This window comes from Cucurbita pepo, chromosome 11 (genome assembly GCF_057944985.1).
Source record: "Cucurbita pepo subsp. pepo isolate OVF chromosome 11, ASM5794498v1, whole genome shotgun sequence".
Classification (NCBI taxonomy): domain Eukaryota; kingdom Viridiplantae; phylum Streptophyta; class Magnoliopsida; order Cucurbitales; family Cucurbitaceae; genus Cucurbita; species Cucurbita pepo.
Window position 1 is genome coordinate 13,287,322 of NC_141808.1, and position 132,052 is coordinate 13,419,373.

The following is a 132,052-nucleotide window of genomic DNA, read 5'->3' on the forward strand; positions in this document are numbered from 1 at the left end:
CCATGTAATTCCCAAACACACGAGTCTTCCTCTTGTTTGCCTGTGTCATTTTACTTCCAATAGCTAAATCACAGTTTTTTTACCACTTTTAGTTTGTCCAGCACTGGCCTTACAATTTTTGTGTTTTACAATCAGGACAATGGGTAGAAGGAGGGATAAATTCCTTCACGATCCATGGCTTGTCGCCTTAGAAGGGAAGAAACTCGGAATTAACTATCGGGGCATCTCCTTCGTTTAGAAATAGGTAAAACACATTCATTTATTTTAGTACAGTTTACTAGATGTGCAAATTATAATTAGTTCATTATGTTTGGATTATAATAGTTGAGGGTGAAAAAAATAATAATTTTCTTGTTTCATGTTGTTTTCATCTTCAAATTGTAGCTTGTAATGGTGAACCCGTAGACCAAAGAAGAGGAATGTTAATTCTGGAGTTGAATATTCTTCAGATTGCAAGCATTTCTATCTGTAGCAGGTCTGTTTCATGTTAGGTTCATTTTCAAATTGTACCTTGTACAAGTGAAACATGTTATGTTCATTTTCAAATTGTACCTTGTACAAGTGAAATACCTAGATCAAATATTTAACAATAAATAGAGGTGCATAGTAACACCATAATTGACAACAGCTCCCACAACACTTTTCACCATGTCAATCCCAAATACGAGTCTTCTCTTGTTTGCATGTGTCATTTTGCTTCTAATAGCTAAATCACAATTTTTTTTACCACTTTTAGTTTGTCCAGCAGTGGCCTTATAATTTTTGTGTTTTAAAATTAGGACAATGTGTAGGAGGAGGGATAAATTCCTTCACAATCCATGGCTTGTGGCCTCCGAAGGGAAGAAACTCGGGAACTAACTGTCGGGGCACCTCCTTCGTTTAGAAACAGGTAAAACTCAGACATTCATTTATTTTAGTTCAGTTTATTTGAAGTGCAAATTATAATTAGTTCATTATGTTTGGATTATAATAGTTAAGGGTGAAAAAATAATAATTTTCTGGTTTTATGTTATTTTCATCCTCAAATTGTAGCTTCAACAAGTGAACCCGTAGACTAAATTAACTTCATTTACTTACGACATTAATTTTTTTTATATATACTTAAAAAGAAATTTAAAATATATTATTAAAGTGTATTAAATTGACTCTACCTACAACAATTAACTTCACCTAATTAGGATATTGATTTTTTTTATATACTTAAAAAGAAATTTAAAATATATTTAAAAATTTTAAATAAAATAATATTAAAAAAAACTCTCTTAATAAATGTCACCTAACTATCTATTCACATTCATTATTATAATAAAAATACACAAAAATTCTATTTTAATTTTATTTAAAATTTTTGTTACTACGATTATAATAAATATTAAAATAAATTTATCATAAATTTATATCAATTTATATTAATTCATTAAAATTCGTAAAATAAATAAATAAATAAATAAACTCGATGAAGAATTAGAAACTTTCTCATATATAATTTATTTCTCATAATTTGTTTCTTTTAAAATTTGTCTAACTTACAAAGTATTATATCATATAAATTTATCGGACAACATTTGTATTCATTAAAAGTGACTCACTCAATAAATAAATAAATAAATAAATAAACTATTTTAATCTTTTAAAAATTAGGTTAACTCCTCAATTTTTAATAGAGGACTATTTGTAAATAAATAGTTAAGATTGTGAGTTTTTTTTTAATCAATAATTATAATTGCCCTATACCACCAAAAAATTTGAAGGACAAATAATTAAATATTAAAAATTCACCATGCAATAGTATTATATATATATATTATTATTATTATTATTATTATTATTATTATTATTTATTTTTCTTTTAAAAAAACATGAATATTCAATATTTAATAAAGCAAAGAGTTACCTTAAACAATAAATTTAAATAATATTTTTTTTAGAATGATAAAAATTATTTTAAAAAACATAAAATTAGTATATTTCCCATTTTATTTATTGTTAGCGGTAAATTGGAAGGTTGCATATTTTACCTGTTGGGAAGCACTTCTATTCTTCTTATTCTTTTATTATTATTATTTTTTTTTTTTTTAATTATTCTATGCATTTATTTTGAAATCAAGAATAAAATCTATATTAGTATTATTTTTTTTTATAATTAGAATATTGATGGAAGGGATTTTAACACAAAATAAAATCATTTATTAACAATACAGCCGTAGAGATTTAAAATTAATATCAACCTTGAAAACAAAAATTTATGACAAACAAAATGCAATTGAGTGTTTTTTTCAAAATATTTATTTATAAATTATCTAGATCAATCATTTATAAAATATATATATATATATATATATATATATATATATATATATATATATTTATGAAATTTATAAAAGATGGGAGATAGTTATATTGTTTAAGCATTTAAACTTATAAAGTAGGCATTCTTTCAGGTTCTAAACGGCAAAGACTTACCAAATAAATATGTTAAACTTAAAAAAATATTTATTTACTATGACATTGTTTCAACATTAAATTTATGGTTTTGATTAATGGAACTAATCTAAACTTATGGTTCAAATGTTTGTGTTGGAGATTTCATATCATTATCGTTATACAACTAAACAGTGAGGCGGTGGATTTCAAAATTTTAATAATGCTCATAGTATGACAAATCCACATCATAGATTGTTTGGATTATCGGTGATACAGATTAAATAGTGAGAATGACCGTTCATGACATTAAATTTTCTCCATTCGTACCAATATAGATTTGAAATTCGTCAAAAGATGGATTTGAGATCCATCCGTTCACGACATTAAATTTTCTCCATTCGTACTAGAGGTTGTTTGGATTCTCGAACATTTCTGAAAATATTAAAATTCGTCAAAAGATGGATTTGAGATCCCTCCGTTCATACATTAAATTTTATCCATTTGTATCATCAAATCAAATTTTCTCTATTCGGAGTATAGATTTTACGAATGTAACCAGTATAGATTTAAAATTCGTCAAAAGATAGATTTGAGAATTAAATTTCATCAAAATATGGATTTGAGAGCCCTCAGTTCATGACATTAAATTTTCTCCATTGGTACCGGTATAGATTTTACGAATGTAACACTATTTAAAATTCGTCAAAAGATGGATCTCAATTTCAAGGGAGAACTTCAGTGTATTAGACTAACGTGATAACCAACTACACCACATCACCATTGGAAGAGTCCCACAAGGTCACTCAAACTATAGAGTTAAGCCCAAACTTCCTAGAGCCTGAAACCTACAAGGAACTGGATGCGATGAGAGCTAGAGAAAAGCTCCTGGAAACCTACCAGGAACTGGATGCGATGAGAGCCAAAGAAAAGCCCCTGAAAACCTACCAAGAACTGGATGCGATGAGAGGCGAGTACTTTTTTCCTACAAGTAGGCTGCTTACCGAGTACTTTTTTTCTCACTGCATTTTAGATTTCTTTTCAGGTGTTCGCTAACTGTCGCTCGAGGTGGGGGAGCGTTAGAGAGCTGCATTGTCACTTGAGGGTCGTTTATGAGTGTCGACCCAGTCTGTGTACTTTGGGTCTTTTATATTTCGTTTGAAACAGTATCCCGAACCCTTTCTCCGTTTGTAACAAATCTTTAACAACACATGTTTGCATTGTCTTTTAATTTGTTCTAGTTGAGGTGTTGTTTGATTTTAAATTGTATTATCTGAATGTTTAATTTAATTTAACTTTTATTTTTATTTTCTCTTCTTTTTGTCATTTTCGTCACGATTTGGGATTTGAAGCTTCGAAAATTACGTAACAAAAGACTCAATGACTCTACGTCTAGCAAAATAACGAGCAAGAACAAGGAGTGAAGGAGAATTAATAGGAGTCCGGTCATTTAGGAGATGTGGGTCTTCGTAGTTGTCCTAGATCAATCGTCTCCCGTAGAGATAAATAAGAACTTGGTGAGACGATTGATCTAGGACAACTACGAAGCCCCACATCTCCTAATCGTCGCCCGTAGGAGAATTAAATGTTGAAAGTTAGCTTGGCAATCAGCGAGCATTGTTTAATTGTATAGGGACAAGAATAAAGAAAAATGAGGTTCCAGGTTTATCAAACTCTGTTTGCAAGGAAGCCAAAACCCATGCTTTCTGTCCCTCCCACAAGACCCTGCACCACTACACATGTTCGTTAACCCTCCTCCACTCCTTAGCTATCGATGATGACCATTATAGAGGCAGTAGAGCAAGAAGAAAAGAAAGTGGACATATCTCTTCCTACACTTTGTACAGTTATCAAACAATGTTATATTTTAATCCAATATGATGTTTCAAAAAGAAGCAATGTTAAAAATATGATGCAACCCTATCACTAAAAACAAGCCCACAACTGTTTCAAGAAAAACCACATCTTTCTCTTGCTTTGCAAACATCATTATCACACACTTCTTCAAGTTGCGAATTTCCTCCCAAACACTTTTCTCCACACTTCTTGTGGCTGATTCATGCTGCAAAGCAAACAACTCACAATGAAATTGCTACTCAACAATCATGTGAGAACACAAAGAAGACCTCATTGCAATTTTTTAGAACATGCTACAACTTTCGACAATATTTGTGCATAAAAGCTTTCACAAACCCAGAAAGAGTTCTCGATACTGTTTCAAACGAAATATAAAAGACCCGAAGTACACAAACCGGGTCGGCACTCATAAACGACCCTCAAGTGACAATGCAGCTCTCGAACGCTCCCCCACCTCGAGCGACAGTTAGCGAAGACCTGAAAAATAATATAAACTCAAGAAATTTATGAACTCAACTTAGTATCAGAGGTCTAGGTTGATTGGTCCAACTGACGGTTTTTGCTAGACGAAGAGTCATTGAGTCTTTCGTTACGTGATTTTCAAGGCTTCAAATCTCGAACCGTGACGAAAATAAAACTATTTATATTATAAATTATTTATTATTTTATTCCTATTATAAATAACGTAACTATATGGATAATTTTTTATTAGTTATTCATATTATAAATAATATATCTAGAAGTAGTATAAAATAGTTATTTATTAGTTTATTCTTCCAAAACAATATAAAATATATAGTATTATAGATAATTATTTATTAAATTATTTATATTAAATAATATATTTAAAATAATATAAAATGCATAAATAGTTGTTTAATAGTTTATTATAATTTTTTAATCAATTACCTCTCAAACAATACCACAAATATATAAATATAATATAATATGGGTTTATTTGAGCCAATCTAAATTTTTTCTTAACAAACCTCAAACTCGAATGGAATATTTTTTTGTTTCAGAAAATTAATTCAATCCAACCCGAAATGTTAATCCAACTCAACCTCTATAATTCGGTTTGTATCGGTTCGGGTTATTGGGTTCGATATATACTCCTACCAAATTAATCTTTTAAACATAATAGTCCTCTCCGTAGTTGGGTTGATATGCATTTTAGACGACCTAATCTAATTGTTTCGATTATAAATTTTTTTAAATTCAACCCAATCCAATTGAGTTAGTTTGAATTGTTTGAGACTTTATTTAATCCTAAATGTGTCTCTTCCTCCCTATTACACTTATATAACAGAATAATTAAGGTCAATTATTATTTCGACGCGTGTCATCTAGGTGGATCTTGAACACCGGTGAAGGAACCAATTAGAATCGAAGCTTAAATCATGTGAATGATATTGAAAACCAAACACTAAAGTTTTTTAATAGAGCTTGAGAATCAAACCTAAAGTAGGAGTGATAAGATAATTCATCGAAACAAGTTGGCGTCAATTCAACCGAACCAAATTTTCAATCTTTACCTCTTTTATATTTATAGGTTTTGACCACTTTGAGCCCCCCCCCCCCCCCCTTTTTTTATCCGTTTCACCCGAACACCTTTCAAAAGAATACTTATAGGATCGACTTGAATGTGAATGAATAAGGTATTATTATGCTACTATAGAAATAACATGATTAAGACATTGAATCGTGAATTAAGAACTTCATTGATGAATTTAGTTTGATTATCTGTAATTGGTTGTTGTGGTGTGACTATCGAACTTTGATGAATAGATTGACGTAGACTGGTGTTGTGATTTATGTCATAAAACCTCTTAATTAACTATTTTATTTATAATAATAATAATTTTGATTATTTTATTTATAATTTAATATTATTGATTATATTGGTTAACACAGAGAATGATCATGTTCAAGTAATATCTTAAACGATCTATAACATATGTATAAGGTTGAATGTCTTATTCTAATAACTAACATATGTATAAGGTTGAGTGTCTTATTCTAATAACACTGTTGATACAAAGCCATTGTATAATTGTTATAAATGATTTGATTCAAATCATTTATGTAAAGATATGTGAATGTGAGTATCTTATATAATGAGTTTGTATAAGACTGGACCACAAAACATTTAATCTCTACTTATAAATTCGTTAATTAAGAAGATCAATATTTCACATGATGAACATATACAACTCGACCTTAATACTTAATACTGAGTACATTATTAACTCGTGCCTAGAGAGAATGACTTTTGTAACTAATTTAATATACCTATATTTTGGAGACTTGACCAAATAGGGAGCTGAGAACATAATATCACGAGATGGAATTCCCTTCTTTCCATTTAGAAAAAGTAGATTAATTGTTCTCTTAGGTGCTGAATTCGGTACTTGAACAATGGGGTCCTGCCCTCTCATTGGCCCAAGAGTGATTGTGAAATGATATGACTACGATATGTTATGAAATAATATGACTATGAAATGTCGGTGATATGTTATGACATATGTTATGATGTGACGTGTTGATGATACAATATATGTTATGTTGTAACACGTTTGGCAATACAAAACATGTCGTGACGTGTTTTATGATATGATATGTCGAAGGATATGTTATGTGCATGATATGACATAAGACCATATATGTTATGAATCATACGAGATTCAACTCTAATACATGCCTTAAAGGCTATGTTGAAAAATGATATGATTTGAAGGAAAATAAAAGGGGTTGTTTTACATGATAATGAATGAAAATGTTGATCTCATACATCATTAAATATCCCCTTGTTATGATTGTACGGACGCGTATGTTACAAGACAGGAAAACGAGCATTATGTTGCAACAATCGTTATTCCTAACAAGTGTCCAACATCAATAGTTCCAGAGAATGCTCGCACAACTAAGAATGAAGACCAGGAGGTGCACAAACCGACTTGTGGGCCTATACTCGTATGTGTGGGTCGTGTATAGAACAGTATCTAAATAGTGGGGTCATTTATGAGTATTTCTTAAGATACTCAAGTCACGTGGTACTTCTCAGATGCATAAGATAGTTGTATTTATTTATTTTTAGTTTTATATAAATATAAAATTTGAGAGAGAGAGAGAGATTTTGGTGTGATATTTTAAATGTGAAAATATCCCCGGAAAGGCCACCAATATCCTTTATCTTCTACATTCTTCATCTACTGCCATTGTCTGACCCAAATATCTCTGTTTCCATCCAACTCAACTCGAACACAATGGATGGTTCCCAAGCCCTGACTCAGCCTCAAAATTTGCTTGTAATCAGAGAAGACTATTTTGTTCATTACAAATCCCCTGTTTTTCCCCCAGCCCACGCCCACTCCGATGATGAGCCATCTGATGGTGAACCATCTGATGATGAACCATCTGATGATGAGCCGTCTTCTCCGGCGACTTCGGATTTGCAATCGAGAGCAGTCGGAGAAGCGATTATGAGGGGGTGGGAGATTGTTAAAGCGAAGGTGATTTCTGGGATTGTTGGATTTGGATCCCACGCTAGGAGACTATGCTCTGCTCTGCCGGTTACTGCAATGGCGGCGGCTCTGTTCCTGCTGCTGCTACTGTTTCTGTTCAAGATCAAGATCAAGATCAAGATGCGGCTGCCATGGCGCCCACCAACTGCGGGTGTGTGTCCAGATAACCAACACCGTTTGCTTCTTCTCCTTAAACACAAGGATCAGGTTCCTTCTTCAACACCCAATCATTTTTCTTTTTCTTTTTTTCTTTTTTCATTTTTCAAATTAATTAATCAATTTTATTTTTATAAATTCAAATTATTAAAAATTATCCAAATTAATTTTATATATTTTCAAATTTTATTTAATTTTATTTTCCAGAAAATCAGTGAGCTCTTACTTCAGATCGCCCAAATGAACGAAATGCTATCAGCTCGTCGAAAGGTTCCCGTTGTGAGAGTGAAATGACAAATATAGCCTTCAAAATGGTTCAGTTTCTGGGAGGAGCTGCTCAGTTTTGATGGCTTTGAGTTATACTTTTCTTGCATACATGTTAAATGTGTAATATACAAGTGCTATAAATTTATAAATAAAAAAAATACAAATATTTTATACTTAAATTATAAATTTACTTCGTGTTTAAATATCATCCCTCGATCGATCAAGTCGACCTCAATAATTATATGAGTCAAGCTCAAGATATACATATACTTTAGAAAAATGATTTAGTTAATTGATAAAAATACCTACATATTTTGTAAAAAATATTTAGATATTTTAGGAATAGATTAAATAATTAAATAGTTTCGGCTATAAATACCCTCCATCTCGTCTAGGTTTTCATAACAACCGGTCTCAATTAGAGCAAAGTGGATTTGTCTTGTAATCTCTTATCGATTGATGTAAATAAAGAGTGCGAGTGTTTCCTACAAAGAGTTGTGCTCAACAGTATGATATTAGAGCGAGGTTGGTGTAGGTTGTCTGATTTCTTATTATTCTTAGTATGCTCTGTGGTTACAGGTTTGTCTGATTTACCACATCAGAAACGATTTTTTGAGATTATTAGTGAGTGAGTTTCTTTGTGTCATGAGTAGTCCTTGACTCTGCAAGTTTTATGTCGAAAGAGCTTGTTTGGTATTACTGAGGTATAGCCAACACGATGGGTAATTTCCAAATCGTTGGAGGAATCGAGAAACTCAACAACAACAACTACAACGCGTGGGCGACATGCATGATGTCCTATTTACAAGTCTATTGAAAGTCATGCGGCAACCTCTGACATGGAGATGCAGAGGTACTATGTCCCACAGAAGAAGACGAGCTAGAGCTCATGCCAATGATGGGAGAACGTATCGAATACGAGGATGACTAGGTCCTTGATTCAGGATGCTCAAATCACATGATTGACGATCAGAGTGATGTAATGAAAGTAGGGTGGCCCTCGGAGAAGGAAGTATTACCAGGTTTGGACAATATTGAAGAAATCATACCACATAAGTGAAAAACAAATAACACCTTAACAACTTAGATGATCAAAGACGTATGAAGAAACATTACAAAATACGGTTTGGCAACCGGCAATGGAGGAAGAAATTATAGCCTTGGAGCAAAATCAAACGTGGGAACTAGTGCCAAGACCAATAGATATCAAACTCATCTCTTGCAAGTGGGTTTACAAAATAATAAGTCTCTTGGATAGATTAATCGAAAGATACAAGACTCAACCTGTAGCTCGAAGGTTCTCTCAACAATATGGACTAGACTATAATGAAATATTTTTAGTCTAATGGCAAAGATCACTATTGTACATGTTCCTCTAACACTTGCGGTAAATAAAGATTGGAAACTATGACAAATGGATATAAAGACTGCTTGCGGTAAATAAAGATACAAGACTCAACCTGTAGCTCGAAGGTTCTCTCAACAATATATATGTTAAGGATATTTAGTACTAAATTATAGTTTACCATATATATCATATTTGAAATTTTATTATATGGCAAATATATAGATATTTCCATTTATTACTCTCTTCATATTCTTGTAATTTATTTGATTATAAATGGATAACTTTCACACCATTTAGGTGCAGTGAATTAAGCAAACATTATCATGGTATCAGAGCCCTCTTAGTTTAGCAACTCCGATCCTTTATTTTCAATGGTTTTTGAATCCCCTAATCATCTTCTTCTCCACCACCCTTGCTGGCTATGACGACGCAGGGGCAGTCTCCATGGTTGTCACATGCAGAGGCAATTGATTACTTTTCGACTTCTTCGACTTCACCCTTTTGTACTAAATCTTATTCCAAATCTTATTTTTACAATTATTTTAAAAACAATTCTCATCATTAAATACGACTCCCATTTATAAAGTCAAAATTAATGACGTCACATAAAATTATTTGATTTTCTCATATAAACCAAAACGACAGCGTTTTGATACGTGAAAATCAATGCCAGTGCTCACTGAAAGCCGAGAGTGGGTGGCTTCTGTGCACACCAGCGACAACGGCGCTCATCTGAAGGGAAACGAACACACACAATCGACAGCCCATACGCAAATGGCGGTTTCTGGAGATCTCAGAGTCTCCGCAACACTCTGCTCTCACCATCCTCACCCTCGTCGGACTTCTTTTCCCTCTTCGAAGGTCCATTTTCTCTTCTCTTTCGATCTCTCTTCCTTCGTTTGCTTCATTGTTTAACGAAGCGTCGGAAATTTTCTCTGAATGTGGAATCTGGTGACTCAAAGATATGAATTCTTTGATTCTTTGTGTGAATTTTTTCTTGCCTGTTTCTCCAATGGAGCACTTATGAATTGGAGGCGCTGTCAACCCTAGCTCTGCACTTTGTTCTTTTTGTATTACTATTATTATTTATCGGATTCCTGAATTGTGTTCCAGATTTCTAGGGTTTTACGTGAATTCTAGCATCTTTTTGTTTTCCTTCATTTTGTACGACAATCGCTTGTGGCGGCGTTTGGTTGAAACTTCTTTAGATTTTTTGACAGGAATTCTCTCTGCCTGGCCCATAGGCTGTTGTTTTGTGCAATCTTTATTGAATATATTCCTCGTGGTCTTATTAAAATCAATGTTGGGGAGACCCACCATGTAAATCTAGATTTAGGGTATAGTGAAGAATGTGATGTACCTTAAACAGTTGGGAGAGAACTTCATTTCTATTTCATCTTCTATCATTGTTCAAATGTAAATCTTTGTTAGGTTTATACCGGATCGAAAGGAAAATCATAGAGATTCTAGTCTAAGGAAAACTCCAAGAGCTCACCTTCACAGATCATACATTTCAGAATGATTCTTATTCTGTAATTGAACCAACTAATTCGTTGGAAGCTATTCTGAATTTTGACTTGGAAACAATTGGATGATATGCCTTGTTGCTTATTGTAGCATTTGTGTTTCATCCTAGGTTGAGTTCTCTGGCTTTTCAAGTGGAGGGCTTAGCAGTCATGATGTTGCACTGAAATGGCGTAACATGGCAATCGATAGTCGTAATAGGCGTGGCGTTTCACAGATAACTACTCGGAGCTCAGAAAGTTATGAAATGTCGTCGAAAACATCAAGCCAAGAAGCGGAAACCTTCCTTCTGAATGCCATAAACATGAACTTCTTTGAGCGGTTGAACTTAGCTTGGAGAATTTTGTTTCCTACTCCAACATCGAAGAGAAATTCGAATGCCCTGATCGCCAAACAGCGACTAAAGATGATACTCTTTGCTGACCGATGTGCAGTTAGCGACGAGGCTAAACGAAAGATCGTTAGTAACATAGTGCAAGCTCTATCAGACTTCGTTGAAATCGAATCGAAGGATAAAGTTGAGTTGAGCATGTCAACGGATTCTGATCTTGGAACCATTTACTCTGTCACGGTACCTGTGAGAAGGGTGAAAGCAGAATATCAAGAAGCAGACGAGAGTGCAACGATAACGAACATCGAGTACAAAGATAATGGTGAGACGACTGGTTCTGTTGATGTGAGGTTTGATTTCTTCATTCCAGATTGAATGCATCTATGGTTTCCTATGGGTGAAATTGATAAATAATTTGTATTTGAACAGTGGCAGTAGCCAAAAAGCTTTGTTCTTCTGTATATAAATTGGATGGATTTCTGTCCGGCAATGAGGATTGTGGTTTCAATTGAGATTGTAGCTGGATTTAGTCTTTACCTTATATTGCTGTGGTTATATCTGTCATTCTTATTGTTACGATCGCGTGCGTAACTCAATTAGTTAATATATGTAATATAATTCATTAAAAATGTCGAAGATTCGAAACTCATCTTCATTTTAAGAGTCTCGATCAATTGGAGTTTAAATTACAAATGATTTTCATAATGATAATTACTATTTTTAAACCGTACAGGTGGCTCTCGTATGGGTGATGATAATTAATTTTAACTATACAAAAGTGATCAAGGAAGGTGTTACGACTTATATTTTTTAGGTTTTGGTGAAATTTTGGACTTAAATTTTTTTAACACTAAAATTAAAACGGAACATTATGTACAAATCGATGCTATTCAAATTTTATTATACATAAAATGTGTTTGGATGAATATGAACTTTCGGGATCATCTTTAAAATACGTGTAATTATGTACCATATACTTTTTAAATATTTATATTTGGTCCAGTAAATGTTTGTAATATCTAAATATGTCATATTTGGGGGATGAAAAAGATTCATTAAAGTTTGGTTCCACACGTTGTTTAAGTTCAAAAAGAATTGGAATGTAGGAGAGGCACAAGACTAATGTGTTTACCCTAAATTTCTACTTGCCTAAAGTTATTGTTGTCATCATATAATCATTTTTGTGTAGAAATAAGGGTTTAAAATTTTATCATAAAACACTGTCATGGACTTACGTGTTCAAAAATATTTTTAAAACGACATAACGAAATACTAAATGAAATAAATATACATTATAAGTAAAACCCTTATCTAACCTGAGTCTAAAAAAATAAATACAACTACTATATGCATGGGTCATAGTATCAAATTGCGATGTCATCATCAGCCGTACAAAGATGTCTTGCCTTTACTTGAAATAGAAGTAGCACGTGACTTGAGTATTTTTAAAAATACTTAGTAAGTGACTCCACTATTCGGGTTAGATGCAAACAAATACAATCATGAGTGGGACCTATCATATTAGTCTATATTTCCTTAGGCGGTTATCCTTAATGGGTTAATTGGATGTGTATTTATTGTTCTACACACGGTCTACATGTGCGAGTATGGACCCACCAGTCGGTTCGCACACCTCCTAGGCCCCTTTCATAGTTGGGCAAGCATTCTCTAGGAGCTGTTGATGCCGGACATTCTCTAGGAGCTGTTGATGCCGGACATTCTCTAGGAGCTAATGATTGTTTTCTTGCCTCGTAATGTATGTGTTTGTACCATCATGAAATAGGGGTATTTTTCCCGATGTATGAACACACAATGATGTATGAGATCCCAACCTTTTTATTCATTATCACGTAAGATAACCCTCCCATTTTCGTTCATTTCATATCATTTTCATCATAGGTTTCCATGCATAAATCGGGGTTGTGCATCATATCGACACATCTTATCTTATATCATTCATATCGTGCATCGTGTCATATCATGCATCGTGTAATATCATGTCATATCATACATATCTCATATCATCAACATATCATGTAACATCATATACTATATCACCAAACGTGTTACAACATAACATTTATCATATCATCAGTACATCACATCATAACATGTCATATCATTCACATATCATCTCATAGTTACATTGTATCATGGACATATCATGGACTTATCCTTTATATCATTTCATAAACATATCATAGTCATATCTTTTCCTAAACATATAATTGTTATATCGTTTTATATATATATATATATATATATCATAGTCATATATTTTCATAAACATATAATTGTTATATCGTTTTATACATATACCATAGTCATATCTTTTCATAAACATATCATTGTTATATCGTTTTATAAACATATCACACATATCAAATATATGACATATGCAGAACCATGAGGCATGTGTTAACATCAAATATAACCAAACCATGCTGATAGTAACACTATTTTCTTGGTTGGTCTTAACACTATTTTCTTGGTTGGTCTTAGCCAACGTTGTCCCTATATTTAGCTTCTTGAGTTCGTTTTTTAAGGTTGTTCCAAGTATGATTGACCCTATCAGCAATAGCTTCATGAGGGTCGAAAACCTAGGAAATGAGTAGAAGGAGTCGTGGACGTGTGCATGAGTTGTGAACCGGGTCAAGGCGTGAACTTCGGGTCGGTTTCATGAGTCGCGGACGTGAGATGCGGTTTCGTGCGTCCCTAGAAAACACCAAAATTCCGGCAACGTCTTTCCATATTACAAACCCAGAAACGTAACTGTCACCTAGAACAGTTGAATGGGATTTCGTTCGACCAGGATAATCATTTGAAGCTCTCTATTCAATTATGCTCTCATTACTTTGCATACCTGATTTCATCCATAGCTTCCACAAACAATACACAAATATTGGTTAAATATTCCCTCTGCAAATTTAACAAACTTTCAAGCTACATTTCTTCAAGCGTGCATCCACAGTCAACCTTTGTGCCACAATGCAATAACATCAAAACACCAAGGAATGCTTATTAAGTATATGATTATACAACACCCTATAACAAATCATGTTTATAGTAACATAAACATGGAACTGAAACATTTTCATTATTCGTCTTAGGAACCGAAAATTTACACTACCTATGGTATAGATACCCACAGATCTGGGAAGAAAAAATCAATGAATATGAATACTGAATGCATATAGTTTAAATGAAGGTATACGGTACTATGAGATCATCCAGGCTTCTAAGAGCTACTCCAGGAATTATTTGGTTCAGTGCCAGAGATCATACGCATACTCTTCTAGTTGGTTTCAAAACTATGATGAATGCAGTGTTTCTAACCAAAATGAAAACCTGTGGATTTGAAAGAGCTGTTGGTTTGATTAGGCAATCTAAGAACTGCAACAATTCCAGCCGCGAGCGCACATATAGACGCCAAAGCAAATGCAGGAATGTTTCCTCCATTGAATAATGCATCCCATGGCCCAGCTCCCAGGGATACAATCATCTGAACGAATCAATTATAAACAACCCAGAATTGTTGAAGTCAAAACCAAAAGTAATTTAATACTATCTAAAATGTTATTGCACATACTTAAACAAATAGAAAAGATGATGTGAGATCCGATATTGATTGGGGAGGAATGGAACCTCTTTTATAAGGGTGTGGAAGCCTCTCCCTATCATATGTGTTTTAAAAAACCTTAAAGGGGAAACCAAGAAGGAAAAGCCCAAAGTGGACAATATGTGCTAATAGTGGACTTGAGCTGTTACAGATGGTTCCTATGACCTTCATAGTAGTTTTGTTTTTTTCTATAATAGCTATAATATGTTCGTTGTCAATACCTGGAGAGGAAAACGAAACACCCTTATATAAGGGTGTGGAAACCTCTCCCTATCAAACGCGTTTTAAAAAACCTTGAGTGGAAGCCCAAAAGGAAAAGGAAAAGCTCAAAGAGGACAATATCTGCTAGCAATGGGCTTGGGCTGTTACAGATGGTTCCTATGACGTTTAAACATCTTCATAGTAGTTTTGTTTTTTCTATAATAGCAATAATATGTTCGTTGTCAATAATACCTGGGGAATAACAACTGCAAGATTGAGAACACCTATAGCCAATCCTGTAAAAAATCAGTCTCTGAAGTATCAGAATCCAGTTAATCTGTAAACACCAGGAAAAACAATACTAGATGAACACCATCCGAACCTTGCCCACCACCAGAATCAGCCGTCAATTCTGCTGTCAAAGAGAAGGGAACACTATATGTTATCTGCAACAGAAACAATGATGAAACCTTTAACTACAAGGGTGTGTGACGTAAATAGAAATTAAAAAGAGATACGTTGACATTTACAGCGAGAGGAAAACCAAGAAGAGTAAAAACAGCCAAGGCAGCATTTTTTATTGATGAATTTCCCCCGATAACGTGCTCGACTCCTTCAGAGTACTGACTGACGGATATTAAACTGATAATAGTAGTTGCCGTCATGCATGCAAACAACATAAAGTTGCTCATTGCCCAGACAAGTCTTGCTCCCATTCGCTGACACATTGGCTCTATAAAGAAAGAACTGATACCAAGAACAACCTATACCAAAATAAAAACAAACAAACAAAAGATTAAGATCTGATACACTTTGTAAGCAAATAAACACCATAAAAAACATCCAAAATGTAATAAAGATAACTCATACTTGACTCAAACTAGAATACCACCAAATATATGAAAAAAATCGATCTAGTAATGTATTCATATCTGAGTTCTTACAGAATTCAAGAGCAAACCAAATGCACCTTCTCTGACACCCTGATCATAAACCTGTTTGTCAGTCAAACTGCCTTTTGGGTCCCCATGGTTCACTTCCCTTCCCATCCAATCCGTGTCAAATAAGAAGAAGGGAAACCAGGATAACTGCGTGTAAAATGCAAGCACCAAAAATAATATTCAAGAGTGGTCTATATATGGATCCACATAACAAATTACTACATCCACTGGCAAATTGTAATGACCTTTTTTTTATGGATAGAAAGCTAAGAGAAAAATATCATAGCAGAAACAAGATTATAATTAAGAACAGTAGTACGTACCCAGCTAAGAGCCATCACAAGAAGCACTGAATGCATGGCCGGTGGTAAATGTCTTAAACTGGTCAATAATTTAACTACCACTGTTGCAGGACCATCATAATACCCTTCGCTGTGATTCTCCTTAATTTTTGATTTTGAATCTTTCAAATTCATATTTTCTTGATATCCATACTCAACATTGCTCCCATTCAAACTGTTAAGTTCTGGTTTTAAAATATCAGGACAATTTTGTTCATTCCCGTTCAACAGAGGAGCAGAATCTGATAAACGTGGCGGTTGATCTACAGCAGTAAGTGGAACTTCGTCGGCAAAATATATGGTAACAAGAGTACATATGGTTAGAAAAAGCTGCATACGTGAAATGCAGATGTTAGAACTGCAGTTGGAGAACAAAGTTTCAGTCACAAGCCAAAAGATGAAAGAGTTAACTTCAGTTACGGAGTACATGAGCATAAGAACTAAACATGATAGAGAATCTTTCTTTTTTAAATGGGTGAAGAATATTAGTGCACAATTGCTTCATTCTTCTTATAGTGATCACCGTAAGCAAAATCCTACATCATGCAAAGTATTGAACTACAAGCATATCAGTAACTCACCACAGCAACAAGAAATGCTGCTTTAAGGTTCGCACAGGCTTCACAGCAAGCATTACTCAAAAGGAAAGGAAACCATCTGCACAAATATGAATCATATAGAAAAAAGTCACAAAATACGAACTAATCTCAGAAAACCTTGGTCAAACAAATAGCACAAATGCAAATTTATGTATGGAAACATTTAGTTATCTAAGATCTGGTTCAAAATATTACTTGTGCCAGTTTCCGTTAGCTCCTGCCGAAAAACCTAGGATATTACCGACAGCCATCCATGAACAAAATACCGCATTTGCAATATTGTGTTGATCAGGACCTATAATAAAGAGAACAAGAAACTAAATTGAGGTCACATATATTCATGCCAACAGAAACTAAATGCATTATATTAACAGTAAAATTATTATCTTTTTTTGTAAGGGGAGGGAGTAACCTGACAAATCAGCTAGAAGAGCACGAGCAGGACCCTGAAAGATGGTCACAAAAAAACTTAAAAACTCATACAGATACTTTAAATACAGAAGAGAAAGAAAAATACAAGTACCTAGTGCTTTTAGGTAATACCTGCACCGTATTGTTTGCAAGATCAAGCATCCAAAAGCCTATTACAAATATAATAGCCGCCCTCACTCGTGTACCTTTGTATACACTTCACGAGCATGACCAAACAAGTTAGAATTGCATGCTTGTTCACATTAACAGATACAAGAAAGAGCCAAGAAAGATTATAAAAGAATTTTTTTTATTAAGATGCTCCACAAACCTGCAGTGTTCATTCGTGTCTCCTAGTATATATCCAACGTCAGCAGAAAATCCAATCAACACCACCTATTAAGAATAATAAATAACCATTTGGTTTCTAATACTTAAGATGATAATTGTTAATAAAAAAGGAAACAAAACAAGTACCCAGAAGAACACAGCTTACAGCAACTGCTATCATTAAAGACCCAGCAAGAATAAAGGGACGCCTCCTTCCATATTTTGAAGAACACTTATCACTCCATATACCGACACATGGTTGAACCTAGAAACCAAATATTAAATAAAATAAGTGAGTAATAAAAAACAACGAAGATGGATATTTCTGTTGCTTCAACACAACTTTATCCTTCACATCAAGAAGAAAGAATCCGAAGCAAGGTAAATACTAAGTAAATGACCATAATTAAGAGTCAAGGGTAAGCAGAAGAGTAACCAAAGTACAAAAAGTTTCTGAAAGTTCATTGCCATCCAGTCCCGGGAAGAGCTTGAAATAGTCAATCCCTATGTTATTGATAATTAAGGGCATATATACAAAACATGTGCACAAGGCGTGCGACCCATCAACCTACTAGCGATGGGGGAGAAAACATAGCATGTCGCAACAAAAGCTTGATTTGAGGCATGAACAAAAACAAAAACCCCTTAGCACCCCGGGACGGGAGTGGGGGACGGCCCTACGCGCAGACAACAATAGCACCAGCTCTACGAAGTTGGAATCGAATCTTTCTGTTGGCTTGCCAAATTTTTTTGTGAATTAGAATGAAAGGGCTAGAAGCTCTAGCTCCTAGCTACTTCGACTAGTATCAAATATATTCGAAAAGACAAAGGAGTTTAAAGAAATTTCAGGCAGCAAAAAAAGGGGGGAAATCCATATCTTGTCAATCTTCAAAGATCAAGATCCGTCTAGCCTTTAATACTACTTCACATCTCCTCTTCTTATAATGCAAACCAACTAGGCAATATAAACAAGCTTTCTTTGAAGAGTGCATGTCAGACACAAGCCAAGCAACAGACTACTAATGATTACCATGTCCTGATCTTCTGTGCCTCAAAATGTTGACAAAAACCATACAAAAAAGAACCAGATGGCAACAGATATTAATAAAAAAAGCGACCAATTCAGCATGTCATGATTATATCTAACTGACACGATTATAAGCCCACCGGACAATCACCTACCCCAAAAAACAGCCAAAAAAAAAACTCATGAAAAACTGGGTAAGTGATCATGGCATGAACTCAATCCCTCAAATGGATATGAATTTACAAATAGTTGAAGCTTCTGATCCGCGGTGGTTGACAGCATACTAAAGAAAAATTAGCCTTACCCTATTAATCTATAAACATGGTAAGATACAATTTCAATGCATAATATTTCAATCATTTACACCAAAAGTTAATTGAACAACGGGTGGATTTTCTATGAATCAGGGATGAATCTTTCACCAATGTCATAATTAACGGGTAAAATTAAGGAAGAAGATTATCATCACGTACCACGAGCCCAGTGATGGGACCGCAAAGCCAAATAAACGAAGAAAACGCATGCTCAATTCCGAGTGTCTGCAAAATTAGACCAAAAAAAGAAAAGTCGAAGAAATTGGCAACCAGTAAAGTGTAAAATTAGGGGGAGGAAACTATAAACAAATGCAGCAAATACTTGACCAATGTCGTAACTAAGGAATAATCAGAGGAAGATTTTCGTAGAAAGCAATCTGAATGCGACTCAAGGACGAAATTAAAATCAGAGCAGAAGTGAGAAACAATACCTGAATATATGGCGTTAGTAGGGAAAGCTGTAATGCCCAGCCAAATTGAACACCGGCAGCGATAGTACAACTGAGAATTAAGATAATCAAACTATTGGGCGTAGATCTAACATGAGGCGCTGACGATGAACTGTCTGGGCTTCCATTAGGAAATCCATCAGAAGGAGGAGAATTGAGATCGATCCCTTGAAGCTGCTGTTCATCGACAGCCACCATCTCCACTTCTGCATCATGGATGTTCCTGTACGGAACCCTGAAGGAAACCGAGTTGGGCTTCGCCGCCATGGCTCGAGCTAATCAACTGCAAGGGCAAAATCGCCCCACCGATCTAAAGCTTCCAATGGAGATCCTATCACAGTTGCGGTTACAAGAGGGACAGAGTACAGATTAAGGAATCGCAGATGGATGAAATGTAATGGAATGAAAGACCAATCTGTGGCTGCAGTTGAAATCCACCGCCATTACAGAAGCACAACAATTCTATCGCCTTTAATCACACGGCGCGAGATCTTGGGGTCTAAGAAAATCGAGTTTTGAAACTTTGAATGAACACTATTTTTCTTCTGAAAGGAACTTTGAATTCATACTTAATTCATGAAATTTCTACAATTAGGCTGTTCTTTTGAAATTGCATTTCAATGATCGTTTTAGCTGTTGAAAGTGATTCCCAATAGTTAAGAGAAAAAAATTCTTAGTAATAAACATACTTTCCTCTCCCACTTATGTTATCGTACCATTAAATGCTACAACCAAAAAGCTTTGATATCCAATTGTTGTAGCGAAATGTCACAACTATATATGCTTTGATACCCAATTGTTGTAGCGGAATGCCACAATCAAAATACTATGATACCAATTGTTGTGGCGAAAACCGAAGCAAGATCAATTATACTCACACACCCATGAACAGAAATTAAATAAAGAGACACAAAAATTTACGTGGTTAGGAGGGAATAAATTCTCCTACATCCATGGGTGAAGTCAATCACTATAATTAAAATGTTTATAAAGTGCATGTCTCACACTCTCACACCCACCGAAGTCCCTTCTACAAAAGTTCCTCCAAATTGACTCTAACTAAATACAAAATAACAATGAGTTCACATGACGCTAGACCTCAAACAATGCCAGACAAGCTTTTATACAAGACATACTAATTCTCAGGCATGAACCAAATAAATGAGAATACTAATCAAAATGGTTACAAATTAAATGAGAGTTAATAACCAAAATAAATAAGAATATTAATCAAAATACTTTTGCATGATTTACCACCAAAATAGAATATATTACCCTCATTGTAGGTTTTCAAGAAGCTATTTGGATGCATAGTTTAGTTCATGACTGGGGTATTTATCAGGAACACATAGAAGTGTTTTGTGATAGCTACAGTGTTATTTGTTTGTCGGAGAACCAAGTCTATCATACTCATACCAAGCATAAATGTCCGATTTCATTTTCTTTGAGAAATTGTTAATGAAGAAGACATTCATTTATTGAAAATTGGAACTGCCGATAATCTATAGATATGTTGACAAAAGTAGTTGCTCGTGAAAAGTTCCAACATTACTTGGATCTTATCAAGATTGGATAGAAGAAGTAGCATATTGATTTAGTACAACCAAATCGATTATATGCTTGGGCATCTGGTTTTCTCCTTGGAGATCTTGTTGTAAATTATAATGAATTATCGTAATTCTCATTCATTTCGAATATTTATGAAGATGCTATGGCTAAAGTGATAGTGGATGGCATAAAGAACAATTTAATTCATTTGTATAATTACTACAAGTTTTATGATAATGCTCAAGATCATCATCAATATGAATCAAGACTTGCTTCTAAATCCATGAGTATGGAGATGGACACAATTGATAAAGTGAATTTGAGTGGTTCAATATTAGTATTATCAGGATACAAATGAAGAACAGAAGAGTAAAATTCCCTCGAGTTAAAGAATGATGTGGATCGATATTTGTCTGACCCTAGTAAAGAACTTGATGATAATTTTGATGTTTTGGCATGGCGGAAAGGAAATGAGTTTAAATATGGAGTTTTATCGAAAATTGGGCAAGATGTTTTGATCATTTCTGTGTTGACACCTAAAACCGTGGAAGATTTGATATGTACACAAAATTGGATCGGTAAAAAATAAAAAATCAGTATGTTAGATCTTCCTCAACCATTTGAAGATTTGGAGATTTGTTAGACAGGTAACTCCAAATCTATTGATTGGTTAAGATGTATTATATATTGTTATATCACCATTTATATTTTATTTTTTAGATGATTTAAGACTTACAAGCTCCTTCAATGTCATGCCAGAATAATTACTTTTCAATGTAAGCAAAATATTTCAAGTTACTTCTCCAAACCGTATATAACTAATTTTTAAGATGCTATTTTTCTTTTGCAAGGAATTAAAAACCCAATAGAAGGTTAGGATAGTTATTGGATATTCTTTACATATTTATAGGTGAATTTTTGGCATTTTGTTAATGATTATATATTGTGAAGGTAGATAATTTAATTAGATGCAGTAACTTTGAGATTGATTTATTGCATATTTTTTTACGTATTTATAGGTGATAATATGAATGCAATAGAGAGTTCGATACTTCTAATCTAGAAGCTTATAGGTTGTAATTGTTTTATCATTTTAGGTCCTACAAATTATTTTTTTAATTTTTTTGGACCAACCCGAACCCAACCCGAAAATATATGGTTGAGTTGGGTTGGGTTGGATTCCAAACTTTTGGGTTGGGTCAAAAAAAATCCTTCAACCCAACACAACCTTGACCATGTACACCCATAGTTTGTAACAAACCTTAACAACGTATGTTTATATTGCCTTTTCAATTTGTTTTAGCTGTGGTGCTGTTTGATTTTAAATTGCATTATTTTAATGTTCAATTTTATTTTCCTTTCTTTTTGTCATTTTTCGTTTGAGATTTGAAGCCTCGAAAATCACGTAATGAAAGACCCAATGACTCTTTGTCGAGCGAAAACAGTCTATTAGACCAATTAACCTAGACCTCTCAAACTAAGTTTAGTTCATAAATTTCTTGGCTAAATCAAAAGCATATAACATGCTCGTAATCAAGTGTGTTCGAGGGCACGACTTTCGAGCTTATCAAGCTCTTAAACTTTCTCGTGCAGGCCTAAAATAAATCAAGATTGTAAAATGAAACAAAATAAAAGTAGAAAATTCAAATATGGCGTCACCCAAACCTTCAATGTGTTAGACTGATGTGATAACCAACTACACCACGACACCAGTTGAAGCCTTCACAGAAGGTCAGATAACCATAGAGTTAAGCCCAAACTTCCTAGAGCCTAGGGAAAAGCCCGTGGAAACCTACTAGTGAAAGGATGCGATGAGAGCCTACAAGTAGGCTGGCTTCTTACCGAGTGTTTTTTTACTCACTACATTTTAGATTTCTTTTTTCAGGTCTTCGCTAGCTGTCGCTCGAGGTGGGTGGAGCATTTGAGAGCTGCATTGACATTTGAGGGTCGTTTATGTATGTCAATTCGTTCGATGTACTTTGGGTCTTCTATATTTTGTTTGAAATAGTATCGCGAACCATTTCTTCGTTTGTTACAAACCTTAACAACACATGTTTGTATTGCTCTTCAATTTGTTTTAGATGTGGTGTTGTTTAATTTTAAATTGCATTATTTTAATGTTTACCTTTATGGAATGTGAATGTAGGTTGATGTACTGATCAAGCTTAGATTTAGCAAGGTTGGTATTGTGAATGAGATGTTATAGTTTAGTAAGCTACTAAATGCTAGTATATGCACGAGAATGATTTTGATGAGGAAGGTCAGATGTTTCAGTTAGACGTTTGGAACATAGTTAAAATACGCAATATTATGACCATAGAGATGGAAAAGAATATACCAACGTATACTAACGAGTAAGTAGTTTCAAATGAAAATGACCAAGAAAGCTAGATAGATGACAATATCTTATAGTCTACTATAGATATTAAGAGTGGTGGCGTCGAGAGAAAATCAAGGTTCTAAAGGACTTGAAGTGTTAAGAAAATTCTTATGGGACACATTTATAACCCTATGGGTATGTATACGAGACCTCACACGGAGATTAGAACATGTTTGAGGTATGAATTCTAAGAAAAAGGACGAAACTACCCCTAAAGACACTTCCGTCTTAGAGGAGAGCTTTGTTAAGTCTCTCCTTAATGTTACAAAGATATTGGAGGAAATAACACTCGTATTGGGGATGTTTATGTACTACGATTGTAGGAGAAATATTCTGAAAAAGTTTTGAGTTTGTCTAAGCGAAGTGATCAATTGTTTGATGCTTTAGTAAAGAAAGTATTGAAGTGTGGGACTTGAAGGATAACCTTAATTCTTAAGAGAATTAACCAGACAATTTAGCAAAGTTGAGGTAGATCGAACCATAGGCACATGAACTACTAAGTTAGGACTTCACACTCCTTCGCATTTTTTTTGGAGAGCGCAGTAGCTCTGATCATTAGGAGGAAAGAATTGGCCCACCGTGGCGAACTAATGAACATCACGAGCTTTTGGAAGTTAAGGAAATTGCTAGCCTCAGCCATAGTATAAATATTTTTGGATGATATACGAAGGTTAGTAAAGTTTAATGATGTTATGAAAAGATAACTAATTAGAGTACCAAGGCAACTAAAAAAGAAAGCATCCTACCTCATATTTATGAAATAAACGTGAGATTGTGACGAGGCAACCCTAATTCTCTATCCAACGATCATAGATTTTGTTGAAACAAGAACCCTTGAATCAAAACAATTAACATCCTCTCATACAAAATTCGGATCAACTAAAAGATAAAGCTAGAATTAGATTAGTTGTTAGGATTAAAGATCTAGAAGCAATGTTTTGAATCTTGTTCTAAATTGAGTCACTCCACCATCGAACTTGATCAAGACTTGATTGGATGGCTCAGATGCAATCTATCACACCAATTGCTTCGAACTTAAACATGGCAAAGATGATGGTCGGATTTATAGGGGGAAAGTCTCAACTTGACAGATCAATTTCATTTATCACAAATCTGATTTTTATCTAATAATTTGTGGGTATTTTTTTCGGATCTATATATTTTAACCAATAAACAAACAAATATCAAGTAATAGTTTGATTGACAATCATATTTTCAACTTTAAAAAAGTCACGATGAGATTTTCTCATATTAGAGATTTTGCATTTTTGAAAGGGTGGTACACTTAAGACCATGTCCGATAAATCCTTTACCTTCTTAAGAAATATGAGATGTCATCCGAATATACTGAGATTCGTTGTCCAGAAATTACGAGGGAATGTGCATGGCATAATAAGTAGTTTTGTGATTTGTTTTCTTTCATGCATAATGGACACCAATTTGGAGAAAGAGTGATGTAAGACCTTCTTTTTTGGAAGATTTTCACTTGTGCTAATGGGTTTATAAGCTATTACCCAAAGGAAGAACTTCACCTTTTTAGGCTAGCGTGAGATTTATTGCTTCTACTTTTTCCCTATGTCCATCATCAAGAATTTTGTAAATAAGACCTGTCAGTGTTGGGGAGCCAAGTCAGTTAGTCTACTTCGTTTGACAATACACATGGGAAAGGTCAAGGCTTCATTCGGCCCCATTCGGTTACTCCATTTTCCTCTAAATTCCTACCAACCTTTAGGTCCTAGAATTTGTTGACAACATTCCACGTTTCTTTGATCGTAGTTTTTTTTTTTTTTTTTTTTTTTTTCTATGAAATAGCCTATTCAAAGGTGGGTATCTCATGGCTAGCGTGATGTTTTCAATTCATGGGTCGGTCCAAAATGATGTGCTTCCTCCTTCACCTACTCTATGACAAGTTCGGTTGGTGATGAGGTTTTGTTATTATTTTTTTTTTTTTTATGTATTTCCAAGATATATTTGTTGAGGATTGAGGTGTTTGATTTTTGTTTGATGTATCCGATGATTTCCATATTTCAAAACTTGATCATAAATGCTAAAATTCACTGTTCATACTATGTTAACCTTGAGATTGATTATTGATGTTAGCATCATATAGACGTAATGTAGTACATATTCGGATCGAGTGAAGATGATCAAGAAGTCATAATTTATGCAAATATGGAGTGTTATTTTGTAATAGCCCACAAAAAAGAAAAAAAAAAAGAAAAAAAAGTCAACCTAATAAAAACTAAAATACATAAGAAAAAACTAGAGATTATAGCCCTCAAAAGTTGAAATATTGCGAGAAAGTAGAAAATACAATAACTAGCCATAACAATTAAAAAAACGAAATCTTAAATAAAAATAAATATATATATATATATATATATATAATATTCTAAGATAAGGTGTTTAATACTCGCATGAAGTCTAATACTGGAGTATTATAAAATACAGAGAATTGAACTTAAAATTGATGTCATGGGTTCACATTTACTTGGATGTAGACGACAAAATCAAATTTTTATTAAGGACAAATTGGTGACACAAGCCTAAGTTAATCAAGCAAGTGGTTTATCGGCATGGTTATATTTGATGTTGACACGTGGCCTGTGATTCTGCACTTGTCATGTATATTGATATGTGTGAATTGTTTATGGATCGATATGATATGTATATGTTATAATATGTGAATTGTATGATAATATTTACGATACGATGTGTTTATTGATATGTTTGAGATAAGATACGAGAAAGATGCACTAAACGTAATGTAATGATAGGAGTACGACATGTTCATGAAACGTTGAGGTTAGGTTACGTATCAAAGTGTTATGGATAGGAGAGATTGATAAAAGAATATGGTTAGGTTATGAGTAGAAGGGATAGAATTATGATAGATTGATAGAACGATAGCGTTAGGATACGTTCTTATAATGATATGACTAAGGTACATTCATGTAACGATATGACACGTGGAGAACGTATCCTATATGACTAAGGTATGTTGGTATGAAAACATTTTATAGCATTTTATTAAATTTATAATATGTTTAATATAGCTAAAAGATTGTGTTATCTTTTTAACTTATAATAACATTTTGTTAACACTATAATATAGTATTTATAGCTTTGATCTTATGCTATAACACGTTTCATAGCAATTATAGTTAATGAATGAAAATTGATTAATTAAAGAGTTTAATTAATTAATTTTATATGACTGGAGCTTATAATCTGTGAGTAGTCCTTTTGTTAGCTCTAAGTTACAACTTAGATATATTTGAAAGAAAATTTGGAAGTATTCCGAATCATATTTAATATATTAGATATATTAAATATAAAGGAGAAAATAAATTTAATTTGAAATTTTTAAAATAGTTATTATATTGATATCTAACCCTCTCAAATTAATTTTTTAGTTTAAATAATTTTTTCTTTTGGGTATTAATATTAAAATATTAGAGTTACTAGTAAAATATTTTGTTAAAAGAAATACAAGAAGAAAATAATAATAACAACATGAGTTTTTTTTTTTATTTCTTACTATTTAAGTTAATATTTGTCTTTTTTCTGATATTTTTTTATTTATTTTTAAAAAATATTTAAATTCTTACTTAAATTCTAAAATTAAAAATAAAAATTTAAAAACTAATTATTTTATTATTCTAATTTTCAAAAACTTAAAATTACAAAACCATGTTAAATAAGATATAAACTATTTAATATATTAAATTTTCAATTTTAAAAAATATTAGAGAGATCAAATATCAAGGAATTAATTATTAGACTTTAAATTCAAAATTCCTCGGAATTAATTTAACTTTCCACGTTTAGATAATTACGAGCTTCTATTAACTTAAACATCTCATATGTTTTTGTCATTTTTTATCTTTTAGTCATTATATTCAACATATCAACTAAAAGATACGAATAAAGCTTTCTCATCACCTTTGATTCACCAATCATGTGCTCTTCGAATAATTCGATTCGCACCGACAATAGATCTTTAGAATATTTCTCAATAAAAACATATATATATTAATTATTCGCACCGACAATAGATCTTTAGAATATTTCTCAATAAAAACATATATATATATATATATATACTACCATTACCGTACTAATATATATATATATTTTTTTGAAGTATTAAAATTTTCTCACTTTTGATTATTTAATTACAAACAATCTGTTGTCCATTCAATTTCAACATAGAGAATAAACAATTTTATAAAATGAATCCTATAAATCGTTTCTAATGCTATGATACTTTAGTGATTTATAACTAGTGTCGCCGTAGGGTAGGTCAAGTGTTCCTTCACTAAACTGAGACAACCTCAACCAAACATTATACTAGAATAACTCTTATTTTTATAATATTTAGTTATAATTAATTTGGTCAAGAACATCATTAACAACCTTAATGATCTCTTTGTAAATGTAACCATCATTTTAGATCTTGTAGTTCTATCAAAACAAGTGTAGTCGTAGGGTAGGTCAAGTATTGGAAATAAAATCACCATCTTATCCTTCTTAAGAGTTCATCCTGATATTGACGTATGCAAACACCTTCCGTAGGGGATGATCCAAAAGCCGCAACGAGGCCTTACATGGATCTCATGTTATGAACCAATGATGGAGACCATAGCATATGTTGACACATTTCCTTCTCCCATTTACTATAAATACTTTCTAAATATCCACTTTGATATTAACTCATGCAAACACCTTTCGCAGGGGGACGGTCCAAAAGCAGCCACGAGATCCCGTATAATTCTCACGGTGTGAATTAATAATAGAGAACGTAGGATATCTTGGCATGTGTCCTTAATATGTTGATATCTTGACAGGCGTACTCCTCCCCGTAAGTATTATGAAATAGAGTTTTATATTACTCAACAAATTAGGCTAATTTCATTTATCTAAGTTTTCCAATCTACCCTCTCGTAACTCTTATGTTGGTTGAATTGTTTTTAATGTGAATTGTCAAGTTTTTAAACTATTAAAAAATAATCTTGAATGAAATTACATAAAATTGAATTAGGTCCGTTCTAAGTTAGATGTGTTCCATTTCTGTTTCTTAAATACCTCCGAGTAGAATTTTTATTAGACAAGGTTTGTCCATTTTTATTTTAAATTAATTAATTATCATAAGTGAATTAAATTATCTTAGGTAATTTAATTTAATTTTTCAATTTATTTTCATGCATAATAATTATACTTAAATGTATATGGAAAATACACGTTAATTAGGAAATCGTCTTAATTCTATTAGGAAACAACATATTCAAAATTATTCAAATATAACATTTATATTAAAAATTAATTAAAATGCAGGATTATGCTTAAAGTGGGACTTTAACTTAAATGACATACCTTATACATTCAATCAATTAATTTAAAATATACATCATATGCATAATTAAATTAAAAACAAAGAAAAATGGACACATATCTAGCATATCCTAAAAAGTGTGACATATTGAAATATTCTTTATATTTAATATATCTAATATATTAAATATTAATTTGAACGCTTCAAATGTTTCTTTCAATTAAATTGAACCTTTTAGCACTTCTATGAGCTAGCGGGGACTTTATGGACCTACAAGTTATAAGCTCCAATAATATAAAATTAATTAATTAAACTCTTTAATTAATCCATTTCTATTCATTAACTATAGGTCACTCCACTGTAGACATAGAGTTGCACTCTTTGCACTGTAGGACAAGTTATGTCCATTGATATAATCATTATAAGCAAGTCGATCATTCCCGAGTTATTCATAATTACAGCTCGGTCAAAAGTCCGTCTTACCCCTGTACTTACATCTTTCACCTTAAGTACCACTGATTCTCTAATGAATAATTTGTTTATGATCCAATCATGAACCAAGTCCCTCTCGAACAAATGAGAGGGTGAGACCCCATTGTTAAGTCCCGAAATCAATACTTAGGAGAACAACTCATCTACTTTCCTTGTATGGAAAAAAGTGAATTCCATCTCATGATATTATGTTCCCAACTCACTCCTTGGTCAAGTCCCCAAAATGGTAGGCACATTGAATCGGCTAAAAGAGGTATTCTCACCCATGTAAATAAAAGGACACGCCCTCATAGGCAGGAGTTCATAACTCACTCTAGATTAAGATCAAGTCGCATATGATCATCATGTGAAATATTAATCTTCTCAATTAATGGATTTAAACAGAGTGATTAAATATTTCTTGGTCCAGGTTTAAACAAACTTATTGGATAGGATACTCCCACTTACATATCTACACATGAACGATTTGGATCAAATCATTTGTAACGGTTACAAAGTGAGTCGTATCAATAGTGTTACGCAACCAACCTTATCCATATACTATATAGACCCTTTAGGTTATTAGTTGAACACGATCCTCTTGTATGTCAACCACATACTCTTTAAAATTACATTGATATCCATGGATTTTCATACCCTCGATAACAATTAAATTATAAATTAAATAATAAAAATTATTTTTAAAAACTAAATAATTAATTACGAAGTTTTATGGCATAAATCGGAATAGGTGAGTGGGTCAATGAGTTTTGTGAGTTTGTTGAATGTAGTTTAAGTTTGTAGTAGTGTTTATGAAGAAAGGAAGATTATGACTATATGGCACATGGTTCCTCCAAATTCCATTCATTATTTTTAATTTAAGAGTATTATTAAAAAAATTTAAAATTTATAAATATTTTAATAGATAAAATAAGAAGGTGAGAGTATTTTTTATTTATTATTAATTTAGGCTATTAATTTCTAAAAGGTTTATTCTATTCCTAATCCAAATCACTGTCTGGTGGCAAAGAATTGTATTAGGTTTCTTATTTTGACGCTAAATAAGGAAGGTTTATTTGTAAGATGATTTATAAGAATTTATCCAAATTTAATTCCAATTTTCCTTTCGAAGATGCATGCATGCAGCACACATGTGAATTCTTTAATATTATTAACTTTTATAAATCTACCCATCTTTGTACTTCGGGTCTTTTATATTTTGTTTGAAATAGTGTCGCGAACCCTCCCTCCGTTTGTAACAAACATTAACAACACATATTTGTATTGCCTTTCTTTTTGTCATTTTCGTCACGGTTTGAGATTTGAAGCCTCGAAGATCACGTAACAAAAAAGACCCATTGACTCTTTGTCTAGTGAAAACAGTCTATTCGACCAATCAACCTGACCTCTCATACTAAGTTTAGTTCATAAATTTCTTGGCTAAATCAAGAGCATAGAATATGCTCGTAATCATTCCACACAGTTCTCGATGATTCCTACAAGTATTTCTGCATTACAAGTCTAAACAATTAATTACATGCTCAGGCGTGTTCGAGGGCACGATTCTTTGGCTTATCAAGCTCTTAAACTTTCTCCTACGGGCGTAAAATGAATCAAGATTGTAAAGTGAAACAAAATATAAATAAAAAAAATTTAAATATGGCCATTGCCCATACTCAAACTAGAGACCTTCAATCTGTCAAACTAATATGATAACCAACTACACCATGACACCATTTAAAGTTTTTCGAGAAGGTTAGATAACCATAGAGTTAAGCCCGAACTTCCTAAAGCCTAGGGAAAAGCCCGTAGAAACCTAGTAGGAATTGGATGCGATGAGAGCCTACAAGTAGGCTGGCTGCTTACCGAGTGCCTTTTTACTCACCGCATTTTGGATTTTTTACTCGCCGTATTTTGGATTAGTTCATTAATTTCTTGGCTATATCAAGAGCAGAGAACATGCTCGTAATCATTCCATCCCAGTCCTCGTTGATTCCTACAAATATTTATGCATTACAAGTCCAAACGATTAATTACATGCTCAGGTGTGTTCGAGGGGCACGATTCTTGGGCTTATCAAGCTCTTAAACTTTCTGCTACAGGCCTAAAATGAATCAAAATTGTAAAATGAAACAAAAATAAAAAATGAATCAAGATTGTAAAATGAAACAAAATAAAAAAAAAAAATTCAGTGTTAGACTGACGTGATAATCAACTACACTATGACACCATTTAAAGCCTTCCCAAAAGGTCAGATAACCATAGAGTTAAGCCTGAACTTCCTAGAGCATAGGGAAAAGCCCGTGGAAACCTAGTAGGAATTGGATACGATGAGAGCCTACAAGTAGGTGTTGGATCGGTATGGCAACCCTAGAGAGGGGGTGAATAGGGTTTCAACAATAAGAGTCTGTGAACGTGATTATTTTTTCTAATTATGAAACTTTTTACAAATAAGTAGAAGATGACAATTACTAGAACAAAATAATTCAAGTCAAAACAATAATGGAACCAGAACATACAATAAATCCCAATAATAATTTTGAAATTAAATAGGAAAGAGTACATCAATGAACTAGAACATGCAATAAATCACAATAATAATTTTGAAATTAAATAAGAAAGAGTTAGAAAATATGACACCGTAGTTTTATAGTGGTTCGGTCAAACTCAACCTACTCTACTCCCCGCACGCCTCTTTAGAATTTGAATAAAAAAAGCTTTCTCGACTCTTTTCACGGATTAGAGGTCAACCGCAACACCGCTCTTTTTACGAGTTCAAGATCAAACCGCTACAAGTAGTTGAATTTGGTAGTAACACATCACAACCCTCTCAAAGACTAGATTTACAATTTGAAGCACTCACAACTATTTTCGCACAATACAAAAAAAAATCTTCCTCAAGAATAAGATGAATAAAAATAAAATTGGAAGCGTGGAGAGAACAACAAACAAGGAAGACTTTGAACAAAATAAGGATTGGAAAATTAAAGAAACTTGTGTTCTAAAAATATGGGGAAGTTAATGAGCTTATACATATAGAAGAAAAGTGGGAAAAAAAAATAATATTGACTCTTGGATTGGGTTAGGAGTAAGGAAAGATGGAGATTAAAAGTAAATAAATAATAAAAAATTTCAAATTTATTTATTTAATTTTTTTAAACATAATATTAATATAATATAAAAATAATAAAAACAAATGTGAAGAAGAACAGTAATAATTCAAAATTTATTATAAATATAATAATATAATAATAGTAAAAAGTCAGGTGCATTCAGACAAGGTTTAAGGTTTCTTTTGTGTTGACTTCCTGCTCTGGTTTTGTTTGGTTCAGGTGAATGAGCAAACCCTTCTTCTTAAGTGAAATCAGTAGTAAGGATCTCCAGATTAAAGAAACTTGGCTCGAGACAAATACATTCTGGTTGGTTAATTGGTCACATTTTCTTCTCAATGAGTTGGATTGATATTAGTCTGGCTACAGCAAAAGAATTAGAGTCGTTCGCTCAGTAGTATAGTCGAATTCATCCTTCGAGTGGCTTTGATACTGGACATAAGAAAGAGACGGAATAATAACATTGAAATAGCTTACGGGGCTTGGAGGTTTGTTACGGTTAAATTAAAATTTCAAAATTTATTATAAATATAATAATAATATAATAATAAAAAGGATGGGAATAACCACCCAAATTTTAAAATAGAATAATATAATAATATAATATAGTAATAATAAAAATGGATGTGAGTAATGGTTAGATTCAGTGTAAAAATAATTTTATTTAGAAATATAATAATAATAAAAACTCTACCATTTATTACTCTTCCAAAATTGTAAGTTTCATACTTTGATTTGTCGATCATTTTTTAGCTGCCACATCATCATGTCGGGTATGTTGTCTCGACTGTAATTTCTTCGTTTTAGCTCTGATTTGAGTGATTGAATAGTCGTTCAAATTGTTATTCTCAACCTTATACTGCACAGTTCAAAATACTGAAGATTGTTAATAATTAAGAGTAGATTTGTTATCATTAAAACATCAATCATTTAATTGATTGAAATTAATTAAAATGAGATTAAGGGCAAAAAAAAAAAAAAAAAAAAAAAAAAAAAAAAAGCCAACAATCTCCCCTTTTTTAAGACGACAAACCATTTCAAGAAAAATTCATAAGAAGTAATACACCTGTCCATGTAATAATATCAATTTATAAATTTCATTCTTGAAATTCACTAAGAGCATATTCTATGTATTAATGCCTCAAGAAATTATAAAACATTAAGTGATTCATAAATTATAAAACAACAAACGTAGAGTATATTTTTCTTAATTTTTTTTCCCTTTGTAATCATCGAGAAGAACAACTGAAAAATAATACATGACATAATGGCTCCCCTAAGAACATGCCTTCAAAAATTACTAACAAGATTATAAAGAATGATATGTCCATTTTGCACATGCTCCCTAATAAAATGATGTCTAATGTCAATATGTTTAGTTCTAGAATGATGAATAGGATTTCTGGTTAAATTAATAGCACTCGAATTATCACAAAATATGATTACGGTAAGTTTTAGAAACTTGGCAAATGCTCTTTATTCATAGGTTGCCTTTTTATAGGAAATACATAAAACTGCATAAAAATGGAAATACAGTACAACTACTCAACTAGCTCCACTAATAACAAGAAGATAGCTAACAGAAATTGATCTATTTTAAACAGGTCTTTATTGAAATAATCTAAAATTGACTCAACAAACACTATCAAATTCTAATCCAAACTCACAAAGAGTTTTTTTCATCCAAAGAATTTGAGCATAACAACCAGCAACTGCAATATATTCCGCTTCGTTGTAGATAATGCAACCGAAATTTGCTTTTTACTAAACCAAGAAACTAATGAACTACCAAGAAATTGACAAGTTCCACTAGTACTTTTACGATCAAGTAAGCTTCCGGCAAGATCCGCTTCCGGCAAGATCCGCATCAAAATATCCTATCAATCTAAATTCAACATTTCTAGGATACCACAATCCTAAATCAATAGTCCCAAGCAAATATTTAAATATTATTTATACGACATGCAAATGAGATTCCTTAGGACAATATTGAAATCTAGCACAAAGACATACACTAAACATAAGATCGGGTCTACTAGCGGTCAAATAAAGTAGATATCCAATCATACCTCGATAAGCTTTAATATCCACACATTTACCTTTTTCATCCTTGTCAAGCTTAGTGGATGCGCTCACGGGAGTTTTTGCGATCTTACCTTCATTGAACTTGAACCTTTTGAGCAAATCTTTAGTGTGTTTCTCTTGGTTGATGGGAGCTGTTTGATTTGAAATCCAAGAAAGAAACTAAGTTTTCTCATCATACTCATCTCCAACTCACTAGGCATACATTTAGAAAATTCTTTTAGTAGAACCAAATATGATAGCATCCACGTATATTTGCACTAATAGCATATAATTTTCTTTAATCTTAATAAAAAGTGTAGTGTCGAGTTAACCTATTTTAAAATCATTCCCGATAAGAAAATTACTAAGTCTATCTTACCAAGCTCTTGGAGCTTGTTTTAAGCAATAAAGAGCCTTTTTCAACTTATAGACACATGATGAGGAAAATCAACATTTTCAAATCCAGGAAGATGTTCTACATAAACTTCCTCCATAATATAACCATTCAAAAATGCACTTTTCACATCCATTTGATACAATACAAAATTTTTGTAAGAAGCAAAAGCAAGTAACATTCTAATAGCTTCTAAGTAACGGGTGCAAAAGTTTCTTCATAATCTATGCCTTCCTCTTCACAATAACCTTGAGCTACAAGCCTATCTTTATTTCTAATGATATTCCCATTTTCATCCATTTTATTTCTAAAAACCCATTTGGTTTCAATGATAGAAGTATTAGAGGGACTAGGGAATAATTCCTAATTACTTTCAAATTGATTTAGTTCTTCTTCCCTAGCTAAAATCTAAAACTCATCATTTCCATCGTCCTTACAACTTTTTAGTTCAATTTGAGAAACAAAAGCAAGATTATTAAATAAATTAATAGAAGAACGAGTTTTCACACCTTATTTGAGATCACCAAGAATCAAGTCCTTAGGATGAGATAAGGCATACCTCCATTCTTGGATGAAGAACCTTCTCCTTTAAGCTCACCTCTTCTTTACTTAAACAATTTTTTTGCTTTTGTCACTAACGAGTAAATCTCCAAAATTTCGAGTAAATCTCTAAAATTTCTTTCTAAATCATCACTACAAATAGACTCATTAGAAATATTATTGCAAGATTCATCAAATATCACATGCATAGATTCCTCAATAACTAAAATTCTCTTATTGAAAACTTTATAAGCTTTACTTGTACATGAAAAACCAAGAAAAATACCAATATCCATCTTAGAGAATCAAATTTTCCAAGCTTTTATTTGTTGTTCAAAATAAAACATTCGCAACCAAAAACTTTGAAATACCGAATATTTGAAATTTTGTTATGCCAAAGTTTATAAGGAGTTTTATCAAATGTCTAATTAAAACTCTATTTAAAATATAACTAAGTGGTATTAACGGCTTCTGCCAAAAAATATTTAGGTAAATCATACTCATTTAACATTGATCTAGCAAATTCTTGTAACGTAAGATTTTTTCTTTCAACCATACGGTTTTGATGAGGAGTCCTTGGAGAGGAGAAGTCATGAGAAAACCATTATCTTCACAAAATTTTTCATAGGCAACACTATCAAATTCTAGTCTATGGTCACTCCTAATTTTAGTAACTAAAAAACCTATTTCATTTTGAACTATTTTTACAAAACTAGCCAATGTTTGGAATGTTTTATCATCAAAACCCAAATAAATCTTAAAAAATCATCAACTATCACAAAAAGCATAATAATATCCTCCATAGCTAGCTATTTTAGAAGGGACAAATAAGTCCATATGTAATAGTTGAAGAAGTATCATATTAGAAAGGCCAAATAAATCCATATGTAATAGTTGAAGAAGTATCATAGTAGAAATCACATTTTTAGATTTCAAAGAAGACTTAGTTTGTTTACCCATTTGACAAGCATCACAAATTTGATCTTTTCAAATTTGATTTGAGGAAGTTACTGGTGAATTTTTTGAAATCTTTGAGATCAAGTGCATACTAGCATGTCCTAGTCTTCTATACCATAGTCAAGAGTTATCAAGCAAAACTGAAAGACATTTATCGGACAATTAGTATACATATTATCGTCTTCGTTTCCTACCAACAAAACTTTCCTATCACTAGCATTTTCAATTATGCAATTATTCTTATCAAATACAACTCTAAAACCTTTATCACATAATTGACTAATGCTAAGTAAGTCATGCTTTAAACCATCAGCTAAAAGTAAATTTTCAATGAGAGTACAAGAGTCATTGCCTATAGTACCCTTACCAATTATTTTACCCTTCTTGTTATCACCAAAGGTTACTAAGCCACCATCCTTCTTGGAAAGATTCACAAACTTGGATTGATTTCCCGTCATGTATCTTGAGCAACCACTATCCTATTCAAGTACCACTTATTTTTATTGGAGGCTTTCAAACAAACCTAGAAACAAATATATTCAAGATTGACCTTTTGGTACCCATACTTGTTTGGGTCATAGAAAGTTAATCTTCACAAATTTAGGAATCCATTTCATGTTTGCATTCATATTAAAGACATTGTATTTTGATAAGTAACAAGAATAAATTTTATGTCCAAACTTACCACATGAGAAACAAACAACATCATGCAAGAATTTATTTCTAAATTTATGTGTTCTATTTTCAATGGAAAAATTATTTCTTAAGGCATCGACTTTATGTTTTGAGAAAATTTTGAATGAATATTTGGAGAATTTTTCAATTTAAAGCACTTAGGTCTAATATGACCTTCAACACCACACTAATGACATAGGCCCAAATCAAGATTTATCATACTTAGATACAAATTTACATGAGTTAGACTTAGACATGATATAGGGGATACTTTTACAAATATTGTTTTAGAACTTGAAGCTGTAGAACATTGCCTAGTCCTCTTTTATCACCATAAGGCTTACCTCCTTCAAGTATTTTATTTAATTTTTGATCACCTATTGTTAACCTTTTAATAGACTCTTTAGTCCGATCGAGTTCTTGCAAATTATTTGATTCATTTTCTTTGAACAATTTAATTACATCCTTTTCACGACAATCATGCTCAAGAGACTTAACTTTATCAATTAATGCATCACAATCAAATACATGTTTTTCATAGGGTACATCAATTTTAACAATATTATATTATTTTCATTTTAAGCACAACATACTTCAAATCTCAACACACGGTTTGAGATTTGAAGCCTCGAAAATCACGTAACGAAAGACCCAATGACTCTTCGTCTAGCGAAAACAGTCTGTTGGACCAATCAACCTAGACCTCTGAACTAAGTTTAGTTCATAAATTTCTTGGCTAAATCAAAAGCAGAGAACATGCTCGTAATCATTCCACTCCAGTCCTCGTTGATTCCTACAAGTATTTCTTCAATAAAAGTCCAAACAATTAATCACATGCTCAGGTGTGTTTGAGGGCACGATTCTCGGGCTTATCAAGCTCTTAAACTTTCTCGTACAGGCCTAAAATGAAACAAAATAAAAAAAAATTAATATGGTGTCACTCAAACTTGAACTAGAGACGTTCAATGTGTTAGACTAATGCAACAACCAACTACACCACAACACCATTGGAAGCCTTCCCAGAAGGTCAGATAACCATAGAGTTAAGCCCGAATTTCCTAGAGACTAGGGAAAAGTCCGTGGAAACTTAGTAAGAATTGGATGCGATGAGAGCCTAGAAGTAGTTATTGGATCGGTATGGTAACCCTAGAGAGGGGGGTGAATAGGGTTTTAACAATAAGAGTATATGAACGAGATTAATTTTTCTAATTATGAAACTTTTTACAAATAAGTAGAAGATGACAATTACTAGAACAAAATAAAGTCAAAACAATAATGAACTAGAACATGTAATAAATCACAATAATAATTTTGAAATTAAATAGGAAAGAGTTAGAAAATATGACACCATAGTTTTATAGTGGTTCGGTCAAACTCAACCTACTTCACTCCCCAAGCGTCTCTTGGGATATGAATAAAAAAAACTTCCTCAACTCTTTCCACGGATCAGAGCCCAATCGCAACACCGCTCTTTTAACGAGTTCAAGAGCAAACTCAGTCTTTTTCACGGCGCAGGATCAAACCAGTACAAGTAGTTGAATTTGGTGGTAACACACCACAACTCTCTCAAAGAGTAGATTTACCATTTGAAGCACTCACAACTATTTTCTCACAATATAATAAAAAAATCTCTCTAAAAACTAAGATGAATAAAAATAAAATTTGAAGCTTGGAGAGAGCCACAGATTTGAAGCACTCATAACTATTTTCTCACAATACAATAAAAAATCTCGGTCAAGAATAAGATGAATAAAAAAAAAGTTGGAAACTTGGAGAGGCATCAAATAATAGAGACTTTAAATAAATGAGGATTGGAAAATTTATGAAAGTTGTATGTTAAAAATATAGGGAAATTAATGAGTTTATACGGAGAAGAAAAGTGGCAAAAAAAAAATTAATATTAACCATGTTATGAGTAATGGAAGGTGGAGATTAAAAGTAAATAAATAAGAAAATTTTCTAAATTCATTTATTTAATTTTTTTTATAAATATAATAATAATATAATATAAAAATAATAAAAACCAATGTGAGTAATTGTTATTGACCCATTCAAAATTTATTTTAAATATAATAATAATAATAAAAAGTTACTGTCATAAGGGTTAATTAAAATTTCAAAATTTATTATAAATATATTAATAATAAAAAGTATGTGAGTAACCATCAAAGTTTTAAAATATAATAATATAACATAGTAATAATAAAAATCGGTGTGAGTAATGGTTAGATTGAAATTTATATTTTATAAAAATAATTTTATTTAGAAATATAATAATAAGAAAAACTCCACCATTTGTTACTCTTCCAAAATTGTAAGTGTTATACTTTGATTTGTCCATCATTTTTTTCTGTCACATCATCACGTCGAGTATATTGTCTCGACTGTAATTTCTTCGTTTTAGTTCTGATTTGAGTGATTGAATAGTTGTTGAAATCGTTATTCCCAACCTTATACTATGAACCGTTCAAAATACTGAAAATTGTTAATAATTAAAAGTAGGTTTGTTATCATCAAAACATCAATCAACTAATTGATTGAAATTAATTAAAATGAAATTAAGGGCCAAAAAGATGATGACAAACCATTTAAAAAAAAAAATTCATAAAAACGAGAGTAATACACTGTCTATGTAACAATATCAATACATGCTCATACTTGAAATTCACTCAAGAGCATATTCTCCCCCTATATTAATGTCTCAAGAAATTATGAAACATCACACCAATAAGTGATTCATAAATTATAAATAACAAACTTAGAGCATATTTTTCTTAATTTTCTCCCCTTTGTAATCATCGAAGAGAACAATTGAAAAATAATACATGACATAATGGCTCCCCATAAGAGCATGCCCTCAAAAATTATGAACAAGATTATAAAATTCAAGATATATCACAACAATAATACCAAGCTGCCTATTTTTGCAAAAATTTTCTTCATTCAATGGCTTGGTAAAAATATCGGTAAGTTGATTATTAGAGTTTACGAAATCAAGAATGATATGTCCAATTTGCACATGCTCCCTAATAAAATGATGTCTAATGTCAATGGGTTTAGTTGTAAAATGATAATAGGATTTTAGGTTAAATTAATAGCACTTGTGTTATCACACAAAATAGGACACTATCAAATTTCAATCCAAAATCATAACGAGTTTGTTTCATCCAAAGAATTTGAGCACAACAACTAGCAACTGCAATATATTCCGCTTCGGTAGTAGATAATGCAACCGAATTTTGCTTTTTACTAAACCAAGAAACTAATGAACTACCAAGAAATTGACAAGTTCCACTAGTACTTTTACGATCAAGTAAGCTTCCGGCAAAAACCACATTAGAATATCCTACCAATTTAAATTCAACATTTCTAGGATACCACAATTCTAACTCAATAGTCCCAAGCAAATATTTAAATATTCTTTTAACGGCATGCAAATGAGATTCCTTAGGTCAAGATTGAAACCTATCACAAAGACATACACTAAACATAATATCGGGTCGATTTGATATAACCATGATTAGTAAGTCTATCCTTCACAGGTTGTTTGTAACTAGAGCTGGGTCAATTTACCGTTTTACCCTTGAAGTTACTTCTTGTTCCTTTTGTCTCACTGATCCTCTAATGAACAATTGGTTTGTGGTCCAACCAGTAAACCGAATCCCTCTCAAGCCAATGAGAGGGTGGGGCCCCTTGTTCAAGACCTGGAGTCATTGTTTAAGGGAACTACCTCTCTTCTATCCCTAAAAGTGGGTAGGAGTAAATTCCATCTTGCACCCCACGTCCCCAGCCATTCACCCAGTCTTATCCCTGAAATGAGAGGCCTATTGAGTCGGCGAACTCGAGCCACTCTCACCCATGCAAATCTAAGGATAATTTTGAATAAACAGGAGTTCATGGTTAGCTCAGGATTAAGATCGAGTTACCTAGGTCATCGAATGAAAAGAAAATCAGTCTCAACAGTAAACGACATTATAAAGTGAGTGATTTTCTTCATGGTCCGATCTTATGCAATACTCATTGCATAGGACGCCCCCACTCATATGTCTCCGCATGTACAATTTAGTGATCACATTGTTTATGTCATATACAAAAGTGGGCCGCATCCATAGTGTCCCCAAGATAAGGTACTCAACCTTATCCCTGTACTATAGATCATTTTGACGGTATACTTGAACTTGATTCACTCTTATATGTCTCTCTACATATAGTTCAAGTAATCATACTATAGTCAGAGTGTTCTTAGTTTATTGGATTTAGATTAATAATCGTAAAATTCACTTTATTCAATAACATTCTTTACTGAATAAACATCAATAATAACTTTATTGAAAATAGAATATGTTTTTGTTTACAAACTATGAGTTTTAGGACATAAAACCCAACAGGCCTAAATGAAGAGATGAAAACAAAAGAACACGGTGGCGCGAAAGACGATGGCGGTAGTGGTGAGATAGTGGAAACTGTTGAAAATGAGGTGATACGTAGCGGATTTGGTGAAATCGCGGTATCAGAGATGAGAAAATCGAAGAGGGATGAACAACCGGATAATAGAGAGATTGAGCTCAAAGAGAGAGAGCTCCAATGGCGGGAAAGAGAATTTGAGGAAGAAAGAAGGAGGATGAGAATGGAAGAGAAAATAGAAGAAGAAAAGATGGAATGGAGAGAAAGGATGACAGAAATGCAGATTGAACATGAGAAATAGATGGTGCAAATGCAAGCTGGATGCCTTCAAAATCCTTAAAAAATCTCAAAACAATACGAAGAAGAAGCCCATGCGATCAGCGAACGAGCCAAAGAAATTGCCAGATCATGAGGAGGAGAACAGAGATTCAGAGCTACAACCCAAAACTTCCATGGATAAATCTGTGGAGAAGTCTCAATTGTAGACGTTGAAATCTCTAAACGATCGCCTTTCGAAAGAGAAAGTAGAGATTGGAAATGAAAATAGAATTTTAGAAATGGAGATTGAAAGGTTAGAGAAAGAAGTGGCTGAGCTGAGTGAGAGTTCTTTCTATCTCAAACACGAGAAGGAAGAGAATGGGAAGGTAATCTTTGAGCTCGTGAAGAAAATTGAAGAAGTTGTGGAGAAAGATAATGACTTATTAATGGAGATTGATCGTCTAATGGAAGAGCTAGTGAGAGAGGAGAAAGATATAGAGATACTAACTCAACAGAGAGACTCACTCGACGTGAACCTGAATCGAGTCCAACAGGAGGCAGTGAATTTACGACACACGATTGAGATAATCACTCGTGATAAAGCCAAAATGGAGGAGGCAAAAATGGAAGTGGAAAATGACATTGTGGACTTGCGAAGAGAATTAGGTATACTGAAAGAAGCTATGACGTCTGAGTCGAGTGTGGCTGAGAACGGGAGAAATGAGAAGTTGGTGTCTCAAATGGGCTGTTCTCGAAAAACTCCAAATGAAGAATCGTTAGAAAAGGACAAGCTTAGTTTGCTGCTCGAGGACAAGGAGAGAAAATTGAAGAAACTACGACTGAGCTTGAAAATACGAAAATGGCACAAGTGTAATCGTTGAATATAACATTTAAGTTTTTTGGGGAGTTTTGTTGAAATAAACTTAAAATGACAAATGCAAATTTGGTAGGAAAGTTAATTTGAAAAAGTCATGTGAAAGAAAGGCCTAAGGTTTTTTTAGGAAAGGAGGGTTATGGGCGTTTCTCTCACCCTATTATTAGTGTTAGAAAAGGTATAAATACCTAATACTTTTCCTGTAAAGTCAGAGCAAAAACAAAGAACAAAGAAATACAGAGCAATAGAAAAGATTTTTGATAAAATCAGTGTTCTTTGTCTGCTTGTCTCTCCCCTCTCGACATCTCCTTCACAATTACGCGAGTAGTATTTTAATAAATTGGTACCAGAGCGTTCTATCGTAAGTCTGTGTGAGATTTACTTCACAGATTAGTGAGTTTTATTTTAACACAACTTTTTCTCTTTTAAGGTGGCTCGGGCTTTTAAGAGGTGTTCCTGGTGTTCCAAGTCTGTTTTCCAGTACATTAGGATGTCATCAATGAGCACGATCACAAAAGTGTCTAGACAGTCCTTGAACACTCAGTTCATTAACTCCATTAACACAACTGGGGCATTGATGAGGCCAAATGACATCACTACGAACTTGTAGTGATCGTACCTTGTCTTAAATATTGTCTTTGGTACGTCTTTTTCTTTACTTTTTATTTAATGGTAACCTGACCGCATATCTATCTTAGAAAATACTGTTGCCTCTCTTAGTTGATCAAATAAGTTTTCTATTCTAGGCAGAAGGTATTTGTTCTTTATGATTTTATTGTTTAGCTCTTTGTAACCTATTCACATACGCATCGATCCATCTTTCTTCTTAACAAACAACATTGGTGCACTCCAGGGGGATACGCTAGGTCGAATGAACTCTTTATCCAGTAATTCTTGTAATTGTTCCTTCAGTACCTTCAACTTTACTAGCGCCATACGATATGGTGCTTTGAAAATAGGCCCAAATCCCAGCTCGGGTTTGATGATGAAGTCGACCTATCGAAAAGGGGATATTCCAAGTTGGTTATCTGGAAATACATCCAGGAACTCATTTACTATTGGCACGTTTTGTAGGATCTTTTCTTTTCCTCTTACGTCTACGACACATGTTAATATAGCTCATCTGCCTTGTTAGACTAACCTCTTTGCTTTCATCATTGAGCCTACCTTGGGGGTAATCATAGTACTTGTGCCTTTAAATTTAAAGGTAGGTCCCATTAGTGGTGAAAATTTGACTTCCTTTTTTTAGGACAATCTATACTAGCACAATTTTCGTCTAGCCAATCTATGCCTAGTATGACGTCGAAGTCCATCATGTTTACTACCATCAGGTCGACGCTTAGAGTTTGGTTCCCTATGATTACTGGGTCATTCTTTACTCTATCCCTAGTTACTAAATCTACCCCAAAGGGGTGCTTAAAGATATTTCATGCAAAAGGGTTCTAATTCAAATCCTGTCTCTAATCTTTCCTCAGATGGGCTTTCTTCAGCCTCACCTCGTTCTCTACCTCTAATAGGAGATCGTCCCCTTCCTTGTCTTACTCTTTCACATGGTCTAGGCAGCATGGTTCTAGAAACCAAGATAACATCTCTTAAGTCTAAGGTTTATCACTATGCATATATATTATTAAAAATACATATACTAAAGTCGCATCATATTGCAAACAAAATCACTCCGCATGCGACAAATGAAATATCACAAAAATTTCAGTAATATCCACAAAAAAATGCATATGAGTTCGAAAACATTTCTCTTTTCTTATCTTATGCAAGGCGTACCTGATGGTGACGGGGCATCGACGTAGGGACCATGGAATGTGCCAAGCCTACATCGTAGGCTAGTCTACAAAATCTAAAACCTAGAGCTCTGATACCAACGGTAACGATCCCAAATTTTCACATACTTAGAGTCGCTACTAACGTCTCATGTTCATCATCATATTGTGCGGGTCCGCACTTATCATCTTTAGGAGTAGTAGCCCTATGCTTATGAACATACAATATGCATGAGATCCCTCTAAATCCATCGTAATATCTCTTTTGACACAATCCCTCTAGTCTCATCTCTTTGTTATTCTAGGTAACACATACTCGTGGATATTTAATAAGAATATCATTTTCATGCTCTTAGGGTGGTGTCCTATGTCGATCTCACGACATGATGCAGTATAACATATAGCATTGAACGACACAATTCATACATCATTGTAACTCATACAATTTTAGCCTATTCTATAGTAAGGCCACTTACTTGATTGACTTTAGTCGAATTTCTATCGAGCTCCAAATTTACTTGCTTTCCTTCTTCGAATTCGTTCTCATTTATGTCGAGGTTTCACCTAATTTGAACATAAAATTAATTGCCTCGGTAAAAATCGAATTCCACGTTTTCATTGTTTCTAAATTCTCTTTGGTAGTAAAACTTAAATTAAAAATATGTCAATATTATTTCATGCGATTTCATCCTTCAATCCAATGATGATTTGTTATAATATTATATTCTCTACTTACGAATAATAATAATTTCTTAGATTTCCCTTTTTCTTCCTTCTGTTGTACACTTTGTTTCCCTCCCTCCCTCTATTTTACTTTTTTTTTTTTTGGTTCACAATTAATCAATTCTTGAATTGCACAATTCCATATCTCCCACCACAATTCCATAATTCCCATTTTCCCTTCTCTTTGTATTTTGATTTTTATTTTAACTTCCATTTTCCCTTCTCTTTGTATTTTGGTTTTTATTTTAACTTTCAATCGTACACTTTGTTTCTATCTCTGTTTTACTTTGTTAGGTTTACAATTACTTTTACAAGTTTGAATCAATTTAAATTACACCGGCAATAAAAAAAAGAATTCCACATCCTCCTCCTTTTCATTCACTCTATATTTTTCCCTATTTGTTGTGAAGTTCTGTTTGTTGTTTTTCGATAATGGGCCAGAGAAATCCTTTTATTTTCGGTGAGAGGAAATTCGTTGATAGGAAGTTGTTGGAAGAAAATAAAACGCGTAAAATAACAAAGAGAGAGAGAGAATTGTTGAAATTTTGACTGTGCTTGAAATCAGGTTATGAAATCTTATTTCTTATTTAAATATAACTTATACTAAAAATGGCTGGAGAGTGGCGAACTAAATATGTGTCACTCCGTACAAAATTGCCGTCTAAAACTTTGGTAATCCATTCGACGTGTTTGTCAAATGGTCAAACGGAGGTATTCAATCAACTAATGAAATCGTGTGAATCTAAATAAGAAAGAACTCAGGTTTTATCTAACAATCTCCTCCTAAAACCTGTGGTATATCTACCTTATTTTGTTTGAACTCCGATTTGAGCCCTATGGCTCGGTGTCCCTGGCGGCATGTCCTCCAGACTCCACGTCTTGTTCGGCCACCTCTTCTTCGAGTTGGCGCACCGCCAGTCCAAGTGGTTCACCTCTTCCTAATAGGTCTTCCATCCTCCGGTACCTAGACGAGCGGTTGACTGGTTGTTCTATCTCCAACTCTAGGATGTAAAGGTGGTTTGCCATGCACCGAACTTGCGTGAGCAACCGTCGTCGATCATCGCGGATCCTAAGTAGCCCGCGCTTGATGGAAATGTTGCAGCCAACCTTATCGAGTTGACTCAGGCTCAAAATAATTAGCCTTGAGCCTCGGGATGAAGTAGACGCCGGTCAGCTTGTGATGCTTGCCTCCCTTGCCGACGAACTGGATGGTGTCGTGCCCTTTGATCTCGACGACGGAGCCGTCGCCAAATTTTACCGTCCCGCGAATCCCCGAGTCATGCTCGGAGAACACAAACTTGGCCCCGGTCATATGGTTTGTTGCCCCCGTGTCGAGGACCCATCGTCGGTGCTCTTGCTGCTCGCCTCTTTCACCGATTTGAGCGAACACTCGCTCCTCCTTCGGTTGAATTGGCTCCTCAGCCGGTGCCTTTGTTATGCACAATTGGAGCTCTTCCTCGGGTTCGACGCTCACCGAAGCAGTTATGCTGTCGTCGATTACCTCTATGGATTTAGGGAGCTCTTGCTTGGGTTCGACGCTCACCGGAGCAGTTATGTCGTCGTCGATTACCTCTGTGGATTTGGGGAGCTCTTCCTCGGGTTCGACGCTCACCGAAGCAGTTATGCCGTCGTTGATTACCTCTGTGAATTTAGGGAGCTCTTACTCAGGTTCGACGCTCATCGGAGCAGTTATGCTGTTGTCGATTACCTCTATGGATTTAGAGAGCTCTTCCTTGGGATTAGGGACGTTCGGTAGGACTGATGTAGTCACCATGAAAAGGGCCGGCTCGTCCTCCTTGGATTGAGCCACATGGGCCTTCTCGGTCATCTCCTTGTTCCTGAGCTTGCTCCAGCAATTCTTGCTCAGGTGACCTCTCTTCCCACAATACGAGCACTCAATTGGCCCGTCATCATTCGGCTCCTCCTTTTGATCCGCCTCTTTCCCGCGCATGTGCCGGCAAGATTTCCATGGCTTCTTTCCGCCTTTACGGCTGGAGGGCCCACTTCCGCTGCTCGACATTACGCAGTCTTCCGGTCACCTCTTCCACCATTAGGTCGTTCACGTCAAGCAATGTCTCGATTGAAATCGCGACTTGCTCAAGGTGATCGGGGACGACCTGGAGCATCTTCTTCACGATTTCTGTCTCGCTGATGCTGCCACCGAGAGTGGTGATGGTGTTGGCAAGCCCCATGATCCGCATTGAAAAATCATCGATGGATTCGCCGCGTCCTTAAAGCGGATCTCTGAGAGCTTCTTTCGCAGTTGCTCGATGTTGGATTCCCGCACTCGCTGTACACCGACCCGACAGGATTTGATTCCCTCCCAGGCCGATTGCGCGGTGCGCTTGGTGGAGAGAGATGTCAACATCTCTGGGGGCACAGATCGTAATATGGCGGCGAACGCCAGCCGATCCTCCCGATACTCAATCGTTTCTCCTTCCTCTGGCTCGACAGCGTGCCATAACCCTTGCGCCTGTAGGTTGACGCGCATCAACAAGGTCCACTCGTTATAGTTGGACCTTGTAAATATCAATACTGAGCAACGACGGTCGTTGTCTCCCTGATCACTCGCTCAACGACAACTCGACGCCCGTCATCACGACGTCGGCCTCTTATGGTGGTGATGGTTATAGTTGGACCTTGTCAATATCGATACTGAGCAACAGCGGTCGTTGTCTCCCTGATCACTCGCTCAACGACAACTCGACGCCCGTCATCACGACGTCGGCCTCTTGTGGTGGTGATGGAGATGCCGACACTTGGCAGCAGCGTGGAGGAGTGAGCAAGCCTACTCGAGATGGATCTCATGATGTGTTTATTTTCGCGCTTTACATTTTCTTCTACTCAAACCTAAGACCTGTGTGTTGTTAGGTCGACGCTCTAACCACTTGAGCTATTCAACTTGATTATTGATAGGTTGGCTCCTCCGCAATGATATATCACCGATGACTTCAACCTGGCTCTGATACCACTTGTTGTTTTTCGATAATGGGCCAGGAAAATTCTTTTCTTTTTGGTGAGAGGAAATCGTTGACGGGAAGTTGTTGGATGAAAATAAAACGCGTAAAATAAAAGAGAGAGAGAGAATTGCTAAAATTTTGACTGTGCTTAAAATTTGGTTATGAAATCTTCTGAACAGATTTCTATTTAAATATAACTTATCCTAAAAATGGCTGGACAGTGGCCAACTAAATCTGTGCCAATTTTAATGATTCTCTCTTTTTCACAATTTCAACTTCCATCTTGATCTTAAGAGAGAAGGAAGATCTAACTTACGAACAAACTGTTTCTATCTCTTTCATCTGTTGAATATGAGTAAACCCCTATTTTGTTTCTCTCTACAAGTAAATCTATCTTTGTAGTTTTCTAGGAGGTGTTGAGAAGAGATATTTGGGGAAGAAGTTGTTAGGTTATGAGCCTGATGCTTATTTATAGCTTGGTCAACGGTTATATCCGGTAAAGCTATATTTGGTAAAACTATATCCGGTAAAGCTATATCCGGTAAAGCTATATATGGTAAATAGCTATATATAGTAGATGGTTAAATCGGGTAAAGCTATATATAGTAAATAGCTATATATAGTAGATGGTTAAATCTCGTAAAGCTACATATAGTAAATTGAACTATATATATATCCCGTCCGGTAGAGCTTTGAGATGTAACTTTCTATTCTCTGTAATTCTCTCTTGTTGTACATACCTGAAGTCATCAATAAAAACAAAAAAAACAAAGTCCTTTTAGCGAGAGTTCTCCTTGCATTTTTCTCTATCCCATTCTTTGTGTTCATCTAGATCGAGCGTGTGCGTTATTGTGCGATCCTAACAACTGGTATCAGAGCTAACGACTGGTATCAAAGCTAGGTGAAATTCACCACTATCTGTGAAGATGGAAAGTTCAAAGATTGGAATTGAGAAGTTCGATGGATCCGATTTCGGTTTCTGGAAGATGCAGATTAAAGATTATCTGTACCAGAAAGATCTTCACGAATCTCTGTTGGGGATAAAGCCGGATACCATGACCACGGAACAGTGGAAGCTCAAGAATCGACAAGGCTTAGGGATGATCAGGTTGACGCTATCCAGAAACGTGGCGTTCAACATTGTCAAGGAGAAGACAACGTCAGATCTGATGAAGGCGCTGTCGAATATGTACGAAAAAATGTCGGCTATGAACAAGGTGTGTTTGATGCGTAGATTGTTCAATCTACAAATGTCTGAAGGTGGACGTGTTGCTAATCATATAAATGAATTCAATATGATCATAAGTCAACTGAGTTCGGTGGAAATTAATTTCAAAGATGAAATTAAAGCGTTCATTTTGATGTCATCCTTACCCGAGTCATGGGATACTGTTGTTGCCGCAATCAGCAGTTCCCGAGGATCTCATAAACTGAAGTTTGGTAAAATTCGAGATGTAGTTTTCAGCGAAAGTATTCGCAAACGAGAAACTGGAGATTCATCAGGCAATGCTCTCAGTGTTGATCGAAGGGGAAGAAGTAAACCGAAGGGCCCAAACAAAGGGCGATCAAAATCAAAGAACAGAGAAAAATCTCCAAATAGACCAAACGTAACGTGTTGGAATTGTGGAGAAAAAGGTCACTTTTGGACAGGTTGTACAAGACCAAAGAGGAAGCAGAATCACAAATCTGGAGATGATGATGATTCTATAAATTCAGCAGAAGACATTGGGGATGCTCTAATCCTCAGTGCGAACAGTTCGATTGAATTCTGGATTTTGGATTCAGGTGCATCTTTTCATTTGTCTCCAAATCAAGAGTTGTTCCAGAATTTCAAGTCTGGAAATTTCGAGAAGGTGTATCTTGCCGACAACAAAGATTTGGAGATTAAAGGAAAAGGATATATCTGCATAAAAACTCCGATAGGAAATCAGTGGACATTAAAGAATGTCAGATATATTACTGCTCTCAAAAGGAACCTGATCTCTATTGGTTAGTTGGATAGCACAGGTTATGCAACAAAGTTAGGGAAGGGTTCGTGGAAGATTATGAAGGGTGCTACGATGGTAGCATGTGGCTCAAAATCTGGAACCCTATACACCACTGCAGGGTGTATGAACATAGCTGCTGTTGCTGAGAGTGCTTCAAATTCAAATCAATGGCACAATACACTTGAACCTATGAGCGCGAAAGGAATGAAGAGGCTAGCTGCGAAAGAAGTTTTAGAAGGTCTGAAATCTGTTGATGTGGGTAGTTGTGAGAGCTACGTTATGAGCAAGCAGAAACGAGTTAGCTTCACAAGGACCGCCAGAGAATTGAAGAAAGTGCGGTTGGAAATGGAACCAGATGTGGAGCAACGTTCCAAGACCTCAAAACAAATGGGAGTTGAGCTTGAGTTGTAGGGAAACTCACCTAGTGATGTTGTAGTAGATACTCAAGAAATTTCTGAGACTACTGCTGAGGAACCAGATGTGGAGCAAGGTTCCAAGACAACAATGCAAGTGGGAGTTGAGGTTGAGTTGCGGAGAAAATCACCAAGTGATCTTGTAGCAGATACTCAACAAACTCCTGAGGTTGTTGCGGAGGAATCAGCAGTGGAGCAAGTGACACCTGAACTGGTGTTGAGAAGATCATCCTGTACTATCAGAGTACCAGATATGCATGTACCTTCATTACACTATCTATTGCTGATGAAAGGGAACCACAACCCTTTGATGAGGCCCTATAGTTGGAGGATACAACCAAGTGGGAGCAAGCCATGGATGATGAGACGTCTAGGCTTAAAAAATGCGTTGTACTGAGGCTGAGTACGTGGCAATAGTTGAAGCTGGAAAGAAGACGATATGGATGACTGACTATCTGAAAGAATGGGCAAGAAGTAGCACGAAGATATTCATTACAGAGATAGTCAGAGTGTCAAACAGTTGGCGAAGGAACCCAGTCTATCATTTCAAGAGAAAACACAGAAGACGATACCATTCCACTTGCAGGTTAGTGAAAGATGGTGATGTGTTTGGAGAAGATAGACGGTGCGAAGAATCCAGCAAACATGTTGACAAAATGTGTTAATGTTGGAATATTGAGGTTGTGCAAAGTCTCAATTATTATGGTGTCATGAAGACCATGAAAATGCTCATGGTCGTTTGAGAATGAAATTCTTGGTTGACTAGATCAGTCTCCAAGTGGGAGAATTGTTAGGTTCTGAAGCCTGATTCTTATTTATAGCTTGGTCAACGGTTATATCCGGTAAAGCTATATTTGGTAAAGCTATATATAGTAAATAGCTATATATAGTAGATGGTTAAATCGGGTAAAGCTATATATAGTAAATAGCTATATATAGTAGATGGTTAAATCTGGTAAAGCTATATATAGTAAATTGAACAATATATATATCCCGTCCGGTAGAGCTTTGAGATGTAACTTTCTATTCTCTCTAATTCTCTCTTACTCTACATACGTGAAGTCATCAATAGAAAAAAACTTTTAGCGAGAGTTCTACTTGCATTTTTCTCTATCCCATTCTTTGTGTTCATCTAGATCGAGCATGTGCGTTATTGTGCGATCCTAACAGAAGTTGCTTGAGATTGGTGGAGAGATGCTTTATTAGACATTGTTTATTGTTTTGCTAATTGCCGCTGGAGGTGGGGGGAGCGTTCGAGAGCTGCATTGTCACTAGAGGGTCGTTTATGAGCGTCGGTTCGGTCTGCGTACTTTCGGTCTTTTATATTTTGTTTGAAATAGTATCACGAACCCTTTCTCCGTTTGTAACAAACCTTAACAACACATGCTTGTATTGCTTTTCAATTTGCTTTAGCTGTGGTGTTGTTTAATTTTAAATTGCACTATTCTAAACTTCAATTTTATTTTCCTTTCTTTTTGTCACGGTTTGAGATTTGAAGTCTCGAAAATCACGCAACGAAAGACCCAACGACTCTTCGTCAAGCGGAAACAGCCTGTTGGACCAATCAACCTAGGCCTCTAATGTAAGTTTAGTTCATGAGTTTCTTGGCTAAATCAAAAGCATATAACACGCTCGTTATCATTCCACCCCAGTCCTCGTTTGTTCCTACAAATATTTCTTCAATAAAAGTCCAAACAAGTAATTACATGCTCAAGTGTGTTCGAGGGCACGATTCTCGGGCTTATCAAGCGCTTAAACTTTCTCGTACCGGCCTAGAATGAATCAAGATTGTAAAAAAAATGAAACGAAATAAAAATAAAATAAAAAATTCAAATATGGCGTCGCCCAGACTTGAACTGGAGACCTTCAGTGTGTTAGACAAATGTGATAACCAACTACACCACGACACAATTTGAAGCCTTCCCAGAAGGTCAGATGACCATAGAGTTAAGCCCGAACTTCCTAGAGCCTGCGGAAAAGCCCGTGGAAACCTACCAGGAATTGGATGCGATGAGAGCCTACAAGTAGGCTGGCTGCCTACCGAGTGCTTTTTTACTCACCGCTTTGCTAACTGCCGCTGGAGGTGGGGGGAGCGTTCGAGAGCTGCATTGCCACTAGAGGGTCGTTTATGAGCGTCGGTCCGGTCTGCGTACTTTCGGTCTTTTATATTTTGTTTGAAATAGTATCGCGAACCCTTTCTCCGTTTGTAACAAACCTTAACAACACATGCTTGTATTGCTTTTCAATTTGTTTTATCTGTGGTGTTGTTTGATTTTAAATTGCACTATTCTAACCTTCAATTTTATTTTCCTTTCTTTTTGTCACGGTTTGAGATCTGAAGCCTCGAAAATCACGCAACGAAAGACCCAACGACTCTTCGTCCAGCAAAAACATGACGTTGGACCAATCAAACTAGGCCTCTGATGCTAAGTGTAGTTCATGAGTTTCTTGGCTAAATCAAAAGCATATAACACGCTCGTAATTATTCCACCCCAGTCCTCGTTTGTTCCTACGAATATTTCTTCAATAAAAGTCCATACAAGTAATTACATGCTCAAGTGTGTTCGAGGGCACGATTCTCGGGCTTATCACGCGCTTAAACTTTCTCGTACCGGCCTAGAATGAATCAAGATTGTAAAAAAAATGAAACAAAATAAAAATAAAATAATAAAATAAAAAATTCAAATATGGCGTCGCCCAGACTTGAACTGGAGACCTTCAGTATGTTAGACTGACGTGATAACCAACTACACCACGACACCATTTAAAGCCTTCTCAGAAGGTCAGATGACCATAGAGTTAAGCTCGAACTTCCTAAAGCCTGCGCAAAAGCCCGTGGTAACCTACCAGGAATTGGATGCGATGAGAGCCTACAAGTAGGCTGGCTGCCTACCGAGTGCTTTTTTACTCACCGCTTTGCTAACTGCCGCTAGTGGTGGGAGGAGCGTTCGAGAGCTGCATTGCCACTAGAGGGTCGTTTATGAGCGTCGGTTCGGTCTGCGTACTTTCGATCTTTTATATTTTGTTTGAAATAGTATCGCGAACCCTTTCTCCGTTTGTAACAAACCTTAACAACACATGCTTGTATTGCTTTTCAATTTGCTTTAGCTGTGGTGTTGTTTGATTTTAAATTGCACAATTCTAACCTTCAATTTTATTTTCCTTTCTTTTTGTCACGGTTTGAGATCTGAAACCTCGAAAATCACGCAACGAAAGACCCAACGACTCTTCGTCCAGCGAAAACAGCCTGTTGGACCAATCAACCTAGGCCTCTGATGCTAAGTTTAGTTCATGAGTTTCTTGGCTAAATCAAAAGCATACAACACGCTGGTAATCATTCCACCCTAGTCCTTGTTTGTTCCTACAAATATTTCTTCAATAAAAGTCCAAACAAGTAATTACATGCTCAAGTGTGTTCGAGGGCACGATTCTCGGGCTTATCAAGCGCTTAAACTTTCTCGTACCGGCATAGAATGAATCAAGATTGTAAAAACAATGAAACAAAATAAAAATAAAATAAAATATTCAAATATGGTGTCGCCCAAACTTGAACTAGAAACCTTCAGTGTGTTAGACTGACGTGATAACAAACTACACCACGACACCATTTGAAGCCTTCTCAAAAGGTCGGATGACCATAGAGTTATGCCCGAACTTCCTAGAGCCTGCAGAAAAGCCCGTGGAAACCTACCAGGAATTGGATGCGATGAGAGCCTACAAGTAGGCTGGCTCCCAACCGAGTGCTTTTTTACTCACCGCTTCGCTAACTGACGCTGGAGGTGCGGGGAGCGTTCGAGAGTTGCATTGCCACTAGAGGGTCGTTTATGAGCGTCGGTTCGGTCTGCGTACTTTCGGTCTTTTATATTTTGTTTGAAATAGTATTGCGAACCCTTTATCCGTTTGTAACAAACCTTAACAACACATGCTTGTATTGCTTTTCAATTTGCTTTAGCTGTGGTGTTGTTTGATTTTAAATTGCACTATTCTAACCTTCAATTTTATTTTCCTTTCTTTTTGTCACGGTTTGAGATCTGAAACCTCGAAAATCACGCAACGAAAGACCCAACGACTCTTCGTCCGGCGAAAACAGCCTGTTGGACCAATCAACCTAGGGCTCTGATGCTATGTTTAGTTCATGAGTTTCTTGCCTAAATCAAAAGCATACAACACGCTGGTAATCATTCCACCCTAGTCCTTGTTTGTTCCTACAAATATTTCTTCAATAAAAGTCCAAACAAGTAATTACATGCTCAAGTGTGTTCGAGGGCACGATTCTCGGGCTTATCACGCGCTTAAACTTTCTCGTACCGGCCTAGAATGAATCAAGATTGTAAAAAAAATGAAACAAAATAAAAATAAAATAAAAAAATTCAAATATGGCGTCGCCCAGACTTGAACTGGAGACCTTCAGTGTGTTAGACTGACGTGATAACCAACTACACCACGACACCATTTGAAGCCTTCCCAGAAGGTCAGATGACCATAGAGTTAAGCCCGAACTTCCTAGAGCCTGCGGAAAAGCCCGTGGAAACCTACCAGGAATTGGATGCGATGAGAGCCTACAAGTAGGCTGGCTGCCTACCGAGTGCTTTTTTACTCACCGCATTTTAGATTTCTTTTTCAGACCTTTCTTAAATGCCGCTGGAGGTGGGGGGAGCGTTCGAGAGCTGCATTGGCACTAGAGGGTCGTTTATGAGCGTCGGTCCGGTCTGCGTACTTTCGGTCTTTTATATATTGTTTGAAATAGTATCGCGAACCCTTTCTCCGTTTGTAACAAACCTTAACAACACATGCTTGTATTGCTTTTCCATTTGCTTTAGCTGTGGTGTTGTTTGATTTTAAATTGCACTATTCTAACCTTCAATTTTATTTTCCTTTCTTTTTGTCACGGTTTGAGATCTGAAGCCTCGAAAATCACGCAACGAAAGACCCAACGACTTTTCGTCCAGCGAAAACAGCACGTTGGACCAATCAACCTAGGCCTCTGATGCTAAGTGTAGTTCATGAGTTTCTTTGCTAAATCAAAAGCATATAACACGCTCGTAATCATTCCACCCCAGTCCTCGTTTGTTCCTACAAATATTTCTTCAATAAAAGTCCATACAAGTAATTACATGCTCAAGTGTGTTCGAGGGCACGATTCTCGGGCTTATCACGCGCTTAAACTTTCTCGTACCGGCCTAGAATGAATCAAGATTGTAAAAAAAATGAAACAAAATAAAAATAAAATAAAAAAATTCAAATATGGCATCGCCCAGACTTGAACTGGAGACCTTCAGTGTGTTAGACTGACGTGATAACCAACTACACCACGACACCATTTGAAGCCTTCCCAGAAGGTCAGATGACCAAAGAGTTAAGCCCGAACTTCCTAGAGCCTGCGGAAAAGCCCGTGGAAACCTACCAGGAATTGGATGCGATGAGAGCCTACAAGTAGGCTGGCTGCCTACCGAGTGCTTTTTTACTCACCGCATTTTAGATTTCTTTTTCAGACCTTTCTTAAATGCCGCTGGAGGTGGGGGGAGCGTTCGAGAGCTGCATTGCCACTAGAGGGTCGTTTATGAGCGTCGGTTTGGTCTGCGTACTTTCGGTCTTTTATATATTGTTTGAAATAGTATCGCGAACCCTTTCTCCGTTTGTAACAAACCTTAACAACACATGCTTGTATTGCTTTTCAATTTGCTTTAGCTGTGGTGTTGTTTGATTTTAAATTGCACTATTCTAACCTTCAATTTTATTTTCCTTTCTTTTTGTCACGGTTTGAGATCTGAAGCCTCGAAAATAACGCAACGAAAGACCCAACGACTCTTCGTCCAGCGAAAACAGCCTGTTGGACCAATCAACCTAGGCCTCTGATGCTAAGTTTAGTTCATGAGTTTCTTGGCTAAATCAAAAGCATACAACACGCTGGTAATCATTCCACCCTAGTCCTTGTTTGTTCCTACAAATATTTCTTCAATAAAAGTCCATACAAGTAATTACATGCTCAAGTGTGTTCGAGGGCACGATTCTCGGGCTTATCACGCGCTTAAACTTTCTCGTACCGGCCTAGAATGAATCAAGATTGTAAAAAAAATGAAACAAAATAAAAATAAAATAAAATAATTCAAATATGGCGTCGCCCAGACTTGAACTGGAGACCTTCAGTGTGTTAGACTGACGTGATAACCAACTACACCACGACACCATTTGAAGCCTTCCCAGAAGGTCAGATGACCATAGAGTTAAGCCCGAACTTCCTAGAGCCTGCGGAAAAGTCCGTGGAAACCTACCAGGAATTGGATGCGATGAGAGCCTACAAGTAGGCTGGCTGCCTACCGAGTGCTTTTTTACTCACCGCATTTTAGATTTCTTTTTCAGACCTTTCTTAAATGCCGCTGGAGGTGGGGGGAGCGTTCGAGAGCTGCATTGCCACTAGAGGGCCGTTTATGAGCGTCGGTCCGGTCTGCGTACTTTCGGTCTTTTATATATTGTTTGAAATAGTATCGCGAACCCTTTCTCCGTTTGTAACAAACCTTAACAACACATGCTTGTATTGCTTTTCAATTTGCTTTAGCTGTGGTGTTGTTTGATTTTAAATTGCACTATTCTAACCTTCAATTTTATTTTCCTTTCTTTTTGTCACGGTTTGAGATCTGAAGCCTCGAAAATCACGCAACGAAAGACCCAACGACTCTTCGTCCAGCGAAAACAGCACGTTGGACCAATCAACCTAGGCCTCTGATGCTAAGTGTAGTTCATGAGTTTCTTTGCTAAATCAAAAGCATATAACACGCTCGTAATCATTCCACCCCAGTCCTCGTTTGTTCCTACAAATATTTCTTCAATAAAAGTCCATACAAGTAATTACATGCTCAAGTGTGTTCGAGGGCACGATTCTCGGGCTTATCATGCGCTTAAACTTTCTCGTACCGGCCTAGAATGAATCAAGATTGTAAAAAAAATGAAACAAAATAAAAATAAAATAAAATAATTCAAATATGGCGTCGCCCAGACTTGAACTGGAGACCTTCAGTGTGTTAGACTGACGTGATAACCAACTACACCACGACACCATTTGAAGCCTTCCCAGAAGGTCAGATGACCATAGAGTTAAGCCCGAACTTCCTAGAGCCTGCGGAAAAGCCCGTGGAAACCTACCAGGAATTGGATGCGATGAGAGCCTACAAGTAGGCTGGCTGCCTACCGAGTGCTTTTTTACTCACCGCATTTTAGATTTCTTTTTCAGACCTTTCTTAAATGCCGCTGGAGGTGGGGGGAGCGTTCGAGAGCTGCATTGGCACTAGAGGGTCGTTTATGAGCGTCGGTCCGGTCTGCGTACTTTCGGTCTTTTATATATTGTTTGAAATAGTATCGCGAACCCTTTCTCCGTTTGTAACAAACCTTAACAACACATGCTTGTATTGCTTTTCCATTTGCTTTAGCTGTGGTGTTGTTTGATTTTAAATTGCACTATTCTAACCTTCAATTTTATTTTCCTTTCTTTTTGTCACGGTTTGAGATCTGAAGCCTCGAAAATCACGCAACGAAAGACCCAACGACTCTTCGTCCAGCGAAAACAGCACGTTGGACCAATCAACCTAGGCCTCTGATGCTAAGTGTAGTTCATGAGTTTCTTTGCTAAATCAAAAGCATACAACACGCTGGTAATCATTCCACCCTAGTCCTTGTTTGTTCCTACATATATTTCTTCAATAAAAGTCCATACAAGTAATTACATGCTCAAGTGTGTTCTTGGGCACGATTCTCGGGCTTATCACGCGCTTAAACTTTCTCGTACCGGCCTAGAATGAATCAAGATTGTAAAAAAAATGAAACAAAATAAAAATAAAATAAAATAATTCAAATATGGCGTCGCCCAGACTTGAACTGGAGACCTTCAGTGTGTTAGACTGACGTGATAACCAACTACACCACGACACCATTTGAAGCCTTCCCAGAAGGTCAGATGACCATAGAGTTAAGCCCGAACTTCCTAGAGCCTGCGGAAAAGCCCGTGGAAACCTACCAGGAATTGGATGCGATGAGAGCCTACCGAGTGCTTTTTTAATCACCGCATTTTAGATTTCTTTTTCAGGCCTTCGCTAACTGCTGCCGGAGGTTGGGGGAGCGTTCGAGAGCTGCATTGTTACTAGAGGGTCGTTTATGAGTGTCGGTCCGATCTGCGTACTTTCGGTCTTTTATATTTTGTTTGATACGCGAATATTATGTTGTATGCACTAAATTGATATGTTTATGATGTGATATGTTATGATATGATATGTTGAAGGCACGTTCGATTTATGTTATGTGACTATTATTATATATGATATGATTGATATGTGCATGATACGAATTATTAATTGTAAAGACATGATAAGTTATGATATGGTTTATGTAAGAAAGAATTCGACCGTATTAGACCCAAACCAAATCAACCAAAATGCTAGCCTGGAGCTGTCAAAAATATATTATCTGACTAGTTTCGAACCAGTGATATTTATGGTGAAAAATGCGAGTACATAAGAGGTAGAACGAACTTTTAACCTAACTATAATTATGAGTAACTCGTAAAAGATCGACTTGTTTGTAATAATTATATCAATAGACATAACTTATCCTACCGTGTATAAGAATTTGTATCGTTCTATAGTGCACAAGAATAGATTATAGACGGATACAAAACATTCTAAAATGATTGTTGTTATTAGTTTAATTAATTTTCATAAAAATTCATTTTGAAGGATTAAATTTAAAATTTATTAAACGTACAAAAAAAACTAAAATTAAATAATCCAAAGCAAAGGACTTAACAAGTACAATAATACACAACTTTTTGTTGGGAAAAACCCGCGCATATATGATATCAACTTAGCTTCGACATGGATTCGACCATTGAAGACTTCGTCATTTAAGCAAAATTAAGGAGGGGAACGAATCGCTCCCGGTCTCCGACAATTTTTTCAAAGTTATGGATCTAACCAAACCACTCCGATGCATCGTAAAACTGGGTCTGAATGCAATAATTTGTAGCTCAAGAACAATTTCATCGATTTTCGTTTTTTGCTTAGTTTCCGTATGATTTTCTCATGTGCCTGTTGTTTTGTGCATCGCATAACTTTTCATGTTAATCCAGGAGGTGCGGCTATTACTTGCAAAAATGAATTGGAGACGATACACGAAGAAAATTTGGCGACGGTTTCGTCACATCTGAGGAAAACTATGGTTAGTGGCTCTTCTTCTGAAAATACTATTGGAATGGATTGGAGCAAGCAGCCTGGAAAATCCGATATTGCGTGTACTGCAGATGATTTCGGAGAACATGAAGTTGGCCTTGCGAGTCCCTTCATAGTTGTCCATGGAGCTGGTAAGTTCTAGGTCATTCAGAGATACTTATTTTAGAAAAAAGAATATCGATTTTACTCCTTCATTTGATCTGGTCTAATATCAATCTTCATTCGCATAAACTATGCACTATCAATGTACAAATTGACTATTGAATGTTTCTCCCAATGCCTAATTTGATGAAATTGAAAAGGGAAGTTTTAGGTAAAAATGGACATAATGTTCTAGTAAATTCACGCAATAGATTTTTATTTTTATGGAACTAGCTTGAAAGGATGAGAACTGATGGTAAGGATCAAGATATAAATGCATGAAAGTTTAAAGACGATACCTGTTAGTTCTGCTACAAATACAGAGGGTTATGGTTCTGTATGGTTGCTTCAGGTTCTTTTGGGCATTTTCAGGCAAGTAAATCAGGGGTCCATAAAGGAGGACTTGATAGACCCTTAGTCAAGGCTGGATTTGTTGCCACACGTATATCCGTAAGTTAACGTGTGTTGTACATTTCTTTAATTGGTTTTTCTACTTCCTTGTTATTGTTTTGACAATCAAATGTGCTCATTGAGTACTTGAACCTGTATCAGTTCAGGCATCACTTCTTCTGGCTGAAAGAACCTATATATCTTGAAGAAATTAAGTACATTTTGGTAGGCTTATTGTTCCAATTGCATATTGTTTCCTTATAGTGCCCTTTTTAAAATCTTGGTCGTGAACTTTCCCAAAACCACCTTGGGATGGAAGAAGAAAAGAAAGAAAGGACAGGCAACTTGAAAAGTGCCCTGTTGGGGAACGAATAATGTAAACTTGGTGATGCAAAAACAAAACAAAGGCTAGACTATTTTGGATTTTAGTTTAAAAGTTTAATTTTAGTTGATTGATATCTTCCAGTGTCTAGAAATTCTAATTTTAAATGATTTCTCAAGTCTTAATTGGAATCGACTGGGGTTCTGTGCTGACTTAGTCAAATGTTTTCAAGTTGAGGAGAGATCTTGCAACAAGGAAGAAAAATAAGTAGAAATAAAGAAACAGTTGGTCAAATCAAGTGGTTGCAAGTGCTTTAAGAAAATAGGAAAGCTTAGTGCAAGTTCTTCGTTTTACTTACTACACTTTAGATTCAGTGTTGACTCATGGTTGAACAAGAAGTCATCAAATTTCTTAAAATCATAATACTGCTAAATTTGCCCTGATTTGAACTCTCGAAGACTAGTATGTTTGTTAGATCCCACATCGATTGGGGAGGAGAACGAAACACCCTTTATAAGGGTGTGAAAACCTCTCCCTAGCAGACGTGTTTTAAAAACCTTGAGAGAAAGCCCAAAAGGAAAAGCCGAAAGAAGACAATATCTACTAGCGGTGGGCCTGGGCCGTTACAATGTTTTAAATTAAACTAATTTGTCTTTAAATATCAGTATTGTAAAAATGTTTCTAAGGATACTGAAAAAGTTTCAGTTTTCCCTGTTTTTTTATTACTACAATACTAATCTTAGTATCTTACTAATATTATCATTGTTTGAGTTAAGCTGAAGGCTAGAACTCTCGATGTATTTGGGTGCTCTACTTTTTTCAGCAATAGATATATCCTCCTGTAGTCAACGGTTTCACAATGTATGGTGAAGGGTCCTAGATGGAACATATTTGGCTTTTGAGAATGGTTGGCCCTCGGTTTATGTAATTTTAACTTTCAATAGCTCTAGAAGGACCAAGATAATTAAGCTTGAAGATGTCTTCCTCCAAATTTCTTCAATTTAAACTCGATATGGCCACAAAACATTCTTTTGGCTCATGATAGACGTGACAATATAAGATTCAAAGGTTGCTTGACAAACTTTATGCCATCTCATTGCGGAAGAATGTGTATGTGTGGGATACGCAAGCTAATGGGTGGCATACAATGCTCAGAAGGCCATTCCTGGATAGGATTTGAAAGAGGGGGACTCTATTGGTTATTTTAATACAATATTTCTCTATGATCTTAGTGATCAAGGAGTGTATAAGATTGATTAGAGTGGACTTGTTCACATTCAAATTGCTTTTTGCTACTATTAAGGAAAGGAGACTTCTCTTCTTTAATTTTTCAATTCCCTCTAAAAGTAACCTTTGCCAAAGAAATGCAAGGTTTGACACTGATCTCTAGTCTAGCGGCCTCAACATGAGTGACAAGGTTCAGAAATGTAACGCCCGTCTCCTCTCAACCCCAATTGGAATTCCTATGCAGAAGATTTTGGGAGGATTTCAATGCTTCCTTTCTAGTTCAATTTGTTGGAGGTTATGGCTTGGATCCTTGCCACTTTTCTATTAAAGTATTGATATAATTAATTTTTTTTGTAAACCATCCCATCAGCTTAAGCTTTTGAGTTCATTAGTGATTTAACATGGTATCTAACCTGGAAATCTTGTGTTCAAGCTCATGTTGTGAGATCCCACGTCGGTTGGGGAGGAGAACGAAACATCCTTTATAAGGGTGTGGAAACCTCTCCCTAACAGACGCGTTTTAAAAACCTTGAGGGGAAGCCCGAAAGGGAAAGCCCAAAGAGGACAATATTTGCTAGTAGTGGGCTTGAGCCATTACAAATAGTGTCAGAGCCAGACACCGGGCAATGTGCCAGCGAGGAGCCTGTTTCCCGAAGGGGGGTAGACACGATGTGGTGTACCAATAAGGACGCTGGGCCCCGAAGGGGGGTGGATTTGGTGGGGGTCCTACATCGATTGGAGAAAGGAACGAGTGCCAGTTAGAACGCTGGGCCCTGAAGGGGGGTGGATTGTGAGATCCCACATCGGTTGGGGAGGAGAACGAAACACCCTTTATAATGGTATGGAAACCTCTCCCTAGCAAACGCGTTTTAAAAACCTTGAGGGGAAGCTCGAAAGGGAAAGCCCAAAGAGGACAATATCTGCTAGCTGTGGGCTTGGGCCGTTACACATGTAATGGTATTTTCTCCCAAATCAATATTGGTTTCCTTTTGTTTGGCCTTTTAAAAAAATTTCAAGCCTACAAGTGAAGAGAGTATTTAAGTATTGATATAATGAATTTACGGTAACCCATCCTATTTGCTTTAACTTTGGGTTAAATTGATGATGTAACATTTTCCAAACTATAGGTTTCCCAGGTCATTGCTGGTACCAATGGTTTTGCAATGCTTTTGTCCAGGCATTTGGTTAGAGTGGAATAAATTAATTTTTTAGGATGAGAAGGAATGGACGGGTCATCTGTGGGATGATATTTTCTTTTCATATATGTTTTGGCTCTTCAGTCCCAATACTTATGTAATTCCTCATTTACTCCTTTGTTTAACTTTGTGGTCATTTGTACACCATTTATCTTCATTAACTTTGTTATATAATAAAACACAGTGAACTCTAGTTTTTATTTTATTTACTTTTGGGTATGAGGCTAAAATTTTGAATATTATCCTTAAGCTTCAAATTTGTTTAGTACCGATATTTTCACATTTCTTGTATGTCAGGTCACTTTGCTCAATCTCCAAATTGTTAGAGCCTTGGCGAGAGGTATTTTTTGGTTAATGCTGGTCTCCGTATTTTAATTTTTCTGTCTATGTCTCTATTTACATCACATCATTCATACGCAGCCCTACTTCATTTTGGTTTTAGCTGCAACATGGTTCATACATGCTATAATGATGTCATTTGGGCATCTTATGTAATGACCAACTTTGTTTACGATTACTATCAACATACAATTCTATGGAAGCAAAAGAAAGCATTTTTACTCTAAAATAAGAATCATTGTCTAAATAAATATGCAATTTATAATGTACTGGATTGAAAGCTAAAAATAAAGAAATTAGAAAATTTCCTTGACGTCTCCTTAAGAATTAAATCTATTACTCATGCCAAAACTATATCCAAAACTGTAAAAGTCAATCACGACATGATGTATACTTGAAGAATGATTTGAAAAATATTTGAAAAATAAAAACTGGGCACGTAAATATTGAATCATCACAAAACATTCTTGTAATCGTAACTTTATTTTGCTCACCATGAATTTTCTCTACCCTCTCTCCACCCCTACCTCCTAGTTTTCTCGTGGCCATTGATCTCCAATCCATGGAAACCTACTCACCCCTAGCTCAACCACCAAAGAGCTACTCTGCATGGACGATAACCATTGACTGAAAAACCTTTATGACATCCAACACTTAGGAAATAGAGCGAAGATAACCAAAATCGAAACATGCAAAGGAGAGTTGTCGGAAGTTGAACGAAAAAACTCTCAACTGCAAATGAGGAAATTGGGGAGGCTCACATAATCATGGTTGGGGAGTCCTGAAAATTATGTTTCTAGAGTTGTTTCATGGATTTCAAGTTTTTGTGTTTCATTTTGACACTGAATTTGCCAAACATACACGTGTATCTTTTCCTATCCGTCAAAAATAAAAGCTCTATGACTTTTCATTTGGTTCATAATAATATGTGAGGACCCTCTACTGTTCCAAATATTTTTGGTCCTCGTTGGTTTCTCACATTAATTGATGACTGCACTTGGATTACATGACTATTTCTTCTCAAACAAAAATCTGGCGTTGGTACTAGTATTTCTGCCTTTCACTCAATAATTCAAACCCAACTGACAATGCTAACCTTATCCCTATGCTTTATGTATCAAGCACTCAGAATTGAGGGGGGTTACAATGCTTTTAGTGTATGTAGATGACATCCTATCACTGGAAAAAATGAATATGAAAAGATTGAAGTTAGGAAATTGATGGCAGAATTTGAGATCAAAGAACCTGGAAGAATGAAGTACTTTCTCGATATTGAAGTGGCGTACTTAGCTCAAGCTATTTTTATACGACAATAGAAATATGTGATGAATTTATTGATGAAAATAGGGAAAAATGGATATAAGCTCACCAACGCCAATAGATTCACATCAGAAATTAGAAGTAAAAAGAAGAATCTATGATGAGTTGAGAGATGTACTAGAAGCTAGTGGGATGTTTTATATATCTAACACACACTCATCCTGACATAGTATGCTCAGTAAGTGTAATTAGTAAATTTATGCAAGATCGACTAGAACCTTTTTAGGCAACATATATTGAGTGTTACATTACCTGAAAGGGACTTCAGGTAAAGGAATGGAACAATTCCCTCCAATTGGAAGCTTACAAAAATGCTAACTATGTCGGATCAAGTTGAAGTTTTTTTTTATCAATGAAATATGTTTCCTTGATTTAATATCCTATGGGTTCCTATGAGTTTTCTTGTCAACCAAATCTAGTAGGGTCATGCGGTTAGCTCATGAAATTTGTCGTGGCATGTGCAAGTTTGCTCAGATACTCGTGGATATTAAAAAAAATGAATGAAATATGTTTCCTTTTAAAACAAAAATTGAATTATCACTAGACTGAAAATCGTTCAAACTAATGGGATTTAATAGATTTGATCTTTCAATATATGTTCAACAATCCTTCTTATGTGTGAGATTGAATATTAGCACAAAGCTCAACACATGGATGATAATATGAATTGGGGAGGTATTGACATTGCCTAGAAGTTTAAGCTAATAGGTAATGGTATAGGCCCAACAGGTAGACTATTAATATCAATGAGGAATTGATAGTCTTCTTTCCTTTTCTCTCTCACAGCCACTCCACTATTAGTTTCTTCTTATTTTCTCTCAGCATCACATTCACGTATGCAGGCTCTTATTTCTTTAATCCTTGTGTTGGACACCACCGGTTCCTCAAATTTTTTTTTTCCTTAAAGATGTTTTTTTCCAACTATAACCGTAATGGCCTTTTGGATAGTAGATGTGAGGCAAGACCCAACTGGAGGAACCTAACAAACATGGAAGAGATGATTTAATCAAATAAAATAAGAAAGGATTTGTGGGTTCATCGTACGCAGATATCAACAAACACACGCATACACGGATGTATACATGTCTTTCTATATTTTATTTATTTGTTCAACTGAATGCTTAACGTTATCAGTATGTTCAACACCATACATGGAAATTAAGTCAAATATTTTAGTGAACCTTGTTTGGGTTTTCTTTGCAGAGGGTATTCCATCTGTTGGAATGTCTCCATTTTCATGTGGATGGTCCACTTGTGAAAGAAATGTTAGTGAGCCATTTTAGAAGAATGTATTCTTGAAATTTAACTTCTCAATCGTTTCCTTTGCATATCATTCAATTCACAGTTCAATGTTCTTTTTCTTCCAGATGGATGCAGGTGATTTACATGGGGTGTCTAAGGCTATTAACTCCGGTTTTGTTCCTGTAAGGTTCATATTTTAGCATTGATGTTTCATGATTGATGATAGATTTCCTTGGTTGATTGTTTTTTATGATTCTTTCACTTTCTATTTTTCTGGATAAGGTATAATTTCATTGATGAGATGAAATGATATTTTTATCATCATCTCAAGTACTTGTGATTTGATTCAATTTGATGCTTTCAAAACAGATTATATTCTTGAATGCCAGAGACTTGTTGGCTCTAACATGGATTTGTTTTTGTTACGACAATGTGAAAGAAATCTTGGAGAACACATTGTATCATTTTATACCTACTTACATATATACCATATTACTTCCCCTCAAATTGAAGCATACCCCCTAAACTCACCTTGATGGTTCTATTTCACGATTGGTATCCCGTTTAAGGAATATGGATGGTCTCATTGCAAGAAATTTGCATCTTTCTTTTTGTTTGTGAGTCGGTCCACCACGATCAAGACCCACACTCCCTTTTTTTACAGAGCCGCGATAAACTTTTCATTATAGATAAAAAGATGGGAAAATGTTCAAGGACAAACTCCAAAAGGGTGTAAAAAGGAGCTTTAACAACCAAATAATGAACAATTGTCCAAATAGTAAGAGAGCCTAAAACAAAACATTGAAAATTAAACACCAAGCCAAAGAACTCCAAGCTACTCCTTCAAGCTGCAATAGCTGCACCAAGCTACTACCAGAAGAAACGAACATCTAGAAGACTTTGATTAGAGTAAAAATTCGAAGAAGATACCCAGCTTCAGAGTGCAAGATCACTCTTATTGAAAGAAACCGATAGATACAAAGCTATCTTAACACAATAAAAGGCAGAATATTCATGGCTTAACACAATTCTTAGTTTTGGTTCTCCAATGTTGGTAAATGCCTTTAGACTTGCTGATGAACAAGGCACCAAAAGGAGAGATAAAAACAAAATTATCTCATAAGCAAAAGTACAAAGCCATGAATTTTAGTCAGTTGATTCAGTTTGGGTGTCAGAAAAAGATTCTCAAGGGTTTCAATGTTGGAAGAAACAAAATTGCTAAACCAAGACGACTTTCTTCATAATTGGTGGTCAATAATTGATATTTTTCTTCATACCTCTGGTCTTTCCCTAAATTTGAACAAAATGGTCCTTATTGGGATCGATATCGAGGGGTGAGTTGTTGTTTCACGCTGAGAAAATGGGGTGTAAAAATGATTCCTTACAGTTGTGTTACCTCGGCATCCCTTTGGGTGCAAAATTTAGAACGAAATCCTTTGGGGAACTACCTCAGGTGTGAAAAGGAGGAAATCTCACCCTTGTCCAATAGTCCTCTATTATTTTTGAATCCTCAAAGCTCCTAAAGGGGTCACTACAAGATAAGATTAGTTGGCTAGGAACTTCTTTTGGAATGGAGGTAGTTATCAGGCTTGAAGTCACCTGGTGAATTGGTGCAAAACCTCACTTATCATTATGGGGGCTTTTGTTTCGGGCTTTCGAGCAAAGAAGTAACACTTCTCCTAAAGTAGTTGTGGAGGTCCACACAAGAAGAAGAGGCTTTGGGAGAAGGGTTATTTCTAGCATCTATGAAAATGGTTGGAAGACTCTCATGCGTATAGGTAAAGAGAGAGCAAGCCTTGGTTTTCACAGTTTAAAGTTAACCAAGGAAGTAAAATTCGTTCTTAGAAGGATAAATGTGGGGGGGGGGGGGGGGGTATTGATATTGTTGTTTCTCACCCTGCGTAGTCACAATGTGTATCTTCACTCTACATGTCTGTTATGCTTCTGTGCATTATTCTTTTACTTTGTCTCTGGTTTGTTCGGCCACTCCCATCATAACATACTGTTTTCCCGTTAAACTAGATAATAACGTCACAACTATAACGTTTTGCTTAGGTTCTGCATGGAGATGCCGTTTTTGATGATTCCCTGGTTTGCTCTCTTTTCTTTCAAAATTTCATCACGTGGTTAACTGTTAATTTACTTGACTGACTTTTCCACTTCTTTACTAGGGTTGCACAATATTAAGTGGAGATGTAATAATACGACATCTTGCCGAGAATCTGAAGCCTGATTATGTTGTGTTCCTCGTATCCTTACGACTTCAAAAATGATCTAATTCCATGCACGTTAGATACAACTCCACCATGAATTCTGTTTATGAATGCACTATCAGACAAAGATGCTTTATAATAGAGTTAACCTGTTTCATAGAATAGTTCTATCTTTCTAATTTTATGTAACGGTCCAAGCCCTCCGCTAGCAGATATTGTCCTCTTTGGGCTTTCCCTTTCGGACTTCCCCTCAAGGTTTTTAAAACGTGTCTGTTAGGAAGAGGTTTCCACACCTTTATAAAGGGCGTTTCGTTCTCCTTCCTAACTGATGTGGGATATCACAATCCACCCCTCCTTTAGGGCCCAGCGTCGTCGCTGGCACTCGTTCCTTTCTCCAATCGATGTGGGACCCCGCCAAATCCACCCCACTTTGGGGCCAGCGTCCTTACTGGCACCCCTTTGGGGAACAACTTCTCGCTAGCACATCGCTCGGTCTCTGGCTCTGATACTATTTATAACGGCACAAGCCCACGGCTAACAGATATTGTCCTCTTTGGGCTTTCCCTTTCAGGTTTCCCCTCAAAGTTTTTAAAACGCGTCTGCTAGGGAGAGGTTTCCACACTCTTATAAAGATCCTTCGTTCTCCTCCCAAACTGATGTGGGGATATCACATCTTACGTGTAGGTATATTTCTGTTGTAAGTGTTCCACTTAACGTAGATTGAAGACAGATGTTTTAGGTGTCTATGATCGTCCTCCAACAGAACCTAATGCAGTTCTTTTAAGAGAGATTGGTAAGATAATAAAACATCCTCTTGCCGTAATCTTTAATTGCAGAAGTTTAAGAACTGACTAATTCTTCAATGCTGCAGCTGTGGATGGATGTGGTCGTTGGTCTGTTATACGACCTATACTGCCTAACGGTAACAAAGAAGGTTAGAACATTGTTTTTTTACTTCACGGCATAGTTATGAGACATATTTGTGTAGCTTTTTTGTCTGTTAGTTTATGCTTTTTGTTTCTTTTGTTTAAACCATTGGTACCTGTGTTAATGACCTGTATTTTTAGAACAATTTCTTCATATTTGGCTTCCCTTGTTATTAATATGCAACGAGGATCATATATTCTTGTGCTAAGATCCCTGAAAATCTCTCCACGCTATTTATATTATTCGTATGTATTTAATGTTTAAATTTTCTCCACGCTATTGAAATTTTTAGGAATTCTAATTATAAAATCAATTCCTAATATTACCCCTCACCCTGAGAAGGATAGAAACTTCTATCTATGGTGATTGCCTCTTTAAGATTTAATATCCTATGAGTTTTCTTAGTAATCAAATGCTTATTATGATTTTCCAGTTAGATTATTTGAGGTATGTGCAAGTTGATACGAACACTGACAAAACAAACGCAGAATGTATTGAGAGGCCCACTCTTTGCATTCGGCTGAAAATGGTCATAGTCTCGAGTTCTTACTCGAGCTGAACAGCTCCAAACAAAGAAGCCTTATCCTACAAGGAGACTACGAAGAGCTCCAAGTGGAAGGGAGTTTTTTTAGCTCCCGATACGCCGAATGCCGAATCCTTAACAAGGACGATGACCATTTCAGTAGACACCAAAGTCCAGTCTAAGATTCATAAGGAATCTCAAGAGCCCAAGGGACACACCTTTCAACCAAATCTAGACATACCTGTATGAGATCGTTAAATAGATCTTCAGAGATAGAGGATGGCCTCTGAACGATAGAATCGTACCTTTCTTTCTAAGACTAAGAATAATCTACTTTATTAACGAAAACAAAGACAAAAAAGAGAAAAGTGAATCAGTTGATCCTTTCGCCCCTCCTACTTATTACGATGAAAAGAAGGAATACACCTAGGAATGCCAGAGTGGTTAAGTGAGGCCGAAAAAGGTAAAGAAAGGTTAATTGCCCTTTCACTAGGAATACCTCGTAAGGACTACACCGCAAGAGACATTTTTGGGTGAAACAGCCTGACAGTTGTTTTTGTGTTTTTCATTTGTGATGGATAGTTGAGATAAGTGTAGCCGCGCATGATACAACTGGGGGAATGGTGACTAAGATATCAGAGGCGGCAATGATTGCAAAGCTTGGTATTGAAGTGTACATTGTAAAGGTGAATCTTTTTTTTTGTGTGTTTTTTGGTTGGACGAATTCCATTTAATGTTATATAATGTTTATTTATGTGGCGCTTGGTGCAGGCAGCAACCGTCCATTCGTTGAGAGCTCTAAGTGGGGAAATCCGAGGCAAAATTCCAGATGATTGGCTTGGAACGGTCATTCGGTTTTCAGGATAAAGCCCCCACAATCAGGTACTTCCACTGGAATATCTCTTTGTCTATCATCTACTCCTTAAAATACTGTGGGAGATTACTGCGCCAGATATACCTCTGTCTGGTTATTGGAATTTACTTAGTGCCATTTTTTTAAATTGGACTCAACAAGAATCTCCTTACTTTGATGCACAATGGTGTTTGTTTGGGGTGAAAGAATGACTTGATTTAATGCTATCATTTACTTCTAAGAAAGAGTTGACATTAGTTATGGTTTGGAGATTTATTTATATTTATTGTTTCCTAGTAGGTAGAGATTTAGTTTATATTTGTAACATGGTATCAAAGCTTTTTTATTCTGAAAAATCTAATTAGAACCAAATCTTGACTCAACTGGTGAGGCCTCCATAACTATGGATGATCCACCGTGATTAAGTTTCACTCACAGTGTTCATAGCTTTCAACCTCTTTGGGACTCAATCGGTGAAGCCTTCATAGTTGGTGATCATTGATTGTGATTCAGTTTTACTCATAGCGTTCATAACTGTCGATCATCCACTCCACCGCAAGTGTTAAATCCAACAAATCTATTCCACTGCAGGTATAAGGTGAGATTGGAACATTGGAAATGTACAAGACAAGATAGTAGCTTAGGTATAAATTACTTGGAGGTATTTATTCTAGTTGTAAGGATATTGGTATCTTTGGTTGCCAACTTAAGAAACTCTCACAATCTGATGTGTAGAATGCATTTCTTTATGGCAATTTAGATGAGGAAATCTACACGAGCATTCTTCTACGATTTGAAAGCTCAAGAGGTACAATATACCAATTGAGACAGGTTTTGTACGGACTAAAACAATCACCAGGGGCATGGCTTGGAAGATCCATAAAGGTTATGAAAGATTGTGGGTATAATGAAAGCCAAGGAAATCATACTCTTTATTAGGCACTCAATATCAATGGGAGTTTCAGTGCTTCTAGTGTGTAGATGACTAGTAGATGACATCATAGTCATGGAGATAACGAAGTGAACTTAGAAGAAAATTAATGAAAGAATTTGAGATCAAAGAACTTAAAAGGTCAAAGTAATTTTCGACATTGAAGTAGTGTAATCAACTCAAGGTATTTTTATATCACAACAAAAATATGTGATAACTTAAAGGAAGTCCGTAAATAATGTTGTAATCTTATATAGATCAATTTCGTGAAGGCATATGAATCATACCATATAAATTTAAAGGAAGTTGGGAAGAATGTTGTTCAAATTATCACGAGATAAAGATACTAAAATGATTTTTATATATTCATTCATATCATCATGCAATTAATACTGTATTCGAGTTTATCCTTTTCGAAGTTTGAAAAAAAATTATGAAATCTTTTTTCAAAAATATTGAATAAAAGGATTTATAATATAAAATGTCATCTTGCTCATTATTTTGAGGAAGAAGAAGATGACATGACCAGTTCAATACATCCATCCAAAAGGGGAGAAATTTCATATTTTCTTTAAATGGGCCTTTCTGGACTGATTTTCATGAAATTCTTTGGGTTCCTAAAAATAGACTCAAAGATGAACTTACGAAGAAAAATGGAACAATTTGGATATTGGACTTTCTCAATTATAATGGCAAGAATCTTGTGAATTTTTTATGAACTTTAAGCAAGTAAGCTTTAAAGGGTTATAAAGAATTAAGCTAAGAACCATAAATTAAGGACCTAAATCGAACCTTTTGCTCGGAATTCATAACACTTTAAAACTCATCATATGCCCACCGTTGTGCATGAATTATTAATAGAAGGCTTAATATGACATGTTAAGAAAATGTATAAATTTTGGTGGTCATAGGGGTTTGTTTAGGGACTAAACCGAGGATAAGTACAAAATGATCGAAAATGCCCCTACCATGCCTAAGTGTTAGTTTATGAACCAATTAAACTCCAAAATCATTGGAGTACGCTGAGGGGCTAAACCAAGAACTAAGGGTAAAATGACCAAAATGCCTCTAAAACTTTCTTAGGATATTTCATCGTCCAAACAACCTCCAAATAACTCAAGATCTTAAGTAACATTTATCTATAAAAACACGAAGGTTTACCCAAGATTTTAAGATGTTTGAATCAAATTTTAGAACCTAAGCCAAGTTTGGGGCGAAGCCAAAGCTTAAGAGAAATGATGAAACTACCCCAAATCCCCTAAACAAAAATTCTAGATGCCATGAATGAGTTATGCATGTTATTATGAAATCTTCCTAACTTATGAGATTTTATTAGGGCTTAAGAATTTATGATGAGAGTTATGTCATGATTGTGCCTTAAGAATAACCCTTGGAGCAAGAACCCATGAAACTAAGAAAACGCTCCAAGGACAAGAATCAAGAAAAAACACAACACCAACCTTAAGTCCACTAAAACATGAAGACTGCTAGGTACCACTCAGAACAAGGACCAAGGTCCTTAGATTCAGAACCTAAGAACCCCTAGACCTCCCAAAATACAACATGTTTAACTTGGACTACATCGTTTGGAACACCTGAAACCTTAGATGTAGGTTTTCAGATCATCACTTGGAATTTAAGAAGTCTTGGACGCACGTTTTGAACTGCACCGCTTGGAAAGTAAGAAATCTTGTGATAAGAAACCCTAATCCTCAGCCCAATGATCCAAGCTTTTGTTGAAGTAAGAACTCTTGAATCAAAGAAATTAACAATTCCTTATACAAAGTTCGGATCAACCAAAAGATAAAGGTTAAAATTAGATTACCTCTTAAGATCACTGTAAGCAAGATTCGGATCAAGACTTTATTGAATGACTCAGATGCAATCCACCACAAACATGACATAAAACTTAGACATGACAAAAATGATGCTCGAATTTCGAAGGGGAAAGTCTTAATTTGAGAGCTAAATTTTCATTCACAAAATCTGTTTTTTTACTTATAGTTTGTGGGTATTTATAATTTCTCCCTAAAACAAACTTTCAATTCTTCAAATGCCCTAGCCATAATTTACCCCACTCCCCTCTAAATGTCCACAAAATAAGAAGTCAATTTGACAAATAACTTCTCACCCTGTTGCCCCTACAAGAATTGTGAAATTAAAAATAATAAATAATGTTTTCTAACAACTTCCGAATCGAGTACAATTTATAACAACTTCATCTGCTACTTCAACTGTGCAAATATTCATTTATGAAGCACCAAATGGTCTTTCTTCAATTGAATAAGCTGGTAACACATGAAATAATGGTAAAAACCAAGCCTATCCAATTTTGTAGATGAAGAATAAATACTTGTTGAATCTTCTTGTCATTAGATTGTGTAACAGGTCTAGATTTAACATTTGAAACACTGTAATTCTTATCACCTTGGACATAGGTATTTAAACTATATCACTTGGAATGTATGAAGCCTTGGACATATGTTTTTAGACTATTTCACTTGGAAGGTAAGAAGCCTTGGGAGTAGGTTTTCAGTTGTATTGTAGGGAACACATGAAGCCGTAGATGCAGGTTCAAACTACATGCGTTAAGTCCTAGGGAGACTATCTTAGAGAATAATAAACGAGAACAAGAATTAAAGATAAAAACAAAGAACCAAGAAATAAAGATAAGAAACCAAGATTCATTTACGTTGACCTACCAAAATGAGATTTAAAAAAAACAAAAGAAAAATGGAGGAGGGGCACAACGGTAAAATGTAATACAAACTCTGCTTGGTTAAACACGTGTCAGTCTGTGGCGGAAGAAATAGGACGTGTCTCAGCCAACGGGAATGTCAATTTAATTTTGACGTTTTTGTTTGTTTTTGTAATATGTAATAATTATTATTATTTTTATTTGGTTTTTTTTTTTATACATTTTCGTTGGCCGCCGTTGAAATCTCTCCGGTGTTCTTTCTCCTTCAAATCACACTAACTCGAATCTCTCTCTACCTCTGTTCTACTTGCCATTCAAGATTTTCTTCCATTTTCAAAAAATGGTTCCTTCCTTCGCCGCTTTTCAGCTCCTCCTACTCATCGGATTTCTTTCTTCTGGATCGGAATCTCTTCGATTCGACTTGCAGTCCGGCCACACCAAATGCATCTCCGAGGACATTAAGCAGAACGCCATGACTGTTGGGAAGTATCACGTTGTCAATCCCAACGAAGCCCAGCCTTTGACTGATGATCGCAAGCTTGTTGTTAGGGTATGGTTTTTTGGGAGGATTTCTTGATTTTTTTTTTTTTTTTTTTTTTTTTCTTTTTAGGGTTTTTGATCGATGAGTGATGCTTGATTTAGGGTTTTGGAATCTGTAGGTGACTTCGACTACTGGGAATACCTTCCACTATTCCGACAAGGTGGAATCGGGGCAATTCGCGTTCGTTGCTGGGGAAGGGGGTGATTTCATGACCTGCTTTTGGGTTCCTGATCACAAGCCTCAAGTAACATTAACGGTGGATTTCGATTGGAGGACGGGTGTGGCTGCCAAGCAATGGTCCAGTGTTGCTAAGAAGGGCGATGTCGAAGTAAGTTTTTGATTGTGTTGACAAATCTAGATTCAACTTCGTTCCTTTTGATGGCTTCTGCTTTCACCTTTTGCTAGTTTTGGAGGATTTTGGTTGGCGTTTTTATTCGACATTTCAATTCTTTGTGAAGCTTTGATTCTCTGGATTTGAGGAATTCACTATTCTTTGCTTGTATTAGTAATATCTTCCTGCCTAGGCTTTCTTTTTCATTGAACAACCTAGACTTCCTTTCAAGTCGCAAACTCCAAGCAATCGTTGACTTCGTTCAACCACACAGTTGTTTTGTTATCCTTCTTCTTAATCTATGCGCTCAACCGAATTATGTTTCTTTTGTGGAATTAGCAAATGTCAAGAATAGTTGAAGCATTGTAGTGGGGAATTTCAAATCTAGTCGTTCGTCCCCGGCTTCTTTCGGTTCATGTCTTTGGAACTAGAGTTAGCAAAAGAGGTAGGGAATCTGCTCAACTAGGTGTCACAATCGCACTTTTGTGGTTGTGGATAACGATTGTGTCACACTTGGTCTAACTCAACAAACAAGTCAGTCGTGTGAGATTCGGACTTCACGGACAATTTTGGTATATACTTGAGTCTTGAGTCATGTTTGAGAGAGATGTTTTATAAAACGTGAGTGAGGTAATACATTGAAAACAATTTTTAAAAAAGCGATGTTATAGGCTAAAAGTGAATAAGCAATCATCACAGCTTTGATAGCATATATCTCGGGTAGGAAAAATTGACGACTAGTCACGTCCCCAATAGTACATTTTGGGGCATTTTAGTCCTCGTGGGTGTAGACATGATTTTGGTGACACAACAAGAATAGTAAAGACCTATCTGACATGAAAGCAAGTAAAAAGGTTTGGATCGGGCATGCAACCATGGACAACACGTCATGGACAAGCATGATCGAGACATCCAAGACGCGGCCAACAGGTCTTGGACAAGCATGACCGTGGCATTAGGCACCTATCTCTCCAAACATAATGTCCGAGACTTCATTTCCCTCCCTTAGGATTGTTGACGGCTCAAAAAGAGGTTTGGGGTTGGCAACATTTGGCCAGGGATTGTGGTCAATTCTAGATTTCCTCTCATTGTTAAAAAGAACAAGAAAACAACCCAAGTTCTTCGTCCCATGGATCCTTGTGCTTATCTTACTATGAAGCTTCTTTCTTTGATCCCCTTTGTTACCTCCAAGCTCATTTTGCCAACAAGGTCTAGTTCGGGATGTCTTATCCTTCTCTTTCCAGTATAAAAATAAGATCTTTAAATCAATAGGACGACTCAACTTTTTCTTTCCCTTTTGCCACTCAAGATCTGCATCCCCTCTAAATTTAGAGCCACTGTTCTTTGTTGTTTGAAAGAAGTCATATAATTAGGTTAGATACATTAACAATGGCTGTAGTGGAGAGCATGACACAGCCTCCCGAACACAATTTTCACTCGCCAAGTTTTCTCGGTATTCTTTCTCCTATGGTACTAACAATCTTATTGCTGGTTCTCTCTTAAGAACAAACTTTTACAATTCATAAAGAGCCCCGGCACCATTATTTTTGCTATTAAACTCCTACACTATTTACTATTGTTTGCTTGCATTAGACAAATCTAGATTCAACTTTGTTCAAATAGTGTATTTTTAGAATCCCTATTGCTGTATCTAAGAACATTTGAAAAGCGTTCGGATTGTTTTTGTGGAAAGGGGCTGACAGTAGCTAGGGGTGTCAGTTAAAATACAAAAACTGGAAAGGGTCTTTACAGCCCATGAAAGGAGATTACAAAGCTCAACAAATTGTTTTAGCTTAATATTGGGTATAAGGTGGGGTTTTTGTAGTGAAATCCTTTTTGGGATGACATCTGGTTAGGGTGACCATTCCCTTAATTTTTCATAATTTCTGACACGATTAATTATTGAACAAGGTTGGAACCCGAGTGTTCGTAACAGGAATCTAGAGTTGAGGAGAGGCTCGTTCGATAGGGAGTTGGAAGAAACAAAAATTGAAATACAAAAATGAAGTTAGGAAGATAAACTTAAAAGTGTAAGTTTATTGGTTTGATTTGTGTTACATTAAAATGCTTTTATACAAATGTCAAATTACTATAAAAGACGACTATTAAACGCTATGAACTTGTAACAACTTCAAATGCTGATGTTGTTGCTTCAATGGCTGCTTTCATAATTTTGGTTGAACGACACAGATCTATACGGCACACGTGTTGTTTGTATTTTCAATTCTAATAAATTGCTGAAATACGTTGTTCGGGTTATTTTCCCAAATCTCGTGCGCTGTGCCATTAACGTTTGCCTTACAATGCCAGGCTATGGAATTTGAGATGCAGAAGTTGTTTGAAACTGCCAATTCTATTCAAGAAGAGATGTATTATCTCCGTGAAAGGTAAACAGAACAAAGCTATATCTCTCTCTCACTCTGTTTATGGAATTGGTATCACTCGATCCCGATCCCGATCCCGATTGACCTCGATAGCCTTACATGTGGTTTTTGTTCTGTGTTGGCCTGAAATGAAATTTTGAACAATGTACGATGGCAGGGAGGAAGAAATGCAAGATCTGAATGCAAGTACGAACACGAAGATGGCGCGGTTGAGTTTTCTTTCGCTTTTCGTTTGCTTATCGGTAGCGGGATTGCAAATTTGGCACCTCAAGACCTTTTTCCACAAAAAGAAGCTCATTTGATTTTTCCTTTTTTGTTGTAAACCAAATGAGCCTCTTCTTTTGTGTTATGTGAGAGCAGCCAGCGGTAGCTTAGCTGAAGGCACAGAGAAAACAAGGCCGTAGCATTCATTAGCCACATATAGACGATTCAAAAACTCACTGTTACAATATGGTCCCTTGAGACCTATCAAAATCAATAGAAATTACACAATATATTTGTATGATACAATTATGCCTAATTTTTAATACCCCTACTTTTTTTATTCTATATTTTAACAGCTTTTGGGTTTTTTTGTGTTTCCAAGTCCAACATTTATGTTCCTAAGGGTTCCAAAATTTAATGTTTTTGGTTCGCGTCTTGAACTCTCAACTACTCTAACTAACATAAAACATTGGTTTAATTGTTGTCGTCATCGTCATAAAATTTGTTTTACAAGATAGCAATTTACATGAAACAACACATTATAGCAATACATTAGAATAACTCCTAAAATTTTGAAAATTATTGGAACAATTTAGAGGCCAAACTAAAATTTAGGAGTAAAATGACCAAAATGCCCCCTAAGACTTAAAAAGATATAGTCAAGGTTTCAATTCGATAAGAACACACACATTGTTGGAGTGTTTTGAGTGTAAGAAGTCTTTTATGTACGTTTTTAGACTATGTTGCTTTGAATGTATGAAGGCGTTGCTTTGAAAGTATGAAGCCTTGAGTGGAGTATTTAGACTATGCTGCTCGAAACTTATGAAGCATTCAAGTTGTATCGCATGAAACACATGAATCATTAGATGCGGGATCAGACTACATCGTTGTTGCCTCGGTGGTTGCCCAAAAAATTCATTTTTTCCTATTTGAAATTGACCGTCCACAAATCGCAATCTCAACAACAAGCGTTCTAGCAAGCGTGGGTCTACCTCAAACCTCTGGCTACTGAGTTCCCTATGTTTTCTTCTTTCTTTCTCTCTTCCTCGAACCTCCAAAACAATTTTCAAACGTGAAAAATGAAAAACTTTTAAAGGTATAATTGAAATGAGGTAGAATAAAAATTAGAATCTTTTTCAACGATTTAACACATTTAAAAAAATAATAATTTATCATTTATTATTTTTATTTTAAAAAGCCCTAATGACCAAAATGTTTTATTTATTTATTTTTATTATTTATTTTGTGGATATTCGAAATTTTGACCTACATTTATGAGGTGTTATTTAAAAATAAAAGAAAGAATAATCAGGAAAACTTCGGGAAGAACCTGCAGGACTCTGGTTTGGAGCAATCGCCTCCGTATCCCAAACCAACACTTCACTCTCTCTCCCGTGGCCAGCGGCTCCACATACCTTCTCTCCCATGCGCATCTAATCCACTTCCAAGCAGCATCCATGGCCTCTACTTCCACCTCTACTATCTCTCTCTCCTCTCATCCTAAGGTAACTACTTTACTTTTTCGCTTGATTGTTTTCTCCGATCAATCCAATGCTTCTACCTCGCAATTTCAACTGTTCTGGCTTCCATTCTAGATTTTCCTCCGACTTCATTCGCTAGGGCTCCGACCTCTGGGATTTCGCCGTTCTAGCTTCGATTATCATGCCAATGGTGCGTTGGTTTCGGTTGCGCACTGGAGAAGAGGTTTTAGGTTCAGAAATTTGGTGTTGAAGGCTACGTTGAGGTCCGAGGGCGGCTCCAGGCGGGCTGCAACTTCTCGAAGAGTTTACAGGGAGTCTCAAACGGAGAGCTCCTCGGTGATTGCCCCGCTGAAGCAGGTTGCCTCCAATGTTTTACCTGCTGGCGTGTTCATCGTGGTTACGTTCGGTACGGTTTTGCACTTTTCGTTTTCTTTTCAAATTCCAAAGGAATTTCTAAATGTATTCTTATTGAAGTGCAAATTGATGTCTTCAAGTTTAAATGTACTAATTTGAAGCATGACTTGTAACTTTCGCCGCTTCCATTTATATTTGGGAATACAATGGCACCGAATTTCGACTTTGGAGATACTGATTCAAGTTTTAAGTTCACAGTTTTATGGAAATTGGTGGAAAGACTCACGATTCCGAAGTCAGATAGGTCTTCATCTGAGAGAAACAAATCCCCAGCCCAAGAAGCTAAATGGTCATTCGGTGCTGGTATAAATTTGTTTCCAAATCTTACCGCCAAGATTGACAGGGAAGCCAAATTGAAGCTTAATGACTTTGCAAAAGAACTCCGGACTTTTAGAAGTGTCGACATGACAGGTATGACACTCAGAGAGTTAACGGAGACATGATTTTTGTTTCAATGCTGCCGTGTTATTGAATGCTGCAGCATTATGACATAGTCGTTTAATCTAAGTGAACTTTGTCAATACCGATTGAATTTTCCAACTGACTTCACCACATCTTGAAACTGGCCATAATATCCAGCACTTTTGGTATATCTCCTAGGTTCGTCAACTTTCATTATCAGTCATTTAAAATGGATATGGTATTTTCATAATCTGATTATTAGGACTTAGATGTATTTACTATTTCCCATGGGTCCAATGTTTCTTTGTTCGAGTGTTCACAAAGGTCAATTTTTTTATGCTTAATTTGTTCAAGTTCTAAACTTCATTCACTTGCCAATTGTGAAGTATGTGATATTTAAACTTATTATTGACAGCACGCAACTTTGGAGATGAAGGCCTGTTTTTTCTTGCTGAGAGTTTAGGATACAATCAGGTTCATCTACTAATTCTTTTCTGCTTCTATAATCCATGGCTAGTGTTATAGCTAATGAGCGTGATTGCCATGAGCAGTTGCTATTTTGTTTTGCTACTTTTTTCCCGTGCAACATTATGACATGAAGTGTTGCTAATTTTATGTTGGGTTATTTAATTGGATTATTTTATTGTTACAGACGGTTGAGGAAGTTAATTTTTCTGCAAATGGAATAACAGCTGAAGGGATAAAAGCATTTGATGGTGTCCTTCAATCAAATATCGTTTTAAAGACCCTTGATCTTTCTGGCAACCCAATTGGAGATGAAGGAGTTAAGGTCGGCAAAACTTTTTATATCTTTAATATTTGATGAGCATTCACCTGCTTAATTTTATGTTTTGGGGGAATTAGAGTATCGTTGAAGATAAGCCCTCTTTTTATTCTCTTGGAGAAGTGTACAGCTTACCGCCTTCTTGGTGGGATATAGTCACAGGAAATTGTTTTGTAATTACAACATTCCTACCATTTTTAACAAGCCCCTGGCCCTTAGGTTGTATCTCTCTTTCTTGTTATTTATAGAGAGAGAGAGAGAGAGAGAGAGAGAGAGAGAGGGAGAGTAGACTGAAGCAATGCCAGTATGGCGAAGATAAATTTGAAAGCACTTGCCAAACGGTTAGCCTATTCAGACCCACGATAAGACTATGTCCATGGGTGGAAAGAGAAGAGAGATTGAACATAGAAAACTGTGAGGTTAATTTGATTAGCTGATGTCCAAGGGTAGAAACAAAAGAAAATTTACTAAGATAAAAGATTTATGGAAGGGCACTCTGAAAGCACTCACCAAACACTTCGTTTTAGCTCAACAAAATGGGTCAGATCTGGTTCACAGATGAAGGTCACAGGCGTTAGCTTACCTTTCTAAAAGAAAGGCGTACATTCGTGCCTTAGATACTTGTGCATATACAATTAGAATCCCTATGCTATTATGGTTTGTCTTTTTCTTAACCCTTAAAAAATTGCTTTATTTTTTTAATGTTAGTATATTGCTTAAAAAGGTACCTAGTATCTTGAAATTTTAATTTAATTAGGTTCTATAATCCTTATTGGATTTCCAAGTCCCTGTCTTTATTTCATTTTAATAGTTTCTAAATTGCTTTATTTTTTTAATGTTAGTATATTTGAGTTTCTATTATGGTACCTAGTATCTTTATTTCATGTTTAATAATACGTCATTCAGCAACTATTTATTGAGTCATAGGCTTGTGGATTCAAGTGTAAAACTGCGTGTCGATGCTAAGAATCTGAAGTGGATTCAACAATTTTGATCAATCTTCTTTGTTCTTTCCTTCCTGTTTTTCTGATGCAAAGAATAGTAAAGAATCTGAATTTCAGATTCCTACAGCTATGAAATCCCATTAACAAACCCAAAACTCTCAAAATTTGTTCATTTCATCCCAGTAAAAGTTCTTACATTGTGTACGTTCAAGTTGTTGTCAAAGCTGTGATTGCTGAATTGTTGAAGCATGATATGATTTGGAACACTTGCCTCTAGAGGAATTAGGTAGACTTTTAAAGACAAAGTAAGATTTTAGATTCTTTCCTTGGTTACTTTGAGAGGAGGGTAAATGGCATAGACTTTGTGCAAAGATCTTTGTATTTGGTTTTATGCCTAGTGCTTGTCATAGTGGAAGGGGGATCAGATGCTTTGGAGTGGTTGTTTTACCATTTTTTTTTGGGCAAGGTACTGAGCTTTCATCAAGAGGAATGAAAGAATGTACAAGGGCATAAAAAAAATCTAACAAACGAAGAGTCCCCAAGAAACTACAAAACGAGAACTCGCACCTACTCAGTAATAGTTGTTGTTTTACCCTGAAAATTGGAGTAGATTTCTTCAAACATTTGTGCTAGTCTAACTAGTAGGGGTCGTTGGGACATGATTGAGGAGTTGCCTGTTTGATCCCCCTTTCTTAAAATTGGTTGGATTCTTTTGTGAGCGTCTTTCTTTGTCTATGGGGAGAAAATTTCATAAGGGGTGAGAATTTTTAATAGAATCAATTTTTGTAAATTAAAGTTGGACAAAATGAGGAGAATGTAAGAAATAATTCAAATATATAAATTTTTCGTATGTTGAAAAATGCCCTCGTCATGAAGGGATATCTCACATTTGCCTCTCAGTATTTATTCATTAAGTATTGGATTGGTCATCAATCAGTTCATCATAACTTTTGCTAGTCTAGTTATTCCTGGGATATTTGATATCCCAAATACGTTAACAGAAACTTGTGTTTTTCGTGATATAGATATGAATTCACATGGTTGGCTTACCTAGGTATTTTGAACCTAAAACTTATCGATTAAGACTAGAATACGGGGAATGTTATGCACTGGGAAAGTTCAATGGGTGTCCTGTTGCAGAATTGATGTATATTCATTGATCTTGTTCTATAGACCAGTTATTTATTTGTTAATTTTATCCTGATCATGTGAGCATGAATTGTGGCTTTTCCGCATTAAATTATTGCTAGTACTAAATGCAACTGGCTTAAATATTGCAATTACAATTGTTTTCAGACCCTGTGTGATTTGCTGGTGAAAAATTCTAGCATTCAGACGCTTCAGCTAAACAGTACTGACATAGGAGATGAGGTTAGCTGACTAGTTTGATTAAAGCTCATCTGTAGGAGATATTTGTTTGCCATCAAAGTTCTTTTGGTTCCTTATTTGTTTTTCTTTCCTCAATTTTTTAAAATTTGATCTTACTATCAAGTTCTTTACAGGGTGCAAAAGCTGTTGCCGAGATGCTGAAGAAAAATTCAAGCTTGCGCATACTTGAACTTAACAATAACATGATTGACTATTCTGTAAGTTACTGAGTTTGATAATGCTTTATGGTTTCTCTCCTTCAAGAAGGTAGTTAAAATAGATAGTAACATTGATTCCTTCTGTTCTTTTTGGATAATGGAGGTAGGGATTTACAAGTCTTGGTGGAGCACTTCTTGAAAACAACACTATACGGAACATACATCTTAAGTGAGGACTCATCACCCTCAATTTCTATATTTATACTTATGTTTATATCTTTCTCCAAAAAAAAAAAAAAAAAAAAAAAAAAAAAAGAATAAAGAAAGATAAAGAAGCTATAAATATAAATATTGAAATTTATATTATTATTCAACTTCATATTTTCATACTCATTTTAATATGGTTATTAATTTTTAATATAGATATTTATTAGAAAAGAATAAAACATCGATTATTTTATTAAAGAGGCGTTGATGTTTACAAAAAGAATAAATACTACAATAATTGTATTGAGATCTTAACAAAGATTAATGTTTGTGAGAAGAAATAAAGACAATAATAAATTATTGATATTTAAACATATGTGAACAATGATATAATTTTTAATAATGAATATTGATTCGTCTAAAATAAATGAAGATAGTAATAAACTCTTGAGATAAAAGGAAAAAAAAAAAAAAATCCAAAGATGATTGAATAAGATTTGCTTATTGTTTGCATAAATTAAATTCGTAGTATTTAAAAAGAATAAGATTTGCTTATTGTTCAGTTATTTTTTCTTGAGATTTTAAAACTTTGGTTTTTGAAGATCATGATATTACATGATTTATAAAGCAGAAAAACTAGCATAATTGATTTTACTTGAAGAATTATTTTCATAACTTGATAAATGTTCCAAAGGAAAAAGGTATATAATTTTATTTTTCAAATGTAACTTATAATTCTAAATATTAGTAATTTATTATTTATTACTTTTTAAATTAATGTGCATAAAATCAAATAAAAGGTTCAATTAAGTTGTACAATGTGAAACTTATGTTTTAGATTATAAATGTTTATATATATTCTTTAGTTATGTACAATTTGTTATTTCAGTTTGATATAATTTATGTGGTCTATATTAGTTAAAGAACTTATTCACTAAAATTATAATTATTCTTAGGGATCCAATCAGCTTGTTTTCTTCTTGGAAAGTAAATAATTACTTAAATGGGTAACAAATTTTATAATTACTATGTTTTCATTGAGAAGAATGAAAGAAATCATTCAAATGAGTAACAGATTATTAACTTCCCATTAAAATATACCGTAAAATAATCATTTAGAAGTTTTCAAACACATGCATGAAGAATTGAACACTATATAAATTCCCAGTATATCTCTTCTTTTGCAACCGTTAATGTACATATATTTAGCCTCTCATCCATCTTCCTTTTTCTCTTTAGAAGCTAATTTAAGACTTTTTTTTAGTGGCAATTATGGTGGTGCCCTGGGAGCTAATGCTTTGGCTAAAGGACTTGAAGGGAACAAATCATTGAGGGTACATCTTGTCTTGTTAATATTCTATGTTCGGTGTCAGGAATCTTATCAATTTTGTGTCAATTTAATTATTCATGTGGAAATAGAGGCTGAATTTGTGGCTTTCCTTCGCTCTTCTTGTTACTAAATAACCAATATGGTGTCTCTTAGATCGCCAATGATCAGTTTGACGTCCCTTTTCCTAAAGAAGACATTCTCATGACAGTAAATGGCATAACAAGGCTCTTGGGCCTGATGTTGTTAAATGTGTAGTTCTTTCAAAAGAAACAGAACACTTCTAAATTTGATTTTCTTGAGATGTTCAACAAATTTATCAAAACGGGCCTGTCAATTCCTGTGCCCACAAGACAGCAGATTGGTCTTGTACCCAAGGGCTCTAATGCATTCGAAGTCTCCAAGCCAAACCTACCAGCCTAACAACTAGTGTTTATAAGGATCTTGCTAAAGTCTTGGCTGCAAGGCTTAGAACTATCCTACCTGAAACTGTTTTCTCCTTTCATGTGCTATTGTAGTTAGCAGACATATTATAGTCCCATCTTAGTCTTCAATAAAGTTGTAGAGAAGGTGGTAAAAGAGGGAAAATATCCCATTTAAAGATTTTTCCTGTTTATTAGTTAATTAAATTTAGATTGATTCTATTTTCAATCGGTGCATGGAATTTGATATTACAGAGCGCCCTATAAACAAGTAGTGTCTAGCAGCAAGATTCCAATGGAGGATGGTTCCCAACAATGGGTGGGGGATCCTCCTTGGTAAATTGAGAAGTCACGTCTAGGCCACTGAACTTCGGAGTTCAGGCATTTGTAACTTGAGATTCCACTATTAGGTCCTATTGGTAAATAGATGTGGCGATTGCCATAAGAGGTTGACTCTATGTGGCATAGGGTATAGTGAGGAGGTATGACATCTATCCTTTAGAGTGGTTCTCGGGTTGGGATCAATAGGCACATTGAGCAATTCCTAGAAAGATTTCTCTCAATAGGCACGTTTAGAAATTCTTAATGTTCGTGTTTATTGGGCTAGAAAAAGTATGTTTAGCTGTGATGGAGGGGGTCTTTGTGCATTTACCATTTTGTGTTCTGTTGGCTTTTATTTTTATTTTACTTACTTATTTATTTATTTTATTTATTTATTATTATTATTATTTTGATGAATAAGATGGGGTTGGCTTCAGATAATAGATTAGGAGAGAATTGCTCCCTTAATTAGAGATATTGAGGATTTTAGTATGTAACTGGTCACCATATGGTATGAATCGATATACATATCCTGAACATTAGTTGTCTGTAATGAAAAATGTGGTTGATATTGTCACCTTGGTTTTTCATGGATTAACCAAGTGAACGACTTTGAGGAAAGGTGACTTGGTGAGGGCTGCTTGTAAGGTGCAGGAAGAAAATATGTTGGATAATTAGTCTTGAGCTTATATTTTATTCAGTCGATTAGTTTGATTAAATCTTTAGTTTCTATTAATTACTTTTATCTTTTGTTAATTAGGTAATTCAGAATTTTTTGGTTATTTCTATTGTTTTATAATGTTATAGATAGTTACATTTAAATTTATGTATTGGGGGAGGACCTTTGACCAGCATGAAGTATGATATAAGTATTTTATTTCTTTAAGATTGATTTTTATTATTATTATTATTGTTGTTGCTGTTGTTATTATTATTTATTTTTATTTTCAAAATTCAGTTTTCATTGGTAAGAAATGAAAGAATACAAAATGGGCAAATAAGAAAGCACCACCCAAAAGACAGCTAAAGCAAACTTAAAAGATCTGATGAAGATAAAGAAGGGCTACAATCCTAAATAATAAGACCGGCAAGAGCTCACACCACTTCCAGCGACCTCTATTACCCTCTAAAATTTCTCTAGTTTGAGGATTTATTCCATCTTTCAACAAGAGAATTTGGCAAAGTTAAGGTATGGGTCTGGTATTTGTAGGCAGGAAATTTTGTGCGTCTGGATAAGGGATAAGGGATGAGCAAGGATCTTGTCCAACTCAAGCAAGCAATAGAGTTTTGTCTTGTACGATGAGATCCTTCGATCGGTTGAGCTAGTTGAGTGATTAGGAGGAAGTCATCCGACTACTTGCCTAACAAGATCTTGAGTAGGAAGTATTGAACCTGTGTGCCACGTTTGGATTGAGTTGTTTTCTCTTTTCATTTCTGGTTTATTACTATTTTTTTTTTAATGAAAAATTGGGACTTTTTTTTTTTTTGTCTGGGTTGAGCTGTGTTGCAACAAATTGATGGTATGGTTGTTGATACTCAGCTTTTGTCTATGAGGTTGGTTCGATCATGAATTTAGCACCTAGTCGGGAACAATCCATGCAATAAAGACTTTTATTCTTTGCGTGAGCTATTTGTTCTGTTTCTTCACGGATCCAAGTTGGACTTCCTTTAAGACTATTCTTCAATTTCATCCTAACATCAGGAGTGGACAATGTTTTTGTCATATTTATCATATAGTCTGCACCTCACCTGAATGAAGCCTACATCTCAGGTTGGTCCTTGGCTCCAAGGAGAAATCTTGCCATATGATTAAAAAATAACCTCATTATTTAACCCAACAGAAACTTTGCATCCATGAGAGGCCCAGTTTAAACTTGTAACATGTGATAAAACGTAACTTGGAAACACGAAGTTCCTTTCTGACATTTGTGGATATATATTTTTAATTTGTTTACTTGACACACACCCCCTTGTCACCTATTGATTTTTTTTTTAATAATTTGTTTAATTGACGGACAGGAACTTCACATGAATGGAAATTCAGTTGGTGATGAGGGCGTGCGTGCTTTAATTTCAGGTTTATCTTCTCGTAAAGGTATGTCATATGCCATTCTAGGTTCCTTCTGTTGTTATTGAAGTTCGAGCTTCATCAAATTCTCATCATTATATTTTATGCATTTGTGATCCATTAACTTCATCAACATTCGTACTCCCTATGTAGGAAAACTTGCACTTCTTGACATTGGTAACAACTCAATCACTGCCAAAGGTGTCTTTCATGTTGCCGAATTCATGAAGAGAACTAAGAGCTTAGTTTTACTGAATTTGTTCATGAATGATATTGGCGATGAGGTAACGGGTAGCTTCTAAAAATTGCTCTTAATGAAGTTCTACAAGCTTAAGTATTCTGTTAAGTTGTTGATAACATAAAATGCGAAAGCTTGATTAAATCCAAGATGCACGAAACTTCTAGAGCTTCTCACTTAATCAAAGCAAAAGGAAAAAGAAAAGACCCCAATGCATCTGGAAGCCAACTCCATCTGTGAGGGGCGGTCTATGAGATGAACCATAGAGAATAAACCAGTTAGAGAAGGCTACACTTAAGGAAAAGAAAAAAGAAAAAAAAGAAACCAAGACAACTACAAATAAACCTATGAAGAGTGAATAAAAGCACTCCAATTGATACGAATATCACAAGAAGAATATGATAGGAATGCCATTAAGAATATATTAGTAAGTAGTTAGGGAAGTTGTTACGGTATTTTGGTTATAAATTAAGAATATATTAGTAAGTAGTTAGGGAAGTTGTTACGGTATTTTGGTTATAAATAGAGGGAGCAAGGGAGAAGGAGGCATTGTTTTGGTGAGTGCATTAGGGTTTAAGAGAGCTTCAGTGTAAGTACCTGAAATTACATGTTTATTTTGAGTACCTTTTATATTGCAATACATTGTGGTTCTGCTTTAGTTTCTATCATTTTGGAATTTGTGCGATTCGGTTCTCAATCTTTTGGCCGTGGAGTTAGATGCAAATGTATGGGAGGAGAGGGAGAAAATTTTACTGTTAGGAATAACGACTCTCCACAATGGTATGATATTGTTCACTTTGAGCATAAGCTCTCATGGTTTTGCTTTGGGCTTCCCCAAAAGGTCCCATACCAATGGAGATGTATTCTTTACTTATAAACCCATGATCATTCCCTAAATTAGACAATGTGGGACTCCCTCCCAAACAATCTTCAACAATCCTCCCATCGAACAAAGTACACCATAGAGCCTCTCCTGAGGCCTATAGAGCCCTTGAACCGCCTCCCCTTAATTGAGGCTTGACTCCTTCTCTGGAGCCTTCGAACAAAGTACATCCTTCGCTCGACACTTTAGTCACTTTTGACTACACCTTCGAGGCTCACAATTCTTTTTCGACATTTGAGGATTCTATTGACATGGCTAAGTTTAGGGTATGACTCTTGATACAATGTTAGGAATAATGACTCTCCACAATGGTATGATATTGTCCACGTTGAGCATAAACTCTCATGGTTTGGCTTTGGGCTTCCCCAAAAGACCTCATACCAATAGAGATCCTTACTTATAACCGAGGATCATTCCCTAAATTAGCTAATATGAGACTCCCTCCCAACAATCCTCAACATTTACATGAAGAATGAATCAATTGAATTTGATTCTTGATTTGTTTCAAGATACAATGAAGTAAAGTTTCAAGATACAATGAAGTTGAGTTCCAAGATACAATGAAGTAGATTTCAAAAAAATTAAAGAGATCATGGTAGTGAGAAAATATATTTTGTCAAAGAAAGAAAGAAAGAAAGAAAGAAAAAGAAAAAAGAAATCACGTTAGAATCGTGAATTTCATTTGAAAAGAAATCCAAGACATCGTGAAGGTTGATGATCAAAGGAGTGAGATAACCACACCAAAGGAAGAATTCCTATATATGAAACAAAGGCGAATGACAAAAAGAGTAGAAAAGAAACAGGGAAATGGGGAGACTGCAGGAAAGTTCTAGCAATAAAGGTTCGGTTGTGAGCAAGGGAAGATCAACTTAAATTTTGGCAGAGTTTGAAGACAGTGCGTGAATGGACTGCGAAGGTATTTGGCATATTGAAGGTTTGATTTTTGGAGTGGAATTGACCATTATGGGGTGGGCGACACTTTCAGTAGCCGCTAGATTGACCATTATAAGTTAGTCGAATGAATCTTGAGTTTCGTTTTGACTTCCTGTTCAATCTCATTCATCTTGAGTTTCATTCTGACTTCTTTTGAAGGAGGTAATCTCAGCCTATTTACCTCGTGAAATATGAGAATAAGAAATCATCATTTGTCTAGGAAATGCCTAATAAGCCTAGACAACAGCTTGGTTTCTTGATAAAGAAACAACATGCCTTGGGCTGATATGTCGGCTTCTTCTTGCTCCTCTTCTTGCCCCTTCTTACCCCCATTGACACATAGTATGTTTGGTGAAAAGTTCACACTATAATTGTAGTATGTATGTATGTATATTCTGCAGAACATTAAATTACTCACAAACTTCCTTTTTATCCCCAGGGTGCTGAAAAGATTGCTGAGGCTCTAAAGCAAAATCGGTCAATAAAAACTTTAGACCTGGTGAGCAGCCTAGGTTCTCCTATGTTTTCGTATATCGTCTCCTCTTTCCCGACTATAAATTTAAGATGGACAACCCTTTTTTGTGGGGTTTATTTACAGGGAGGGAATAACATACATGCTGAGGGTATTACCAAAATCGCCCAAGCATTGAAGGATAATGATGCCATCACCACTGTGAGCCATCTAGCACTTGAGAGTGTTTAACTTCTATCATTTTATGACATGAACAAATTTATCCTTATCAATCGCTTACACCCACAAACACAGTTGGAGATTGCTTACAATCCCATTGGACCAGAAGGTGCGGAGGCTTTATCCGAGGTGCTGAAGTTTCATGGAAATGTAAAAAACCTCAAGCTTGGTTGGTGTAAGGTAAAGGATGTGATGGTTGGCTTTATTGTCATAAAAAAATAACGCCTCTTGTAATTTATTGCATGAAATGTTCTGCAGATTGGACCAAAAGGTGCTGAATTAATTGCCGAAACTCTGAAATATAATACTACAATATCTGTCTTGGATTTACGGGGCAATGGTCTCCGGGACGAGGTTTGTATCTGTCGTTTGCCATGTTTTTAATTAGAAAATGAAGTACTCATCTAATATCAGAATTTCCTTCCTTTCCCAAATTTAATTTCAGGGTGCAACTTGCCTAGCTCGCAGCTTGAAAGTGGTTAATGAAGCTTTAACTTCACTAGACTTGGGTTTCAACGAAATAAGGGTACATGCTTCTTGACCTCGTGCACGTCCATCCAGACATCGATAGCCCACATTCATATTGTTTCATTTTGGTTCTGGATACAGGATCCCGGTGCATTCGCCATTGCCCAAGCACTCAAAGCGAACGAGGACATAGCAGTTACATCCTTGAATCTTGCCAATAACTTCCTGACCAAATTTGGACAGGTTATATCGATATATATATATATATATATATATATATATATTATCACCATCCATTCTTCTTCCTGATCTCATAGTAATGATTCTGGATTCTTATCGAGGTTTCGTGGTGTCATTGCAGAGTGCTTTAACCGATGCGAGAGATCACGTCCATGAAATGTGTGAAAAGGAAGTTAGTATTTCATACTAAAACGCTTCCTTTCATGAACATATGCTGAATTTTGAAGATGCTGCAAGTATGTTGTTTGAATTCTTCTCCCCCCAAAGTTTTCAGTTGATTTCTTGTTCGAGGGAGTAGCTTTGAAATTTTGACGTCGAGAGGAATAGGAAATTGTATCATAATTTCTCATCTATTCTTTATTGGGTCTTATAAACTTTTTCAAACCTATAAAAAAGTTACCAATAAGAGAATCCCTTTTGTGTTAGATGAGTTTGAGATAACTTCTAAGCTTATTTTTCAAAGTGGTTTTAGAATTTAAAATCACTTTAACTTCGTAGACGATTTTCTGGTTTCTTTCGATCTTTTGTTTATTAATATCCTTATATTTTAATTAATTAAAATATTCAAAAGTTTGAGAGTACTAGAATTTAGCTGTCAATTTTATTAACCAAAATGTGTATTTCTTTCTATAAAACAAATGGTACATTTAATCTTTTCGAGGGGAAATACAAAAGAAAAAGAAAATTTGTGGAAGAATCTACCGAGTCGAAATGCTAATATGTGGAATCACTTGAAAAGCTTCTACGCTTGAAATGCTCTCCAGGACGTGGAAATCTCAAGCTAATTGTTCTCTTCAATGATTGACATGCATCCATATTTCCCATCTTTATCTTTTCCTTCAACTCCCCAGCTATTTCATGACACACTTGATTCACAGTGCTCACAAAATCTCTCACCGTCACAAAAAGCCCTAACGGATTTTCTGTTTCCCTTGTTTCATAGTACTCGTTCGTCTTCTTCAATTCATCCAACACCCTTCTTTGTTCTCTTCTTGCTATCTCAACTTCTTCCGCTGCAGATTTCACAAATTCCAACATCTTCATCTTGTATTCACCACCTTCCATCGATAGAAGGTTTTGTATCTCTAAGATTTTGATTAACATGTTAGGGCAAGTGATAATGAAGGCTTCATAGTCGATTGTGGATGCTTTCTTTACGTTGGAGAGCTCCGAAGTGAGTGATTCCATAGCCGATAATCCAAGTATTATGTATTCGGTTTCTATTTCCTTTTCCGATAGATTCTTTGAATCTTTGTTTAAGAATTGTTTTTTCCCTTCGAATTTTATGACTTCTTCGACAATGAAATGAAGCAATGTAGTTTTTCTATCGGTGCTTTTTACATCGGAAAGTTTTAAGAGTGATTTGAGATTGAAAGCAGTTGCATTACCTCTCGTTGTTCCTGAATTCAACCGATTTCCAGCTTTGAGAGTTGCTTCTAACAATTTTGTGAATAGCCCTTTTCCCTTCAGTTCTTCGCAACCTCTACTAAGTGTTTGTGAAAAGTCCTTGAGTCGATTAAGCTCTGATTTGAAGCTTGATTTGAAAAACATAGCGTTTAGACGATTGAAGGCCGTTGGAAAAGCCTTGAGGAGATGGAAAATGAAAGATTCTGCATCGCCAAGTCTTGATGAATCGCCATCAAATTTGAGGATTTGGAATTGTTGTTCTTTGGTTGGAGTGATCTTGACAAGCTTCTCAAGTGTGTCTGAATCGAGGCCATATCCCTCCGTGAGAGCATCGAGAAGTTCTTGCCGAGTTATGTTCAGAGATTTAAGAATTATCGCAATGTTTCTTGCCCTGTGAGAATCAAGAATTGAGATTAGCTTTGGTCCGCCATGGTTGAGGCCACTCTGCTCTATTGGCAGTTTCTTGTCTGTGGCTACATACCCAAAGAGATCTTCCATACGGTTGCCATTAAAGCTGAAGAACAAAGATCAGATCAAAGAAGAGAACAAAATCAAACTAAAATCTCTTTCAAATTAGGAATTATGACGATGGGTTTTACCTGAAAGAACCGTCCTCAATCTTGTCCCACACCATAGAATGATCTACATTGGTATTGATCTTATCCCAATGTAATGGCTTCAGTCTAGCCTGATCTTTGGATGGCCCTGTCTTGGCAACTACAGTTGGTGGGGGCGGCGGGGGGATTGATGGAGGAGGCGGCAGGGGCATTGATGGAGGAGGAGGCGGCAATGGCAATACTCGTGAACTAGACAGAGAGTGATCAGGAGCTTCCATTGAAGAAATTCCATGGAGCAGAGGAGTTTCTTGCACAATCTCAGGGACGATTGATCCATCTCTTGCAAAACCCATCTCTTCATCTTCTTCATTGTCCTTCTTCCAATACATCACATCAAGACCATCTTCTTCAACAATCAACCCATTAAGGTTTCCATCGAATCTTGTAAATTCTTGAGATTCTACTCGATGTTCCTTGAGTTTTGCAAGAATGCGTCTTCGAATGTAAAACAGGAGACCCAGAGAAAGCAGAAGGGTAGCCGCCACAGTAGAAACCGCCACCGCTATAATGGTGCCTTTCTTGAGCTTCCGCTTTGGTTTCGCCATCCTCTTCGGTTCTTGAAGTGGTGGATGTGGTGGTGGTGGTGGCGGCGGCGGCCTTCTCCCGGAGATGGAGAGATTGTCTGTAGTATCAGTGACGGTTGGGAAATGGAGTGGCAGAGGAAAAGGGTAACAAGTTTGGATATTCTGAGGGGAGGAGTGAGCGGAGGAGGAGAAAAGAATGATGGACATGAGAAGAAAGAGGCATGACGGAAGGATTGAAGCCATGGGAGCTTCGGAGGAATTGCAGACAGAAGTGGAAGTGAATCAGAGCGTTGTTTCTCGTTGTTGATTGCAAAACTGTTGTTGATGCTTTACTTACTGCATCCAACAGGGTATTTATTAGGGGTGTACATTCAACCCGGTAATCCGACAACCCGGACCAACCCAACCCGAATTATAAGGGTTCGGTTCGGTTCGGTTCGGTTTATTTTTTCTGAACCCGAACTGAATCAGTTCGGTTTTTGGTTCATGGGCAAAATCTTTGGATTGACCCGAGCCAACTTAAAATATCTACAATATATTAAGAATTTTTTTTGTATTAATGTGTTTGTCAGATTCATACTGAGTGCAATTCAACAGCAGTCACGCCCGAGTTCGACGCCGCCAAATACATGTTTCTATTATTATTTATATCAATGTTCTTTTTTTATTTTTAATTTCTCTGTTTCCTTCTTTAAATTATTTATATAAATGTTCTTAAATTATATAAAAATAAAAAATACTTCTCACTTTCAAAATTTTTAATAATATTAAATTAATTTCTCCTTAATAATTTTAATTTTTTTTTAACAACTTAATTACTTTTAAACTTTTTAAATTAAAAAAAAAAAAAAAAAAAAACTCTCATTCCATGGATGGAATTATTAGTACAAACAAAAATATTCACAAACTTTGAAAAGTAATATCGATATTTTTTAATCTTTAGAAACCGTCAATATCCTTCAAATTGAAGAGTAAGATGTTTATGAGATATAGATAGATAGTTTTTGTTCCAGCAATAATAACATTTTAATTTTTTTTTATAAAGATTGAGGGTGTTAGTGCGATTTTTAAAAGTTTGTATTTCTTAGACATAGTACCAACGTAATAATATATTTTTAAAAAAGTTTTATAACTTTTTTAAAAAGAAATTAATGAGGATTTTGAAGTCTAAGGTTATTTTTTAAACAAAGGGTTTTCTACTCAAGGTATTATTTATTTATTATTTTTTATTTTATTTTATTATTATTATTATTATTTTTTTTTTTTTTTTGAAAACTTAAGGGCATTATTTGTTATTTTTTATTTATTTATTTAAAGCTAAGGTTATTTTTTAAACACAGTATTAAGGGTTTTCCTACTCAGGTAAGGTATTATTTATTTATTTTATTATTTTATTTTTTGAAAAAGGGTATTATTTGTTATTTTTTAGTATTTTTTATTTATTTATTTTAATTCATTGAACATTTTGGTGAAATTTCATTTTAAAATAGTTGAACAAGCCCAAAAAGTGAGCAAAATTTGTTCTATGTAGCTATTACCCCGTGTTCGGTTTCATTTTTCTGGATTTCTTCAAATTTTTCGAGTAGGTCTTAAGTTGAGTCTATTTTTTTCAACATAAAAATTTACTAACACAATAATCCACACCATTCTTAAGTCTTAGAATGTTTGGTGCTAACATTGCTCTAAAAAATGACACATTTGTTAAACAGATATCATAAATTGTTTATGATATTGTTCATAAACCCAAAATCAAACGTTGGAACAAAGCGAGTATCTTTCCATCGATCTCGCCCACACTCTGACTAACATTGTCATAGGCAAATCTGAGCTAATTTGCAACCAGCATTCAACATGAACCGAGCGTGTCTCGTGACACGACATCTTCAACAACAGAGTGACAACCGAGATGCAACAACTACCTGAAACAACATTGTTCAACGACAGGTGGGTGAACCGCAATAGTTGAGAGTTAATTGACGGTCAACAGTGAATCCTTGCATTAGCGAACAATAACAACTAATAAAAAAGGACGACAATTGCGACACAACAACTACACGATGGAACCTAACACATCAACATAAGAAAATGGTGACAAAATTAGTGGTCTAGTAATAATCGAGAGGAATTTAAGGTTTAAGGTTTAGGATTTAGGGTTTACACCAACCCTAAGTTGACGAGGACAATCCGACAAACCAACAAACCAACCAAGAGCCGCTCCAGATTGATTGCATCCATGAAAAAGATGAACAAGAGCCGCTCCAAAACAACGATCTATTTCTTCATGTCAATCTATCATGAAGTTAGTTATTTCAAAATCTATCTAAGAACAATTCTCTATAGGTATAAAAAGAACTATTTTAATGAAAGATATAGCACATGCACGAACAGTTCAACTAATAAAATAACTCTTTCATTCCCAAGCCTGTATACCAAATCAAAAACGCATTTTAGCACTGTCACAGATTGTCCAGCAAGTCAATCAGGTGAAGGTGAACCAGCGGAACCGCAAGCCTGCCCGCAGTAAACAAAAACATTAACATTCACAACAGCACACTCGACCTTGGGTCATGCGAAATCCAGCTCATATTGCTATTCACAAAACTTAATTATATGACAAACAGCAGTGGTGATGGGATTCCATAAATAAATTATACAATTTACATGCGTGATTTTTGCTGGAGAAAGGATCCAACTAAAAGAATCATTGTAGACAAGTTGTCATCCACAGCGTGCCCATGTGGTTCAGGGCCATACTAGAGATTTAGCACTCCAGTCGGGCTATTACTTCCTCTCGTATCTTCTCTGATTATACCAAATCAATCCGAATGCAACCAATAAAATTTGTTTGGGGGAAAAGTTTCACCTTCCCTGCAACATTGAAGTTGACTAAAGTGTCTATGAAGGCCATAATGCATGTGTAGTCAATGCTGAAAAGAAACAGAAACATACTTTAATTTTTCTCCACCTTTTTCAGCAAGATTTTCTTTTCTCAACCTTTAAATGGATATTGAACCATTTTTTCTTCTTAGGCCTATCCCTTGTAGATTTCCTCTCCCTTATTTGGCTGTCTTCTTTAGCATCCTTAAATGAACCCCTAATCCGGCTCCTACTCCGTTTTATTGGAGGACCAGTTGTGTAGGAGGCATGAATTTCATTCCTCTGTTTGAGAAGCTCATCGATCTGTAGAGAAAAGGAGGCAGAGCAATCGGTTGTTAAGAAACTATCATTTTGAAAGCATATTCACCAGGCAGCTAAGACTTTTTATATCTTCAAGTTTTAACTTACCACTTGCATTTCTTGAGTGTATCTACCAGTCATCTCAGTAAATTGCGCCAGAACCTATTAAAATTTCCAATAATTATTAGTACGCTTTCATATAGAAGTTGTAAAGAGTTAGAGCTCAATGTCAAAAACTAGACCTCACGATATTCTGTTTCAAAATTGGATATTTCCACCCTTTTTGTCAAAATTTGAGCTTCCACCGTCCTAAGATTTTCCTTCTCTTCAGCAAAAGACGATGCAGAGAAGGCCTCAATTGTGTAGCTCACACTTTTGAAAAAATTGTCTCCTAGGAGAATGCAATGATCATCAGCCCCGCATAAAAATATTCATAGAACAAATACTATATATTCCAAAATCAATAATTGAATATCAAAACCTATACAAACTGACCATAGACTGCAAAGACATGAGTTCCAGCCTTTAATTCAGTTATTTCACATGGCTGGAATCCATCTAGCTTTTTAAAAAAGGCAGCATCTGGATCCTTAGCGGCAGTAATCTGGAAATAATAATAAAATCCTAATGATCACAATATCAAGATGTTGAGTAAGTAAGTATAATTAAAGTTAATCCTCGTTTCATAGTTACTAAAATTTTTGAGAAAAAGGTACAGTTGATCCTTGATAGAATTCCTGATTCCACTTTTCTCACCTCCTGAAAGGCTCCTACACTTATGTTTGGAGGAGGTACTGCTTTCGTTTCCAATTATACAAAAAAGTTAATGGAATTATTGTCTGTTTGTATTCCTTTTTCTCGATTACATATTGTTTGTATTCCTTAAGCACTTACACATTACATTTCCATCACATTAACCATCACAAACAAATTGAATAATTTTATGGTCATAAAACAGGCATGTTCAGCTAAAAAACTTCCTCTCACTGATGAGAGAGACTATGCAAAGTTTGCAGTAGATGTAGCATGTTCTGAGGGCCACTGCAGTCCAGATTGTACAGAATTCTAATTCAAATAATTGCTTAATTTTAAGGTGACTTTCAGAAGCAATTTCGTTTTTCATTTAAGAAGTTCTAAAATTAGACATGGAAATACTTGTCAAATGTATTTCTTTTTCCTTTTTGTAAGGGACAAATTCTGTGAAATGATCATTGAGCTTTTTTTCTTTTTCTTCCCCTTTTGAATTATCAAATAGAGAACAAAAATAGATATGAAACTGAATCTCAGAAATTAATCTCTAGTTGGCTTACCGAGCTTATTGTTTGATCCAACCGATATACAGGGAAACCAAGAAAATACATCCCAGCAGATGTGACTTTTCCTACTTTTGTACTTTCCTCCTACAAATATAACAAAAATTCAAACATGCTAAGTACTGAGCTTTAATGGAAATGGTTTTAAAGGGTTCGTTGATGGTCAAACAACAGAAGATATACACATAACTAGGATGTTTCCACAAGTATTAACAAGAACCACCATCAAATTAAAAAAGATTATAAAATAGTCTCTCCAAAATTATCCAACTAGAAAACTATTGAATATGAAACTATTCATGTATATGAATTCACCCTTAGTGTCCAGAGAAACATTATAATAATAATCACTAAAAACCTGAACTTCTATCACAAAACTAAAAGAAGAAGAAACATAATGCAGTAATAAATAATTAACTGGTGAACAAATGACAAGCGAGTATATTATCTCGTGCATGTATTGATGATAACTTCAACTACAAGGCGTTACCACAAAGACATTAGGTTATAGAATGAAAAACTATATTGCATCAGGATAATCTGCTGACCAGATCAGTTATCTAGTTCAGACCATGCCAAAAAGATGCAAAAGGTTACTAGAAAAGATTGTGAAGTACCTGTAAAGCAAGGTTTAGTCCACCAGTTTCTTCCCGATCAAAATACAATAACTACATAAAATGTGAACGATAAATTTAGAAAATAATTAATGCAAAATGAAATCTAGTTCTGTTTTTCTTGTATTTTTTTTTTTTTTTTTTTTTTTTTTTTTTTTAATATGCATAGTATTCTTTGCCTATTTTTAGTAGTTATAAAGCCATACAAATATATAATTCAGCAATCTTAAAGAGGAAAAGGAGGAAATGTGGCAAGGAGCATGAAAGTCAATATAATCATGGTAAGGACAATAGATCTCAATTTTTTTTTTCAGGAATACAAATCTTCAGCGAGAAACTTCTTCAGACAAACACTAATGACATTCAAGAGAGTTATGGCTCACCTTAAATTTGCTTTTATCAGGTGATTGAACTCGGCAAATAAATCCACCCTGTGATTCCTCTTCACTAATCATAACAGAATAAAAATGAGCACATTGTTTCTCAACCTGTAAAAATTACAGAAACCTGAATTAGCATACCAATAAATTAAATGGTTGTCAGATATTCCATACAACGGTGCACCTTTTTTGAAATAGGCACGCCCAATGGAAGTGGATGAACAGTCACAACCCCATTAAGTGCCTCTTCCAAAACCGTTGCTGATACAGTAGTTTTAATTGGCACACCAAGCTTGCTGCAATTTAAGGATGGATTAAAATAGAAAGCAAATAGTAAAGTTTAGAAAATATGGACTTAAAACACTATATAAAGTGAGAAGAATTAACAGACAAAAGTAAAAACATACCTAAAAAGGGCAGCAAACATGGTGTTCACGGCCCCCAAACTTGAAAGATCTAGCTCCAATTCTTGGTTTTCTGTTTCAACGGCCTAGGCAAAGGTAACATTAACTTTCTTCAACTAGAAGAAACACATATTGAACTGGAAATCAAAAGGGAACTGTAATAAACTAATCTTCCAACAAGGGTAGTTTAGTAGTTTTAGTAAGTCGAGTCTATTTTAAAATTTTGAATGTATGTAGAGGTCTGGGGAGAAGCATTTGATTTTTCTTTTCATGTCTACTCCAATAGTTATTTCCTTTTGCAATTATGTAATAAATACATTGATCATCTTAATAATTTCTTTATTATTTTCTTCAAATGACATATCTTAAATTATATATTCATTTATTATCTGATAAAACAATAAAAATTAATGTTTCATTTTCAAGGTTTACAACAAGTGAAACAAAAGAAAAATGCAAATAACTTATTTTCTGTTAAAATATTTTCCAACATAAAAAAATGAATATAATGTTACAGATGTAGTTTAGTCGTTTTTACAAAAAAGATCATTTAGGTAGTGAATCTGCTTGTACTTCGCACAAATTGTTGTTCCTGGTGTGAAGGATGAGTTACAAAATATTTTCTAATATTTTCTCAAAGATTTTGCAGGTAGTGCAGAAGGCCTAGGTACGACAAAGGGATGCGGGGATGGTCATGACACTTTCCAACTCTTAGTCTACATCGTTTCATCTTGCTAGGGACTAATACAAATAGGCTTTTGTTTAGTTTTATCTATTTATTCGTTTTTTAACTTATATCTCTGCTGTATAAGGTTTAGCTGATTTCATGATTAGATAAAGTATTTTATTATCTTTCCGAGTTTTGTAACAAGGAACAATTAATAAAATGAACTCTAAATTGGTTTTAGCTAAATCGTCAACTTCCAAGTTCATCAATAGCCCAAAGTACATTTGTTGTATGAATACACATCTTGAACGTGGTAACTTCCTAAAAATGTGAAAATTCACAAGAATGATATTTCACCTCAAAGCCAGCAGCATCATATTGTCGTCTTTTTTCTGGATCTGACAAAATGGTGTAGGAAAAAGTAACCTCCTTGAACATGTCAGCAGCTTTGGGGTCATTTCCATTCTTATCAGGATGATACCTGGTTTAAAAATTAGAGTTTCATAGTCTTGTCAATCATCACATCAACATATTTAGTAAACCACTTTGATATAATAACAAGTGCCATGAAGTAGTGCAATAAAGGGCCACTATTTACCATTGTAGGGTGCAACATCACACGGTAAGCATGCTTATTAGCTGACAGAGTTTCATCACTCCTTATGCAGGGAAAAGATTAACTAACTAGCATATAGGTACTTAAGAAAAAAGGATAAGGAGATTTGATGGAAGTAGTAGGAAATATTGGGGTTCACAGGAAATTGTGATCAAGAACCTATTAAGAATGAAGGGATATGATACTTCATAAACAATATTCAATGCAAGCATTATTATAATCATAGAAAACTTGGTTGGGGTAACTTTTAATAACAATGGCGATTAAATTATCATAGAAGTTGCTTGAACGTAAACAAATGAAATTTACTACTTTGTTTTGGAAATTCTTGATACTTTCTTGGCAAGCTATCACAACAGGAGGGAAGATCATGTTGGGGTTCAGATAAATTCAGACATTTTTGGACTATAATATAAACACAATCTACTTGGGGAAGCTAATTGTATAAAGACCATCAACTGGGAAATGGTAATTGTGTGACGAAATTGTCACCAGAAATAGGATATGCTACCTGTGAACTAAATAATGAGACGGTTCAAATATATGAAACTTGTACAGCGATATAAAGAACAAATAGAGAAGTTAGCCTTTGATGGATAATTTTCTGAAATATTTTCTATTGTTAGCAACCCCCTAATAACTAGACAACATCCTGCTTAACATGTAATAAAGGATTAAGATGAAAGAGAAAGCTCCATGGTTAAGGTTGTTAAAACTTATTGCCACTTATTGGGAGGGGCAGAAATAGAAATTCCCAGTGCTACTGTTAGGTGTCGGTGAGTCGTTAACCCGATACTTGGAAGTGATTTAAAGCTACCGCCGCAGTTCTCGGTCCCTCTTTTAAGGACTGAAGTGTTCTAGGTTGGGGAATAATATAAATATGACGTTAACGCGATATCTCAAGCTACCAAAAAAGGATCAACTAAACCCCTCCAATATGACAGTAATCTCTATAGCTGAAATAACTAGAAATATATCCAGAAAAAGGTCGAAGTTCTACGAATATAACCAGAAAATGAAGCAAATGGAGGTAAAATATGCATATTTAAAACCTACTTGAGAGCCATTCTTCTGTAAGCGCTTTTGATTTCCTGATCCGTGGAGTTTCTGGAGACACCGAGTACCTCATACGGATCTCGACGGTTCATCACCGCGGCATCTTGCTTTTCGGATTTGGATCCGTGCGTCGGCATTCTTGAAAACAATGCGATTTTCCTTAAAACAAAACCCTAAAACACCGTCTGCAGATAGGATTTCTCTCAGACGAAAAGTGGAGCTTGCAACTGCAATTTGGCCATGGAAATTGCTCTCGACCAACGCAAACAACATCAGCTGGTGTTAAGAGAGAACAAATCCATGGACATCCAGCCGAAGCTTTTGCCCTTTGGATCACATGGAACGAAGAGAGAGAGGGAGGGAGAGAGGAGATTAGGTGTAAGATGTGTGCGTTTCGGAAATGGACAAAATGAAAATTCAAAGTTCAAACCCTTTCGCTTTTTGTGCGTATTGCGCCCCTCCTTGGCTCTTTCGTCTAAGCCACCACCTTCAGTGCCTCCGCCAAGCTACGCTACAACTTTTGAACTTCCAAAAATTAATTAATTTTATTTCAAAATTACTTTTCAAATTAATTAATATCATTTCAAATATATATAATAAAACTAAAATTACTCGTTTCAAAAAACTTTTATATCTCTAAATTTAAAAAAAAAAAAATTAAAAATTATTGTCTGACCAAACTCATTCATAAATTATTTCTCTATTTTCAGAGTTAATTTAATTTAAAGAAATTGATTATATAGATGTTAAAATTTCTTATATTTATTTTGGAAATACTAAAATTTTAAAAATCAAGAACGAAAGAGATTAAAAGAATATTTAAGAAAAAAAAAAGTTTAAAGTTTTTAAAAATTAAAAAATAAAATATTTTCAGTATTAAAAATATATATATATAATATATATTATTGAGATTTTGGAGATCATTTATTTATTTAATAAATTAACCTATTTTCCTCCATAAAAAGTAAATTCACATCTAAATTTTGGTTAAATGGGGAAATTAAATTTTTTAAGGAAATATAGTGATTAGTAAAGGACATTAAGCTGATTGCCTAATTTTGTTAAGTTCTCATATATGGCAAAATAATAATAATAATAATAATAATAATAATAATAATAATAATAATAATAATAATAATAATAATGTATATATTTTATTTGTTTCCTATACAAAAATGAAGATTGGGACAATAAATGTTTTTATACAAACACATCGCTATCACTGTGGTGGCCCCACTCAGAAATCTCAACACCTTTCTCCAACCCCCAAAAATATATTATTATTATTATTATTATTATTATTATTATTATTACTATTATTATTACTATTATTTTAACATTATTATATTGTGTGACCCCATTTTAAACGTCAATGATTACGATTTCATACTTACCCAAATAATGAACTTTTATCCTCTTAGTAGTTCGAAGGAACTTAATTTATGGTTGGATTATTAATAAATTGTTCATTAGAGAATTGATACTTAACGGGTAGGATATCATCAAAACTTCTTCTCTTTAATATTTCTTAAGTTATGTGCTCAATCAAAGTCTTAGAGCCAACCAATTTCATGGCTTGAGTTCATTTCAAATTCTCTCTGCCTCTTAAGGTTCATATACCGTACTTACTCTTATTCCAAGGATGCAACTCACCCATCGAGGTGTATTTCGATTTTAAGGTGCACTTAGCCTCTCATTTCCTACTTTTCAGGGTCCAACAGGCAATTATGCTTCCTGTGCATAAGTCAGAGTGCTCTTCTATGTCTCGGTCTCTAGGGAAGTCTAACAGGCATGGAGGAGTCACCGCTCACTATAGGTGGCCTCTTAATCTGCTTATATCTCCATATGTGCCTACTACTAAGCACTAGTCAGAAGCTCCCCTCATGGCACCCAACAAGCACCCTCTTCCTACACTATTTCATGGTTGAATAGTGCCAGACATATTTTCTAGTTAGTACAATCACAGCTCCCTCTAGTACTGTCTAGTTAGCCATAGGTCTTAAGTGGGTGACGTCCCATTCTTGTATGCTTAGTAGCCCTTCACCATCCAAGGTGAATTTACAATTAGGTGTTGCACCCCAACTATCCATACATAGACCTAGCCGACCCATGTTGTCATAATGGACCTTAAATGTGGCTCAAGGACAAAGGAGAGATAAAATACAGGGTAATACTCACTAACAAGTCATACATATCTTCGAGGTCACATAATATCTAGTCCAAACATTAAGCAGAGCATACATAGGTATTTCACCTTCCTAAGAGATTATAAGGACACGAACAACATTAAGAAAGGGACAATCAATCATAACATACCATAGTTATAACAAAGCATTTAAAATCAATCAAATTCAATGGTTGCATAACAAAAAATCTAAAATATACACTCCAGCTAAACCATCATTAAATCATAATTTCTAGACTTAGCTCACCATTGAGTTTATGACGAAAATTAGATCAAAATGGACCAATTCGAAGTGAAAAATGACAATTGATGCAATAGAGAAATTCAGTTCGATTAGACTGGTCATGCCGATCCAAACAAGCTAGGTTAAACCGATCTAAGTGAACTAGTCTTCACTTACCCCCTCTCATCGACTTCTTCTGAGAGGTTGGAGAAATGCTTGAGACAAACACGATGAGCCCAAATATGTGAAAACCTATGGGGAAATGACTAAGATATTGGTCGTGGAAGGTCTCGAGTTTACTAGAATTTACCCACAAACTATCAGACGTTCGAGCTCCTCCTTTGGTCACGACCTAAACCACCAAGAATTCTAAGTGTCAGTCCAACACAAGGGAGGAAATTTGGAGTTCAAAGTCGATTTTCTAACACATAGAGTGGTGTTCCTTGATTGAGGCTCTTAGGTGTGTCTCCTCCCCAATTGGCTATGCTTTTTCAACGCCACCCTAATTAAAGTGAACTAAGGCATCTCAATGGTACAATATGGACTTGAAGAAAGTTGGGAAGAATGTTGCTCAAATTATAAAGTCAAGTTCTTAAAGTTGAACTCGAGTTGCAATCAATTTATACAATTCAATTTATACAATTCAAATGCAACTCCATTTATTCTTAAATTATTACAAATTTATGATGGATTATTTAAATCTAAATCTATGATATTTATTTTAACTTCTATTTACATATCGGCTAATTATAATCATAAAATATGAAACAAGGCACGTGGAAGGTCAAGGGTTTCATTTGGAGGGTATATAAAGCATGTATGTTATCTTTGTAAAAGAGACTTCGGGAAATATAGTAGACAGAGCATTTCTGCTTTCATTCCAATAACTAAGTTTCTTTGTAATTATAAGTAATTTAGGTTGAAAAATGAAGCCGCATTTGAAGTCTCATGAACCTCTCGTTACATAAATGAGACTTGATTCTTCTTAGAGTGAAATAGATTACAACTTGAGTTCAACGTTAATAGAACTTAACTTTATCTTATGGTAATAGAACTTGAATTTATCTTGTGGTAATTTGAACAACCTTCTTGAGATGTCTTGGTTCATATCACTAATGATAGAAAACCAAACCGGATAAGGATCATGGTGTTTCAAATGTTCCAACTAAACCTATTACACGATTCAAGGCTAAAAAGATTAAACAAGCATTCATTCTTTATCTACAAAATTGGATAGGCTCGATTCAACAGTTTATTTCATGTATTACAAACTGATTCGTTTGAAGAAGGAATATATGGAGCTTCAAAAGTGAATATTTACACGGTTGAAGTAGCGGATGAGGTTGCTACAAATAGGAATATTATTTATGAGTTAACTCACAACCATAAATAAATAATAAACTAATGCCTTCCGAAGCATATTAGTAGCAGGCTTTGAGGCAGGTGGATCCAGGCCCAAGCCCAACCGATGCCGATAGCTACTTTGTTTCCAACAGGCCCTCTTCTCTGTGGAGATGAATTGCCCACAAGGCCCTACAAACAAAACTTGAAAACTCTTGAGATAAGGGTTCATACAATATTTCACAGTGTTGGGAGGTCATTTAGGGCTTAACCCATAGGTAGTCTTCCTTAGGGGCATTATGGTCATTTTACCCCAAATTCTTGGTTTTGCTACTTAACGTGTTCCACTGGCTTCTAAACTTCATTACCACATCAAGCATCATAAAATAAGATCTACTGTAGAGTTTCATAGCATTTGGAGGTCATCTAGGTGATGAACCGTAGGTAGATATCCTTAGGGGTATTATGGTCATTTTGCCCCATTTCTTGGTTTACCTACTTATCCTTATCCAATGATCACCAAATTTCATACATAACCTTAACATGATATATTATTCTCAGTATTAAAAGTTCATAGTCATAAGAGCTCATTTAGTTCTTTAACTTAACGTTCCTTAAATCCCGAGTAATTTGGTGGGTACTCACGGTTCTTTGGATTTTTCTTTCATATATCCTTGTGTCATACTTGGTTTAGGGTTCATATGAAAATCCAAGCGATTCCTAGAAGTATTTCTTAAGAAAAGTCCAAGGTGGCTACTTACCTCATCGTCGACGTTCGGGACCTCTGTTCTTGAGCTTCCGGTATTCGAATTACTTCACATTTCCTTCCATAGACTCCTTATTGTGTCTAGTTTCTGGAACCATAAGGTTTGTCATCAGAATTAGTATGGAAGGGGGTTAAAATTGAGAAACACCAAGGTAAGGTTAGATTTTGGGCTGACTTGGCCGGTTTAACTGAACCGGCCACGTCATCATCTTCTTCCTCTGGACAGGAAGAAGACGCGCGCGTCCTTTGCGCTGCGTCTGAAAGTGGCCTTCCATAGCCCCGATATCTTCGTTTCTCCCCTCGATTTCTTCATGAAACTTAATGATGGTGATACAAGGAAGAGCTTGGGATTGCTTTCATACCTTTTCGTGGATCATAGCCTAAGATATTCGCCTCCAAATTTCGTCCAAAATCATCTTCCTCGCCGGAGCTAAAATAGGGGATTTCTTATCGGGTAGCCGATTCTAGAGGTTTTTAAGGCCCGATTTCTTCATGGAACCTCTTCCATATCCTTTCCTCATGCTATAGGAATTGGTTTGGAGGAACGTCTTTGAGTGTGGGTCCTTAATTTTGAGAAATCATTCTCGGTATGCAACTCACCCGAAACGTTGGATTTTCGATCTCTTGGGTATCTTGTTCCACTACGTTTCAACTCTCTATTCATTCATATAACTTGTGGGTAATCGTGTTTAGAAACTATAGGAATAAGTTTGAGAGAAAATGGTGGAGAATGGCTCTCGAATTTGGAAGAAACCTGAGAGTAGGAGACCCACAAACTAAACGCTCATAACTCTCGAATGGATGCTCGACCTTGCTCGAGTCTTGTTCCATATTGTTTCCCCTACTTCAGACTTTATAGGAAGAGCTTAAACCGACATTGAAAGCTCCAGAATCGTCGTGCATTGGCGGTTGGCTTTCTAGAAAATCCACCGAAAATATCTACTCCGATCAGAGCCTCACCGACATTGGTTTTACATAATAGCCGTTGGATGTGATGATCTGTCCATCTCCTAGATCATATCCAAGTTTGGGTAAGATCCAACGGCTGAAATTTGAGTTTCGAGAGATTTTGCTCAGATTGCCATTGTAGACGCTATTCTGATCAGAGTGGCATTTTCGTAATTATTTGTTCTTCCAGGGATATTTTGGTCATTTTTCACTTCTTAAGTATCTTGAAATTCCTCCAATAAGGAACTAAAAATCCGGGAATATCCTTTGGGAAAATAACTTTTTTGCCATTTTCACTTACCTTTACTTTCCAATCCTTTTTCCATAGGTCTTAAACTCCTTAACATTACTTGTTAAGGTATAAGAATGACTTGCTTAATCCTTTAATTTCTCCCCTTTTGATCATTTGGGTCTTAGATGGACGGCTTATTCTTGTTGGATCTAATTCTTTCATTTTTGGGTGTTACAAAAATGATTATAATGCCCCTAAAGCGTACTACCTACTGTTCACAACCTCCGAATGGCTTTAAACTTTATACGTGACCCCAAATTATAAATTTCAAAGGAATAATAATTTTTTTGTGACCATGGACGACATTTGAGACTCAGACCAGGATTTAGGTAGAAAATTACCATATTGTCCCTATTAACTAAGATGGAGGATTATTTAAGAATTTAAATATTCCCTTTGGTCGTACTATCTTTAAGACCTCCTTATGATACTCCAAATACTTATGTTACTTTAGGGTTACCATGAGACTCATGCACCAAGAACACACCCTAGGACCATGCAAACTCATACTCTACACACCCTATGCCCTAAAATCATGATGTTTAAGCTTGTTAGGTACTATGCTGCTATACCTTAAGTGACCATGACCTCCCATCATACGGTATTTTACGAGACTCATGATTTCTCTTCTAGGTGGAATGCTCAACACCATGCCTTATGAGTTCGATGTCATGATGGGCCTCATGTTTCCCTTATCTATATGAGATGTCTTGCATTAGGTCTTATTAGGAGGATGTTATGACCGTGTATTGCACCAATCATGTGATCTCATCGATCTTTCCTGAGGAGTAATCTAGAGCATCCCACTAACCATTAAATTTGAACCCAGTGCATTTTAAATATATATTTTTAGGTTCCAACAAAATTTTGTCTTTTATTGTTTTTGTCAGAATGAAGTTTCACTAATACAAGTAATCTTGGGTGATCGAATGGAATTTGGTGTCATAATCACACTTATGCAGCAGCGAGATGACGATTGTGCGTCATTTGTTCTAACCCAGTGAACAAGTCAACCGTGTGAAATTCGGGTTTTACAGATGATATCGACGTATACTTGAGTCTCGGATCACATTTGAGTGAAATGGTTTAGAAATGTGAGCAAGGAAATACGTCGAAAACAATTTTAAAGAAAGTAATGTTATAAGCTAAAAACAAGTAAGCAACAACAATGAGTTTGATGCATATAACCCAAGTAATAAGAATTGACAACTAGTCATATCCCCTATATTACATCTGGGGCATTTTAGCCCTGACTGGTGTAGTCATGATTTTAGTGATCGATCATAAACTCTCATATTGACACAACAATAATCGTAAATGTCTATCTAATATGAAAGCAAGTAAAATGAGTTTGGAACGGGCATGCAGTCATGGACAACACATCCTAAACAAACATAACTGGAACATTCGATATACAACAAACAACACGCTTTAAACAAGTATGATCGTGACATTTGGTAGACATCAAAGGCATAATACATGGTCATGCTTTAACAGAAATCTGGCCTTGTTTGTATACAATTGCATTGATATGTACGAATATTCTGTATATATTTATGTCATGATTAATTTATATATAAACTTTTTCTTGGTTTTTTTTTTTCCTGAAATAACTTTATTTATTTATTTTATTATTATTATTTTTATTTTTTTTTATTTTTTGTAATAACACAGTATTCATATTCTTGGCCGTTCTACTCGTACCTATATATATTAATCATAATTTTTTTTTAAGTTTTAACCATTAACCTTGATGATAATAATAATTTTTTTTTTTTTTTTTTTTTTTTTGTCTAATGTGATACGAAATAAAATGTCTCAATTATGTCACAAAAACTTTATGGTAAATGATAAAATTGTACCAATATGTTCCGATGCAGGAGGTTTCATTGTATTTCAATTTTAAAGTATTATTTTTAAAATTTTAAGTTACGATTAATTAGTTGTTGTTATGGTATTGATGTGCATGAGAGTTACGACCTTTCGATTGATTCAATTTGTCATAGTCAAAAAAATAATAATGATAATTAATTAATTAAATAGAGAAATAAACAAATAAAAATAATTATATAAAAAAAATTTAAACAAATAATAATAATAAATAAATAAATAAATAAATAAAAATAATTTTTTCCTACTCCTCTCCACTAAGCTCCCATCCATTCCCACAATGATCTCTCCTTAACTCATTCTTACTCCAGAAAATAAAAAGAAACAGAAAGAAAACGCTTTTACCCACAATTATCTCTCCTCAATTTATCTCTCCTCTCCATTAACCTCCCATCCATTCTCACAATTGTCAGATTTACTTAACAGAGAAAAAAAAAAAAATGAACTGCCTTTAGCCAGTTGAGATTCACCCGAAATTTAGGTGAAAATAGATTGGATCACTAAGGTATATATTAAATTTCATTTTCTTTTATCATATTTCTTTTTTGAAACCAGAGTCAATAGTTAGATCTTCATTAAATTATTACAATGGTTTAGCTTTGAGTTAGAAACTAAATGTCAATAATTTATATGAATAAAACCACGTCAGATTAGTAATAGTAGGTTAAATTTATATCAGTAGCCAAATGAATAAATTAAAAATAGAATAACCAAAAAAATTTGTGAACAACAGAAAACCATGAAATAAGAAAAGATTTGGAAACATGATCCACTAGAAATTTGGAATAATGAGAACAAAATTAAAAAGCAACAAAGTAAATACAGATTAACAAAAAAGAAGAAGAGTAGGGAATTAAAAACCATAAACTAAATATGGAGAGAAAAGTAAATACACAGTAAAAAGTAGAATAACTTATAACTCTATCTATCTTTTTTATTCAACAGTAACCATGGAAAATAAGATTTTTAATAAAATTATAATTGCAGATATATAACATTTCAAGAATTTTAACAACAGACCGGTGTAAATTAGAAAAATAATTTTATAGAGTTCAAACTTTCTATGCACCGGGGACGAAGTGTAGAGGTCCCTTTAGCTTGTTGTACCGGAGTGGTTCATCGTCAAAAGAAGAACAATGGGTTGAAATTGATGACATAGGTTGACTTTGATTTCAAAAGACATAATCGAACTTTCATTAAGGATATATTCATGACAACGACTTAAGCTAACCAGGTAAGTGACTCACCCGTCGTAGGTTACGCGTTGTATGTTGTATGTTGGCACATGCCCATGAATTTGCACGTGTCATTAAATTGTATGCTAGACTGTTATGCTTGAATACGTAAGCTTGTGAAATATGAATGTATGCTGGTTAGTATGATGTGATGTATTGTGCTTGTGACGTTATGATATTCCTAGATGATTCTGACATGATTGTACGATATATTTGAACGTAAACAACATGAAATGTATGACATGAAATCACGGTAAATTGCATGAAACATAATCCTAACTGTTAGGATTATGTATGGAATGTAGACTGAAAAATGAGAAATGATATGTTATGCACGAATAATGATAGCGTGGTTATATTTAATAATATTGAAAACGGAAAAATGTTGGGACCTCATGCATTATGTATGCTCATGCATTAGGAGGATACCCCTATTCCTTCATGAGGGTACGGATGCGTACATCCATTAGGCAGTCGAAATATCGTTATGTTTTACATAATGCTGCCGTGATAGTTACGAATTCTAATGGGTGTCCGGCAAAAGTTGAGCTACCAGAGAAGGCTTGCTCGACAAGAAAAGGGGCCCAGCGGTGTGCGAACTGACTGATGAGCCCATACTCGCACGTATGGGCTGTATGTAGAGTATATGGTACACCTCCAAGCTGCTCAATTAGAATAAGTGCCGTAGGAAAAGAATAGACTGATTGGAACCGTCATAATATTTTGCATGTTCTTGTTGCATAACCCCGATAAGGGGTCACTTACTGAGTATTCTAGAAATACTCAAGCCTCGTGCTACCATATTTTTCAGATAAAGGCAAGACACTCATGTGAGATCGACAGCGGCATCGCACATCCCGGGATCATGGCACATGCATAGGATAGTTGCTTTCCATTTCGTAGTATAGGTTAGTATAGGTTGAATTTCATTTGCATTCATAGTATAGGTTAGTTTAGGTTGAATTCCCGTTTGCATCATTAGTATAGGTTAGTATAGGTTGAATTGTAATCGCATAATAGATCATAGAGTAGTTAAGACATTTATGCATAATAAATCATAGAGCAGTTAAGACATTTATTTCAGCGTTGTTCTTTTATCTTTATTTCCCTTGTATTCGTTATTCATGAGGTAATAAAAGACAAACTTATGTCGCATTTATGATAAGAGCCCATTTAAGTAAATACCGCATTTTAAAAGTATAGTAACAACCTTAGATTAAATAGGTAAAATTTAGGTCGTTACACCATTTATTTCAAAGGCTAAAGATAGTTATTTATGTTTTTTTGATTCCACAAACAAGAAGCAGATTAAAATGAAAGTTCTTAATATATAAATGTGTTCCTCTACATTTTTTGTGTTTAGATTTACATGCTAGAGTCATTCAAGTAGAATTTATCAAGCTATCTTGTGGAGTGATTTAAATCATGAGTTTAAGGACGTGTCTTTACTCTTGATATTAAAGTATATATTCCAAAACTTTCACTTGGGTTGATTCCTCGTCCTTTTGTAAGTTATTGGATAATTTAGATCTAACCGTCATATTCTTCAACAAGATTCTTCTTCTTAGATCTTCCCTCAATTTAAAAATAAAAGTAGATTTAATTTGAAGTTATTAATTTCTATTTTAGTCCTCCAAAAAATATTAAATTGAAATGTTAGTCCATCCCAAACTTTAATTCATGAAATCAAATATTAATACATAGAGATTTAAGGGGTTTGGTTGAAATTACAAGAATGGGCAGACATGAAATTTACCAGAATAGGTTTGGTGTGGGCGGCACGACGGAAGCTGAAGCCAAAGCTGATGTGGCGCCCATCAGATTCAGGGGCAAAATGGGAATTATAATAGTTTTGAAGGTAATGACAAAGGCTGGAGTTTTGTGCTTGTATTTGGAGCATCTTCTTCTTCAACCTCTCCTTCTTGTGGGCGTTCTGGTGACCTCCCAGTGCCTGTGAGTTTGTGAACTCCTTCAAACAGTACTGACACTGGAACCTTCTCTTGCTCCTCATTGGTCTGTCATCAAGATTCCCACACAGCCCTGTCATTGGAGAATCTCTGTGTTCTTCTTCTCCTCCTCCCGTCGGGAGGTCGAGTAGCTCAATTCCGAATAACCTCATCGAAGAAGAGGGAAGAGATTGGAGACACGAAATCAAAGGAAAAGGAGAATGGTATGTCCATTAGGGAATTTGATGCAATCTAGTTTTATAATATCACGTGGGCGACTCAAGCCTCCTAAGAAATACTAAAATTAATTATTATGGCTCGTTTGATAATTATTTTATTATTATTACAAAAAAAAAAAACGAAACGTTTTATAAATATGTTAGAGGTAGGGACGAGATTGGACTTTTGTAGAGAGAAAAGTTAAGAGAGTAACTTAAGAGATAGGCAAAAAGATTTAGAAAGAGAAATTTTTTAGCAAAAAAAAAAAAAAAAATAATAATAATAATAATAATAAATAATAATTAAAAAAAAAAAGTTGCATAGACAAAAGTATCTTCAAAGCTTTGTTAGAGAAAGACAAAGATTCCTCAAAAAACATCAAATGGATTTAACGAATATTCGTTGGTCGTATTTTTTTTTCTTCAATTTAAATAAATTATTTTATATTTTCATGTATTTATCATAACCCTATAAAAAAAACTTTTTATTTTCTATATAAACTCACTAAAATTTTAAAAATTACCGAAGAGCTAAATATAGTTCAATAGATAATTTCAAAAGTGGACGGATTAATTTGATAGACAACCAGAGAGAAAAAGACATGATTGCTGAGAATTGTTGGAGTCTCACGTTATCTAGCTAAGTGGAAGATCATGAGTCAGACATTATCTTCATTGATATGAGTATTTTTTAAGAAACGAAAAATAAAATCACGAGAATTTATGCTCAAGTTCGTTATTCCTGTCAATGGTATCAAAGTCATGTCATTATCTTACCTTTAATCATATCAATAAAATTCTGAAGTATGGAACAAAAAAAAAATAAAAATAGAAATATATTTTTAAAAACTATTTTTTCCTTTAAAGTTGAAAAAAATATATAGAATCGGTAATCAAACAGCTTTATTTATTTTTTAAATGGTAAATAAAAAACAACTTTATTTAAAAAAAAGCAAAAAAATGAAGGAAAAAGGAAAACATGGGAGTGGGCCATTTCCAGATTGTATATATTGTTGTGATTTGTATTTAATTATTAATTTAAAACTTTCATGAATTGTGCGTTAAATGTAAATTTCATTCAAACCTAACACAATCCTGTTTCATTTTTTATTTTTATTTTTATTTTTATTTTTATTTTAATAATCATATATAAAGTCTTTCGCATTTTCCCGAATACGTATACGCCTTAAAATACAGTTTTTTTTACGTAAAATACATGTATTTTACTTTACAAATATAAAAATTTCTTACCGTAAAAATCATCGTTACAACCTAATATAAATTATTTTCAAAATATTTTATGAAAGTTGACTTATTTGAAAAAAAAAAAAAAAAAAAAAATCATTCAAAATTGAATTATTTCAAGTCAAACAAATTTAATTTCTAAATTCATATGATTGGATTGAGAAAAATTTATTAATTTTTTAATATTTACATCGGGATCTCTCGTTTAAATTTAATTTTTTGATTTAGGTACCTTTAGTCTATTTCGAGTCACATATTTTTCTTTTAAAATAATTGTAAAATGAGTGGAGAATCTTTAATCTTAAAAGAAAATAATTAGTGTTGATTTTTTCTATTTTTCTTTTCTAAACTTTTTATATTATTTTTTTACCCAGACTTAGATACGTGTTCATACTAAAAATAAAAATTTGACGGCCTCTATTTTCAAGCCTTTAAAACCCGTTTGTTATTGAAAAGTTTCCACACCCCTAAAAGATGTTTTATTCTCCTCTCCAACTAACTGGGATTCTCACTGCCTTTAGTTTGAGAATTCAATCAAAATCTTTTTTACATGCCTTTCTACCGTTTTGTAAAATATGTGTATAGTAATAATTTTTAAAATTATACAGAAAAAAAAAAAACGACATTAAGAACTAAATTTCTATTAAAATTAGTGAATTTAACGAGTAATTATCCGGAATTTAAATATTTACAAAATTTAATAATTTTTATAAAATTGGTGGTCGAATTGATAACAAAAAAATGTTTAAGTTTAATTTCATAACTTGATTTTTTTTTTTCCATTTTATAAATGTTCCAATTATAATAATTAATGATAATTTTAACTAACCATTTATTTGGTAGTGGAATAAGTTAGTGGTAATTAATTAATTAATTATTTGTTTTTAGACATTAAATAATAAACAATTGTGGAATACGTTAGTGCTAATTATTTATTTATTTAGTTTTAGACATGAGTTAAAGTGAATGTTAATCAATTCATTAATTAATTAAAGCAACGTTTATATAAATATTTAAATAAAATATTGTGTAGGCCAAATCTACTTCCTCTATTGAATTTCAAATATTAATTAAATTTTTAAAAGTAAATATTTTACGACCTACATTTTCATTTTATTAAAAATAAAATTTAAATAAACGACTCGAACAACTCGTATGGCTATATGATCTTTGTTTGCGGCATTCAAAGCATTATTATTCCGGAGTGCAAGTTGGGTGATTCATGCCAAGTCGGATGAACAAGCCATCTGGAAGACTTGCCTTTTCAGCTATCGTAGGAGACTTATGAATGCTTTAGCTCTAGACGGTATGTATCAGCCTTCAATGCCATAATTGGGTTGGGTCCGAAAAACTTGACCCAACCTTATCCACAACACATTTATTTAAAATAAGATTTAGAAGTGTTTAAAAGGCTTTTAATTAAATTAGAAGTCAATGAAAAAGTCGATTATAAGAATTTATCGATGAAAAAGTGCTTAAGATTAGATGAGGGAACATAGAAGTCATTGGCCTTTTTTGGATCATGAGACCGTTACTACGTGTATGTCAAAATATTTCAAACTAACTTGCATACAGTTAATGTACGGTCTTGTAAATGAAAATATGTGAAAAACTTTCTAAAACTCATCATTTCATGGTCTCGTACACCGTGAATCGTACATTGGTTCATTACCTTTACCTAAAAAAAAATATATGAATATTTATAAATATTCACAAAAGTGATTCCATTATTGGTGTCTAGTAAATGCATACATATGTGAAGAATATATTCAGTAAGTGCCTTCACTGTTTGGATCGAAAAGTGCATACATATGCGCCATGTAACATGGGTGAAAATACCTAAAATTAATGATGTTTTCGGATAGGATTGGATGCATAATACTTCTCTATACATAGTATATATATATATATATATATATATATATATATATATATATATATATATGCATATAGGCCCACTAGGCATGCTCGTTAACATGTCTCATAGACCTCATTAAGGACTAGCACACGCTCACACCACCGAAAACCAACAAAAAAGAAAATAATAATAAATAAATATATATATGATATTAATTTCTTATGAGACGTAGATATATATTTATAATATTTTATTTATATTTATATAGAAAAAAAAAACAAATTTGTTTAATAAATTTAGTATAATTAAAAATATTGGAAAGTGATTTAATTATTTAAAAATTACATCTTAACCATGTTTTTAATTCGCACATTAAGAAAGACTTAATTTAAAAGAAAGTTGGTGGGAGTGGTAATTAAATATTTCTAATCAAATCTGCTGCTTCATTTTTTTTTTATTTTTTTTTTATAAAAATGCTTACGTGTCATCATATATTTTATTATACGCACTTGTTTGTGCAAAATCATTACCCTAAACCCTAAACGATAGAGATTAAATTATAAATTACATTATACAATTATTTATCTTTATTTTTAAAAGTTCAACATTAAAAAAATTATATGAAACAAACTTAAAATATTAATTTTTCTAAACGTATTTATTGAAAAATTAAATAGTTGCTTCAATTTTGTAATGTTTAATATTTTATAAAATTAATTAAAGAAAGATGAAAAATGAATGAAAATTAGAAACGACAGCTATATGAGAGCATCGAGAGGAGCAAGTTGAAAGAGGTAGAGTCGGTTAAGAGTGTTCAAAAGATTTGATGATCCAAAAAACCTATCAACCAGGCACACGTTCCCCCGATTCAAATCGTACCATTTTTTCTTAATAATATATCAACATTTGTTCTAAATATAATTTTAAATATAGCATTGATGTATTCAGTAGTATATCAACGCATTTAAAATAGTATATTAGTTCTCGTTATACTTAAAATATTGTTGAATTTTATATAAAAAGCGTGAGATCCCACATTGGTTACAGAGGAGAACGAATCATTGTTTATACGGTTGTGGAGGACGCTGGCCGCTGGGCCCTGAAGGGAGAGTGCATTATGAGATCTCACATCAGTTAGGGAGGAAAACAAAATATTTTTTTATAAGAGTGTAGAAACCTTTATCTAGCAGACCCATTTTAAAAACGGAAAACTCGAAAGTAAAAGTCAAAAGAAAACATTATATAAAAGAACCATTTGAGATGTAAGAGGCTTAGACTTGTAACAGCAGCTCACGTCCATGATTTAGACTAGAATTTGAAATCTAACGTTCATCTACATCCACTTCAATATGATCACGTTATCTATTTGTCTTGAATTACTTATAAAAGTAAATATTATCCGCAAAGATTTACATAGATCTTTTTTAGTATGTTTTATTCTTACCCACATGGTTCCTAAAAGTTATTTACAATCAACCAACATAAAATTACTTCAATCCAAACATGCTTAATTTTAAAATTAACGGGCTTGAGTAACATAAAATAAAATAAAATAAAATAAAAAGTGTTCGAGCAATGTAAATTTTTTATGAAAAGGGTAAAATTCTCTCAACACTCGAATCTATCTTTTTATCTTTTAGAGGAAGAGATGTATTATCTTTCGAGTTTCTTTGAAATCTGTATATAAGTGATTCTTATATATGACGTTTGGAACATTCTCTATGGTCATATATGTACCAAATATTAAATAATAAATCTACCTAATATATGTATTATCATTAAGATGATACGAAAATATTCTAATACATGTATCTATCAAATGAGTCTGACTCAACAAAATATATCTAATGCATGAAGTTTTTAAACATGAATTTTTTATCCTACAAATTTATATTTCTCAAATATCTTATTACTTGAGATTTAAAAATTTATTAGACACATAAAGAAAAGTTTAAGATTCGGTATAGAATGATCCTATATTTCTACATACTCAGAGTCGCTACTAACGTCACATGCTCATCTCTAATGCATAAATATAACTCTTAACAGAAAATATTATCTATAATATAAATGTCGAAAACATGTAAAACATTATCTTCTCTGGAAAACACAATCATAGTCTTATGTGTTTGAATACGAAATACTGAAATTTAGAGAAATTAAAAACAAATACAAAATAAATTAAAACGATGATTGCAAAACAACCTATTCTAACCTATGATTAGGAATTTAAATATGAGTCTACCCTATGCACGTGCCACAGTCTCTACTCGCGATGCGGCCGTCCTTCGTACATGTGCGTCTTGCCTTTACTTGAAAAATGATATGGCACACGGCCTGAGTATTTTTAAGAATACTGAGTAAGTGGCCCCGCTATAGGGGGCCATGTAAATGCAAACACATGCAATTATGCTGTTGGGACCTATCTCTAGCTCATCTAGGAGTGGCCTCCAATCTCGGACAAATTGGATGTACAGTACTTTCCTACATATGACCCACACGTGCGAGTGTGAATTTTCAGGGCACTCACACACCCCCTGGACCTTCTAGTCAAGCTAATCTGTAGCGACGTCCGGAGGTCAGTGGAACCTCATAGTGTCATGCTTCTTATGAACACCTTGCTCGTCATACTGTGCGCGTTCGCGCTCATCATCTCTAGGGAAAGCACCCTGTGCTTATGAACATACAATATGCATGAGGTCCCTCTAATGACCATCTTATCATCTCTTCTAACACAACCCTCTAGTCTCATCTCTTTGTTACATTAAGTAACACATGCTCGTGGATATTTATAGTAATATCATTTTCATACTCTTAGGGTTGTGTCTTATGTCGATCTAACGACATAATGCAATATGACACTCATCATCATATAACATGCTCAATATGGAAAACATCATGCAATCATCATACTCATCATATTGCTATAAAGTGCCTCAAGCATGTCAAGTACATCATTCATCGAAATATATATATTACGCACATCATCAAGTATCATAACACATACATCATCATATACTAGTATACGACATCATACGATACAACTCATACAATTTCTAGCCTATCAGGTCACTTACCTGATTAGTTTATGCTGATGTCACTAATTTTATCTTTAATGAAAGTTCAATTATTATCCTTTGTATCCGTAAATTTGAAAGCCATTTTCGGTTTTTCTCTCCAAATAAATCTATAGTTTTTGTATCGGTAAGCCATTTGTTTTTTTTTTTTTTCTTTTCTTTTTTTGTATAATATGCTTGAAGATCCAAAGTGGTATTGAAAGGTCAAACTAAACCAAAGGACACAATAATGGAGGTTTGTCCATAGGGTTGTGTTCCTTCCCTTTTTCCATAAAAATGAGTTTGAAGGATAAAAAGATTTATCCTTAGCCTTACAATATTAAAGAGAAATGGTGAGAGCACCTAAGAAAGTGCAAAATATGGTAGCTTATACTTCTATAATATTGCCCAATACAATTATTTTTAAGAACAATTAGATATCATCATATCTTCCTCGAAGCAAATACATGAATTTTTTTTTTTTTTTTTTAAATTTTATTTTCAAAAGCACTTTCTTTATTATTTTCATTTCCCCACAACTCATCATGACTGGAATCTTTCTTCTGCTAAAAAAATAATTAAATAAAGAATTAATTTCAATGAAGGAAAAACAAAGGATAATATATTAATTAATAAATAAATAAAGTAATTGAGATAATCCAAAAATATTGTGCCCATACTAACACAGCTATTAAAAGTGACGTGCCTTTCGAGGTATTATTATTTCCATCTCTTAGTAATGGAATTTGTTTAAATGATAATCCTCCACATGCTTCAAATTAATTAGTTTTTTAAAAATTATTTATTTCATTTTCTTTTCTTTTCAGCTGTCAATTCAAATAAAAGTTCATGAGATTCATGAGATGCTTGCTTTGTGACATGTTTTTTGGTGGGTACAAGGATCTTTTTTGTGTTCAATTTTTAATCATACCTTACTTTTTTAGCCCAAAAAACTAGATCAAATCATTACGCTCACAATGATTGGGTAATTGTTTGTCTAATCATTCCCCTTTATTTACTACAAAAATCAATCCAATTCTTTTAATTTTTATGTTGTTAATATAACCATTATCTACTTGACATCTAATGAAAGGAAAATATGGAGATCGTGCTACACGTCCCCACGTTGTGAAATTTAGAAAGTGGGGTTCAAAAATCCATGGATTCAAAAAACTTAATCAACTTGATCCAACTTTTACGGTTTGAGTTGGGTTATGAACTTATTTGAATTGAACTGAATTCAAAGAAATGAAAACTTTAAAAATTGAGTCGGTTCGTGAGTTCTTTCTTAAAATTATATTAGGTTGAATCGAACCAATCCGAAGGAGGATTCCACACCCTTATAAAGAGTGTTTCGTTCTCCTCCCCAACCGATGTGGGATTTCACAATCCACCCCCATTCAGGCCCAACATCCTCGCTGGCACTGTTCCTTTCTCTAATCGATGTGGGACCCCTACCAAATCCACCCCCTTTGGATCCAACGTCCTTACTGGCACACCACCTCCTGTCTACACCTCCTGTCTACCCCTCTACGGGGAACAACCTCCTCGCTAGCACATTGCCCCGTGTCTGGCCCTGATACCATTTGTAACAACCGAAACCCACCGCTAACAGATATTATCTTTTTTGGGCTTTTCCTTTCGGGCTTCCTCTCAAGGTTTTTAAAACGTGTCTACTAGGAAGAGTTTTCCACACCCTTATAAAGGGTGTTTCGTTCTCCTCTCCAACTGATGTAGGATCTCACACCAGTCCACTAAGACTTTATAACAGAGTCAAAACAAGTGTAGAATTCAATTTGAAACGACGTTGAATTTATTTAGAATATTACATAAAATTCAACTTATTCTTTTATTCACAATAATATATATTTTTTTTTTCAAGATTGTCCTCGGTATTGTTCAATTCAAGGGGTCGTGGGGTGTGAAAGTCTTATTCCATGTTGACGTTCATGCAAAAGAAAAGAAAAACTTTAGAGAGGAATCTAATGGAGGAAAGTTGTTTAATCAGACATGGCCCAGAAAAAAAGGTGTTAAAAGAACACAAATTCTTTAATTAAATCGAGGAGGAAAAAGCTTAAAATGAAGCTCAATTAGCTCTATTAAATTCGAGTAAAGCTAAACCAACTCGATTACTGAAAGTGGATGGAGACAAACTCGAATTCAACATGATTACGAGCTATTTGTTATATCACGAGATCGAATCATTTTGTCCCAAAGTCGAATCATAAAGATCGTAACTAAAACACTTATCCAACCAATAAGTTACATGCACGTCTTTATTTGCTGTTGAGGTGGCAATTCTTTCGTCATGTCTCTCTTTCTCTCAAGAATCTTGTTGTCTCATGTCACAATCACACTCTTTACACTCTTTATAGACTCCAAAGTGATTGTGTGATATTTATTTTTGCTCATGAATAAGTCACTAGTTACATAAATGGGGTATGATTTATAATCTCTATCACGTTTTGTTGAGATATATTAGTTATGGAATATATCTTAGATATTATATCTTAATATTCTTCCATTTATGATTTGATTTAGAGTATATTTTATTTTATTATCAGTATTTAATTATTTTATATTTTCCTCATTGTATCCTATTTAAAGGATATCAATATCAATGATAATACACACCTTCCCAATTATATTTTCTATCTCATTCTTAACATGGTATCAAAGCACCGATCTTGATATTCCTAATACCAGAGCACCGATCGTGGTATTCCTAATACCCCCTTGGACTCTAAGTCCAAGGGGAGTATTAAACCTAAAGCCAAACCCTAACCAATAAGTGAAGCCTTTACCGTCGTCAATCATCCAATATCAAGAATACGTTATAAGCATCTTCAAATTTCTCACCAATCTCAAAGGTGACATATTCAAGATGTTCGTATTTTCTTTCACAGCCTCTCAAGTGATCCAAAGCACCGATCTTGGTGTTATTATCCACTAAAGCATTTATGCATGGACCAAGAAGTGATCAGGGAGGATATTCACTTGTTCCAAATCAAATTAAATGGACAAGTTATCAATCCTCGAGTCAATCATTGCGGTCTATTTCTAAAGCATTTATGCATGGACAAAGAAGTGATCAGGGAGGATATTCACTTGTTCCAAATCAAATTAAATGGGACGAGTTACCAATCCTCGAGTCAATCATTGCGGCCTATTTCTGAGTCTTGCATCTTTCTTGAAAATTCAATAATTTCTTGAAAGTCTAAAAATGCAAACCAATCAAAGGCGGTCTATTTTTTTACGGATATTTTCATTACTGAGAAGACAAGAGTGAAAGACAACTTGGGTGTTATTGACCTACCGCAAAGACAAGTTAAAGACAAGTTGGACGTGATTAACATACACTCTCCAACTTGAGGGGGAGTGTTGAGATATATTATTTATGGAATATATCTTATATATTATATCTTAAAATTCTTCCATTTATGATTTGATTTAGAGTATATTTTATTTTATTCTCAATATTTAATTATTTTATATTTTCCTCATTGTATCCTATTTAAAGGATATCAATATCAATGATAATATACACCTTCCCAATTATATTTTCTATCTCATTCTTAACACGTTTTCGTAAAAGGATTTTAAAAAACGAGGTTAGAGAAAAGTTTAGAAAATGTTTTGAATGCAATTGGAGAAATGGCTATAAGTTAGCAACCAATGATGAATAAGGACATTAATAAGAAGATTTGATAAATAGTCCTATCTATATCAAATTGTCAGTCATTATAGAAGGTAGACATTAAAAAAAAAAAAAAAAATAAATAAATAATAATAATATATATATATATATATATATATATAATAATAATAATAATAATAATAATAATAATAATAATAATAATAATAATAATAATAATAATAATAATAATAATAATAATAATAATAATAATAATAATAATAAAAATAAAATAATAATAATAATAATAATAATAATGGCGCTGTGTAATAAACTCACAAAATTATTAAGAAAATAAATGACTAGTTAAAGCGAAAGATATACAATGAAAGCTCGTAAAAGAATTTGGAATAGGCATGCAATCATGTGCAATATACTATAGGAGCATAACTGTGATACCTAATCGGTCATCCTTAGTGTAAATAGCAAAAATAGAGGCACTCCTTGAAGAATCTTGACGACGTCAACCATCGATTCATTCATCTATTTTTCGAGCTTATAGGGAGAAATCACGTAACAACCATTTAGATTTCTAATAGTCTAAAGTTGCTATTGTATACATAACATACTCATTTGTGTAGAAATAATGTAACGTACCTAAATTTTTACGTACCTAGAGTCGCTACCATCATCATAACGTACTCATTTGTGCGGAAATAATCATTTGAAGCTTCAACATAAAACATTGCCATGGACTTACGTGTTCGAAAATGTCTTTAAAACGGCATAACAAATTTCTAAATAAAATAAATAAACATAAAAGATAAAAACATCATATTCTGACCTAAGTTTAAGAAAATAAATACACCTATCCTATCAATGTGCCATAGTCTTAACTTGCGATGCTGTTGTCAACTGTACATGAGTGTCTTGTCTTTACTTGAAATAGAAATAGCACGTGGCTTGAGTGTTTTAAAAAATACTCAGTAAGTGACCCCACTATTGGGGTCAAAGAATGTAAACACATGCAACTCATGTTAAAACCATCATAGGAGTGGCCTCAAGTCTAGACAAAATTGGATGTGTATACTTCCTTACACATGATCCACACGGGCGAGTGTGGATCACCAGGCAGTTCGCACCCCTCTGAACCCATCATAGTCGAGCATGCATCATCATCATGTCATCATATTATGTCATCATCTTATATCATCATATACATCACATCATCATATAACGTCGTCACATCATTATATAACATCATCACATCATCACACAACATCAATACATCATCATATAATGTCGTCATATCATCATATAACATCATCACGTCATTATACAATATCATTACATCATCATATAACATTGTCATATCATCATATAACATCATCACATCATCATGCATGAAACATAATGAGTAGGACGGTAGAACAAGAGTAGAAATCCAACGTTTTAGGTCAATACGTTTATAGTACTCTGAGTGTCACAATCGCACTCTTGTGACAGCGGGACAACGATTGTGGGGCACTTGTTCTAATCCAACGAACAAATCAACCGTGTAAAATTCATACTTCGCAGACAATATCGACATGTGCTCGAGCCTTGCATCATATTTGAGACTAAATATTTTAGAAAACGTGACTGAGAATGTACGTTGAAAACAAGTTTAAAGAAAGTAATGTTATAAGCTAAAAGCGAGTAAGGAACAATAATGACTTTGATAGCATATAACCCAGGTAGGAAGAATTGAAACCTAGTCACATCCCCCCTATAACACATTTTGGAGTATTTTAGCCCTTGCGGGTGTGAATATGGTTTTGGTGACGGGTCATACAACCCCATATTGACAACAAGAAATAGTAAAGACTTATCTAACATGAAAACAAGTAAAAGTGGTTTGGAACGGGCATGCGACTAAGGACAACACTTCCTGGACAATCATGATTGGGACATCCGACATATTGCCATAGGCGAGTATACGGGTTTTCTCTCGTCGCTACACGCAGTAGTTATCCTATCTACTTATGTAGTCTCTTATCCCCTCTCAAAGTGGGTTTATTCTACATACAATAGTGGTTTCTCATGTTTTCTAGTTATGTAGTCTATTGCCCCTCTCAAGGCGGGTTTATGTCTACATAGATTAGTAATTCTTCATGTTACCCACTCATGTAGTCTTGCCTTGTTTCTACACACAGTGGTAATTCCTCACATTTCCTACACATGTAGTGATAAGACAATCATAATCCTCAGCCCAACGATCCAAGCTTTTGTTGAAGCAAGAACCCTTGAATCAAAAAAATTAACACCTCTTATACATCAACCAAGAGATAAAGCTATAATTAGATTACCACTGATTAAAGATCTAGAAGCAAGTTTTGGAACCTTGTTCTAAATTGAGTCACTATACAATTGAACTTGATCAAGACTTGATTGAATGACTCGGATGCATCTACCACAAGAATTGCTTGAAATTTAGAAATGACAAAAATGATGCTCAAATTTACAAGGGAGAAAGTCTCCACTAGAGAGCTTAATTTCATTCCAGAAAAATCTTACTTTTAGACAATAAATTGTGGTTATTATAGTCTATCCACAAAAGAATCTTCCTCTTCAAATGCCCACTAAAGAAGTAGTGATCATGATTGGTAACTTACTCCCACGACCCTTTAAATCTCTATGAAGAAAACTTATGGACACTTTGACAAATAATTTCTCACCCTTTTGCAGACTACAAGAAATTATTGAATTAAGATATATAGTAACCTCATCCGCTGCTTCATCCGTGCAAATATTCACTTCCGAACCTCCAAATGATCCTTCCTCAATCAAATCAACTTGTAACACATGAAATAAAAGTTGAACGGAGCCTATCCAATTTTGTAGATGAAGAAAAAATGTTGGTTGAATCTTCTTGGCCTTGGATCGTGTAATAAGTCTAGTTGGAACATTTGGGACACCGTGATCCTTATCACCTTTCCCCACTTCAAAAGAATTCGTCCTCGAATTAGGAAAATCAACACCTACATAAAAAAGACTCAAGTTAGCAACATTGAAAGTAGGATGTACTGAGAAATCTCCTAGAAGATCAATTTTATAGGATTGTTATTAATTCTTTCAAGAACTTGGTATGGGTCATCCCCTCTTGGGTGTAACTTTGTCTTTTTTTAGATGAGAATTTCTCCTTGCGAAAATGTATCCAAACTCATTTACGGAGTTGAAAAATGATTTCCTTCCGTTCTTTGTTAATTCTTGAAGCAATTTGGAAATCGTGTTTCTCAATTCCTCCTTCACCCCTTTGTGCAAAGTTTTGATAAAATTTGTCTTACTTGTGGCTGCTTCACTAACAAAAATATTAGAAGGAATAGGAAGAAAATCAAGAGGCATAAGTGGATTAAATCCATAAAAAACTTCAAAAGGAGAACAATAAGTGATACTAAGATATGTTTTACTATATGCAAACTCTAAAAATGGCAAACATTCATCCAAAGACTTAATATTCTTAGCAATAATAGACCTAGACAACGGCTCCTAATGTTCTATTAACCACTTCAATCCATCCAGTATGACAAATAGTTGAAAACACAATTTGGTACCCAATTTAACCTACAATACTTTCCAAATTGACTTAAGATCTTACTATTCCCGTGAAGAATAAGTTATAACCTTGCTTTGTATCATTGGTCTTATTGCATGCAATAAAAGGAGTCATTTTACTAAATTTGTCTACCACAACAAATATATTCTCTTTACCCTTCTAGTGTGTGGCAAAAAAAAAAAAAAAAAAAAAAAAAAAAAAAAAAAAAAAGAAAAAAAAAAAAGAAATTCATGAAACACATAATAATCTGCCACAACTTTTTTTGCAAGACTAGATGCATAAATAGTTTCAAAGTCTTGGTCATCTCTATATAATTCTTTAATATGCTCAAATGGAAGAATTTTTGCACTAAGAGAAGTAAAGAAATTGTACCTTCAACATAATGCATCAACTACCATATTATCCTTACCTTGCTTATATTGGTTGACGTACAAAAATGTTTCAATAAACTCCACCCACTTTGCATGCCTACGGTTCAGTTTGTTTTGACCCTTAAGATACTCAAGTTTCATGATCAGATTGGATGACAAATTCTCTAGGTCATAAGTAGTGTTTTCATACTTGCAATGTGCGAAAGCAAACAATTTTCCATCTTGCATCAAAATAGCACCTATGTCCAAACCACTTGCATCACACTCAATTTCAAAATTTTTATCAAAGTTAGGCAAGCGAAGTAATGATGCATTGAGAAGATTATTATTTTAGAGGATGATCCATATGAGACTCAATCTTAATCCTTAGTGAGTTATGAACTCCTACCTTTTAGGGCTTGTCTTTTGATTTGCATGGGTGAAAATGATTTTTGTAGTCAATTGAATTTGGTTACAATTTTGGAGAATTGACCAAATAGGAAGCTAGAAACATAGTTTTACGAGATGGAATTAACTCTCTTCCTTATAGGGTAAGTAGATGAATGGTTCCCTTGAGTGCTAGTTTCAGGACTTGAATAATAGGGCCCCACCTTCTCATTGGCCCAGAAGAACTTTGTTTTATGGTTAAACCATAAACATTTTGTTAATTTGAGAATTAGTGCTACTTAAGGGGAAAAATATAATTATAGAAGTAATACAATCTTTTGACTTAGCTGTAATTATGAAAGACTCAAAAAGGATTAAGGTGCTTGTAATTATTATGTCACGAGTTGATTTTTCACGAATTGCGACTTACGAACTTGAAAACATAAAACACGAAGTAAAGGGAACTTGAGTGAGTACAAAACGTAGTATGTGGTCTACTTGTAGACTCTTAATCATGTCCATAGTTGATGTTGTGGTGCCACACTCTTTCTTGTCATGTTCTTATCTTATCCTGAGAACCTAGGCCCTTAGGTTTTGTTTTTGAGTTGTTTTCATGGTCTACCTAAAGGATCTTGGTCTTAAGTTTTTAGCTCTTAACCTTGGTTCTGATTTAATGACTTTAGGTATGAGTTTCTAGATTCTTATTCTTGAGAATTTGGATCTTGATCCATGTTCTGGTTATTATCCTTTGTTCTCGCTCTTATTCTTGATTCTTTTCCTTTTCCTTTTCCTTTTTCTTAGTCTTGTTCTTTGTTTTTATCCTTGATTCTTGTTCTTTTTCTTTTTCTCGTTTTGTTCCTTAAGACAATAGCCCTAAGATTTACGGTACAAAACATGAACTTGAAAATCTATATCCAAAACTTTGAATGTTCCAAGCGACACGTTGCCTGAAAATGCATCTAGGGTTTCATATATTCCCTGTGATATAGCCTAAAACCTACATCAAAGGTTTCTTATGTTCCAAGTGGTGTAGTCTGAAACCTTCATTCATGGCTTCATACATTCCAATAGACGTGTTGTGCATGCAGACACCGACTCCTTCGGCATAATGCGGCTCGGCGCGGCTTCACGACTTAAAAAATGTGTCGTTCATCTTGATATAGACATGTAATATACCGTTTCCTAGGTTTTCAACCCTTCTAAACCCATTCTTGACCTTATTTAAGTAAAATAAGGCAAGTATAGCAATCTATCTCTAAAATTAAGTTAATTTATGAAAGAAATGTGAGTTATAGTGTAAATAAGATGAACGTTCTAATAGGACTCAACTCTCGACAACCTTTGGAGCAGCTCACGAGGAATGAGAGCTTACATTAATTAAATTAGGGAGTACTTTGGCTAAGGTCAACCAAGTAAGGGCCTTACTCTAGGATAAACTAGAAATTGTATGAGCTATGATGATGTATAAGTTATGATGATATACGAGCGATATCATATGATGCCGTATACTAGTATAAGATGATATATGAGTTATGATGCTTGATGATGTGCGTAATATATATATTTCGATGAATGGCGTACTTGATATGCTTGATGCACTTTATGACAATATGATGAGTATGATGAGTATGATGATTGCATGAAATTTGTCTTAATATGTTGATGTTTTCCATATTAAGCATGCTAAATGATGGTGAGTGCATCTACATCATGGTGATAGACCGACATAGGGCACAACCCTAAGAGCATAAAAATGATATTAATATAAATGTCCAACGAACATGTGTTACTTAATGTAACAAAGAGATGAGAATAGAGAGTTGTGTCATAAGAGATGGTAAGATGGAATTTAAAGGGACCTCATGCATATTGTACGCTTATAAGCAAAGGGATACTTCCCCAGAGACGATGAGTGCAGAAGTGCAAAGTATGATAATGAGGGGTTTCATGGGGAGCATGACACCAAGGGGTTCCGCTCACCATTGGACATCGTTACAGATTACCTTGACCAGAGGAACTAGGGGGTGTGTGAGCTCCCTGGAGATTCACACTCGCACGTGTGGGTCATGTATAGGAAAGTACTACACATCCAACTAGTTCGAGAATAGAGGCCACCCCTAGAGAATATTGATAGGTCCCAAGAACATGACTGCATGTGTTTGAATTTGCATGGCTCCCTATAGTGGGGCCACTTACTGAGTATTCTTCGAAATACTCAAGCCGTGTGCTACATCATTTTTCAGGTAAAGGTAAGGCGATCCTATAAAGAGGACGACGACATCGCGAACAGAGACTATGACACTTGCACGTGCATAGGGTTTAAATTCCTAGTCGGTTAGAATAGGTTTTTTTTGCATTTCATCGTTTTAAATTATTTTGTATTTATTTTTATTTTTCCTAAATTTTAGTATTTCTTATTTAAACACTTAAGACCATGACTTTGTTTTCGAGAGAAGAGGATGTTATAAATGTTTTCGACATTTATATTATAGATGATGTTTTTTTTAAGAGTTATATTTTTGCATTAGGATGAGCATGAGACGTTAGTAACGAATCTGAGTATGTAGAAATTTAGGGTCGTTACAGTTGGTATCAGAGCTCTATGTTTAGATTCTATAGAACCATGCCGCCCAGAACAAGCGAAAGAGTAAGACGAGAAAAGGGACGACCCCTATTAGAGGAAGAGGATGAGGTGATTGAAGAAGGCCCCCCTCAAGATGAGAGACAGGATTCGAATTGGAACCCTTGTTACATGGATTATCGGTCAGTACCCTTGTGAGGGTAGACCTAGTAACTAAGGATAGAGTAATGAATGGTCAAGCAATAGTAGCCAACCAAACTCTAAGTGTAGACCTAATACTAGTAAAGATGACCGATTTCGACGTAATACTAGGCATAGATTGACAAGATGAAAACCGTGTTAGTATAGACTGTCACAAAAAGAAAGTGGTATTCTCACCATAGGCGGTACCTAACTTCCAGTTTAAAGGCACATGTACCAGGACTACTCCAAAGGTAGTCTCGATAACGAAAGTAAAGAGATTAGTCCAATAGGGTGGTCGGGTTATATTAGCATGTGCCGTAGATGTAAGAGGAAAAGAAAAGACCCTAGGAAACGTACCAGTAGTAAATGAGTTCTCGTATGTATTTCCAGAAGACCTACCGGGAATACCCCCTTTTAGAGCAGTCGACTTCGCTATCAAACTCGAATCGGAAACTCGGCCTAGTTCCAAAGCACCTTATCGAATGGAGACAACGCTGAAGGGCTATACAGTGATTTAGGTAATTGATGACATGTTGAGCAAGTCGGCGTACTTCCTACTTGGGAAGCAACATATGCAATTGAAAACTGGGTTCAACTGTATGTGAAAGAGATAACAAGATTACATGGAGTCTCAGTGTCGATAGTGTCAATAGTGTCGGATCGGACCCATGCTTTACGTCAGCGTTTTGGTGCGAACATTAGAAAGCTCTGGATAGTCACCTCATGTAACGGCCCAAGTCTACCGCTAGTAGATATTTTTCTATTTGGGCTTTCCCTTTCAGGTTTCCCTCAAGGCTTTAAAATGCGTCTGCTAGTGAAAGGTTTCTACACCCTTATAACGGATGTTTCGTTCTCCTTCCCAACCAATGTGGCATATCACCATCCACACCCTTTCAGGGCTCAGCGTCCTCGCTGGCACTCGTTTCTTTCTCCAATTGATGTGGGACCCCCACCAAATCTACTCCCTTCTGTTCCCAGCATCCTTACTGGCACACCGCCTCGTGTCTACCCACCTTCAAGGAACAACCTCCTTGCGGAGGATGAGAGAGGATGAACATTTTGTGATATATTTAATGCGATTGACTTTAAGTATTGAATGTTATGATAATGTATACTTGTATGCTATGATATGATTTTATGTCAATGCATGTCTTTATGTTATAGTATTAATTTTTTCTTGAGTTATATAGTAGATTGTAAGTAATACGGTTAGCAAACCATAGACTTAGATAAAATTATTTTTCTTGGTTTCTAGAACCATGCAGCCCAGAGGTTGCGGAAGAGGTAGGAAAGGAAGAGGACGACCTCCCACTACGGTAAGGGGAAGGGGAGAAGCTGAAAGAAGCTCTTCCCAAGAAGGGTCGACTACTGGACCCTATGCACTTGAACCACCACCAAGGGAACCCCATCTACTGTTGGTGTTAATATAACACATGCGGAAGCAATTTGGATCTTAGGCACTTTTAGAACATCAATTATAGTAAATAACTAGCATGTTCATAAGTATTAAAACTTAATGAATTTAGATACTAACCTTTTGTAGTTCAAACTCCTTTTTTCTCACGAACCGGTTTCGAACCACCACTAGTGTCTTCTTCACTATCCTCCGGCCTTAGAACGGGATTGTGAAATCCGGTGAGTGACTAAACTTGGGAGGGATTTTGTATATGTGAAGAGAGTGTTTGTGAGAGGTTTTTCACCAAGAAGAAGAAGACCTTCCATGTACCATGATCACTCTATTTAAAGAGTCATGTTTGCATGTTCATGCAAATTTGAGATCACCAAATTTTGACACTCAAAATTCCACTCAAATGTTTGGGATTATGTGGCAAGCATGCATGTTTGAGTTAACCAAATTTTGACACTCAAAATTCCACTCAAACTTGTGGGGTTTATTTGGCAAGCGTGCAATTTTGGTTAAACCAAATTTTGACACCTCAAAATTCCACTAACATGGATTTTTCCATTAAATGAAGTCAACATTTTGACTTTCTTCATTTTAATTCAACAATTAATTTGAATAATGAATTTCAAATTAAAGTAACATTAAATGATTTATTAAACTATTTAATTAATATTTAATATTAATTCAAATGTCAACAATCAATTACGACACATAATTGATTAAGATATTTAAATCTTATTTAAATATCTCAGATTCTCTCTTTTTGTTTAATTCGTAAATAAAACAAAAATGCAGTTAAATATATCGTATATATGTAGCGCATATTCCCTAATTTGAATTCGAACACTTCGAACTCACTCGTCACACTGTTCTATGGTTTAGTCCGATATGAGCTAGCAGAGGGACCTAATGGACCTATAGATCATGGGCTCCAATGATCCAAGATTAACCGGTTAAACTCATTAACCTTGTTAACCAACATTCGTTAACTACTAGGACACTCCACTATAGCCTAGTAGTTGCACTCCCCCTCACTATAGATATATTTCTTTCCATTTGATATA

The 132,052-nt window shown here is 34.8% G+C and overlaps 8 protein-coding genes, 1 long non-coding RNA gene and 6 other non-coding genes across 21 annotated transcripts in view; 6 read left to right on the forward strand and 9 right to left on the reverse strand.

The window, feature by feature from the left end:
- Positions 1-508, forward strand: part of LOC147790368 (uncharacterized) — a 3,645-nt gene extending 3,137 nt beyond the window's left edge. Inside the window, exons 2-3 of the long non-coding RNA XR_015423002.1 lie at positions 136-244; positions 385-508. This is a non-coding gene — a long non-coding RNA (uncharacterized LOC147790368). The remainder of the gene's footprint in view (positions 1-135; positions 245-384) is intronic.
- A 6,951-nt stretch (positions 509-7,459) lies between these two features.
- On the forward strand, positions 7,460-8,416 carry LOC111783875 (uncharacterized). The gene is made up of 2 exons (XM_023664708.2): positions 7,460-8,009; positions 8,166-8,416. Exons 1-2 carry the CDS (start codon positions 7,545-7,547, stop codon positions 8,250-8,252), a joined length of 552 nt encoding a protein of 183 aa, XP_023520476.1. The 5' UTR covers positions 7,460-7,544; the 3' UTR covers positions 8,253-8,416.
- Positions 8,417-10,249: 1,833 nt separating this feature from the next.
- On the forward strand, positions 10,250-11,964 carry LOC111783863 (cell division topological specificity factor homolog, chloroplastic). The gene is made up of 2 exons (XM_023664696.2): positions 10,250-10,434; positions 11,210-11,964. The coding sequence occupies exons 1-2, from the start codon at positions 10,348-10,350 to the stop codon at positions 11,801-11,803; spliced, it is 681 nt and encodes a 226-aa protein (XP_023520464.1). The 5' UTR covers positions 10,250-10,347; the 3' UTR covers positions 11,804-11,964.
- A 2,458-nt stretch (positions 11,965-14,422) lies between these two features.
- LOC111783874 (sucrose transport protein SUC3) lies at positions 14,423-20,258 on the reverse strand. Its single transcript, XM_023664707.2, has 14 exons — positions 19,643-20,258; positions 19,371-19,436; positions 18,037-18,135; positions 17,872-17,936; positions 17,673-17,757; positions 17,542-17,575; positions 17,325-17,424; positions 17,112-17,187; positions 16,513-16,860; positions 16,193-16,336; positions 15,779-16,012; positions 15,631-15,694; positions 15,501-15,544; positions 14,423-14,930 (listed from the first exon to the last, which is right to left on the reverse strand). The coding sequence occupies exons 1-14, from the start codon at positions 19,925-19,927 to the stop codon at positions 14,760-14,762; spliced, it is 1,815 nt and encodes a 604-aa protein (XP_023520475.1). The 5' UTR covers positions 19,928-20,258; the 3' UTR covers positions 14,423-14,759.
- Positions 20,259-53,217: 32,959 nt separating this feature from the next.
- Positions 53,218-53,291, reverse strand: TRNAV-AAC (transfer RNA valine (anticodon AAC)). The gene has a single exon. It is a non-coding gene; the product is annotated as a tRNA-Val (tRNA).
- A 1,615-nt stretch (positions 53,292-54,906) lies between these two features.
- Positions 54,907-54,980, reverse strand: TRNAV-AAC (transfer RNA valine (anticodon AAC)). The gene has a single exon. It is a non-coding gene; the product is annotated as a tRNA-Val (tRNA).
- Positions 54,981-55,774: 794 nt separating this feature from the next.
- Positions 55,775-55,848, reverse strand: TRNAV-AAC (transfer RNA valine (anticodon AAC)). Its single transcript has one exon. It is a non-coding gene; the product is annotated as a tRNA-Val (tRNA).
- A 794-nt stretch (positions 55,849-56,642) lies between these two features.
- Positions 56,643-56,716, reverse strand: TRNAV-AAC (transfer RNA valine (anticodon AAC)). Its single transcript has one exon. It is a non-coding gene; the product is annotated as a tRNA-Val (tRNA).
- A 794-nt stretch (positions 56,717-57,510) lies between these two features.
- On the reverse strand, positions 57,511-57,584 carry TRNAV-AAC (transfer RNA valine (anticodon AAC)). Its single transcript has one exon. It is a non-coding gene; the product is annotated as a tRNA-Val (tRNA).
- Positions 57,585-58,378: 794 nt separating this feature from the next.
- On the reverse strand, positions 58,379-58,452 carry TRNAV-AAC (transfer RNA valine (anticodon AAC)). The gene has a single exon. It is a non-coding gene; the product is annotated as a tRNA-Val (tRNA).
- Positions 58,453-59,350: 898 nt separating this feature from the next.
- Positions 59,351-71,226, forward strand: LOC111783871 (Amino acid kinase family protein). Of its 6 annotated transcripts, none has more exons than XR_015422882.1 (14): positions 59,351-59,519; positions 59,645-59,875; positions 60,238-60,335; positions 63,318-63,360; positions 65,883-65,944; positions 66,047-66,103; positions 67,977-68,012; positions 68,093-68,170; positions 68,861-68,927; positions 69,006-69,068; positions 70,167-70,270; positions 70,356-70,466; positions 71,029-71,098; positions 71,173-71,226. XR_015422882.1 is itself a non-coding variant. In XM_023664705.2 (13 exons), exons 1-12 carry the CDS (start codon positions 59,480-59,482, stop codon positions 70,449-70,451), a joined length of 975 nt encoding a protein of 324 aa, XP_023520473.1. In that variant the 5' UTR covers positions 59,351-59,479; the 3' UTR covers positions 70,452-70,466; positions 71,029-71,226. The 6 variants fall into 6 exon arrangements, 2 of the variants coding, with proteins under 2 accessions (XP_023520473.1, XP_023520472.1); XR_015422881.1 differs by having other exon boundaries at positions 71,198-71,226; XR_015422884.1 differs by having other exon boundaries at positions 71,029-71,081.
- Positions 71,227-74,265: 3,039 nt separating this feature from the next.
- On the forward strand, positions 74,266-77,866 carry LOC111783873 (transmembrane emp24 domain-containing protein p24delta9). Its single transcript, XM_023664706.2, has 4 exons — positions 74,266-74,616; positions 74,726-74,935; positions 77,249-77,325; positions 77,480-77,866. Exons 1-4 carry the CDS (start codon positions 74,407-74,409, stop codon positions 77,622-77,624), a joined length of 642 nt encoding a protein of 213 aa, XP_023520474.1. The 5' UTR covers positions 74,266-74,406; the 3' UTR covers positions 77,625-77,866.
- A 963-nt stretch (positions 77,867-78,829) lies between these two features.
- On the forward strand, positions 78,830-91,300 carry EMB2004 (RNI-like superfamily protein). Of its 2 annotated transcripts, XM_023664698.2 has the most exons (18): positions 78,831-79,031; positions 79,122-79,413; positions 79,620-79,832; positions 80,239-80,297; positions 80,476-80,613; positions 82,848-82,922; positions 83,054-83,137; positions 83,245-83,306; positions 84,549-84,618; positions 87,374-87,449; positions 87,576-87,706; positions 89,916-89,975; positions 90,075-90,149; positions 90,243-90,347; positions 90,426-90,521; positions 90,613-90,693; positions 90,777-90,878; positions 90,997-91,300. In XM_023664698.2, the coding sequence occupies exons 1-18, from the start codon at positions 78,984-78,986 to the stop codon at positions 91,063-91,065; spliced, it is 1,836 nt and encodes a 611-aa protein (XP_023520466.1). In that variant the 5' UTR covers positions 78,831-78,983; the 3' UTR covers positions 91,066-91,300. The 2 variants fall into 2 exon arrangements, with proteins under 2 accessions (XP_086984487.1, XP_023520466.1); XM_087128361.1 differs by having other exon boundaries at positions 78,830-79,031; positions 89,916-90,149.
- Positions 91,301-91,425: 125 nt separating this feature from the next.
- On the reverse strand, positions 91,426-93,873 carry LOC111783849 (formin-like protein 4). Its single transcript, XM_087128360.1, has 2 exons — positions 92,882-93,873; positions 91,426-92,796 (listed from the first exon to the last, which is right to left on the reverse strand). Exons 1-2 carry the CDS (start codon positions 93,664-93,666, stop codon positions 91,590-91,592), a joined length of 1,992 nt encoding a protein of 663 aa, XP_086984486.1. The 5' UTR covers positions 93,667-93,873; the 3' UTR covers positions 91,426-91,589.
- A 1,938-nt stretch (positions 93,874-95,811) lies between these two features.
- LOC111783867 (chaperone protein dnaJ 16) lies at positions 95,812-102,086 on the reverse strand. Its single transcript, XM_023664699.2, has 12 exons — positions 101,651-102,086; positions 100,336-100,459; positions 99,315-99,397; positions 99,092-99,203; positions 98,911-99,015; positions 98,531-98,581; positions 97,911-98,000; positions 97,096-97,204; positions 96,843-96,991; positions 96,709-96,762; positions 96,373-96,603; positions 95,812-96,291 (listed from the first exon to the last, which is right to left on the reverse strand). Exons 1-11 carry the CDS (start codon positions 101,785-101,787, stop codon positions 96,394-96,396), a joined length of 1,224 nt encoding a protein of 407 aa, XP_023520467.1. The 5' UTR covers positions 101,788-102,086; the 3' UTR covers positions 95,812-96,291; positions 96,373-96,393.
- Between the last annotated feature and the right edge of the window lie 29,966 nt (positions 102,087-132,052).

Excerpts from the sequence above, each read along its gene's own strand:
- LOC111783875 (XM_023664708.2), top strand. The coding sequence starts at position 7,545 with ATGGATGGTTCCCAAGCCCTGACTCAGCCTCAAAATTTGCTTGTAATC. Across the intron at positions 8,010-8,165 it reads TCCTTAAACACAAGGATCAG|AAAATCAGTGAGCTCTTACT; the intron begins GTTCCTTCTTCA and ends TTTATTTTCCAG.
- LOC111783874 (XM_023664707.2), bottom strand. The coding sequence starts at position 19,927 with ATGGCGGCGAAGCCCAACTCGGTTTCCTTCAGGGTTCCGTACAGGAAC. Across the intron at positions 17,937-18,036 it reads CTTTAATGATAGCAGTTGCT|GTGGTGTTGATTGGATTTTC; the intron begins GTAAGCTGTGTT and ends TATTCTTAATAG. Across the intron at positions 15,695-15,778 it reads TTCTTGGTTTTCCTCTCGCT|ATAACATATAGTGTTCCCTT; the intron begins GTAAATGTCAAC and ends TTTCTGTTGCAG.
- LOC111783849 (XM_087128360.1), bottom strand. The coding sequence starts at position 93,666 with ATGGCTTCAATCCTTCCGTCATGCCTCTTTCTTCTCATGTCCATCATT. Across the intron at positions 92,797-92,881 it reads ATTGAGGACGGTTCTTTCAG|CTTTAATGGCAACCGTATGG; the intron begins GTAAAACCCATC and ends TTTGTTCTTCAG.
- EMB2004 (XM_087128361.1), top strand. The coding sequence starts at position 78,984 with ATGGCCTCTACTTCCACCTCTACTATCTCTCTCTCCTCTCATCCTAAG. Across the intron at positions 84,619-87,373 it reads AAGGGAACAAATCATTGAGG|GAACTTCACATGAATGGAAA; the intron begins GTACATCTTGTC and ends ATTGACGGACAG. Across the intron at positions 90,694-90,776 it reads TGGGTTTCAACGAAATAAGG|GATCCCGGTGCATTCGCCAT; the intron begins GTACATGCTTCT and ends TTCTGGATACAG.
- LOC111783871 (XM_023664705.2), top strand. The coding sequence starts at position 59,480 with ATGGATCTAACCAAACCACTCCGATGCATCGTAAAACTGG. Across the intron at positions 68,171-68,860 it reads CTGATTATGTTGTGTTCCTC|ACAGATGTTTTAGGTGTCTA; the intron begins GTATCCTTACGA and ends CGTAGATTGAAG. Across the intron at positions 68,928-69,005 it reads AGTTCTTTTAAGAGAGATTG|CTGTGGATGGATGTGGTCGT; the intron begins GTAAGATAATAA and ends TCAATGCTGCAG.
- LOC111783873 (XM_023664706.2), top strand. The coding sequence starts at position 74,407 with ATGGTTCCTTCCTTCGCCGCTTTTCAGCTCCTCCTACTCATCGGATTT. Across the intron at positions 74,936-77,248 it reads CTAAGAAGGGCGATGTCGAA|GCTATGGAATTTGAGATGCA; the intron begins GTAAGTTTTTGA and ends TTACAATGCCAG. Across the intron at positions 77,326-77,479 it reads ATGTATTATCTCCGTGAAAG|GGAGGAAGAAATGCAAGATC; the intron begins GTAAACAGAACA and ends GTACGATGGCAG.
- LOC111783867 (XM_023664699.2), bottom strand. The coding sequence starts at position 101,787 with ATGCCGACGCACGGATCCAAATCCGAAAAGCAAGATGCCGCGGTGATG. Across the intron at positions 99,204-99,314 it reads ATGTTTGCTGCCCTTTTTAG|CAAGCTTGGTGTGCCAATTA; the intron begins GTATGTTTTTAC and ends CTTAAATTGCAG. Across the intron at positions 98,001-98,530 it reads GACTAAACCTTGCTTTACAG|GAGGAAAGTACAAAAGTAGG; the intron begins GTACTTCACAAT and ends TTATATTTGTAG.
- LOC111783863 (XM_023664696.2), top strand. The coding sequence starts at position 10,348 with ATGGCGGTTTCTGGAGATCTCAGAGTCTCCGCAACACTCTGCTCTCAC. Across the intron at positions 10,435-11,209 it reads CTTCTTTTCCCTCTTCGAAG|GTTGAGTTCTCTGGCTTTTC; the intron begins GTCCATTTTCTC and ends GTTTCATCCTAG.